This window comes from Macrotis lagotis, chromosome 1, assembly GCF_037893015.1.
Source record: "Macrotis lagotis isolate mMagLag1 chromosome 1, bilby.v1.9.chrom.fasta, whole genome shotgun sequence".
NCBI classification, from domain to species: domain Eukaryota; kingdom Metazoa; phylum Chordata; class Mammalia; order Peramelemorphia; family Peramelidae; genus Macrotis; species Macrotis lagotis.
Genome location: NC_133658.1, coordinates 239,596,244 through 239,714,345, shown reverse-complemented (window position 1 = coordinate 239,714,345; position 118,102 = coordinate 239,596,244). Strand labels below are relative to the sequence as shown.

The window sequence follows — 118,102 nt, the reverse complement described above, 5'->3', positions numbered from 1 at the left end:
ATAAAATATATAAATATATATAAATATACAAAATATAAAAATATTTGTTTTCCACTATATACAATAGTAGTTTCTACCTATCATTTTTTGGTAAGGTTTTGAATTTTACAATTTTTCCTCCACCCTCTCTCCCCTTCTTCCTCCCCACTAAAGAAGGCAGTCTGATAATCTCTACATTGTCTTCCATGCTATGTATTGAACAAAATTGAATGTGTTGAGAGGGGAAAAAAAAGTATCCTTGAGGAAGAAATAAAATATTAGAAATAGCAAAATAACGTAGTACAGAAGAAAACTTTTCTTTTTAATTAAAGTAATAATCTTTGATCTTTGTTTAAACCCCACAGTTGTTCCTCTGGATACAGATGGTATTCTCCATCATAGATCCCCTAAAACTGTCCCTGATTATTGAACTGATGGAATGAGGGAGTCTTTCAAGGTTGATCATCACCCCCATGTTGCTGTTAGGGTTGTACAGTGTTTTTCTGGTTCTACTCATTTCACTCAGCATCAGTTCATGCAAATCCCTCCAGGCTTCTCTGAAATCCCATCCCTCCAGGTTTCTAATAGAACAATGGTGTTCCATAACATACATATGCCACAATTTGTTTAGCTTTCCCCATTTGATGGACTTTCCCTCCATTAAAGCCACTATTTATATAACACTATTAAAATGTTCCTTCCTTTTCTAACTATACATCTATGTGAGGCTGGATTTTCTTTATATATTTCAAAACAACACATGACAGTAGACAATGCAGAAGCAGACAGGAGAATCCCCCCCCCCTTCTGTGAAGCCAGACATTAGATTTGCAAAAAAAAAAAATGCTACTCTGCATAATTTTTTGTTTTAAAAAATAGTTATTTTATGTATTAACATGTAATGAGTTTATTATTTTAAGTGAATTAATAAATATTTTAACACTCAATTTTTTTTAGGTTTTTGCGAGGCAGTGGGGTTAAGTGGCTTGCCCAAGGCCACACAGCTAGGTAATTATTAAGTGTCTGAGGTCGGATTTGAACTCACAGGCCGGTGCTTTATCCACTGCAACACCTAGCCGCCCCAACACTATCAATTTTAATTTCAAATATGGCAAATATTGGTAAATAAAATCTATATAAAAGCTCTTTGGGGTCCTCAATTTTTAAGAGTGTAAAACAGTTCTGAAACCAAAAGGTTTAGATTTGGATACCAAGAGAAACTGGAGAGAAAAGCACATGAAAAGGGGACTAGCACAGTTTTTATTAGCAATACTCAGAGGTTGAGAAGTCACAGGGTTGTTCATGATGTATTTCTGGATCTAGGCTCAAGTGCTGACAATCTCGAAGGTCTCTGTTAAGTATCTTGAATTTCTCTGGGAAAAATAGATAATGACTGAGGTGGGGTGTGGTTGCTTTGAGTCTTAAGTCTACTCAAGATGAATTAGTATTCTGGAGGTTAGTATTCAAGGTCCTCACATATATGTACTTAGAGCTCTGGAGTTTGCTATCCCAGAACCAGGCCAGCTATCTCAGCCTTCAAGGTTTTAGGGTTTGGAGGGTTTCTTCACCATTCCAGCTCTATCTTTCTTCCAGTCTTGTGAAATAGATACAGCTGTCTAGAAACCTGAACCCTCATTCCAAGTATGTTCCCATCACTTCTTAGCTATCAGTTGTTAGTATTCTACTATCATTTAACCAATTACTATCAGTTTTCTTTTACAAAGGGGTATTTATTTGGAAGCATATTAAGAACAGAAGTACAAATATCTTTAACTCCCAAACATGGTGAGAGAAGGGAGAATAACATTTTCCCTTATACCAACTTGATCTCTGGGAAAAATGGGTTCAGACTTAGTACAGTTTCTATGTAGCACTGGTCATACTAAAATGTGTCTTCACTGCCAAAATGATGCCTCATTTCAACTAACTCAGAGGACAAAGAGGGTGTGGAATAATGATTCTGTAGGTCTCTCCTCAAATCTTCATACTGACTGCAAAACTCAGAATGAACTCAACCCCCCCCCCCCACTTCTGACCTTTTCAAACTGTGAAGATTGGGACTCTAAGTTAATCTTCATCTGAAATGAAATAATATCCCAAAGAAGAGAGCCTTGTTTCTCTTCTCTCTCTGGAAGACCAACAGCCAGGAAAAAGACAACCAAAGACAAGTCATACAAGAGTAAGGAAGGACTAGGCTGAATAATGTCTTTTGGATGATTCTTTTTTCCTTCTCCCATTCCAATTCTGTCTCTGCAGTCACAACCAAATAACAGGTTCTTTCTCTTGATGTGATTAATAGACCATATCCAGTTACAGAACATTTATACATGCTATAGTCTCTCCATGGAACTTCCATTACACATCATCAAAATTCTGCAAGAAGCAGGCACCCCAGTCTCTTCCATATAATAGCCCTAGTATCATGGTCAGTCTCCCCTTACACATACACTAGTATTAGGTCCAATCTCAGGGACCACCCTCAAAATATCAACTTTTTTGGTTCACAGAATTCCAGTTGAGCTATTTAAAATCCTAAAAGATGATACTGTTTAAATGTTGCACTCAATATGCTAGCAAATTTGGAAAACTCAACAGTGGCCACTGGCTTGGAAAAGGTCAATTTACATTCCAATTCTAAGGAACAACAATGCCAAAGCATGTTCAAATAATTAATAAGTATATTCTTTTTACACCCCAGCAGGGTTGTTCTTAAGATTCTGAAAGCTAGATTTCAGCAATTATCAGAATTCTCAGAAGAGCAGGCTGTTTGTTTTAGTTTTTTTTTTCAAGGCAATGGGGTTAAGTGGCTTGCCCAAGGCCACACAGCTAGGTAATTATTAAGTGTCTGAGGTGGGATTTGAACTCAGGTACTCCTGACTGCAGGACCGGTGCTCTATCCACTGTGCCACCTAGCCGCCCTCGAGCAGGTTGGTTTTTGAAGAAGCACAAGATCAAATTGCTAGCATTGGATGGATTATTGAGAAAGCAAGGGAATTCCAGAAAAAAAATCTACTTTTCCTTCATTGACTAAACTACAGGCCTTTGACTATGTGGATCACAACATAAAGTGGCAAATTCTCAAAGAGATAGGTGTACCAGACCATCTTGTCTCCTGAGGACCTTGTACCATGGATCAAGGAACCTGGATCAGTTAATACCTAACATGGAACCACTGATTGGTTCAAGATAGGAAAATGAGTACAACAAGGTTATATGTTTTCATCTTAATTTGTAGACAGCTGGCATTAAGGTTACAGTGAGAAAAATCAATCTATCAAGCAGATGATACCACTTTGATGACAGAAAGTGAAGAAGAATTAAGTCTCTTGAAAGGGTGAGAGAAGAGGGTGTAAAAGCAGTTTTGGAGCATTAGAAAAACTAAGATGGAGGCATCTAATCCTCTTACTTCCTGGCAAATTGAAAGAAAAGAAACGTTCACATTCCCTTCATCCCTTCGTTCAGCACAATAGTATGCATCACAAATGTATGCTATAATGTATTAGCCATTCTCCAATTGATGGGCTCTCAGTTTCTAATTCTCTTCTACCACAAAAAAAAGAGCTGCTATAAATATTTTTGTTTTTTCTTTTTCTTTCCTTTTTCTTTGATCTCTTCAGTTCATAGACCTAGTAGTAGTATTGCTGGATTAAACTATATGTATAATTTAATGATTTGGGGGCATAGTTCCAAATTGCTTTCTAGTCTAGTTGGACCAGTTCATAGCAACACTTACTTTTTATTTATGTACTTGTTTTTTCACAACCCTTCCAGCCTTTATCATTTTCTCATTTTTGTCAACTTTGCCATCTGATGGTTATAAAATGATATATCAGAGCTATTTTAAATGTGTATTTCTTTAATTGACAATGATTTAAAGCATTTTCCAGATATCTTTTGATACTCTGGACAACATCCTCATTACCTAATGATATTCTTTGCCCATTAGCCAATTAGAAAATAGCTCCTAGGGGTGGCTAGGTGGCACACTGGATAGAGCACCAGCCCTGGAGTCAGGAGTACCTGAGTTCAAATCCGGCCTCAGACACATAGTAATTACCTAGCTGTGTGACCTTGGGCAAGCCACTTGACCCCATTGCCTTGCAAAAAAAAAAAACCTAAGAAAATAGCTCCTATTTTTATAATAAATTTGAATCAGTTCCATAAAGAGCATGGGTTTACCAAATATTAGACTACTAGGTTTCTTTGTGTCTCTGTTTTGTGTATATAATCTGTTCCACTGCTCTTCTTTATTTCCTATCCAGTATCAAGTTATTTTAATGAATATAGCTTTGAGTTGAAGTATTATAGGGCCCCCTTCCATCTCACTTTTTTTCATCAGTTTCCTTGATATTCTTGACCTTTAATTCTTCCATATGAATTTTTAAATTATTTTTTCTAGTTCTATAAAGTAATTAATAGTTTGATTGGCATGTTGTTAAATAAGTAAATTAATATAGGTAGTGTTGTCAATATGTTGATTTGGTTCATTCATGAGCAGTTAATATTTCTCCAATTTTTTAGGTTTGCCTTTATTTGTGTAAAGAATGTTTTGTAATTGTGTTCTTAATATTACATCAGTAAAAATTTCTCAATAATTTAAGCTGGTGCAAAAATGGAATTATTTGCTGTGGGAGACTTGTAGATCTTCCAGTGTCAAGATTCATGGCAACAACTTCTTATGCATCTTATAAAGGGCATTCCTTTCTTCCATGTTTGGAGTGGACTAAGTGACCTTCCACCTCTGATCTATGATCCTCCAATGAAGAAAGAAATGTTAAGAGCAAAATCTCCTAACACCATCATTGAAAGACTGGGAAAATGATTCGACAAAGAGGCAAAGGAGGAGCACTTAAGAGTTATGGGAACTGGGGGTGGCTAAGTAGTACAGTGGATAGAGCACCGGCCCTGGAGTCAGGAGTACCTGAGTTCAAATCTGACCTCAGACACTTGATAATTAACTAGCTGTGTGGCCTTGGGCAAGCCACTTAACCCCATTTGTCCTGCAAAAACCTAAAAATAAAAGTTATGGGAACTGAATGAGAAGAGTATATATATCTTAGAAAGCAAAGGAGGAGAGAAATATCCAGAAAAAGAAGATGATCAGTCGGTCAGTAAGGATTTATTAAGGGCCTACTTTGTTCACATTGTGTTAAATGCTAGGGATTAAAGGAAAGATAAAAGACTAGCCCAGTACTCAAGGAGCACTCAAATCTAATGGGGAAGACAACATGCAAACAGTTATGTGCAAAGAAGCTTTGCAAAGAATAAATTGGAGAAAACCAATTGATGGAAGGCACTAGCATTAAGGAAGATTTGGAAAGGCTTCTTGTGGAAGGTGGGACTTTAGCTGAGACCTGAAGAAAGTCAGAGAAACTAGGAGGAGGAGATGGAGGAAAAGAGAGTTCCAGGCTTAGGGGAGAACAAGTGAAAATGCCAAGAGTAAGGTAATGTCAGGAAAATGCCAAGAGTAAGAATGTCTAAGAGGCCAGTGTCAATAGATCTCAGGGTATGTAGGAGAGGGGATCAGTGTAAAGTAAAAGACTGGAAAAGGTCAAAAGAGGTTGGGTTATGGAGAATTTTAAAATCCAAACAAAGGATTTTTATATTAGATTCTAGAGACAATAGGGAGTTATTGAGTTGACTGGAATGGATGAGTGACTTGATCACATCTCCACTGTAGGATATCAATTTATTTGACTTGAGGATGAGCTGTCATGCAGAGAAACTTGAGGCAGGGAGACCAAGCAGAATGCTTCAATAATTCAAGTGTTGAGGTTCTGCATTAGGATGGTGGCAGTGTCAGATTTTGACACATGTTCTAGACCACTCTTTAAGATCAAAGTTGCAGAAAAGATATTATCTACATTGGCAGAGGTTGTTTCCCACTCTAGGAGTTTCTATAGTAATGAAATCACACATCTATTAATTATTCTATTTTTAAAAATAATTATAATGGAAGATTGACTTATAAGAACCCAGCTCTTATGAGCAGGCATAGAGTGGCAAGCTTGATGCATTCCTCTAAGGGACTTAGGAGAATATTTAAGCATTCTGAATGTTTATGATCTACTGACTCCAAGGAAGAAAAGTTTTTTTTTATTAACTTCTGAGATGGTCCTGAGCCCACCTACAAAAGGCTCCTATAACTCGACCTTGTTCTCTTCCCTTCCTGGCTGTATTTATGTCAGGAGGAAATAATTGGTACAAGACCGAGTCAGCATAAAGCCATGAGTATATGGCCCAGCTATGGTTCATGCCTTTCCCTGTCACAATGGAAATAGAACAAACTAGTTTGTGACCTTGTTATCCTGGAAGGATGGGAGAACATCAAGGGTCCAGGAACTGAATTCTTGCCAGAATTTGTGGGCAGTTGTCAGAGAATCAGTTTTCCTAATGCAGCTTCTCTCTCTTTCCTGATGACCCCAGCTTCCCTGATATTTGGGGTCTTTCAGATTTGGGTGCCTGAGATCTTGTGAGTTGTCAAGCTTTGAAGACTTTTTGACCAGAAGAGGGCCATGTCCAGAGAGATTAAATCTTACCATGTCCTTCTTGCAAAGTCTGGCTGCAGTAGGGCAAACAAAACTACTTTGTTAAATTTTTCATTGATTTTCAAGTACCAGAACGGCTAGGTGGCACAGTGGATAGAGCACCAGTCCTGGAGTCAGGAGTACCTGAATTCAAATCGGGTCCCAGACGCTTAATAATTACCTAGCTGTGTGGCCTTGGGCAAGCCACTTAACCCCATTGCCTTGCCAAAAAAAAAAAAACCAGAAACCCTAATAAATAAATAAATAAAAATAAAAAGATTTTCAAGTACCACATTTCATTCCAACATAGACCCTAAACTAAGAGGGTGCTGGCATCAGATCCATGCCTACACAACAGCCAAACCCAGTGAGGAATGAACTCTTGATTTTCCTACTAGACGCAGTCTAGTGGAGGAACACTGAGATGTTGCTTTTTATAACAAGGGAGAAACTTATCCATCAGTTATATTAGATTCAGAAATAAAACTTAGTGGGAGATTTATGGTGATCAGTTTGTTTAAATTCAAATCAATTCACTATCCTTAGGGACTGAGATGGAATGGAAGAGAAGATAACCCTGAGACTGGGGTTAGGGGAAGGTTAGAATGTGTTTTGTACTTCTGTTCTTTCTATGTATTATCGATAAATATATCTTTATAATATTAATGTCAACTGGTTAAAATTATATGTGTCAGAAAACCAGAGACAGGATGGAACAGAGAGTTACCTATCAAACTTCTCCAAACAGATCTAAATAATAACACCAGACCGAATTCTGATTGGGAAATCCAAGAAAAAAAAAAATCAGTGAGTCACCCTCCCAGAGCAAGTTATCAAAGCAAGACAAGAGAGGTCTGTGGATATTAGGGATGGGGTCCAGGCAGGAGAGAGGGAGGGAGGGGAGAGAGAGAGAGAGAGAGAGAGAGAATGTGAGCACAGGAACAAGTACAATCTGGCACTTTTATTATTTACTATCCAGGTCCAGGTCATAGATCTAGGGTGAACTAAGGGAATAGACCTTCATCCACTGGAGCATACCAGGGTGAGGGAGCTATTAGTGAGGTACTATACTGTGAGAGGTCTAAGGTTCTTTCCTCTCTCCAGTTCTCTCTAGTCCCATGAAATTGAGTACTAGTATTTTGCTCCAGTATTTGTCTTTGTGTTTTAAGTAAAGGAAATTTAACAGAAGGTTTCAACTTTGTGAGTTTTGAAAGGTCAGGAGAACAAGTCATCTGGGGAGTCCAGAAATTGAATCCATGCCAAGTTTTTCGACAAGTAATGACTGAAGAGCAGTACTTTATCCCACAGCAAAGATGAATTTAGATGTGAATTTGATGGGACTGATACTATGAAGAAACTGCTAACTCTGAACTCACTCTGTCAAGTGACTAGATATGATATAGGGGAGATTATACCCCAAGGTGTCAGAGAAGGCATGTGGGCCTTAGGTAAGACCATCATACATATACAGAGTGGTAGTATCCAGAACAAGGTTCAAACTGTTTTTTTGTTGTAATAAAGCTGCAAGCAAAGTAGGGCTGGTACTCATGTTAATTCATTTAAAAAACATTAAGCTTTATTTATTAAAGACCAAATAAGCTAATATTTGTGAAACCTTAGCACAGTACTTGGAACATAGCAGATGCTTAATGAATTCCTCTCTCCTCTAAGCACTTAGCAGCACCAAGCATTGTATTAGGTACTGGAGACAACGAAGAATGACAAAGACTTCCAGAATTGTTACAGTAGAAATTTCCCAAGTGTTATGTACTGAGACTTTACATGGTTCACTATATCTAGGTGGTGATTGATTTTAAGACCTGAAAAGCTCAGAGACCTTCAAGGGTAGTAGAAGTAAGAATGACCAGGGTCTCTCCCCTCCTGATGGGTGAGTTCTCATTTTCATATTGATTCTCTTTTCCCTTTTCTGACTATCTTTACCCCTCCTGGCACAAGACAGGGACCAGAAGGGAAGTTCTGCGTTGCATTCTTTCTTAAGAGCCTAGACCCACTCTTTACCAGCATGGAGATGGCAAGGACAACTGACTATTAGGAGGAGGGTTATGAGGGGCTGGACAGTAACACTTGTAGATAAGATACTAAGACTAAGAAAAATTTGCAGGAATTTAAGTTTGGAAACTTTCTAGTATCAAGGAAAACTACTTCTCTTTCTTGTCCTCACAATGACTGAATCAAAGAGTGGGGGGGAATCTTCATGAGGGAAAGGGAACTTTCAATTTACCACTCCTACAGAAGGCTAAACTCATCCACTTTTGAATCTTTTACCCTCAATTTGAATGTAGACATTTTTCTGATGTCCCCTATTCTAATGCATATATCCTGTTTGGGCTTATATCACTATGGACACACACAGGATTAGGGGCTAATTCCAAGAGTTGGTGAAGGAAACAGGCTCTCCTGGCTGTTCCCAAATATTTAGTAGCTAATGCTCTTTAAAAGAATAGTTAAGGGGAACATATTACCCCTGAGCCATTGAAAGGTGAAAGCAAACCAGAATGAGTACATATACTGAGGAAAATTTTTTGGGAAGAATTTGAATTATTGTTTATTTTGTGAAAAAGCTTCTCTTCTGACTTTGGTCCTTATCAACAAAGTCTTTAATCTTCAAATGTTCTTGAAGATTGAAAAGAGCTAATTGGTCAGGTAGCCTACACCTGAGCCAGTATATACAGTTTTTTCCCTGAATACTAATTGGCTAGAGCATAGAAGCCTAGTTCTTGGACAATTTTTTCCATATCATGATTAGTTTTTTAAATTAATTTAAATGAGCATCTATTATACCTTTCTCCTATTATTGCCTCTGAATTGATAACAAATTTCATAGTCTAGGTTAAACAATTTCACAAATGTGACCATATCCAAAAATATACATGGGGCAACTAGGAAGTGTAGTAGCTGGAGTACTGGGCCTGAAGTCAGGAAGACTTTTGACTTTTGACTTTTCAGTTCAAATCTGGCTTCAAACATAGCAAGTCATTTAACCCTGCCGGCCTTAGATCCTCAGCTATCAAATGAGCTGGAAAAGGAAATGACAACTGAAACAACCAAACAGCAACAACAGTCTTTGTCATAGCATCTGTATTTTAAGTCCATTACCTCTCTGGCAGAAAATAAATTGTGGGCTTCATCTTTAGTTCTCTGGGATCTTGGTTGGTCATTAAATTGATCAGAGGTCTAAATATCAGAGGTCTAAGTCTTTCAAAGTTATTTGTTTTTATGATGTTATTGTCACTGAATGGGTGTTTCTTCAATCAAACTGAGACCTGTTAAAGATCTTAATTTAGAAAGACCAAGTTCTTTCACTTTATCCAGGATCATTTCCAGTCATCCTAATATGAGCTATTTTTTTTTAGGTTTTTGCAAGGCAAATGGAGTTAAGTGGCTTGCCCAAGGCCACACAGCTAGGTAATTAGTAAGTGTCTGAGACTGGATTTGAACCCAGGTACTCCTGACTCCAGGGCCAGTGCTTTATCCACTGTGCCACCTAGCCCCCCTCAGTCATCCTAATATGAATCTGGCCACTGGACCCAGATGGCTTCAGAGGAGGGAGTGAGACTGAGGACTTTGCACAGCCTTCCTTCACTTAAATCTAATTCAGTTGCATATCATGACATTACCTCCCTAATATCATGGTCTTTTTTGGACATGAAGGACACATAACAACATTGTTATTGTATAAATTGTTCCAGTTCTGTTCACTTTACTCTGTATCAGTTCATAGAGGTTTTCCCAGTCTCTTCAGGAGTTTTCATGTCATCATTTCTTATGGATCAATAATATGTCATTTCATTCAAATACCATAATTAGCTTAGCCATTCTCCAATGGGCTGCTGAGGACACTTACTTAGCAGGAAGAACAAAAACTGAACTTGCAATTAGAAAACTTGGTTTTAGGAACTCGTTATGTGATTACAAGCAAGTGACAACCTCTGCATACTTCAGTTTCTTCATCTATATAACAGAGATAATATTTGCATTGTCTACCTCAGGGTAAGGAAATCCCTTTTTTTAATTGTCTTCTTTGGTATTTGAACTTTTTTTAAAATATTAATTTATTCATTTTTGAATTTTACAATTTTTCCCTAATCTTGCTTCCCTCCCCCACCCCATAGAAGTCTGTCTGTTAGTCTTTACATTGTTTCCATGCTATATATTGATCTAAATTGAATGTGTTGAGAGACAAATCATATTCTTAAGGAAAAAAAATATAAGAGATAGCAAAATTACATAATAAAATAACTTTTTTTTTAAAATTCGAGGTAATAGTCTTTGGTCTTTGTTCAAACTCCACAAATCTTTCTCTGGATATGGTTGGTATTCTTCATCTCAGATAGCCTAAAATTGTCTCTGATTGTTGCACTGATGGAATGAGCAAGTCCATTAAGATTGATCATCAACCCATGTTGCTGTTATGGTATACAATGTTCTTCTGGTTCTGTTCATTTCACTCAGCATCAGTTCATGCAAATCCTTCCAGGTTTCTCTGAATTCCCATCCCTCCTGGTTTCTAATAGAATAATAGTGTTCCATAACATACATATATCACAATTTGTTCAGCTATTCCCCAATTGATGGACATTCACTCAATTTCCAATTCTTTGCTACCACAAACAGGGCGGCTATCAATATTTTTGTACAAATGATGTTTTTACCCTTTTTCATTGTCTCTTCAGGGTATAGACCCAGTAGTGGTATTGCTGGATCAAAGGGTTTGCATATGTTTATTGCCCTCTGGGTGTAATTCCCAATTGCTCTCCAGAAAGGTTGGATAAATTCACAGCTCCACCAACAATGTATTAGTGTCCCAGATTTCCCACATCTCTAAGGAAAGCACTTTTAAAGACATAAAGCATTACAAAATATGTTATTATATGGATTTTATTCTATAGACATTGGGGGAGGGATGGAAATTCTTAACACTTAAGCAGACTAGAGACAATTTAACAAACATTTAACTAGTACCTAGTATTTTAAGATCTTCTAAGGGGCCATTGCCTGATCAAATTGATGAGTTTCTTAAGCAACCCATTAGTTTGTTTTTCTTTGCTGAGAGGAGAAAGTTTCCTGCCTAGAAACCATTGATTCCTGACTCTCATATTTCTGTTTCATTTCAGAAACAGTCCTGTATTAATACACAGCTGTGGATAATGGGCCAAAGGAAGAGAAATTGACTCCTTGGGGTCAAGCCCTCAGTATCAGATCAAATCTATATGGGACCAGAGTCTGTTGTTGATTCCTCAAACACAAGTTATACAAAGGCAAAAACAAACAGTCTTTGTCTTCAAGGAGTTTACAGTCTACTGAGCAGGGTACCTGAATTTGTCTTAATTCTTTTTCAAAACTGTAGAATAGTTTTTTGAATATCACCTTCATTTCTGAGTGTCTTTTCTTCCTTTCTGCCCCTCCTCTCCCTTCCTCCTCCCAATTAGACATCCCTTATAACAAAACTTGTTTTCAAAAAATAAAGGGGTGGTTAGGTGGTGCAATGGATAGGGCACCTGCCCTGGAGTCAGCAGTACCTGGGTTCAAATCCGGTCTCAGATGCTTGATAATTACCTAGCTGTGTGGCCTTGGGCACTTGACTCCATTTGCCTTGCAATAATCCTAAAAAAAAAGAAAGGAAAAACCAGTTTAACAAAACTCTTCATACAGAAATGGAATTCAATAGTAAATTCACATTTTTATTATGTATAGTTTCCCACTATGGTGGCAAAGAAGGAAAGTTGGTGCATTTTCTCAATTACAAATAAGGTTGGTTCATTTGAATTACAAAGTGTTCAATTTCATTTTTTTTTGATTCTTTCCATTTCCATTGTTATTGTGTATGTATTTTCCTAGTTCTTCTAACTTCACTGTCAGTTCATTCATCTTCTCATTCTGCTGAATTTTTCATTTTTACAGCACAACAATATTCCATTACATTCATGTACCACAAATTATTTAGTCATTCCCAGGTGAAGAGCATTTACTTTGCTACCACAAAACGTGCTGCTGTGGATATTTTGATGTTTGTGGTATCTTGATTTCTTATATTATTTTTACATAATGAATTGCAAAATTTATAACCTTGTAATTTGTGACATGAAAATAGTGGATCATACATAAAGTGTTATTAACAAGTTCTCTCTATCTAGAAGGTAGAAAATCATAGATTTAGAGCTATCAGCTAATTTGCTTTGGGTCACATACCTTAGGTTTCCCTCATTTCATTTCAGATCTTTATTCACTGTGTCACTTAACACGACTCTTGCTAAATGGGTACTAAATTCACTTATTTTTATACTGTAGAAGGCATGCATGTATGTTCTGTCAACATGAAAATATAAGTAATTTAAAATGTGTTCAGTTTCTGAGAATCATTATTTCATGTTTCTGTACTCCTCCCCTGACCCTCCCACCCCTTTGTTTCTGTGTCTGTTCTTCCTACCCTAGTACCAGATTGCCCTTGTCGACCTGGTTTCTGGCATTAGCTGGTAGTGGCTTAATTAAGGGTTGCTTCCTCCCCTCTTCTGCAGCTTACAACTATCAAAGTGTTTTGGAATGTACTTCCACTCCCTAGTGGGAGTGGGTGAGATTATGTGTGGTGTTCTGAGCATTTTACCCCTCCCTTCTTCAATAAACTCCAGTGGTTTCCTCCAAGATCAAATATAAAACCATTTGCTTGGCTTTTAAAGCCCTTCATAAACTAGTCCCTTCTTACTCTTTACTCCCCTCTACATGCTCTACAAAAGCTAGGTACATTGACCTCCTTGCTGTTCCTCACACAAAATACTTGTCTTTATACTCAGTGAATTTTCATTGACTATTTCGCATGCTTTCCTTCTTCACTTCTACTTCCTGGTTCCTTTCAAGTATCACCTAACATCCTACCTTCTGTGAGAAGGTTTTCCTGGTATCCTTCTTCATACAAATAAAGGCTTAATAAATGCTTGTTGACTTGATTTAGACATCTTGTTTCAATGGTGGCTTTTGGAGAAAAGACTTCTGACTCCTGATAAAGTAATAGAATATATTTTTAAAAATTAATATTGCTATTAACAATAAATTTTCATCCTTTACTAGCCCTGCCTAGTTTCCTCCTGTGTGGAATATTGCCAATAAAACCATTTCAGGGTTAATATTGCTAGTGAAGTCCTCAGGGTTAAGAAATATTAAAGAACAAACTATTATTCTTAAACTACTTCTAAAAGAAAGGCAAACAGGTGGTTCACTCTCCTAGCTTTTGATAAGATTGCTTTTACTGACTACTAGAAGGATAGTAGACTTTTCCCATGAGAAAAAACCTTGCATTCCAAAGAAGTTCATAAGGCTCCTCTTGTTTGATAAGTAGACTGTTCCTAAACCTTGCCTTCCAAGACAAGTTACATTACTTCAATAAGATAGTTATAATCCTGAAGGTTATTCTCACCATCTGGATGGTGAGGTAATATTTTATGCAAACCTTTCATTCTTTTCTTTGTTGCTGGGGTAGATTTTCACAAGTAGAATATAACTCTGAAGACTAACCAATGAGTCAACAGAGAGGGATGAAACGGAGGAGAGGATGGGTTAGGTCATATAATCTTGCTTGACTGTCAATTCAGTGCAGCTCCTTGATCTTCACTACCTTTGTGAAATTTAGAGTCTGCCCTTTTCTGGAGAAAAGCCAAAATAAACTATTTTTTTTTTTTTGCTCAGAGGAATTTCTGTATTTTTTAAGTGGATTTTTATCTCACACACTCGGATGCAATCATTTGTGCAGAGCTGATCGTACATCTCTCTCCAGTTATTATTTTATTTCCTTTTTTCGAGACGGTCTAAGTTCCTCTCACATAACTTCTCCACTCATTTTATTCTCCTGCAATTTGAGCTACATTCACATACATACAGTCTGCATGCCAGTTGGGTCCTAGCTTTGTCCCTAATTGTGGTTGTGTCCTTGGGGCAGACCTTCTGTGCCTCGGGTTGGGTTTTTGGCTTTTTTTTTTTTTGAGATTGTGAAATCTCTAAATATGAATAATGATGAATAATGCATATGGAGGTGTTTTAAAAGTTTTGCTGTTTATGTAAAAACACAACTGTTAGCAATGTGCACTTCTTTACACACGGTGTCTATTAGTTTGGCTAGTAGGCTCTCCCCTTTGTCCTGGTGTATGGTCAAGGTTTTATCTTAACCAAGGAACATCAAGCACTTACAAAGTGCTGAGTGCTGTGATAAATGATACGGATACAAGGACGAGAATGAAGCAGTTCCAGTCTCCAAGACATTTACTGTCATTTCCTTTCATCCTGAACAGAGGGCACACCCCTCAGGGGCGGTCTTGTGCCAGGACTTACAGCCTTAAGGGAACCTGGAAGATTATCTCGGTTCAATGACCTCATTTTACAAGTGAGGAGACTGAGGCATCGAGCGGCTAAGAGCCGAAGGTCACGGGTATAGGAAGAAGCAGGGGCGGGATTCGAATTTAAAATCCTCTAACTCCAGAGCTAAAGCTTCCTCTATGCCGCGCGGTCCTATTGGCTGCGTTTAATTTCTTTTGTCTGCCTCCTCTTGCCACATCGCCCCCGGAGGAAGTAAACAGTCGTCCTGCGGAGGAATCCGAGACCAGCTGACGCTCGGGGAGGGGCGGAGAGAGGGCGGAGCGCGCGGGGCGGGCGGTGGGGAGGGGCAGGTCGCCGGTCCGGGGGACCGGACGGAACGACTGACTTCTTTGACTGGAGCGCTGCGGGGAGGGGAGAGGGGGAGGAGGGGAGAGGGGGAGGAGGGGAAACCTCTTTGACGAGAAGGGAGGGGAGGTGGGACGAAACTGCCCACGTCTCACACTGACTGGCTAGGAGGGGCACCTCCCCTCCCACTGTCGTCCGGTTTGACCAATAGGGTTCCAGCGACGGCTCGGCGCCGCTAGCCGATTGGTTCGGATGAGAAGGGCGTGGCTCAGAGTTCGGTTGATCGGTGGCGAGCCGCTTTGAGAGAGCTGCGCCTAGTCTGGCCGAGCCCAACTGAGCCGAGCCTCCGGAACCGGAACCGGAGCCGGAGCCGGAGCCGCAGCCGCAGCCGCAGCCGCAGCCGCAGCCGCAGCCCGCAGCCGCAGCCGGACCCAGAGCCGGAGCCGGAGCCGGACCTGCCGCCGGACCTGCAGCGGGCGCTGAGGGGACCGAAGCCGTACGTGAGCGAGCGGAGGGGAGCGGGGCTGAGGCCGGCGCGGAGCCCGGGCACGGGCGGCGGGCCAGGCTGGCTGCCCGGTTCCGTGCGGCGCCCCCCGGGCCTGGGCCTTGCCGCTGGGCCCCGGCCAGGCGCCCAGGCCCCCTCGGGCCCGGGGCGGGCAGCCCGCTGGCTCCCGCGGCCCGGCCCGCGGCCGGCCCGAGGCTTGGGGCCTCCGGTGGGCCGTGGGCGTGGCCTCCCGCCCGCTGTCAGCCCCGCGAGACGGAGACGGAGCCGGAGGCCGGGAGTGTCGGGGGGCCGCCCCCGGGGAGATGGGCCCCGGGCCCCGGCCGCCTCCGGGCTGAGCCGCGCCCCACTTCCCCCCGGCGCCTCGGCTCGCGGCCGATGGCCGGGGTTCTGGGTGCCTTGCCACTTGTGGGCCCCTCCGCCCTGCCCGTCCCGTGCCCCGGCAGAGCCGCTCCGAGGCCCCGGCCTGGCCGCTCTTCCCGGATCCCAGCGCCCATCCTGCCGCTCAGGCTCTCCTCCCCACCTTCTTTGTACTTAATCTTTGTACATTTTCTGTGCATATTGCTTCCCCTAGAGAGTTGATAAGCTTCTTAAGGAAAGAGACGAAAGAGACAATTATTTTTTGTCTTTGTGTCTCTACGACTTAGAAGATGTTTTAATCAAGTCTCTGTGGGTTTCTGACGTGTGAATTCCAAAGGCAGTCTTTTTGACACTTATCTGAAAATACTTCTTTGCTAGTACTGGTCTAACTGTAACTTAGTATTTTGCTTTTCTGCAAGTAACTGGTCCTTGGAAACTGCCTCCTAGTGACCAATCGTGTTAATTGCTAAGAATGATTTTAGAGCTCATTTCTAGAAAAGGATTCAGACTCAACAGAGTATTTATAGGTCTAAGTAAAGGGTAAAAAGCAAATTTACCTAATTTTACCAGTTACTACCCCTACTGGAAGATGAAGATCAGTGTGCTCTTCTACATCCTGAGAGACCAATCACTTTATAAGGATGACTCATAAGGACTTCCTTATCTTAATCTTTTCAAAGGTGAAAGGGGGGGGCATGTTCATTTTTTTAGTTGCATTTCAGAGAAAGAAGAAGCAGAATAACCCCTTTTAACCCCCTTATACCCTCAAAGAGGTGGGTAGATAGGGCAAACTAGTTAAAAGTTATACAGTCCCTAAAAATCCTGGCAAAGTTAAAGTTCTGAAAGCTCTCCCTTATTTCACCATATAAAAGACTGATAAGCAAAGAGCTAAATAACGATATTAAGAGTATCTTTAATTGAGATTGTAAGTATTTATATTCATAGCGATTTACTATTTATGTAGGCTTTTAAAATCCATAACCATTTTGGAGAATAGCAAATTTACTTTGTGGATAGCACTTTCAGTCTTATACAAGTACTATTTCAGCATTCTGGGTCTTAAGTTTTTCCAGTGTTTAATTTCTATTTAAGTGACTGTATTCTCTCTTGAATCTTGAAAAGTTGTTAAAGTTAAGAAGTTGGGAAATCTTTCCTAAAGAAGTCATTTTCCTATAATTTAAAGTCAGATATTAATCATTCATTTAACAAACTTTTATTATCACTTAACTGTGTGCTACTTTTATTACTGAGGACTACAAAGACAAAAAGAAAGCAATTCTATCCCTCAAGGAACTTACATTCTATTTAGGGGAAACAACATATACATAGAAAAGTAAATTATATTATCCTGTCACACATGGAAACTTGGCCACTATGAATTCTGAAGTCATTTGAATTTCAAAGAGAAACCTCTATATCTGATTCAGGGATTCAGGGGACATCAAGAGTTAGAATTTGTTGAACCATATAGAATAAAGACTTATGATCAACCCCCAGGTATCAAAAAACTGGAGACCATATGCTTAGGTAATGGGAAATTAGTGAATGATCAAATCTTTATAAGTTATTTTAAACAGACAGGAAATAGATTGAGCTCTAGAACTAGATCCAGAGGGCCCTGAGTAGGCTGTGCCCAGCCAGATGTATTGCCTAAGATTGACATCTCATTGGATATGTGAGTGATGTGATGTTTTTGAGCAACACCCATGTGTGCCACACTGACCTCATAGGACAAGGTGAGGTCATCAGGGATGAGATCATTGAACTACCCAGTCACCTGGCTTTTTGGATGAATTTCTCCCTGAATTGATTGGACTAGTTCTTTGAATGGGAGACATATTTAATGGGAGGACTAGTCCTAGTTTGAGAGAGTACTAGTCTTACTCCTATCTAGAGAGATAGATACTAGTCTCATTCCTATCTAGGTAGTTGGAGTAGGGTGTACCATGTCTATCCTTATTTAGGATAGAATGAATGGAATAGTTGCCTAGCTTCTGGGCTTGAATGGGAGCATTTCTTGCTGGACCTCTTTATATACAACTGCTGTTGCCTAGGGCATACCTCCAACCCCATTCATGAGACTATACTCTTAATTACCTTCAAGATAGTAAGGCTTGTTACCTGGAACCATCATTCCACCTAGACCAAGAAAGGTGTGACTGACTAGTAAGGCCAACTAGTCCTGTCTTTCCTGTGGAAGCTCATTACTGAGCACAAATAAGAGAAGGTTAAGGTGGTAAAGAAAGTTCCAGAAGGCTTATTGCTCTTGAGAAGAACTAAAATCCTATTACTATGCCACTTGATTGGTTGAGTAATCACTGATTAAGTGGGAAACAAAGCTGCCAAAATCCTTTGTGCATTGATCTCTGGATCACCAATCCAAATTCAGCTTCAATGACAGCACCTAATAATGTTTTCTAATATTATAAGAATATTTGAAAGGCCTAGGAAAAAAAGGAACCAGAAAAGTAGAATTTATTTTAACTTTGTAATTAAGAGTTGGGAAAATTAAGAATATGTGAAAGGATCTGTTCTTTTTTTCCCTTAACTTAATGGAGGAATTAGGATTTGTAGTGTCTGTGAATCCATTCTTAGACCTTACTATTTCCCAACCTTTGCAGACCTAAGTGTTCATTCCAGCATGTCAGAGGGGGAGACCCAAACAGCACCCAGCAGTGGTTCAGATCCAAAGGCAGAATCCTCATCTTCAGCCCCAGGGTTGACTTCTGTGTCACCTCCAGTGACCTCTACAGCTTCAGCTGTTTCTCCAGAGGAAGAGGAAGAAAGTGAAGATGAGTCGGAGATCCTGGAAGAGTCACCCTGTGGACGTTGGCAGAAGAGGAGAGAAGAGGTAAGGGGGCTTTAGACATTGGTGAAGGGAGGACAAAAGGAAAAAAACTGGGTAAAGGAGTCTCACAGGGTTTTATTAAATAAAGGATAGTTACTTTACCATATATAATAGGAGATGATAGATGTGTAGGTTGAAATGTGTTATATACCTTTCCCCCTTTGTGAATGAATATTAACCAATGATAGCTCAGAAAAACACACACACACACACACATTTATAGTGCTCTAAGGTTTACAAAGTGCTTTTTACTCCTTTCCCATGGAGAAAGTATGTATAGGTTGGTGGTATGAAGTTATCCTAACTACTTTTTTGTTTGGAATTGTCATTACCAGGTGAATCAGCGGAATGTACCAGGCATTGATAGTGCTTACCTAGCAATGGATACAGAGGAGGGTGTGGAAGTTGTGTGGAATGAGGTGCAGTTCTCTGAGCGAAAGAACTACAAACTTCAGGAGGTGCGTGATAGTGAGAAGAATTGGTTGAAAAGAGGTCTTGAAGGAAAGGGTTTTAGCATCTGTGGAGTTGGTTTTGGGGAACTGGCTGTTGAGGGGAGGGGATGACTTTGGAATGAAAACAATCTGAGAAGGGGTGTGAAGAAAAATGGAGGAAGTGTAATGTAATCTATAACATGGTTTCCTGAGTTCTACCTTACTGTTCCCTGCCTATAGGAAAAAGTTCGTGCTGTATTTGATAATCTGATTCAGCTGGAACATCTCAACATTGTTAAATTCCACAAGTATTGGGCTGACATCAAGGAGAACAAGGCCAGGGTAAGAAATCTGTTCCTGCATTCTCCTAACCCTACTAGTGCAAGAAGATGAGCAGTTCCTGTTTCTTTTTCTACTTCTACAGATGAAAGCAAGATAGCTTGGAAACAGATCAGTAGGTGTGAAGTTGGGGAGAGACTGGAAGTGAGGAGTAGGTTTTTTGTAGTGGGGAATAGGGCTTTCCCAATGCCAGTAGATGCTGCTATTGCTCCCCACTCCCCAACCCCACAAAAAAACTTATTTTGGCAGTTTTTATCTGCTCTTCCAACCAAAGAAGCAAAACCCCCCCCAAAAAATGATTTAACAAAGATAGGCAATTTTTTAAAAATTTGGATTGCCTTCCTATACCTGATTAGTAGTCCACAAATTGGGTGAGTCTCACAAATTTTCACTGTGAATTTTTTTTTTTTTACTACCCCTCAGGTGATTTTTATCACAGAATACATGTCATCTGGGAGTCTGAAACAATTCCTGAAGAAGACAAAGAAGAACCATAAGACCATGAATGAAAAGGTTTGGACAGAAAGTAGGCAGAGAGGGGGCTGGGTTGGAAGATTATATTAACCATGCAGTTGGATGGGGGAAGAAACATTAAGGAGGGGGACATACAATAGTCCTTGGTTGGAGTTATTAGTGATGAATGATTGGGATTACTTTTCATCTGTCCTGTCTTCTAGGCTTGGAAGCGGTGGTGCACACAGATCCTTTCTGCTCTTAGGTAAGTGGTTCCTTGTTAGTTTCCACCCATAGATTGTTCTTTGCCTTTTCCCACCTCCCATTATCGATGTAATGCTATGTCTGGATGATAGTGATCATCCTTAACAAACTATTTTCAATTCTCCAGGAGTAACACCATCTCTTACCTCTCTTTTATAGTACTTTTCCAATTACCTAAAGTACTTGGCATGGTGGAATACCCAGAGTATGGGGGCACCTTGTGTAATAACCAGTGGGGCTTTTCATGCTAGCTCCTTTATTCCCTGGGTTGCCCTGTCCCTAGTTTTTTTAGTAGCCCCTCTAACAGCCCAGTGCCCCCACAGCTACCTGCACTCCTGTGACCCCCCAATCATCCATGGGAACCTGACCTGTGACACCATCTTCATCCAGCACAATGGACTCATCAAGATTGGCTCTGGTGAGGGGGAGGCTGAGGTTCAGGTCAGGGGAATGGCAGGGGAACATGGGAATCATGGGCTAAGGTGAAAGGAAGAGAGCAGAAAAAATTCATGAAATGGGGGATAAAGGTACAAATTATAAGCTAGAGGGTAAATCATGGGTAGGATAAGCAGAAAACAAATTCCTTTAAAGGAAAAGCATAGAGTCATTGTGAGCTAAAACTTTTTTTGAGGGAATTAGCTTTAGTTTGGGTGGATGGGATTAATCAGACAGTTGGGAAAGACTAGGTAATAAGGGTGGTATCTTTTTAGAATGGGGATGGGCTGGTTCTACTTAGGCAATGGGGCCTTGTAAGCCCTGCCCAAAAGAGGTTCCAGACTGTGCCTGCTGTGAGTGCCATCCATGTGCTTACATATCTGTGTGCAGTGTTATTGCATTTTTGTGTGCTGTGTTGGTGTGCGTTTGTGTGTCCATTTGTCTGGGGCTTGGCCGCTCCATCGCTCATGACTTCTCTCTGTTTTCCTCCCTCCCGCTTACGGGCTGCTCTGTTCCCAACAGTCTTTCATAGGATTTTTGCTAATGGTGAGAGCTCTCTCTGCCCCACCTGGGGCTTTGTCTGTGCTCCCCTTGCTCCCTTTGGGGCTGGCTACCCAAAGCATGCAATGATGGAGCAAGCACCTATTCCCCTACTACCCTTATGCCTGCTTAGTTACCATCTCCATTAGTCATCTACTTGCTTACCCCATTCACAAGTTGCTTATTCCCTGTGGACACTGGCTGGCTGGCCACCTATCCTTTACATTCCTCAGACCCACTCATCAGTTTGATCCCTTCTAAACCATGCTGTGCTCCCAGCTTCTCTGTGACTTGTGGCCATTGTCTTCTGACCTGAGTGACTCCAAAAATGGGCCCAGCCCTGGTTCCTCACTCAGCCCTGTGGCAGGCAGAATCTTGGGAAGTGGGGGTGGGGGTGGGGGGGTGGGATTTTGCAGGCCAGAGGGATACTTGAGACCAGGGAATAATTAGGATGGGTTAAAGATAGGATCTTTTCCAAGGTGTCAGCTCACTTCTGGACTTCAGTCTGTCAGTCAAGGGGTGGGTGGGTGGGGAATAAAAGAAGGCTATATATACCTTGTTATGCATTGGCATTTCCTGTGTTTTTTAGCAAAATTCCCAAGGTCCCCACCTTGACACAAAGGGAACTCTCCCATGTTAGCAGTTTAAACTAGAAACTATAGAATAGTAGAGTGGGAGGAAGGAAGAAATGAGGGCATAATCAACTCCAGATTTAGAGAACACTGAGATGGTGGGGGGGGGGGGATAGGTTAATTTGCCTATGCCTATTTTAGGGAGGTGGGAGGGCCCTTGGTAGAAGACTTTTCCTTAGAAGACCTAAATACTGGACCAACCCAAGATCTCATCTCTCTGTGTGGCCTTTGTGTCTATGTTGTCAATGGGAATAGAACATAGAATAAGGACAAGTAGAGATGAAAGGAAGGGGTGTTGCCTGTTTGATAGTGTGATCTCTATACAAATATAGTTCAGGGTGGGTAGGGAGTGGATTGGGAATGGGACTCATAAGTGAAAGTTGGGTTTTGTCTGGGTTGGAGCTGTGCATTCTTGATAATCCATCAAATTGAAGATGCATCTCCCACTCCCAGTGGCTCCTGACACCATTAACAATCACGTGAAGACTTGTCGGGAAGAACAGAAGAATCTACACTTCTTTGCCCCTGAGTATGGAGGTGAGGGATCTTATTCCCTTGTTCTTCCAGCCCTTAACTCCCTATTTCAAAAACCCTATTCCATTTGACTTATTGGCATTCAAGAAGTAAAGTCTGTCAGATTTCTAGTCCTAGTTCACAGAGAACAAATACGAGGCTTCTACAGTCTTCCATTTATTCACCCCAAGCCTTGTCTCTTTCTCAGAAGTCACTAACGTGACAACCGCAGTGGATATCTACTCCTTTGGCATGTGTGCATTGGAGGTGAGGATTCTCTGAGGGATGAGATGAGGGAAAATGGGAGGAGAAAATGGATGAGTGTCAGGCAGTCTCCTGAGACCTTTGGGTCATATTGTCAATATGTAAGTCCTTAGCATCTTTTTTCTACTTTGTTAAACCACCCCAGATGGCAGTATTGGAGATTCAGGGAAATGGAGAGTCATCTTATGTGCCACAGGAGGCCATCAGTAGTGCCATCCAGCTACTAGAGGACCCACTTCAGAGGGTGAGCAACTTCAAGAGCATTACTCTCCTATTACCCTTTTCTGCCCTAATCATAGTTTTTCAGCTGGAAGACACCATTTTATCTGATAGATAAGGAAACTCAGGCAACTTGTTCAAGTTCATATACATACATTAAAGTTTATAAAGCAGTACTTTTTTATCTCATTTGATCCTCAAAACTAGATACTAGTCTTATCCCCATTTTACAAACTGAGGCTAAGAGAGATTAGGTGACTTGTCTAGGGACTTAGATCCTATTTCCAGAATTCCTTCCATTAATTCTATATATAAATATCACGCTGTCCTAGATTTTAATAGGAAGAGTGTGATTTGGTGAGATGGAGAGGAATAATGGCAGAGATGAGGTGAAGTGGACTAGAAAGGAGAAAACATGAAGGATGGTGAGTCATGAGGAATTCAGTAGGTGAATGGTATATGCCAGAGATTTAGAAGTGTAGGAGTAGACTGATGTGATAGGACTTGAGGTAGATAGATTAGAATGTGGCTCAGATAATCAGGGATAATTCCAATGTTGAATGATGGAATTGGAATGAGGATGTTCAGTTCAACCAACACAGGCAAGGCAGTACCTGCCAGAGGTTTAAAAAACAAAACAAAACAAAACCCTTTGCCTTTTAGAGGAAGTCTACATAAGAAATAGCAGTGGGATTTGATGAATATAATTTTAAGACAACTTATTTGTTAATTCAAAGTCCCAAGATTGGGAAATAGGATTGGCATCATATCAAAAGAGAGAAAGTAGGAAAGCTACTGAAGATATAGGCTTTTGTCTCATAATCCATATCCATTCCTTTTTCTCAATTAAATATAGTAGATTGATGGTCTTAGAAAGGCTGTTTTCCATAAAAGGCTAAGTATAGATCAAGAAACTAGAAGGAGAACATTAAATAGCAAGCAAGTTTCTAAGAATTTGAAAGGTGAGATTTGTGGAATTTGGGAGTCAGATAAGAATGTTTTTTGAGGAATGGTGGAGGAAAGAGCTTGTGTGACTTGAGAGAAATGAAAGATGTTGAGAAATACTGGGGCTAGAACCCAGAAAAAAAGAAAAATGAACAGAAAGCCTAACAACTCCTTCCATTCTTCAGGAGTTCATTCAAAAATGCCTGCAACCTGAGCCTGCTCGTCGACCTACAGCCAGAGAACTACTTTTCCACCCTGCATTGTTTGAGGTGCCATCACTCAAACTGCTTGCTGCACACTGCATTGTGGGACACCAGCGTAAGTTTTGCTTAGGATCTCCTTTCCTTTGGTGCTATATCATTATAGTTACACCACTAGGACATCATGAATTTTCTTCCCACAAGAAATAGTTTTGTTTCACACAATTCCTTGTCTATCCAGAGCATTATGGTTTCAATATATGATAAATACCACTTTCTTGCTCTCTATCAAGTTTATTATTCTTACAGCTGTTCTAGGGGAGGAAAACCTTTTATGATGTCTTTGTTTCTTATACCTCCTTTTAACTTTCCATTTTAACCCACTTGTCCATGTCCTCCAGACCTCATACCAGAAAATGCCCTGGAGGAGATCACCAAGAACATGGACACCAATGCTGTACTAGCAGAAATCCCTCCAGGACCTGGAAGGGAACTTTATCGGACTCTGTGAGTAACTATGAGGTGTTGAAGGTAATTTAACACCAAGATGTAAGGTACTGTGTAGTGCCGTGGTTACAAAGATCAATACGACAAAGACAAGAAATTTAGTCTATTGAGACCAGAGAGGAGACAGATATACAAAAATATTTAAATGAGGGAATATAAAGAACTTTGTAAGGCACTATGAAAGATTTGAAGAGGGAGAAAACTTGATGGAAGAAGGTGGAAGCTGGCTTAGGCCTTGATTGAAGGGGCCACAGAAGATATTCATTCCAGATATAGGGAATAGTGGCAGGGCTTGACAAATGGGCATTCTGTTTTGTCTACAAGCTTTTTGTCTGTAAGCTTGTCTTAATTAGGTTTAGATGTGGAGGCTAAAAAAGGGATTCTCTTGTCCTTTTTTCTCAAGGTATTCTCAGTCACCAGCTCTGGAATTGGATAAGTTCCTTGAAGATGTAAGGTGAGAAGGGGGAAAACCAATATTCTTGGGAAAGCAGGGCCATGGGAAGCCCTAGGGAATCCTTCTTTAACACACTTAATCTTACTCCAGAAATGGAATCTATCCTTTAACTGCCTTTGGGCTACCTCGGCCTCAACAGCCCCAACAGGAGGAAGTGACTTCACCTGTAGTGCCCCCATCTGTGAAGACTCCAACCCCTGAGCCAGCTGAAGTAGAGACTAGAAAGGTGAGGAAAAGTCAAGTACATATGTGGTATAGTCCAGGCACTGAATTTGGAGTTGATCAGTTCTTCCTTATATTAAGTTTAAATCTACCTGTTGGCAAGCAACACCCCCATTTCCTAAGCCTATCTTCTGAGGTTTCAGTATTCTTATGTATGATAGTCCTTAGCATTATAAAAGACAAATGGCCTATTTCCCCTTGGAGTTGGTAGTATATTCCAGAGGAAAGTCCCAGAGTCTTTTAGAAGCTTGAAGTTAAGGCTCTTCTCCCCCCTCCCCCCATCCCCCCAACAGGTGGTGCTGATGCAGTGCAACATTGAATCAGTAGAGGAAGGAGTCAAGCACCATGTGAGTCCTAGGGTCAGACAGTGCTATGGGGGGTGGGGGGGTGTTGGAGTAGGATGGGGTAGATTAGGCACTTTCCTTTTCTGTGCTATATTTCAGCTGACACTCCTGCTCAAGCTTGAGGACAAATTGAATCGGCATTTGAGTTGTGACTTGCTGCCCAGTGAGTATGGCTTCCTTTTCCCTCCATACTTCTTCCCCTCAGAAAATGGAGCTGTCATCTTTGTCTTTTGAAGGACTCTCAATTTGGGGTGGGAGAGAAGGTTCATCTGTGTAAATGAGAAACAAAAGAGCTTTTTTAAGCCTCTTATTGTAATTCTTCTTTGGCCCTTGTAGGCATGTGTTTTCAGTTCAACTCCATACCTCCAAAAGTTTTAACATTTTTCTCTCCGCCCCCTTGTAGATGAAAATATCCCAGAATTGGCTGCAGAGCTAGTGCAGTTGGGCTTCATCAGTGAGGTGAGATTTTCTTGCCTATTTTTGGAGTTATTTTGACCCTACTTCCCCTCACTTCAACTCTCACCTTCATTTTCCCTCCTTAGGCTGACCAGAGTCGTCTGACCTCTCTGCTGGAGGAGACTCTAAACAAGTTCAATTTTGCCAGGAACAGCACCCTCAACCCAGCTGCTGTCACCGTCTCTTCCTAGTGCTTACTCCTATGCCCTGGGCTGTGACTGTCATCAGACCTGCTGCAGCCCTTCTACCCCCCACCCCACCCCCCTGGGAGTCAGTATTACCCAGTGCAGTCCTCTCTCCCCTTATTAATAGGGGGTGGGGCGGAAGGCTCTGGTTTTGAGCATCATCACTCCCCTTCCCTTTTTTCTTCCTTTCCCCCTGCACTTTGTTTACTTGTTTTGCACAGAACTGAGCCGGGGGTACTCAGCTGCTCTTTCCCTTTGGAGGAGGGGGTTTAAGAGTGTCTGATTTGCCTTCAGGCTTTCCGCCAGCTTCTCTGAGCCTGCCCAGCCTGTGCTGGAAAGAGGTTGGGGCCGAGGAAGCTGATTACACAATCCCTCTGGAGAGGACTGGTCTGGAGAGGTGGGAGGGTGCTGCAGTGTGGCCCCTTGGGGCTGTGTGACTCAGTTGCTGCTGTAATAAAGTCTACTTTTGCTAACTTGTGGGCCTGTTTCTTTGCGCGTTCCCCAGGGCAGCGCCGCGGGGAGCAAGGGGCGTGGCTAGGGCGCAGGTAGGGAGGGCGGGACTAGGACCGAGCGGGCCGGGCTCAGGTGGCCCGGGAGCAGCGGGCTGGCGGGCGGCGCTGCGGGAGGGATGTGCCGAGGCCGCTACTGCCAGTTCGGTAAGTGCTCGTGGGGCCGGGGGCGGGCTCCCTTCGCCGCGGGCCGCGGGTGGCGCCCCCGGCTCCTTCCCTTCCCACCCGCTCGGCCTGTGCTTCGCAGATGCGGCCCGGGGGCCCCGCCGGCTCATGCGCGCCGGCCTCGCCTTGATCCTGGTGGGCCATGTCAACCTGCTGGTGGGAGCCGTGCTGCACGGCACCGTGCTGCGGCACGTGGCGAACCCCGGCGGAGCCATCACGCCCGAGTACACCGCGGCCAACGTGGTCTCCGTGGGCTCGGGCCTCCTGGTGAGCCGGCGGCGGGGCGGGCCGGGGCGGGCCGGCCGGGCCGGGCCCAGCTCACCTCCGAGCCCTTTGTCTCCCCAGAGCGTAGCCGCGGGCCTCGTGGCGCTGCTGGCCTCCAGGAACCTGCGCCTGGCCACCCTGGTGAGGCCGGGGCGGGGCGGGCCGGGGCCGGGGCCGGGGCCGGGGCGGGCGGCGGGGCTGCCGGAGGCGCCTCGGGCGCGGGGGCTGCCTGGCCGGCTTGGGGGAGGGGGCGGGCCGGGGGGACTTAACGTCTGCGCCGCCCCCAGCACTGGGCCCTGCTGGCCGTGTCCCTGCTGAACCTGCTCCTGTCCGCCGCCTGCTCGCTGGGGCTGCTCCTGGCCTTCTCCATGACCGTGGCCAACGGAGGGCGCCGCCTTCTTGCCCAGTGCTACCGGGGCCTCTCCGACCCAGTGACTGAAGACTGCCCTTTCGACCCCACCCGAATCTACGTAAGCGCCTTCCCTAGCCCGAGCCCATCCCCCCATCCCAAGGCCCGACTCCAGCGCCCCCTGGCCGCTCCCCTCCCCTGTGCCCCCAGGAGACCGCGCTGGCGCTCTGGCTCCCGTCCGCGCTCATGGCTGCGGCCGAAGCTGCCTTTTCTGGATACTGTTGTGGGGCCGCACTGGCCCTCCGGGGCTTCCGGCCCTGTGGGGAGGAAGGACTAATGCAGCAGGTAGAAAAAGGAGACGGGGCTGGGGCGGGGCTGCTGGGCAAGGGCCCGGGCCCGGGCCCTTACCCCTCCTCTTACAGCTCCAGGAACTAGAAGAGCCAGAATTCCCCAAAGGGAAAAAGCAGGAAAGTGAGCAGCTTTTGGAACAAAACCAAGAATTTCAGACAGTGAGGAAAATCTGGGTTTAGAGCAGGTAAGGGTCACGGGGGGGGGGGGGGGGGGGCTGAGTCTGGGTACAACTTGTGTCACATTTAGGCTCCTTTACCAACAAATATTTTCCCCCCTTTCTCCAGCAGTTCCCGTGATTGGAGCTACAAAAGCCCAGGGTGATGATTTATTGCCCTCTGAAAAACCCAGAAAAACCCAGATTGTGATGTAAATAATTGTAATAAAAGTCCTTCCCACTTTCACTTATTAATGATTTGTCTTTGGCTGTGTAAGGATTAAATAAAAAAACAACAATCCAGGTTCCTCTCAGAACTTTAATATAGAACACAGGAGCTTGGGTGCTTTCTCCATCCCTTCAATCACTGAAAAGAGAAGCTGGTGCTGGGTAACCCTCCACACCACTGGCTGATGAACTTAAGGACATCTTGACATACTGGGCTGTGGGAGGTCTGTGGGGAAAAGGAAAGGAAAACTTTGGTAGAGAGAAGGGTCTAGGATTGGCAAGAAGTAATCCTAATCCTATCTAGTCCCAGACACACTGAGTGAATTAAAGCATTCTTGCCATCCTTCCCCTATCTTTACCATATATCTAGACCACCCTCAGCTTTTGTTCTCTCCAGCAAACCTTGATGGCCATAAGAAACTTATTCCAATTGTCCTTATTGGCTGCTTTCCCTGGTCGCTTAAATTCAATCTTGTTCCTCAGGATTGGGTACCCTGGAATGGGGGGGAAGGAAGTCAGAAACAAGAGCACAGTGGAAGGTCCCTTGCCTGCCCTTAAAGAAATTCTGTACCTGTAATAAGGCAGGGCAATGCCCGGACACCAGTACTTGCTGCCACCAGGGAAGCCTCATAGGCACCTCGTTCATCCCGAGGTAGAACCTGCTCTAGCCGTTGGTCCATTGAGACTGTGAGCACCCAGTCCCGAACTTCTTCCCTTTGGGCCTCCTGGAAAGCAGAACTCAACACAGATTATTGAATGGTACCACAGGCCATCTTCTGGCTACAAATCATGGGATAGCTTTCCCTCCTGACTGTACTTTTCCACTTAAGGAACTTTGCTGTGGCAGCTTTCCCCTGGCATGGGGAAATATGAATGAAAATGTTACCATTTCCTGCTCATTTCCTGGCTGAACCTTCACTTGACCAATAAGCTTTTCTAAGCCAGAGTCCTTACCGGCACGTGTTGTTTTGCTGGTAGGGGCACCTCAAAGGGAATGTCTGTATCCTGGAAATCTGAGTGGTCAAGGGCATCCAGAGTGCCTTCCTCGATTGCCTGGAGGAGTCACAGGAGGAAAGTGGTAAGACTAACTTGGGCACTCCCCTGGGTGCCCAAGACTCCCTGAGCAAAACTGCCTCATGACTTACATCCGTCAGATCCAAGAAGCGGTTCAGGAAAATGAATGCCATGTTCTCCCAGCCTACTGCCTAGGTGGGAAATAGTTGAAATTTAACAACTAGGTTGTGTTACTAGGTTTTATACCTCAGTTCTTCATTCATCAGGTTCCCTTGCCATTACTAATTTCATTACTCACCTTGGCAGCTGTGCCAGCCTCATAGAAAGCCTTGTCTGCAGGGATTAGTTGGGTGTGGCGTAAAAGGGACACGGAAAGCCTGGCAGCCACTGTCTCCTATGAATTATGATTTAAAAAACAATGAACCAAGACATGGAGGCTTCTACCCAGAGAGGCTGCAGCCTTAAATAAGTGACACAGAAAACAACTCTATACAAACATTTAATAATATTTTAACTTCTGAACTTTAAAAGCATTTTGTGATCTCTAAGGTCTCTCTAAGCTTTATGAGCCCATGATTGTAAGGATAATATATATGATGTATATAGTGAGATGAAGAGTGAGAGATCACAAGAATTGTATATTATAATGTAGCAGGAGAAAGCATCAGAGACCATTACAAGAACAGGAGAGCTGGAGAGTGAGTAGAGACATTGGGGGAGTGTTAAAACTATCTTCAAATGTCTGAATGACTGTCAAGTAGAAAGAGGGACAAGACTTAATCTGGGCAGATAAAGGACAGAATTGGTGCCAACAGTTGCCTATTTAATTCTTTCTATTAACAGTAGAAAGAAAACTAGTTTTGCACTGGCTAGATCTCAATTCCAACCTAGGCATGTATCTGCTTTGTGGGACACTCAGTACCCTCTGCACAATTTAACTCAAGATTGTACCTTGTAAACATTTAAAGTGCCATACAGGGGTGGCTAGGTGGCACAGTGGATAAAGCACCGGCCCTGGAGTCAGGAGTACCTGGGTTCAAATCCGGTCTCAGACACTTAATAATTACCTAGCTGTGTGGCCTTGGGCAAGTCACTTAACCCCATTTGCCTTGCAAAAAAATAAAATAAAATAAAAAGTAAAGTGCCATATAAATGTGATTTAATAGTTGAGATGTACAAAATAGGAATGGTGTGCCTCAGGACCTTCTAAAGGAGTGGGGCTTGATTCAATAATTTCTAAGGGCCTCTTTAATTTTTAAACTTTACGGTAGTAACACTAGTCTAGTGCTACAAAGGCCCCCAAATAATCACCCTTATCACTGGATTGCCAGACAACAAACATTGCCTTCTGTTTAAACCTAAGAAGATGCTACATAAAAGTAAATACTGCCTCCATTCTGATGAAGCCTTGAACATGACTTTTGAAAAGAGTATTCATGCCCTCCACCCTTTCCTCCATCTCACCAGCTGCTTGATGCTTTGGGCTGCAGATCGAGTGGCATAGTAATGAGCAATCAAAAGCATTGTCTCAAATTCTTCATGGGCTGCTGAGTTTGCTTCACTGGATTTCACTAGGTTTTCACACTGTAGGGGAGAAAGAAAATCCTAGAATGATATGAACACTGATAAGAGAATGGAGAGTAAGTAGTTCTGTGATGAAAATGTATCTTTAAAGGAAGGCCCTGACTCCCTCACCAAATTGAAGAGAACATCCCGCAGGTCAGCCCAGCTGTGATAGGCCTCAGCACTGTTGGTTCCAGGGGAGCTCACCATGTCTGTGAAGATCCTTTTGTAAATGTTGAAGTTCTGGAGATTATTGGGATGGGAAAGAGAGGAATCTTAGTGAGAAGTAAGACTGGAATTGGGAGTAAAGATTTTTTGTTAGGGAGGGGAATACAAATGAGAAGAATTCAAGATGTGTGTTTAGAGGGAGATAGATTAATAATAGAATGTTGTATACTAGGAGCTCATGTTTTTTGTCCTTTTGTTTTTGTAGGGCAATGGAGTTAAGTGACTTGCCCAAAGTCACACAGCTAGTGGCTGAGGCCAAATTTGAACTCTGGTTTTCCTGACTCCTGGGCCAGTGCTCTATCCACTGTGCCACCTAGTTTCCCCCGTAACTCATTTTTATAACATTTTTGTGCCTTACAAAGCACTTGCCAAAAACCAAGTATATGTATTATCCCTATCTCACAATTAAGAAACTGAAGTTTAGAGGCTAAATGATTTGCCCAGGTTCATACTGCAAGAAAGTAAGCTAGGCCTGAAACTCAAATTTGCTGACTCCCAAGTCTTGTGGGCTAGTCTGTACCGCCATAAGCTTTTAGAACATAGATGTGCTGTCTCCAGTGAACTGAGATGAGACAAAGGAGAAGGGGAGTGGGAATGGTGTTACTTCTTTGGGGAGAAGTTAAAAAGACTCTAGGGATATTTCCAGTAGCAGGATTAGCCTCTGAAAGAATGTTCATGATGGATCAGTAAAGACTTGATGTTTAAAGGGTTTCCCAAAATATGGATTTATTTTAGCAAAGGATCCATTTCCAAGGGAAGTACTATTCTAGGATATGGTGGAGGGCAAGTACAGAAAACTTGAATGAAAGGAATTGCTAAGAGGAGAGGCTGGGTTATCCATGGGATAGTCATTATCCCCTCTTGATGTTATTGAAGATCATCTAGTCCAAACTTTCACTTAAAAATATATTATTATAAACTAAATCAAGAACAAGTACAGGTCTACAGGAAGAAAGGATTTTTTAAGATTTTGCCCAGAAAGAGGCAGTACCTGTGGGTTGGCAGGTGCTCCGTGCTGCACATAGAGAGCTAACGCCTGGGCACAGCCACCTTCTCGGATCAGGTGGGTTGAATATAATGCCACATACTTGTGCAGGATCTTGTAGTTCTACCCAGAGAGGAGAGGATTGGGATCAGAAAGACTTGGAAGAATATGGGTGTATTTGGGGGAAACAAGGGGTTATGAACACCAAGTGTGAATACTGAAGCTTTGCAAATAGGGAATTGGGGGAAACTGGAAACAACAGGTTAGGGATGGGGTGATGGGAACACTTACCTGCTTTGTGGCTGTTTCAATGCACTTATCCCATTGACCCTGCTCCACATACAGGTCCAGAGCAGCCACAACATCCACACCTACAAGCTATTGGCAAATTGAGGAGAAATATTTCCATGGGATAAGAGAGAGAAATTTTCTCTGATCCCTCTCTGAATTCTGTCTCCTGTCCCACCAATGTTGGCATTTTCTGGCAACTCACAGAATCCACTTTGCCCTGGTTCTTCAGGAACTCTTTATATTGCTGGTCCACATAGTCCTCATACCTAAGGAGACATATCTTTTAACCTCGATTGCTGAAAAACATACCTTATTTATTCTATTCTTATCCTTAAAATAAAGTTTCTAAGAAAAGGTTGGGGTTTTGCATTTACCGGGGGTCTAATTCCTTGGCTACCCTCTTGGCCTTGTTCCATTCTTCACCCTCCATGAAAGCATCAATTGCCTCCTTAACTAGGTCGAGGTTCAGGTATAGCTCTGCAGCCTATACAAAGTTATAAATCAAATATTAGAGATTATCTGTTATCTCCCCCCCTTGCCCAGAGTCAAATTCCCAGCTTACCATAAATATCTTCTTGAGCTCAGGCATCTCTACCTCTGCCCTGCTCCTAACCCAAGGTAAGTCTCCTTTTTTTGTACCTTCCCTTCTTTGTTCCCCAGCACTCTGCTTACCGAACTATGCTTCCCAATTCCAATCAATTGGGGCCCTACTGCCCGAACAACTTCTAGACTACGTTGTGGGGGTAGGAACTTGATGGAGAGTTCAGCTGCCTGGAGGAAAAAATGAAAGAGATAAGCAGGTAAAGAGAGCCAGATTCTGATACAGTTCCCACCATGTTTTTTTTCATAGAATATGAATGGGCCATTCCCTTTAAAGCTACAAGTTCCTCTGATGCTTTCCCTTCCCCAATGCAATGCCCTTTAAAGCCTGCCCACTGATTCATAATAATCTTCCATAACCAACGAATTCCCTCTTTCCTTGAACTCATCCTCACTTTCTTTTCTTAAGAAATCTCCAGTCACCAGTTAAGCATTTTATTAAAGCCCTTCCTATTCATTAGGCTTTATGTTAAGCTCTGCATGCAGACCAAAGTATATTATGTTTTTTCTCTCATGGTTTGTTTTTTTCCCCCTTTAGTTCTAATTCCTCTTCACAATAAGACACCTTGATATTTGGGGGCTGCAGAAAGACAAATTAAAACTTTATGCTTTCGTGCACAAACATTTGTGCATTTGAATGTGCTTGTTCATGATTTAGTTTATAATAATCTATTTTTAAGTAAAAGTTTGGACTAGATGATCTTCAATAACAGCAAGGACTCCCTAACTGCTTCTTTACTTCTAAGAAGCCTAATACAGTCTCTGTCAAATGAAAATGACCATTCAAGGAGTGAACATTTACTTGCTCCAGGCTGTCTGCTTGCTGTTTGGTATGCAAAGACAGGCCCTGTTCCTCCCACTCCATATACACACATAGAACCTTCTAGCAAGGAGCATACAACTTAACAGAAAAAGACAAGTATGTTAAAAACTTGAACACAAGGGAAATGTGATAAACATAAAAGGAGAGGTCCAGACATAGTACTCTGAAAAAATCTGAGAAGGAAAATATCATTTTGAGTTTTGGGGCAAAGAGCAGGAAAGGAGTCATGGACTTAAACTGGGTCTTAAAGGGAGAGGCCCTCAGAAGACTGAGGAAGCTTAGATGGGGAACCCATTTCAGGCATGAAGAACTGCAAATATAAAAGCAGAGGTAAGAGAGAACAACAATGTAGGATAGGAAGTAGTCAAGTTAGGCTAGATTGGAGGAATTTGTTTAGTAGGTAATATGTTTTTAGATGGGTACATTTGATAAAGAAATTCAAGAATCTCATTCACTGGAAATAATGAAAAAGTGGAAAGGAAGGAAGCCCATAAGTACCAGATTGAAAAATTTACCACAAAGCAGTAATCAGAACTACTAAGTAATAGTTAAAAACAGGTTGCTCAATGGAACATATGAAATACTTAACATAAAGAAGCAAATAAAACAGTGGTAATAATGCTGAATAAATCCCCAAACCTCATTGACAAAAACTCATGAGATAACTGTTAAATAGCCTGGCAGATACAGATTTAGATCAAAGATCTTAAGGTGATATCCAGATTGGGGACATATTTCAGGGGGATCTATGGACTTTACAAATTATTTTGAGAATTTCAGTTATATACAAGGGAAGGGACCCTATATGGTGCTAAAGTGCCAGGCACTCTGCCAAGTGCTTTTTACAAATATCTCATTTCTTAATCCTGCAAAGCTGAGTACCAATATCCCCATTTTATAGTTGAAGAACCTGAGCCATATATTGCCCTGAGGTCACACAGCTATTCAGTATCTGAAGACAGATTTGAATTCAAACTTTCCTGACTCCAGAACTAAGGCTCTATGTACTAATGCACCATCTAGCTGCCTCTATGTTTAAAAACATTATTTTTGGGAATAGGCTTTGTCTAATTGCCAAAAGAGTCTATTAATAACACTCACAAAAAGTTAAGCCCAGTTTGGACTAGTATTTCATACCATATATCTAGAGAAACTTCAAATACATACATGACTTCATTTTGGAGGTCACATTATAATTTAGAGAAGCAAAGAAGGAAATCCCTAGTACAACTATGGGCAGAAGAGTTCATCACCAAATGGCATAGAGTGGGCCATAAAAGATAAAATGGTGAATTTTGATTATGTAAAACTGGAAAACATTTGCCCAAAACCAATGCAGTGAAAATTTGAAGGGAAACTGTAAGTTGGGGGGGGGATACCCATCATTTTTCTATTAAAGCTCTCACATCCAAATTTTATATATATATATATATATATATATATATATATATAACGGATTCAAATATTTGGGAACAAGAGCCATTTCCCCAAAAGGCTCATAGAATATGAAGTGATAGTTATGTAAAAGGAAGAAAAGAAATTCAGGTTATCAAAAACCATCTAGTCAAGAATAATTAAAGAAATTTAAGTTAAAGCAGTTCTGGGATTTTTTTCTCACAGTAACAGAAAATGACCATTTTTGGAGGGGCTGCATGAAACAAGCATACTGCTGATGGAGCTTGTTATTTGGAGACAATTTAGAACTTTGCCCCAAAAGTTATTAAACTATACATACTCTTTGATTCACTGATACTAGTACTAGGCTTATTTCCTGAAAAGGAATAATGTACAAAAATATTTATAGCAGCTTTCTTTATGGTGGCAAAGAACTGGAAATTAAGAGAGTTCTCATCAATTGGGGCATGACTGAACAAATTATGGTCTATGAATGCAATGTTTTGTGATTTAAGAAATGACAAGATAATTTCAGAGAAACTTGCAAAGTGTAAGATAAGCAGAACCAAGAAAAACATTGATTACAATAGTAACACTGTAAAGACAGATAACTTTGAAAGACTTAAGAATCAGTTTAATAACCAACCATCATTTAAAAGGATCCATGATGAAGGATGCTACATATTTTCTGGAAGCAAAGTGATGGATACAAGGTACAGAACATGACATACATTTCTGGACATGGCCAATAGGGGAATTTGTTAGAATGTTTCTTTTTCTCCAATTTGATGAGGGAAGAGAGTGGGACAGGATGGTTGAAAAATTAAAGAAATAAAAAAGTACCATCAAGTATTTTTAAATAAAATGAACAAGCCAGAAAGAAAGCCCAGAAAATGATAGCAGGAGTTTTCAAAGGTACATGTATTGTCCAAAAGAAGTGAATGTCAAGAGTTATTATTTTTACATTGATTAATATGACATATATATAATGTATAAAATGAATTTAATAATAATTCTCAAGAGATCCTTTCCACAGGTAGAAAATAGTGAAAACAATGTAACAGAAGTCATCCATCAATCAGGACAGGTCCTGCGTTCTTTCTGACCTGCCTATATTAAGTGAAGTGTATCAGTATAAACTTAACTGTATCCAAACCCTGTTCTGTCCTGTACCATAAACTATCCAATCAACTTAGCCATTCCTACAGGATTCTGACTTGGATGGTCATAAGTGGTTGTATTATCCTGTATGGTGGGCTTGTCTTGGGAAGATCATATCAGCCCCCAAAATGCCTGTATATATATACTCTCTGCCTGAACTTCAGCAGGGTGGAGCTCCAAGGAGGAAGTAATACCTTGTTTTGCAAATTGATTTCTTGCAATGAAACAAATTAATAAATGGCTACTTGGTCACTGGCACTCTGTCTCTGGCTTGCTCTGTCATGCCCAGTTTAGAGAATGCTCAGTTAACTCAGTTAACAACATTTATTATAAATTTAAAATGCATGATAAACATATTTACAGTTTCATGTACTCTTCACGTACTCTTTTCTACTTTGCCAATGATTTTATATATATATATTTGGTTTTTGCAAGGCAATGGGGTTAAGTGACTTGTCCAAGGTCACACAGCTATGTAATTACTGACTGGGGCCGGTGCTCTATCCATTGCACCACCTAGCTGCCCCGGATAATTTGTTTTTAAAGGAAAATTATCTTACGATAATATGAATGATGGATCAGATTGAGAATAGTTTAGAAGCAGAAAGATCCATGAGGACTGAATTACAGTAATCTAAGTGACACAATGAAGGCAGGAACCAGAGTAGTAGCAATGGTAGAACGGATAGAACTTGACAATTTAAGTTGCTGAAGGGAAGAAGAGCCAAAGAAAGTGCAACTGAGTCCTATTATTATCAGGGCAAGGGGCATATTTGGAGAGGAAGAGGAAGGTTAGTTTTGGGTGGATGAGATTGAGTTGCTATCAGGGCCTCCTGGTATCAAGAACTCTTGAGGACAGCTTGGAAGTTAAATTATAGATTTACATATCATCTGCAAGGAGCTGATAACTGTAGCCAGGAGAAAGTATAAAGATGAAAAGAAGAGGGCTCAGAACAGGAGCATGGTTGTCCTCTCAAGCCCATCCATCATCTCTCACCTAGTTTGTCTTCATCCAATAAACTCCCTCTCCTGCCTGGCAATCTCAATCTATTGCTCCCAATTTTTCAAAATTTAAGGCAATATTCTTCTAGGAAGCTATACTCCAAGTTAAACCTACATACAAGTAGACAATGATACTTTCCCAGTGAGGGAAAAATATTTTTCTTGTGTATTTGTCAATTAGGAATAAAGGTTACCAAGGATGAACTGATGGAAAACTATAAGGTGGATAAAGTTTGTCCCCTAGGCTTGGTGTCTTTCCTTAGCTTCCCCTTTAGTCATTCTTTTTCCTCTACCCCCTCCCACTCCTTCAGGTTCTCAGTGCCCTGCCTGCTTCTTTGTATCATTGCTCTTCCATTATCTTATCAAACAAAAAATATTTTGTAGCCATTTTATAATTACTTATGGATTCCTTGTTGAACTTGCCTTCAGACAATTGCATTTTTAACATTTTATTTTTAACTATGGTATTCATGGCTTTGCTCCATCTGAGGACACAAGGCAAGAGCAGGGGAGTTGGACTTGGTTCAGATAAAGGACTTAATTTCAAATCTAGGCTCTGCCATTAAAACTACCTATATAATCTTGGGCAAATCACCTAACCTTTCTGAGTCTGTTTCTTCATCTGTAAAATGACTGGGTTAAATCAGTTCTTTCCAAATGTCTAAGGTACTAAACTACCCTGCTGAAGTTCAGTACAATGTCTATGATCCTAAGGATTTCAGATATCACAGAGCAGGTAGAGGAAGTATTTTGAGCACCGAACCTCAGAATTGGAAAACACCACAAAAGTCATCCAGACCAATCTCCTCAGTAATATAAGTGATATGAGGAAGGCAGGAATCAGGGTGGTTGCAATGGTAATATAGAAAGTAGGGAATGGATGCCAGATGCCCTGAAACTAAGAGCCTAATTGAAAAAAACAAAAACAACTGAGTACTATTATCAGGGCAAGATGCAGATTTGGAGAGGAAAAAGAATAGAAATAGATATTTTATATAGAAGGAAATTAAGGCTCAAATTAGTAAAATGTCCCTGTTTATAGAGCAAGGATTCAAACCAATGGCCTTTAGTAGATAGTTCAGTGTCCTTTAAAACTTTTCTACTTCCTTTTGTTTCAGAAATCACATTTAAGTCACGTATATAGGCCCAAATTTACTCCTTTTATATTGAGTGCTTGACAAGAAAGAGAAGTCTGAAGAGAGGCTGGGCCAGGAACTACCTGGAAATCTATTCCCAGGAGATAGTTTTCTGCCCTCAACAAATCCTTCTTATAATTAACCCTTAAAACCTTGTTTAAACCTTACTACTTCTCCATGTAGGAGTATTCCTACAGAACAGAGAGTCTGTATTATGTAAGTTAGCACTTAACTATAGCTCTTGCTTGCTCAATGTATGAGGCTTATTACTCTTGGGTCTCCAAATGGTCTGTGGGTTCCTTGAAGATAAAGACCATGATTTTTATTCTTTGAGTCCTTTCCAGTGTATATCTTCTGTAGTAAATATCTTCTGGAGAGCACAACAGGGGAAGAAATGGGATTTCCATGGAAATACCCTAGGGGTAACTAAAGGGAGACTGGATAGGTTAAGAGAGGATCTGGGCTATCTTACCTTCATCCAGCACTTCTCTACAAGATTACTGGCTCCACTGGTACCTCCAGAGTCACGCACTTTGAGATAACAGTCAACGGCACGGCTGTACTCACCAGTCTGCTCCCATTGCCGTGCCTGCTCCACCAGTCCCTCCATACCCCTATAGAAGGGAAGAAGTCCAAGGCTAAAGAAAGCACATTCATGAAAGGAGCAGAAGCAAGCAAGAATATGGGGATAGGGTAGCTGAATATCTAAATCCATGACTTAGCTTCCTGCATACCTCTATGTTCCTCCCAACCCTGGCCTTCCGTTTTCTCATTTCCTTAATGGTATATATACCTGGCACCCTTCTTGGTGGCTTCTCGCTCATATTCCTCCTGCAGTGCCTCCAGCTGCCCAGGTACATAATCCTTACAGATTCGAAGAGCATCACTCCAAAGCCCAGCCTCCTGTCAACAGTGTGTTTTAAGAAATTTTAGAGGATAGGAAAAAGTTCAATTGCTTCTCATCCCAACATTCAAAGCTCCTTCCTACCAGCCCACATGATTTGTTGTTCCAAGTCTCTTGGTCTCTCTCTCTCTCTCTTTCCTCTCATTTCTCCTGTTCTTAAGACTTTCTTTGAAGTTACATTGGCCAATTTGAGTTTCTAGGCTTTTCTAACCCCCACCCTCTCTCTCTGGCTTTCACACATGATCTGTACCTTGTAGTAGTTGAGGGCCAGTCCAGGTCTCTGGGCCCGAAGCAGCAGCCCTTCAGCTTTCTGAAAATCTTTTTCCTCTAAGGCTCCCCGAGCCTGCCCTACTAGCACCTCAGAGACACTGTCAGGGTCATGAGCCTCAGCTACCCGTTGAGCTGCCTCCCAGTCCTGGTTGTGGACAAACCTACTCATAAAAATCAGGATTATGAGTGTAATGAAGGAGAAAAAAAACACAGGGTAGAATCACTTGAAAATATGGGGAATGCAGAAAGAGGTTATATCCTGTGTGAAGGACATTGTTTAGTGATACTAGTTATGAATAATTATTACTGTGAAGGAAAAGATCTTGGGTGAGAAATGTAAAAAAGTCACACGAGAGTTACTTACATTAGGACAGCCTCTTTGGGTTTCCCGGCTCGGATAAACTCTGCTTCAGCCTCTTCAAATTTACCCTATTTAGGGAGAGAAGAGGCCACATCAATAAGAAGCTTTCAGGGGTCACAGTCATCCACTGACATTAACTTAAGGATGCAGAAGGAAGACTCTGGGACCAGGGTATCATACCTCATCTTCCAGGTACATGGCATATCTTAGATGAATCTCGGGAGTTTTGTGCTTGAGAGCAAGTCGAGCAAGTTCGAAAGCAAAATCAAAGGAACTAGAATAAAGATGAAGATAAAGTTTGCCTATTTCAATTCTTACATTTGCAAAAGAAAAAAGTCAGAAATAATTAGTGAGATAAATTAAAAAATAATGATTGAGAAAAAAAGATGAAAAGTTATGAAAAGCACTAGACAAAGGGAAAGTAAATTCTTTGGCATTTTGACCTTCCAAAGAGCCTTTTGCTCTCTAAGAGGAGGCATAGGTATATAAATATTGGGCTTGAAGGATTGGAATGAAGAGGAAGCCCAGAAAGATAGTATAAAACGTATAAGATAGTATATATGAGATTAAGAGAGAAGTCATCACACCCAATTCTTTTTTTTTTCCCCACTAAAATGCACTTGATTTTCATAGCACTGTTTTATATAATCCGTGAGGTTTTTGTCTCTTGTTTTCAATGGAATAACCTCAGTAAATCTATGCAGGCTTTCACCCTATTATCTCCTGAGGACCATTAATATTACTATGTAACATTACCTGCTTTAAATCAAGTGACCTAGAAATCAATCAAATTGCGAGCATTCTAACAGCTTCAGTTCATATTAGTGTTTTTTCTCACTTGTTGAAGAAAATCTCACTTTAGATCAACTGGGTGATAAATTTTAGCACCCTTAGAAAGCTTAGGATAGAACTGGCCTTGAAGATTGACCCTTATTATTAAATAGCTTCCTTCTTCATTCCTCACCCTACCACAAAAGGATATGCATCTCATTTATGCCAGAATTATTGCTTCCTCATGGCAATCAAATTTAGTTCTATGACAGACAAACTGAGGTACCTGCAGAGATAGAAACACATAGTTGCATCCACACTAAAACTTTTTCCCTTCCCTTAGAGACGGAGTTCCTTTAGGAAGGAAAAAGGAAAGAAAGCAGGAGTAGATACCATAGAAATATTATCCAATTTCCCTGGCTAATCCTGAGAGGCTCCTTTTATTTGTACTTTTTGGCTACCAAAACACAGGTGGGTTCTTTCCTCCTTCCTTGGCTACCTGTCCATGAAGGTCTTCCTCTCTGTCCTCTCAGGGGACACCTCAGCTTAACGCCTGCCTAGTACAAATACATGGCTCTGTAAGAAGGTCTTTCATAATGTACAGGGAAAGATCACTAAAAGAAAGTTAAATTCTGAGTAACTGAAAAACCAAAATTTTTCCTAGAAAACAGAAAATGAAACATACACCTGCTTCCGCTTAGCAGAGGTGAGTATATTTTTTAGGCAGGATACTGTATTCATTGTCATATAAGATACTGATATCAGGTGTTTTTGCTTAACTTGTTCTGTTACAAGAGAGGATTCAGTTTCAGTGAGACAGGGACAGTGGTGTGTTTTCAGTAATTGTTAGGATGTAAAAATCAAAGGTATCAAAAAAGACCATGTTTTTAAGGCCTGGGAATAGATCTTTCCCTATCCCCATGCCATCCCTGAGCCAACAGTGAGTTGGAAGAAGCTGACTTAACTTTGACTAGAATTGCCCAAAGTGAAAAGGGAAAACAATTGCTTTCTTTGTGCTCCTATTCTAGTATTAACTCCAAAAACCTCTTATTTCATTTATTTCATTTTATCTTTCATTTATTCAATCTGAACTTCCAACTTTTTTTCAGCTTCATGAACAATTTTTGTTGTATTAATTAATAAGTATATTATAATTAACAATGATAATAATAGTTACTAACATTCATCTATAGAATATTTTAAGGTTTACAGAGTACTTTGTAAATATTTTCTCACTTTATCCTCACAATTACCTGGATAAGTATAATGATAATAACAATCTTGATGATGATGATGTTGATAATACCCCCATTTTACAGTGGGGAAACTTTTATAGTTAGTGGTATCCTAAGGAAATTGTGCTGAACCCTTGAGGTAGGAATTGAAAGGGCATATGAAACTATTTCTAAGAAGAGATGGGAGAAAAAATTTAGGGTCTCACCAGTTGTCAGCAGCATGGTCAATGGCAGCTTCTAGAAGTCCTAGTTTGTTGAGTAACCGAACAGCAGCCTCTCCCCCAAGACCTTTTGCCCACAGATAGGCCACATGCTTGTGGGCATTAGCACCTCCATGTGCTTTTGCCACCTGAAAGGAAGAGCTACTCAGTGATCCTCCTGTCCAAAGGCAAATGGTTACTCTATAAAATCTGATTCTCACCCTATCAACCAGTGGCATTCTTTCCCCACCCACCCCCATCCTCTGATTCCTAATCTCCTCTAATTTAGGACACAGATCCTAAAACAAGAATCAGAAGAAACCAAGCTATTTATGAAGTAAGACAATTACTAGATGGTGAGGATAAACAAATCTGCTCCTTAGGGGCAGCTAGGTGGCGCAGTAGATAGAGCATCGGCCCTGGAGTCAGGAGTACCTGAATTCAAATCCTGCCTCAGACACTTAATAATTACCTAGCTGTGTGGCCTTGAGCAAGCCACTTAACCCCAATGCCTTGCAAAAAAAAAAAAGTCTGCTCCTTACCCGGTAGGCTTCCTCCCAAAGTCCACTAGAACGGTACATATTCACAGTTGCCTTCCACTCCTGGGCTTCCAAGTAGTGATATTCCGCTTCTTGTAGTCGGCCTTCAGCTTCCAGTTCCTGAGGAATGATAAGCCAGTGTAGAGAGAAAGGGAGATAGATTACAGGTTAAGGGAAAGATGGATCCAGTTGGAGAAATGGCTTACCTTGCCCAGATGCAGATGGGTGTCACTCAACAGGTCTGGATGGTGCTTCCCTACAAGGCGGATCATGTCATCATATAATTTGTGCTTTTTGAACATGGTAATGGCAAGATCTGGCTCCTCCACTGTCACATATAGCCTAGGAGTAGTAAAAAACATTCTTCATCCTAGATACTTTTCTTTACAACCATCCCAAAAAAATGAACATTAGCATTTTTTTACATAGCATTTTCCATAGTTAATAAAATATTTTCTTTATCAACAATAATGTAGGCAATCCCATTTTAGAGATAAGGGACAGAAGAGATTGCAGATATGAGAAGTAGAGAGTAAAATCAGAAAGCTTGGCAAACTAATTAAGTAAAGTCATTCCAAAGATACTTAAGGATGAAAAATAGGACAGAAACAGAAAAAAAAATAGAAAAGATCTGCAAAAAATATTATAACTGTTCTCTCCAACAAAGATGGTGGAACCCTACACTTGAACCCAAAGTTCCCTGAGGTACTGATAGAAGAAGTGTAAACTACAAAAGGAAGGAGTAGCAACTGAATTGGATAAAATATAAAAAGATCTAATATTTAAATGTATAGATATAATTATACCTGAATCTATGCTAAAAGGACACTAAGGGACAAATTTACAAGATAACTAAAGGAAGGGAAGTTATCAAAAGTGTGGGGGAAAAAAGCTTAAGCCCTTAACTGATACTCCCCAAAAAGTGAAAAAATCACACACCTGATCTTCCATCTAAGAACATCTTCAATAAGGGTATTTCTAGGGAACAAGCAGGCTGTAGCAAATGATATTCAAGTGATATGAAGAATATATCGAATATTTCATAATTGATTGAAAAAAGTATTAACTCAGAATAATCAACACTTTTTCAATAAGACATCTCTCATCCACCTATCAAGATGGTTCCCTAGGAAAATATATCACAAAACAAAACACACAGAAAAAAAGCAACCCTTCCAAATCTGATGAACACTTTATAGAAATTATCACTTATGTATCTCTTCCCCTTAATCCTAATTCCTCATGCCAAAAATTACAAATTTGTAAATATGTTTAGTTTTTGCAAGGCAATGGGGTTAAGTGGCTTGCCGAAGGCCACACAGCTAGGTAATTATTAAGTGTCTGAGGCCAGATTTGAACTCAGGTACTCCTGACTCCAGGGCTGGTACTCTATCCACTGCACCACCTAGCCACCCCTGTAAATATGTTTAACAAAATATGCATGTAAAATGCTAACCTGACTATTCCCAGCTGAAGGGAAGGGGATGGGAAGGGAGGATGGAGGAAATTTTTCATGTACAAATGGCTGAAAACAAACAAATAAATAAAAGCCCAAAGATGATCCAGAGACCTCAGGAATAGATATGTGATCACTCAAAGGAATTTGGCCTGTCCATCCATACATAAATACCAAATGGATGAAGCATACAAATTCTACTGAGTTCATCCTATAGTGTTTATCTGTGATGGACTTAGAGCTGGGCCCAGAGGAGGAGAGTGGGCTACACTGCCATGGTAATACTGCAAAGCACTTTTACTAATCTCAATAACTGGAAAGATCCAACTTTTCAACAGAAACATTTTACTAGTATTTATTCATGTAATCAAGATCTGGAAATAACACTGCTACTAAAGATGGGTATCACACAGAGGGCAATAGGAAGGCATATGATGGGTATGAATAGACTACAACATATAACTAGGGAGGAACTTTGAAGAACAGGAGTAAAGGAAGTCATCAAAAAAATATAATCCAGAGGGAGATGATGAAGTGGTCATGTGGCAGGAGTGAGGGCTATATGAAGAGCAGCCTAATGATATGGGGAGAGAGCAAGGAAGGCCTCTTGCATGTTGAGTCAACTTTCTGTGGCAAACTTTTGGGAGGATGAGTCACATAGTATGGTTAGACATGGACAGGTTGTAGTCTGGACTGTGAGAGGGGACTCTGGAATCTCTCTGAGCTCACGCATTTATTTATTGATTTGAGTAGAAGAGGAAGCTGAGGTGAAGTTGACCTGCTTCTAGTTAAGGGCTTTTAAATATTGGAGTTAGGAATCAAACCTAGGTCTTTGACTATATTCTGTTGCCTCTCTTGAAATGGGTCTCACTAGACCTCCCCTTTTCCTTCAAGCTTCATTCTTTTTTTTCCCCTGAGCACAGCTTAACAGGTAGAAAACTGTTAGGAGCCCTGGGGTCAGATGCCTCCTCAGACACCTCTCTGTTGAATGACCATGGGGAACTCATTTCACTTCTTGTCTCGGTTGTCTCTTCTCTGTGGGGACGATGATATATGTATTGTCTATCCCAGAGGAATGCTGTGTGGGGAATTTTTGGAAAGTGTAAAGAGCTACATAAATGAAACTTATTTCTTTCCCACTTACCTCTCCGCCTCTCGGTACTTCCCCTGCTTCTCCATCTCCTGAGCTTGGGTAATGTACAGCACGGACACATCCTCTGGCCTCATGCATTTCATTGCCAACTGTCCAGAGACACAGAGCCATGAGTAGTCCCTTAGGCCAAAAGGAGCCATCTGGCTGTTTTGCTCCCTTCTTGCTACTTGGGGACAAGGGAGACTAAAGGGTATATGGAAGAGATATGAAGTCAATCCAAGCATGGCTTCGGCTTCTGTGAATCCCCATTTCATGGAACAGGGACTATAGTTCTTTCCTAAAACCATAATAGGTTTGAAATTAAAATCCTAAAGCTACTGTCATACTCCAAGATTATTTTAAGGAAGCCTAGCCTTTGCCTCTGGACTCTAAGACCAGAAACTCTTCAAAAGTGAAGAAATGGAATAGGAATTTGGTTCAGAGATTCCCTGCACCACTGGGGAATGTGTGCTCATTCACCACACCATTGAGATTGGAGCAGGTTGGAATTTGGGATTTCAGGAGGGGGAGAATAACCTCCACAGCTCCCATGATTTCTCTTTTCCATCTTTTCCCTTCAAGGTAATAAGAACAGGATCCAAAAGTGGTTCCTTTATTCAGTCCTTTCTCTGCTGGATACTACAGGTGGATACTGACCTAACATATAGAGTACTTCCAAACTGACTAGGGGCAACATAACCAAATGGCAGTTCATTTCTATTCTGTACCTTGTGTGCTTGCTCCCAGCGCCCAGCCTGAGTATACATGTCAATGGCATCCTTTGTCCGATCTCCTTTGGTGTACAGCTCCTCTGCAATCTGGAAAGGAAAAGAGGGGAAAAATGGTTAGGGTAAAGATTTGAAAACAGCTGAAGGGAAGAGAAATGTAAGAAAAGAGGATATGGAATAATCTAGATTTAGGGTGGGAAACTGGGAGACAGATGTTTTCTTACTTTATTCTTTTAGTGGAGGTAGAAAGATGGGGTTACAAGGAGGTTACAATTTTATAAACATATATAAGGGGATTATAAACGTATATATAAGGGGATTTCACCTCTAGTGTAAAGTATACACTCACATTTTCAGGGGAAGAGACTAAAGTTTTACATTTCTTGAGAGACTGCAGTAGAATTCTACTTAAATAAAAAGAAAGCATAGAAAGAACACTGGACTTTAAGTCCAAAAACCTATGCTTGGATCCTGATTCTACTACTCATAAGACCTCAGCAATATACTTAACTTCTCTATGCTTGCTTTCTCATCTGTAAAATGGGGATAATAATACCTCACAGGATTATGTAAAGATACAGAAAGCACATTTAAGGAATCACAAAGTGCTATGATATCATTATGATGATGATTATGAGTTCATTATTAGTTGACTGTTTCTCTCAGCCTCGTAATAGTTCATATTCACAAAGCTCTCAGATCATAGTGCAATGAGGCTTTTGTTTATTTCTCAGTGGAGGTTTCTGAGCTGGTCTTCCTAAAAAGCACTACAGGAAGCATAAGGAGGGAGTGGAATCCTTGCCTCTCAGAAGTACTGTACTCTGTGAGAGGTTCCGAAGTGTGATGTGGCTGGCCCTGTAATGCCAGGTAGCTGACTCACCTCATATTCCTGGAGTGATGCATAGTGTTGGGCCACACGAGGATAGTACTTGGATGCAGTAGCCCGATCCTGAAGATCTAAGATGTAAATTGCCTTCTTCCATTGACGGGCACCTAGAGCAGCCTCAATTGCCTTAATAGAGCACCTGACATTTAGGAGACAAAAGATGCTATGAGATGAGACAAAGAAAACATGTTCAGATATGAAGAAAGCTATAGGAGAGAGAGTGAACCAAGGGCTCTTTCCCATCTAAACTGTCACTAAATGAGGAAAGAGGCTATCAACAGATTGTTCTGTGACTTCTCAGACCAAAACACCCCTTCTTAGCTACTACTCTTCTAAAGACTAGTTTCCCCCATTAAAAAAAATGTAAGCTACTTGAGGGCAAAAACTTGTCTTTTGTGTTTGTCTTAGCAGAATTTAGTATTTCTATTACAAGGTATATAGTAAGTGCTTAATAAATGTTTTTATTCATTCATTCATTCATTCATTCATTCATTCATCCATTCATTCATGTTGAGGACAGAACTGTATGTTGTTAAGCATAGAAGAAAATTCTTCAACCTATACTCCTTCTTGTTCTGAGACTTGTTTTCTATCAGCAGTTTAGGTTGCCCCATAGAACTCCTATTGCCTACCTGCAAACCTATCCAGTTTTACTTCTTCATACCTGGCTTCGATATAGTGGTTGATGGCAGCATCAAGCTGCTTCTGTTGCACCAAATGGTCCCCCCATCCTTCTTCTAGCCGTACAACCTCAGCTGGGAATGCCATGCGGGCCAATTCCACCGCTACCAGAGACAAAGAAAAGAACCTAGGTCATACTTTCAGGGTTCAGGGCAGCATGCAACAGGAAAAGAAAATAAGGGATAGGGGAGGATAGAGAGAAGTAGAAGAATAGAGGCCAGTGAAGGAGTACATAGAAATCTCCATAGAGTATGAGGCACTGTTACCTTTCATGAATGCATTGCCCTTACAGTAGCACTCAAGGGCCCTTTGTGGATTCCGAATCTTCTCAAATAGATCTCCAGCCTATTAACATAAATAATGTTAATACAGAGATTCAGTCCATGTATTGGGAAAGGTAGCAAGAGGAACAAAAGATTCTGAGACGAGTACTCTGGTGAAACAAGATCTCATTCTAAGACTGGTATTGCCCAGGTGTGTGACCTGAGTTAATTTATTCAATCTAAGTTCCATGTAATCTTTACTATGCCTGTCTCTCATGGGGTTATGAAGGAATATGAAATAATACTGATGAAAGTAGAGGATATAAGCTATCTATCTTAGAACTCCTCTTTGGTGAATGTGGGGTGATCATTAGGCCCCAGGAACCTAGTGTTGATTATAGGATAAGGTATTGTCAAAGAAATAGGGACCAGGAAGTTTGTCTTACCCTTTCAAACAACTCTCCCTTGATAAGGGCTGAGGTGATGTGTTCCACTAGTTCAGTGTTGGCCAGCAGTTCCTCTCGAGCCAGAATCAACCGAGCAGCTTTGGCAGGGAGTCCAGCCTTAAGGTAGAGGCTAATGGCAGCCAGTCCATCTCCCTGGTCTTCCTGTAATTCACCTGCCCTTTCTTCCTGCTTTGTATCCATCAGCCACTGATAATAACCCCGACGTAGCTTATCCAGGGCAGGATGACCCTAGGTGTAGAAGAGAGAGAGAGATGATGAAAATTGGTACATTTCCAGGATCCAGAAAAATTCAGATCTCTACCAGTCTCATTAGGTTCAACTATATTCCTACTTTCTGGTCTGTTTACAAAAGGAGAAAGTTTTTGTAGTGAAATAAGAAAGGAAATTTACTTCTGAAGAGCTGTGGGAAGAGCAATCTATACCTTGGCCTCAGCCACAGCAATACATTCATCCCAACGGTGCAGTTCTTGATACATGGCCATAGCTTCCTCAACAGCATTCTGAGAGATGAGAAGGGAAAAAAATGGGACTATGAAGAAGATAAGAAGATAATTTTTTTTCAAGGCAATGGGGTTAAATGGTTTGCCCAAGGTAACAAGCCAAGTAAGTATTAAGTATCTGAGGCTGGATTTGAACTCAGGTCCTCTTGACTCCAGGGCTGGTGCTCTATCCACTGAGTCACCTAGTTGCCTCCTACACATGAGGATTATCTTTAAAAATTTTTTTATTTATTTAAGGTTTAAGTGACTTGCCCAAGGTCACACAGCGAGGCAATTATTAAGTGTCTGAGGCTGGATTTGAACTTAGGTCATCCTGACTCCAGGGCCAGTGCTCTATCCACTGTGCCACCAGCTGCCCCCAGATTTCACCTGTCCCTCCTCAGCTGGATTGCCCTGAGAGTCATCACAAGCACAGGGAATTTATTTTGACTTTCTATCACACACATTTACAAAACCAGTATTAACTATGCAACATTCTCACAAAACTCAGACTTTGAGCAAAAGCAGCTTGTAGTTGAATACCTCTTTATGTCTCTAACAACTGTTTCTTCATTGTATAAGCATTTTGCTCCCATATCTCTAGATTGCTTATCCATATTCATGCAAATCCATTTTATTACCTGTTCCAGGAAGATCATTTCTGCTAATTTGTAGTTCTTTTCCAGCATGGCCAGACGTGCTCGGACCTGATAGAAGTCAGTTCCTTCCCCACCCTGCCAAAGAAAAAGGAGATACTAACCTCAGATGTGTGTAGAGAGAAAGCTTGGAATAACTGGATGATGAGAAAAAGGTCTACTTAGAAGCTGAGAGATTAAGGTACTGCAAATTTTGAAAAGTTTCAGGCTTTAAGATTAAGAAGATTGAGGAACTACCCTGAAATACTGGTTGTTTTTTAGCAAGGGAGAGGTAAAAGTAAAGTTTGACCAGAAAGTTACAAATCACAAAGTTAAGAAAATGAGGAATCACAATCTGAAAAGACTGAAAGGAACAGAAAGATACTTACGTATTCTCTGGACACCTGGTCTGCGATCTCATTGGTCTCATGTAGAAACCGTGCTTTTGCTACATGGCCCAAAGCAGAGAAGCACCTGGAAGAGTCAGGGGCCTGATAAAGTATAAAGAAATTTATACCCTCAAGAAATTTATAACCTTAGTTTGTTAGGGTCCTAGGAGGTATTGCACCAAGAAAAGACCTTAAGGAAGAACTCAGGAAGATAGGATTAGAGCATGGTTGTACCTACTTTGGCTACCTGCCTTCACAGCTCTCAAAACTTTCAGTATCTCAATTCAACCCTCTGATTTACCTTTCTGCAATATGTAGCTGTCTCACTTCCAATGCCAGTTTACTTAATGTTTTCCACATTGCCTCTGTTTCTGGAGTCATTTCCAGAGTCTCCAAGAATGCAGCAGCTCTAGAAACAGCATGAGGAATGACCATAGGATTAGAAAGCACAGGACAATGAATACCAAAGGAGGAAAATATGCTCTTGATGGCCCTCCCTTTCCCTCATCTACTCTTCCTCAAAATTAGCAGTACCCAAACTGGGCTCTTCTTTTTGCTGATTTTTAACCTCTGCCTCCCTTTGCCCCATTCCATCCCCTCACCGGGTATAGTTGCCGTCATCAATGGCAGTTCCAAATTCGATAAGCCCTTCATCCAATGTATAGGCCACAGTCGTCACACCTTCGGTCACCATCACTTCTGTCTTTCCCCCACCCCGTTCCAGACTCACGACATCACCCTGTGGATTCCCCCCAGCCAGATTCTGGATTAGTATCTCTTCTTTGGCTTAATCTCCTATTAAGAGACTAGGCCCAACCTTGTCCACTCCCATTTTCTTTCACTCTTGAAGGAATTATATGGTAAAATGATTTTCCTGGATCCTATCCCAAAGCACAAAATTTCATCTGTCACACACTATTAAGTCCTTGGGCTAAAGGGGGAATCCAACATTCAAATCTACTGATGCCTAACAGTAATTGTGCCAATCAGCTCAACTAGATTTCAAACCCTAACCATATTGGTGGTTCCAAGATTACCCTGAAGGTATAAATCACGATACTCTCTACTCCTAACCTAATCTAGAATTCTTCAATTCTTCAATCTAGAATTTCTAATTAGGGAGGTGGGCAGTACTGAGGGAAGAGAGATCTGAGATGACATGGAATAAACTAGGATTCCACCAAATGAATCAGAATATCTAAGGAGGTAAATCTAGATATAATTCACCTGATAAAGTTTTTCTAAACTATACATGGACTCTCCAAATTGGCTTTGAAGAGCATCCTGTTGTGACACTGACTACTTTTTGCACCATGCTTCAGGTATCATATCTGGGATTCTTTAGGGGAATGGAGGAATTTTTATACATCTGGCCTCACTTAGAACTCACTTTCATTCAGGATCTTTCATGCTTCCCTAAGGTCCTCTCTATACCTCAGAAGAAAATCATGAAAATGATAACTAATGTGTACCAAAATATGAGATAACAATTCCCTAGAGCAACTGAATTAGTACAATGCTAGGCTGTCCCTGTCAAGCACTGCTGAACTTCTCCAGGCCCCAACATACCCTAATAGAAGACATGGTGACCCTCTCGGGTGCCTCAATGTTGTACCACACACACAGGCTGTTCCGGTTCTGAGCTACCAAGACATCGCTTCCTGGTACCCATTGTACATAGGAGCAGAAATTCAGTATCATCGTCTTGGAGCTGCTTTCAATGTCATACAAGTGCAACTGAGGAAAGAGTGGGTAGAGGAGAGAGAATCAGTAGAAGATGCAGAGAGGGTCTCCCCTAGTGAGAAAAGTAACTGATAAATAATTGAAGCTATTTAGTGAACATGTGAGGATGCATCTAATGAGGTATATATCACCCTCTCAATGCCCATGAGCTGAGTCTTTTAGTCCATTTTAATCTGAAATATTCTGGTTCTAGGAAATCAGGGAGCTATAAGGATATATGGTATGCATGCTCTTTAACATGGCACAGGCATCTTATGACCACTGATCTACTCCTTGGTAGCCCACACTGACAACAGGTCAGACCAACACTTCCTGAAATCTGATGCCTCCAGCATCACAACAGGTTCTGAGCTCTACACTACAGGATACATCAAAAGGTCTAACCTTTATGATCTTTCACTTAAATGAAAAATTAGCAGATTGTTTCTTTTCCCTCTAAGTATAACTTTGACATTAGGATGTTAACTACATTGAGAATCATCAGAAAAACCTTTTAGGCATAAGTTTACAAATTAATGAGTAACAAATGGGGAATTGTCTTAAAAGTTACTTTCACTATTGTAGGAATATTGGGACAGGGGTGGGTGAAAATCAGTTAGACAAAGAGATTAGGGCTTTCAAAGACAAGAAGTACCCAAATGACAAAAATCCCAAGAGAGTTAGTATGCACTGATGACTGACCCCCTTTCCCACATCTCCTTCTTGCCATTAGAATACAGTGCTGCAATGATAGCAATAGAGGGATGGCTAGTGATCACTCAGGCAACCTGTGCCAGCCTCTCCTGAGCCATCCACTGATGATTGGTTAGGGTAAAGAGGAAGCAAGAATAGCAAGATAGAGATATTATGGCCATGCTTGCCCTTTCATTCAAGAATTTCTAGCAACATCTTCATCATGTCCATCATAAACTGTGCCTGTGGCTACTGCCAAAGTGACCAGTACTGGAGCTCAGCATCTTACACGAAGTTTCCGGTCCCTGAAGAGCAATTTGTGTCCCGTCTCATTGAGTTCTAACCAGTCCACACGGCTGTCATGGCTGATGGTACCAATGTTGTAGCCACCAACCAAGTCCACTGCAAAATGGAGAAGAGGGGGGTCATGAGAGGCTTAGTGATAGCACAGGACCAATCACTGTGTACCAAGATAGTTTGTAAAAGGCTTCAAAGGCATGAGGTAGACCTTTCCCAAAGTATATCACAGGGTGAAGTGACATTATTTTGTTAGGAAATTTAAGATGTTGATTCTGTTCTCAAATTCCTGAGGTTGAGTTCATATCTTTAGTGAACCCAAAGAGTCCAGGCTAGTTCAAAGAATATAATTCCTATCTGGGATTCTTTAGGGGGAAGGCAACATTTTGTTTACATCTGGTCTCACTTAGAACTCTAAATCAGAAAAGGGCTGAACCAAAAGAGATCACATAGCTTGAATCTGTTCCAGACAAGACATAGCGTGACTCTAACATCAAAGGTGCTAGAAGACTGCTTTGAGACAAACCCAAGAGAAACCTCAGCTTAGTATTTGCCTCACTGATATACAATTTATAAATGAAATGTTACTCAAGTTTATGTTCATAAGAAATATTTGTTTGACCAATAAGCTTAACTGTATTGTTATTATATTAGAATTCAGGAAAGAGCAGAGATAGATGTAAGGAAGAAGGGGGAAAAAAAAAGTAGGACAAGAAAAACCAGGTGGGATCATTTATGAGTTGTGCAATCCCTGGCAAGTCATTTGGTCTCTATGGCCCTTAGTCTCTTCATTTTTAAATTGAGCACAGTAAGACTTCCACTGTATCCCTTATGGAACTGTTGTGTAGAAAACATTTTTATAAACTTTACAGTAAAACATTGCTTTAGTACAGCTAATATCATTCTGTCTGATGGCCCCATTCAGGCACAAACAGATGTGCTGTCTTATAATAGGAGAAGCAATAGAGACAATGGCATACACTGATCCTAACACTTCCACAAGAAAATTAGGGGGCCTCATCTCTCATTGACTTTCTACACATCCATTTGTAAGAATTCTGTGTTTCTTCTTCCTTAGAATGAATATAATCCCTGAGTTCTTTAACCCCACATGTGCAATTAGCTCTTGACACTCTGATGGCCTTCAAAGCTCTCAAGAGTATTAACATGTGAAATGAGAGGGGTGGACTAAATGGTTTATAAGTTCATTGAGCCCTAAAGATCACTCAAAATTAGATCTGTCCCAGAGTGAAATGGGCTGCCTTGGAAGGTGGAGGGTCCCCTCCTTCACTTGAGGTTCTCAGGCAGCCTAAGGAGTTCTTGGTCAGGTATGTTGTGGAGGAGAGTTTAGATCAGATTAGATATCCCTTACAACTCTAAAATCCAGTGAGTCTCTGGAACTTTTATTTCGGGATAAACTAGCAGCATGGAGCCTGAGTGAAGTTAATCAGGGTTTGGAGGGGATGGGAAAGGCTATGGCATTTAGGGCCAGAAGTTAAGATGGCAAAGAACTTTGCAGGGTTGTTAGGTCTCCCTCAGTGGAGTCACAATCATATTCTTTCTCCTTATATACTATTAGTTCCTGCCTTTTGTTATGTAAATCTTTAGGCTAAAGACTAATTGATGATTAATTGAGAGAAAAAGACTCAGTTAATGAAGTATCCTTTATATACTTCACTTGAAGGTAAGCTGGAGGGTGCAGGGGATAGAATGCTGGAGGTGGAGTGAGGAAGACTTCTTTTCATGAGTTCAAATCTGACCTCAGACACTTCCTAGCCCCTGGCAAGTCACTTAACGCTGTTTGTCTCATTTTCCTCATTTTTAAAATGAACTAGAAAAAAAAAATAGTAAACCACTCCAGTATCTTTGCCAACCATCCCCCTCCCCCCACAAAAAACTAACAAAACAAAAAAACTCAAATGGGGTCATGAAGAGTAGAACAAGGTTGAACAACAACATACTTTATTTGGAGATGGAGGTGGGGCAGTTCTAGACCTGTGATTTCCTTAATATATGGAAATTACTGATGAGGAATTTTTTTTCTAGGAATGTAAATTTAAAGTTACAACCAATGTGGGCTAGAGGTTCATCTTTGAACCCAGGTCTTCCAGACTCTGAATCTGATTCTCTTTCCGTTATATCATGATGCCTGAGATGCAGATGTGTATTGAGTTAACAGTACATTAGAACAGACTATATTGATAAGAATAATTCATAATGATTTAAGTGTTTAGTGTTTTAATGTTTGAAAGATAGGTAATTTAAAGTATTATTATTCCATTTTACAGATAAAAGACCTTGGGTCCTGAGTAGTTAAGTATAATATGAATGCACAGCATGTCTATTTGATTTGTGAAATGCTCTTACCAATTGCAATGGTCTTAATGTCTATGAGATAAGCTAGCTTCTTGTTCTCTTCCATTCCCCGCTGACGTCTCTCATTGATACGAACACTTCAAGGAAAGTAATAGGGTACAAATAAAGTTAGGTTCTTGGCATCTTAAGTGTAGATTTTTCCTTTTTTGCTCAGATCTGTGACTTCAGTGGGGTAGGGAGCTTTAGGTAAGGAACTTTCTTTACAATGAACATCTACACCTTCTTCTCAGCAACATACAATCAAATGGAATTGCCTAAGAAGTGAAATAACTTGCCCAGAATCATAAAACCAATATATGTTACAAGGACTTGAACTAAAGTTCTCCTCACTCCAAGGTCAGCTTTTTAAGTGAAATCCCAAATGCTTGCTTTCTCAGTCTCTTTAAGTTTCTGTAGGGGGGTATATCTAGGTATTGGTTCCACTTGAAATCACAAGCCAGGCTGAAAGTCATCTCTGACAAGGTGGGGTGGGGGGCCTCTGGATCTTACCTGATGAGGTGGGGGTTCATGAACTCAGTGCGCACAGAGCCCAGGATGTCATTATTCCCATACTCCACCAGAGTCAGTTCCCCAGCATTGAAAATCATGCAGACCTAGAGAAGATTGATACAAACATATTAACCAAGATTTCATTTCAGAAAGAAAAAAACAGTGGCATGTGGCATCCTTAAGCACTGATTCACACACTGAGAAGCTCATAATTTTCTCTTTGCTTCACTCTTCTACTTAACCAGCTCTCTCCTCCACCATTATCTTCTCTATTCAATGCCAGGTCTCTCAAGTCAGAAGTGAGAGAGACTGTAAAAGACTGGATAATAAAAGGATTGGTGAGCCATAAAAGGTCCATAAATTCAGCTTCACTCACATTCTCATTTTCAAAGAAATACTTCTCGTTGCCACCGGATCCTTGCCAAGCCACCTGCAATAAGGAAAGATAAAAAGAGTAAGATATGAATCCAAGAGTTTTGGGAGGGGAGAAGTGAAGAAGAAAATGATAGAAGAGAGTCAGAAGATCAATAGTAGGCATCACACAATGAGGCTGTAGGGACAGCTCTTGTTCTGCTCCCTTAGTTTCTCTCTCCTCTATCCTATAAACGTCTCCAAGGAGTCCAAAGATCTCTTTGTCCCAGGCCCCTGAGTCTTCTGGGTCCCTGCACCATATTTTTAATACTGAAATGATTAAAACCAGTTCACCTAGTATTAAAATATCTAGGGTTCCTACACACTTTTCCCCACCTTCTATTCCTCAGCATTCTGAGGAATGTATTCCTATTATCCATCCAAGATAGCCCTCCAACTCCAACATCCTTGGTCCCTACCTCACTGAGCCGATTGGTGTTCAGGTCCCCAAGCAGCAATGTGTCTGAGGTGTGGGCCACCAGATATCTCTCCTTGCCCAAGATCTTCACTTCCTCTACCTCATACCCATAGTGAGATTTGAGGACCACACGAGTACCCGACGAAAGATTCTTCACAATCACCTAGGGAAGAAGGTACAGAGAACCATGACATGGAATGTTAAGAGTTAAAGAGGTCTTAGAGATTATCTAGTTTAACTCCTCCATTTTATGAATGGAGAAACTAAGGTCCAAAAGAATGAAGTGATTTAACTTAAAACCACACAGTACAAAGTAGCAGAGCTGGAATCTGAACACAGGTTTTCTATCAGCATTAAGTCAGTAACCTTCACATTATACCCCACTGACTCTCAAATATTTCATCTTAGGAGAGCAGTCATCATCCCGAACCCTACCCCTCTTTTTTCTTTTATTTTGTTATTTGCAAGGCAATGGGGTTAAGTGACTTGCCCAAGGTCATAACAGGTAATTATTAAGTGTCTGAGGCCAGATTTGAAATCAGTTCCTCCCGACTCCAGTGCTCTATCCATTATGCCACCTAGCTGTCCCCCATCTTCTTACTCATCCTGACTTCTCCATAACCACAGAATAGAGATGGTATTAATTTAATGGAGAATTGGGAATAAGGTGTGTGGAGGAGAATGTGAAGGGAGCAGGAGGCTGATGGTGCAACATATCAGCTTGCATAAATGTTTGTTTCTTTTCCTCTTTCCCTCTTAACTATCTATAATCTGACTTCAAATCATCATTCAAGCAAAACTGCTCCTCAAAGTTACTAACAATTTCCTTAACTGCCAAATCTAGTGACGTTTTTTCTCCATCCTAATCCTACTTAAACTCTATGCATTTTTTTGACAGTTTATCATTTTGTCACCCTTGATATTCTCTTCTCTCTAGGTTTTTGAAACACCATTCTTTCCTGGTTCTCCTCCTATCTGTCTGACAGCTTCTTTTCTGTCTCCTTTGCTAGATCTTCATCCTGGCCATCACCACTAACAGTGAGTTTCCCATACAATCCTCTTTTTTTCTCCTTCTATACTTGGTAATCTTATCAGCTCTCATGGACTCAATAGTCATTTCTAAACTGATGATTTGATCATTTATTTAGACTTAGAATTTATTTAGACTTAACCTCTCTGCTGATCTCTAGTCTCACTGACTACTACACATCCTGATTTAGATTTCCCAGACATCTTAAGTTCAACATCACCAAAACAGAACTCACTTTTCTCTCAAAATTTATCCCCAGGGAGGCTAGGTGGCACAGTGGATAGAGTACCAGCCCTGGAGTCAGGAGTACCTGAGTTCAAATGTGGCCTCAGACACTTAATAATTACCTGTGTGGCCTTGGGCAAGCCACTTAACCCCATTTGCCTTGCAAAAACCTAAAAAAAAATTCATCCCCTATTCCAAATTTCTCTATTATGCTGAGGGCACCACCAAGTCACACAGACTCTCAACCTAGGTTCATCTTCAACTCCTTATTCTTTCTCACCTCCCATTTCCAATCTGTTGCCAAGGCCTGTCCATTTTACCTTTGTAATTTCTTTTATATCTATATCTATATCTATATCTATCTATCTATCTATATATATATATATATCTACTTCTCTTCTTGGACAGCTACCACTTGGTGCAGATCATCATCATCTCATACCAAGACTCTTGCAAAAGCCTGCTAGTTGGTCTGCCTGCCACAAGTCTCTCCCTACTCTAGCCATCTTCCACTCAGCTATCAGTAATTTTCCTAAAGAACAGGTCTGAATTCCCTATCACCTCCAAGATCAAAATAAAAGTCCCATTTAACATTTAAAACTCTTCATAATTTGTCCCTGTTCCATTTTCTAGTTTTCTTACACACTCCTCTTTGAACCAGTAACTCTCCGATCCAGTAACACTGATTTATTTGCTGTTTCTTGAACAAGAGAAATTTCATCTTTCTCAACTCTGGGTCCCCATGTCTGGAATGTTTTCCTTCTTCATCTCTAATTCCTGGCTTCCTTGGTTTTCTTCAAATCTCAGATAAAAATCACACTTTTTATAAGAAACAGTTTCTGATCTATCTTAACTCTGGTGCCTTGCCTCTTGTTTAATCTCCAATTTTTGTAATAGGAAAGAACTGGTTAGAGAGGCAGTGCAGCACAGTGGATAGAAAGCCAGTTATACAATAAGAGAGATCTCTGTCACATTCTGACTGTGGCTGCTGGACAAATGACCTTTCCCAAGGTACTCTGGGTTAACTCTCTAAAGCTATCAGTGTTAGTCATTCTGCAGGAACTGAATTGCATTGGTAGAAAAGTGGTTGAAAAAACAAAACAAAACAAAAAATCCTGGAAACAGAATATCTACTAATTGGAGAATGGTGAAACAAAATGTGGTACAAGAATGCCCTGCAACATTATCGTGCCATAAAAAATAGAGATTATGAAGAGCTTTGAGTTACATGGGGAGATTTCTAAGAATGATATGGAATATAGCAAACAGAAAGAGAAAAACAAAATAGTGATTATAATAACATAAAACAACAACAACAACAGCAATAAATACTGTGTAATGGTAATGAGCAAGTTTGACACTGCAGAAGAGTTAAGTAAATTCACCTTTTTCCCTTCTTTGCATAGGTGGGGGACTGTGATTGTGAAATATTGCCTATAAGGCAGAGAAGGTTGATGTATGTGTGTTGGTTTTGTCGAACTTTTTGTTGTTGTTGTTGTAAGAGACGGCTCACCAGATAACTAAGGGAAAGGGAATATATTTGGAACTGAATCTGATGACCTGGAGGCTGCTGAGGAGCATGGAACCTCTAGCTCTACTTGGACTCAAGCCTTGCCTGCTTGCTTCTCAGCTTGTCCCTGACTAGTCTTGGACCTGGCACTCTTTCAGCTCTTTGGACTGCTGGGAGAAAAATTCCTTGATAGGTTAGCCCCAACCAGAGAATCAAATCCTATCTGATTGCTTTTGTGCCCCCTGGAAAGGATTAAGAGCTTTAAGTTTCTGTCTGGTCCTTGACCAGTAGAGGAAACTACTAAGCTTAGCACTAGGACCTGCCCTTCAGCTCTGGATATACTCAAGAAATAAGATACCAAACTGGACCTGAAATCAGTCTCTAATCCTGGTCATCTGGCCTTCGGGACTTGAATAGCTCAAAGAAGCAAAAGCTAGAAAGGGAAGGGCCCTCCCTAGGTGGTGAGTCAGTTCTAGGGGTGGGAGGTGAGGAAAAGAAAGAGTCTAGCTGAGGAAAAAATGGAAACAAGACCTGGACTTTCTGCCTAATCTGAGGTCCTGGCCTTTTTAGCCTGGGAAGATGAGGGACTGAGAGTCTGAACCCTGGGTTACCCCCTCCCAGGACTCAGGGCCATCCATGCCTGCCTACCTGTCTTTCTGGGTGCTTGACTCTTGACCCTCTGCATCTCTGGTCTAACTTTGAACTGCCAGGTCATCTTGGTTAGTTAGAGCCAAGTAGTACCCTGGAGTCACAATATAGGGAAGAAATATAACCCTCTCTTAATTCCCCATCCCCTATTTCCCTCTGTAACATGGTTCTCTCCACCCACAAGGTAAGAGGAATCAATTCCAATGAATCTGAGTGCAGGTTTCATCTCAGGATTGCTATAAAGGAAAAATGAGATAGACAATATTTATAAAGTACTTTACAAAACTTAAAGTACTATATAAATGCTAGCTGCTTACTAGACTCTCTCAACTCTTTTTTTTTTTTTTTAGGTTTTTGCAAGGCAAATGGGGTTAAGTAGTTTGCCCAAGGCCACACAGCTAGGTAATTACTAAGTGTCTGAGGCCTTTGAACTCAGGTACTCCTGACTCCAGGGCTGCTGCTCTATCCACTGCACCACCTAGCCACCCTAGCTGCTTATTATAAATTAACTATTAATAAAAGCAAGATATCAATAAAAATTAGTTTTAAAGGCCAGCAATTGACAGAGAACTGACTTTGGAGTCAGGAAGTCCTAGGTTCAAATTCTGCCTTTGAAATATACTGACTGTGGTTCTGGGCAAGAATTTTAACTTCTCAGTCTTACAGGCAGCTCTCTAACTTTTTCAGTTGCAGAAGAAGTTCTTAACTGCATTGGTAGAGGGAATTTCTTTACCCAAAATGCCCTATTCTAATGAAATCACAGGTTTTGTCCCTTCCCAAAAAAAGTTTTTAAAAATTAGCATACTCTATGACAACATAGTAGAGTGGAAGCAGAGCTGGAAGAGGTGTCAGGGGACCTACATCTGAAATCTCAGCTTTGTAGTCATTGGCATTTCATCTAAGTCTGTGGCTCATTTTTTTTTTTTTGCAAGGCAAATGGGGTTAAGTGGCTTGCCCAAGGCCACATAGCTAGGTGATTACTAAGTGTCTGAGACTGGATTTCAACCCAGGTACTCCTGACTCCAGAGCTGGTGCTTTATCCACTATACCACCTAGCTGCCCCTGTGGCTCATCTTAATAAGGGATAATAATACTTGTACTACTTCTCTTACGAAGGTGTAAGAAAAATGCTTGTAAACCTTAACATAGCACATGAGCATGAATTATCTTCTTCCCTAAGATAGTTCACAATCAAAACAATTTCAGACTAAAAAAAAAGGACTGAGAGTCTCTAGAGCTCAGTTTAAAGGATCTGATGTCTCTTCTCAAAAAAGAATGAAATGTGGCTTGAAAGAAGAGAACTACCTTGAGGTTCTGCCTGCAGCATGATGAAAATAGTTATCCCTGGATATAACAACAATATACTTTGGGGGGGGGAATAGAACAAAGCTGGGTGACTCATGGTAAAGCCTGGATGGGTGCATTATGTCCTACTTACCTGGCTGGGTCCTACATATGTCAACTCAAACTTGTTCTTGTAAATGCTTCTTCGGAGGCAGCAGTCAAACTGTTCTACCCCACCACACAGTGTACCCTGTGAGAAAAGAATTTAGAAAGTGTTGAGGCAGAATTATTTATCAGGGAGAAGAATCTGGGGACACAGAGAACATTTGGAAGAGAGCTGGCACTAAAACTTACAAAGAAGCAGGACATTACAAACTGGTGAGACATTGGTAAAGGATTAGCATCTTCCTAGTAACCTCTAAACAGAGAAATTTTAATTTCTCCTCCCTATTTCCAGGTTCTGGATTAGTAGAATGTGGTCAAAAGAAGGAATAGTTACTGGTGGAGTGAAGTAAACATCCTTAGGGAAAGAGAAGATTTTCCTAGGAAAGGGAAAAGTTTTTGTCAGGAAGAGGGTTCTAGGTAACATACCGCACAAAGTCGGGAACCATCCCGCTTCCAGGCTAAGGCAGTGACTGTGTATAGGTTGGCAATCTCTTTGGGTTTTGCCTCCTCCCAAATGCTACGTCGAGGGCTCCAGTTCAGCACCCGAAGTCTAGGGATTTAAGGACACAAACTTTATGACTTGTAGAAGGAATGGAGGGATATAGAGAAGTAGAGTGGGGTGTGGTACAATGGGAAAAAATGTTTTTTCTTCAATGGTGAGGAAAAAGGTCAATAAGAGAGAGAGAGGAAAGAGAAGTAGGAGAGAGAACAAAGACTTCAAGGTGACTTGGGAAGCGGACAAAAGATTCATGATTAGAGAAGCTGTGGAAAGGAAGGTTAAGGTTAAGAAGAGAGGTAGTGAAATGAGTTTTTAAAGACAGAGAAATGGGTTAAAAACTGAACAAAAGGAAGATGGAAAAAATCATTTAGGAAAAGAGGTACATAGACAAAAAGGAATGAAAAAAGATAGAAAAACAGAAAAGACAAAAATAGGAAGTCAAAAGCCAAGGAGATTAAAGAAGAGAGAATGAGAAGAAACTAAAATAAGCACAGAGAAAGATGGGGCAAGATTATGGGAAGTCTCCCAAAGTTTCTGCAACTGTTCATTCATTTTCCTGTCCCACCTGTCATAACTTCCCAGCACAACAGCTTGACCTCCAGGACTAGCTGCAGCTGTGGTGAATTCACGCTCCTGAGGGTCACGGCTATAATCAAAAGTTTGCAATACATGGCCTTCTTTCCCATAAGCCACAATTCTTCGGTCACAGCCAGCAGCCACAATACTATTAGATGCCCAAGCCAAGGCATAGGGTGGACATGGATGACTGACCAATTTCCCCTAGAATAGGAATGGAGGAAGTCTGGCAAGCAGTTACATTGACGTTGTTTTCTTTAAAAACAAAAATTCCTTTTTTCATCACTTCCTTCACATTTACTTTGCTTATGCTCTACCTACAGAATTTATTCCTTTAACATGAGAGATGTTACTTACACAACCAAATCTCCTTGAGGAAGACAATACCTCCCCACAAAGTGAACAATCCAAGAGGCAGTTAGCCCCAATACATACAAACTAGTTTGAGGGAGGCCTACTCTTATAAACTGATATCAAACAAAATTAGTTTTTAAGTCCTAACAGTGAGACCACGCATACTGCTCAACATGCTATGACTAGACCCACAGCCACACAATCCACTTTCCCCAAAGTCTTTATTTCATTCTAGCCTCCAGCATTCTCCAGGTACCATTCTCTAAAAAATCTCAACTTCTATAATGCTTATGCCTATTGTTTCCTTCTTCCTATGAAGTTCCAAGCCACTATTCACCTTCACTCTCTAAACACCATGATTTTCAAGGATCCCTTTTCCTACATACCTGTGATTCCCCAGAGCCTTCATCATCAAAGAAATATCGGACAATGGTGCCATCAGCATGACCAGAAAGAATTCCTTTCCCAGAGACACTGGAAAATCACGAGAAAAAGTAGATATTAAGAAAATAAAGTAATATTAATTGGCATTTATAGAGTCTTTAAAGGCTTAGAAAGTGCTCTATCTATATCCACTATCTCATTTGTACTTAATAACCTTATAATATAGGTATGACATCAATTTTTATCTCTATTTACAAAGCAGATCAATTTGTAGGGTTACAACTCATAAATGTCAGGATTAGGATTCAACCTGAGTTTTTACCTGACTCCAAGTCCAAAGTTTTTCCCTCACACTACACTGCCTCATCTAAGGTACTCAATCCCAGCAAATAAATGCCCCCCCCTTTTAAAAAAGATTTTATTTATTTTGAGTTTTACAATTTTCCCCCATTCTTGCTTCCCTCCCCCTACCCCCCAAATATCCTTTTACTCTCAAATCTTCTCTCCAACTTATGATTCCCTCCATCCCTCATACATATCCCTCAAAATTCACCCACTCCCAACATTCTTATGTCCCTCCAATCCCTGGCAGCACTCTGCTTTACTTACTTCGATGTTAGTGACACCACATAAGAATCTGTCCCATAGATGGTAGATGATTTATTCGTTTTAGTATTTGCTAAACGAACCTGAAAAAGAAAGTAAGAAGCCAGATGAATTCTTTTTTTTCTCCTTAACCTGAAGAAAGACAGCAAAGAGAGATTACATTCTGAACATACTCAAGATTTAAGAACAGGGAAAGAAAGCTAAGACTAAAATAGTCTAAGCCTTTATTCCCTTCCAGTAAAATTAAACTCAGGTGCTGGGAAAGATTATAAAAGCTTTTCTCAATTCCACTGGCATTTGGCATCAATTTGGTTTGAATAAGGTCAGTCACTTTACCTTTATAAAATAAATACTATGAGATCTAATCCTAAGGCAGTAGAGGACCTGTTGACCACCTCTTCTATGTTTCCCCTTTTTACCTTTCCTTCAGCCAGCCCAAAAACAATGATGTATTCTGCTGGCCACTGTAAACAAGTAACAGCACTCTATAAGGAAGAAAAAGAACAAAAAAAAAGTTTTGTGGAATTAGCATTGCTAATAACTATCAAAAGCAATCAATAAAGAAGCACTATTTTGGTCTTTCATATGGAAAGACACAACTGAGCTCAAAAAGAGATAACACACAAGGATGAAAAGCAAGACTGCTATCTCCTGAGCAACAGAAAGGGTTAGCACCAGATGTCAGATTAAGGAACTCTTAGAGAGTCAGATATTTTGATAAAAACTTGTATGTTCCAATAAAGTCAACCTGAGGGGATATAATACTTTACCGTCTGGATGAATTTGTTGCAGATCACTTTCTTGTCACCCCTGCCCCCAAAAAGAAAAAAAAAGGTATCAAAAGCAGAATCAATTTGCTAAAATTAAATCTTAAGGGAAGTATCAAGAAAAGTCTTCAATAAGGAGCAGCAGGGGGAAAAACTACCTCTTCAGGTCCATTTGTATTTCTACCCATAGAGGCTCCATGGGAATATTGGGCAGAAGCCTATATGGGATTTTTAATGGCCATGGCTTTGTGAACAATATAAAACTTCAATGACACTGTTAATATCTCAGTCACTAAGGAGAGATATAGAGCTGCTGTTTCATTTATGTGACACTGACTCTTTTAGGAATGGGACTGGGAAAGTGCAATGACAGAAGCACCAATATCAAGGTAAAACATGCCTTTATATTTTGGCCAGGTCTTAATATCTTATCTTTAGAACCTTCTCCCCAGGATGTCATTTTCCTTTCACTTCTTATATCTTCCCAGTCACCCTTTCACTATCTCTAGCCTTACCAATCTTCTCCAATCTTGTATACATAGATGATGTTGTCAGTCTGTCCTATGGCAATCTTAGTGGAATCAGGAGAGAAAGCCATGCCCTTCACCACATAGCTCTTTCTACCATACTAAGGGAGAGAAAAGGGAATGCAAGAATATTAGGAAAAAATTTTTTTTTAAAAGGTTATATGATTATACTGATATTAAGAGCAATTTGAAAGGGAAAAGGGAAATGGATGGAATAAGAGAGTGATAAGTCATTTCTTGTGACTTAAATCTAGAGAGAGAGTGCTGAAAAGTTTCCATTGTCCTCAGGATTCATGGTAGAGGCCAAGGCAGAAGTAGTTTCTTTCTTCACCTTCATATCAGCTGGTTTGGTGGAAAATTTATCTCTCCGTTCCCCATGCTCATCATACAACAACACCACACGGTCAACTGTACAGACAGCAAATTTGGCGTTGTTCTGGGACCAAGCCATGCAGGTCACCTTTGCAGCCCCATCCTGTTGGGGGAAAAGGTAAATTTTAAAAATTAAAAAGAAAATTTTACTTTAGCTACTATGGAGAATAATAGTATTCAAGTATATAAATAAAAGCATAAGAAACTTAGATAATAAGACACATGTACATGTAAGATGGACCAAATAATTTTTAATTTATTTTCTGCATGTATTTACTTTTGACCATATATCCCCTCAGTAGAATGGGATGTAACTGAGAACAGGGACTATCTCACTTCTGAATTTGCATTCCCAGCACTTCAAACAGTCCCTAACTCACAGAAGGCATTTTCTTGACTTTTTTATACCTTTCTTATAGGGCCTTCCCATTTTCACACTATGGTCTGGGCTCAAATGATCTTTATAGGGAATCTTTTGTCTACATAATGCTGATTCTTACCTTTTAAAAATTAAATCTATGATTTCATTTGTGTAGGAAATAACTCTCTGTTGATACTATTCAGCATATTATCATGTTGGAGTTTCCTGGGGCATTTAGATGTTAAATGACAAGGCCGACATCTGTCAAAGATGGAACATCTTGATCAGAGGCATTTCCATCCTCCATCTAAATGCTTTTCCTTATCTCCTTGCTAAATTGTCAATTCCTAGAGGATAATAATTGTGCATTATTTTTCTTAGTGGCTCATGGGAGTCACTGGAACTTCTGTATTTCCCCCAAAATAAGACTGGGTCTTATAGTGATTTTTGCTCCAAAAGACATAAGGTTTATTTTCTGAGAATGTCTGGAGATGGGCAGCATTCTTGCGGGAATCATTATTTGAACTATTCTTTTTCTCTGAAAGGAAGTTCTTCATATCTTGAGCTGAATCCCAGACTAGCAGCCCTCTTTGGCCACCTTGAAAAATAAGTGGCAGCATTAAATCAACTCACTTCTTTACAGTTGCTTGTCTGTACCAGTTATTTTGATTTCAAGAACATACATGCCTGAAAGATGTTCAATCTCATCTTTCTTGTCCTTAGTGATGATTAGAGGTGGAGCTTCATGCACTGTGTCTTTACTTAGATTCATCATTTGAGTTCATCTGTTTAACAGACGTTTACCTCTCCTCCAAAGGTGTACACTTGGGTATTTACACTTAATTACATTTTATATTATCATTTATTTTTAAGTATTAATGCCAATAACATAGCTATATTTAATTACACATTAATATCATTATCTTATAATTCAATATATCTGTTGTGTGTTGTAGCAGACATACTCAATGTGTTCATCTGGCTGATGATATTAATTAGGGCTTAGCTCTACTATCTTATTCACATCACTTACTCTCTGAGTCTCAGAAAAAAGAACTCTCTAAGATGTTAACTTATAAACAAGGTGTCATTTGCTCCAGTGGAGAAAGTTCTCATTCCGACCTTATCACAGATCATTTTAGAAAATCAACACAGTATCTTGCTAATAAATACTTAATCAGTATTGATTGAATTAAACTAAGAATCCTGTGCATTATCTTTTGCCATATTTATCTGCTCTTCTTTGTACCCAAATTGGATAGGAAAACTAGGATGGACTGCATTTGAGAAACTCCATACTGCTTTCAGTAATTCCAAGCTATTTGCTGTTGCAAAAGCCTATTTTTAAAACTCCAATATCCTCTTTTTTAAAAAAATTTAAGGCAATGGGGTCAAGTGACCTGCCCAAGGTCATACAGCAAGGCAATTACTAAGTGTTTGAGGCTGAATTTGAACTCAAGTCCTCTAACTCCAGGGCCAATGCTCTATCCACAGTGCCACCCAGCTGTCCCTCCAATATTCTCTTGATGATGTTCTATTGACTATAAAGCATGGAACACCACCAAACAGCAATAGAAAAGCTGCCTGGGGAGGGAGGTTTAAGTTAAGCTATGGCTTATTATCAGACCTGATTTTGATGCCACTGAAATTCTACTCTGAAACCCCAAAGTGGTATGAAAATAATCCTGTGTTCTCAAAAGCTAAACAATAGGGGTGTAAGCTCTGTCTGATTCTAACAAGCTAGAAAATTTCCAAGTATAGGTTTAGTTATGGATGAATTTAGATAATAAAAATAAACTTGATGAATTCAAGTTATTTGACTCAGATGAACTAGGGTCTTTCACTAACTTTGTGTCCTGAAAGAATTGAAGATATGATCAGATATCAATAATATCTGAAAGATTATGAAAAACAGGATAGACCTCTCCTAAAGAAGAGCAAATCTTTTCCTGAGTCTCAGAAAGAGGAGAGAACAAATTATGTGCCACCCTGACTCTCTTGGCAAAGGACCTCATAATTAATTGAAAAAAGTGAGCAGCTCTTTCTTCTCTTTTTCATCTCACATCAATCAGATCTCTTCCTTCACTATTTCCTCCCTCCCTGCTGCCCACCTCACATGAAAAGATGGCCCTTTTCTTGCCAAGGCAAACACTTCTGCATACATCCTTGAATCCCTTTCCCTCCCATCTTCTATAGCATATTACTCCATATATTGATCCCATTCCTTCTATAGCTTTCATTCTGTCCCTACCTATTGCCTATAAACACATCTATTTCCCCTACCTTTGAAAAAAAAAATCCCTTGACCATCCTAGCCTAATACCATGAGGTATTATTCTATATCTCTCTCCTTCTCTTTCTGTCTAAATTCTTGAGAAAGATGTCTACACTAGGTTTCTCCACTTTTCCTCCTCTTGCTTGCTTCTACAGTCTGCAATAAGGCTTCCATTCTCCTTATTCAACTGAAACTGAAACTCTCCTCCAAAGTTACCAATGATTTTTTTTTCTGGCAAGGCAATAGAGGTTAAGTGGCTTGCTTCTCTCCCCACCTCCCCAATCACACAGTTAATATGTGTCAAATATCTATAGCTGAATTTGAACTCAGATCCTTCTGACTACAAGGCCTGTGCTCTATTCACTGAACCACCTAGTTGTCCCTCAATGATCTAATTGACAAACCTAATGATCTTTTCTTAGTCCTCATCTTTATCTCACTATAATCTTTCATACTGTCCATCATCCTCTTCTGGTTACAGAAGAGGTGACCTCTCCAGGTTTTTGTGCCATTGCTTTCTCCTGACTCTCTTTCTACCTGCCTGACTGCTCCTTCTCAGTCTTGTAAGTTGGATCTTCTTCTAGATCATATCCTCTATTGAGGATTTTCCCTAAGGCTTTGTCCAGCTCCCTCATTTCTTCTTCTACGTTATCTCATTAGGTGTTCTTATCAGCTACTAGACTCACTTATGCAAATATAATATATTCAGCCCAAATTTTTCTCCTGTGGCTTGCATCAATGATTTACCTTTTGGACACAGCAATCAGAACAAGTTATACTGTCCTCAGGGACCCTACTCCTTCTTGACCAAAAACATACCCCTTCACCCTTGAACTGTGTGTGACTCAGAGGTGGGTATAGGTAATGGAGTTGCCAAAGAGCATCTGGTCCTGCATCAGTCCTAGCACAAGGATCCCCTGGAATCTCTTTCTGACCAGTAATCAAATCTCCTTACTGTCTCTTGCTTGAGAACTCCCCAAATTATTGCTGCTTCTGTTATCACCACTACCCAATCCTACCACTGGTGTTGCATCCACATGGGCTCCAATTTAGCCCCTACACCCATATCACAGATCTCTTCTTTCAACATCCTAAGGTCCTATCCTGATCTTTTTCTGGTGCTCCCATTCCAGAATTTGATTTGAGGTGTTAATTTTATAGTTGTTTGGAGGGGGAAATGTTGGGAGAATTTAGCTGAATACTTCTATTCTACTGTGGTGACTGTACCCCAAAAAGTCTCTCTGAATTTCATTATTATTAGTTTCAATCCAATGTTATAACCTGGAATATAGATTAAGGAGAGATAATTTAAGAATTATTGGATTACCTAAAAGCCATGATCAAAGAAAGAGGCTAGAAATCATATTTCAAGAAATTATCAAGGACAACTGCCCCAATATCCTAGAGCCAAAGTATAAAATAGAAATTGAAAGAAACTGATTACCACTTTTGAAAGAGATTCCCCAAATGACAACTCTCAGGAATATTATAGCCAAATTCGAGAGTCTCCAGGTCAGGGCAATCGTAAAGATGAAATTCAATGGGAATATAAATATGTATTGCACTTGGGTACAAAAAAATCAACTTCACAAATACAATATGAGGGAGACATGACGAGATGCCAATTGCTCTGATAAAGAGTAAGCGATTTTAAGGACCTGCAAAGTGTGATATGGTAGCAAAAAAAGCTAGTTCCATATTGTGTTGAATGAAGAGATATATAATACACAGGATTAAGAATAGTCTATAGGTACTCTAACTAAACAGTCATCATCCGGAATATTTATTGTGTTCATTTCTAGGCATCATAGTGTAAGAGTACTGATAAGCTAGAGTGAAGGAAAGAAGGGTGCCCAGGATGTGAAAGATCCTGAATCTATGACAAATGAGAATTGGTTAAAGGAACTGGACATGTCTTATTTTGAGAAGAGAGGAAATATAAAATATCTTCAAATTTCTGAAAGTCAGTCATGTGGAAAAGGCATTTTTTTGTTTTTCTGTTTAATCCAAGATGGTAGATTCAGAAGGAATAAGTGGAAGTTGCAAAAAGGACCTTTTGAGTTTGCTGTGAGCAAACTAATTTAGAGAGCCATCTCAAAGTAAGCTGAGCTGCCTCCAGGAGTCCTCAGGGCTCTTCAAACAGAAGCTGCATGACTATATATCAAATATATTCTAGTGGAAATTCCTTTAGCATATGAATTGGACTAGAAGGTTGCTGAGGTCCCTTCCAACTCTCAAATTCTATAATCCTAAGGCCCAGCCTAATTAAATTCAGAAAGACTTACTGATAGGTTGGTTATAGCAATTCTTGATAAACTACTAAATTAGTGAGGGATTATGATCTGTCTTGGTTGTGGGAACACCCTCAGCAGGGAAATTGAAAATCTCTGAAGTATTCAAGTCTTACACATCAGAAGTACTGTAAAAGACATCACAAAGGAATGGTGAATTGGAAAAACAAGTAGGCTAATGATCTAGCAAGAATAAGGTTTAAGGAAATAAACAAGATAAATGCTTCAATAAATATAAAATGAACAAAAAGAAAGCCTCAGACATTTTGCGTAGATCCTTAACTGAAAGATACAAAGATGATGATCTTGATGATAGCTCCCATAGCCACTCCTACACCTCAGACATTGTGCTAAGCACTTAATAAATATTATTTCATGTGATCCTCACAACAACCCTGAGAGACAGGTGTTATTACTATCCTCATTTTATAGTTGAGGAAACTGAGGCAAACAGATGTTAAGTGACTTGTCCAGGGTCATACAGCTAGTAAATGCCTGAGGACAGATTTGAACTCAGTTTTTGTTGACTCCAGACCCAACAAGCTGCCTAGATGACAACACCACATATCATGTCAGACATTTTGCTAAGTGCTTCACTTAATCCTCACGATCCTGTGAGGCAGGTGCTAGCTATTATTATTATTGCATTTTATAGATGAGGAAACTGAAGACTGAAGAAGGGAAGTGGACCTGCCCAAGGTTACAGTAATACTAAGTGGCAGAGACTGTATTTGAACCCAGATCTTACTGATTCCAGGTCCAGTGGAGCTCTATTTATTTCACCATCTCCCTGCCTCAATCACAGTGGAGAGAGTGTCAGAGACCAGTAAAGGATTAAAGTATCTACTCTCCCCACCTACTGCTAGCCCTATGTAGATCTATCATTAAGAGTTTCCCTTCACTGAGATCAGAATCGTCCCTTGTAAATCCTAACTCCTTAAACCAATCTATACCATTAGTTATCTTAGATTCTTTTTCCTATAATCTTCCTCTCTCAAAAAACCTTAGAACAACCTCCCTTAGTCTGAACCAGTCTCACAAATATGCCACTAAGGTCACCAACATCAGTCTTCAATTCTTGTTTTTGTTAGGCTGAAAAAAGGGACTGTAGGCACTACCCTGGACTCAACTCTCACTGAATCACAGAAATGGAGTTATTTAAGGAACCTAAACACCTATCTTCTCTAAGGGAGCAACATAAGGCAACCTCTACTTTTGGATGGTCCCAATTGGTTAATAAGCATATCCTGACATCCAGCCTTAATCTTCCTCTTAGAAATCCCTTTCCTATATTTGAAGACAGCAGCCGAAGGGCCCCTCGCGCTCACCTGAGGGCTCGGTAGGGTCCTCAAGTACTAACTTGTTTCTTTTCAGTCAGAAAAGTCTCTTGGACAGATCCTTTATGAGATCAAGTGGGTATATAATACTGAATCTGGAGTAAGGAAAATCTAGGTTCAAATCTTGTCTGTCACTATTTGCCAGATAAATGCTAGTTGTCATTATTATGATTGGTAGACCACTCAATCTCTTTCGGCCTCAGTTTCTTCATCTGTAAACTGGGGAAAGCAATACCATCTACTTCAGAGGATGATTATTGTGAGGATCAAACAAGATAATATTTAAAGTATTTTGCAAACCTTAAAACTAACTACGATTACTATTATCACAGGAGCACTGATTTAGAGTTGAAATTCAATTCAACAAGTGAATCGATGGTGCAGTGAAAAGAGTGGGTGGCCCAGATTCCAAAACCAAGTTCTGCCACTCACTACCTGTGTGACCTTAGGTTGGACCAGGTGGCCCCTCCCGGCTTCAGCTCTCGGAGGCTATGTTTATTATGGTACCTGTCCCTGCAGGAATAGGTGCTGCGGGGTGGGAGGGGGCCCCAACAGAGATCCCCGGACGCTCGCCTTTCTGGGTCTCGGTGCCGCCCCTACCAGTGCCCCGCTGCCCCCCGGGCATCGGGTAACGTCAGAGGGGGCTGCGAGCGGCCGAAGGGCCCTGCGGCGGCTCACCTGAGGGCTCAGTAGGGTCCTCAAGTGCTTCAACTGCATGACGATCCAGCACTAGATTCCCGCACCGACCGCGACAAACTCGGGGGGTTTCCTGGGCAACCAGTCCTCACGCACACACCTAACTCGGCTGCGCGATGCTCACGTAGGCACGAGCGTCAGCCCAGCGCGGTGACGGCGCAAGCGCGAAGGGGCGCCGAGGGGAGGGGGAAGGAGGAGGAGGAGGAGGAGTGGTGGGAGGAGGGCCATGAGGAGAATGGAAGGAGTGAGGAAAAGACGAGACGGAAAGCAGGGGGAGGAGGGAAACTGGCTCCGGGAAGCTTTTGGGTAAAGAGTATGTTCTCATCCGCTGGACCATACCCAGCTTCCCAGTTTAGATCAGTTTCTGAGCCCAGGCCAAGGATATCTGCATCCACATCCCCAAATTCATCTCTGAGCCATTGCTCAAAGGCCTGCCTCTAACAGAGTCACGGCCAGATGGAGGACAGAGGTATTGGTGAGCAGGGAAGAAGGCAGTGACTCTTAGAGGACCGAGTATCAAATAGGAGTTGGTTAGGGACCAGGCTTCGGTAGAAAGAGCACTAGATTTGAATTTAGGGGACCTGGGTCTAAATCCCATCTCTGCTACTTTTTTACCTGAGTGACCTTGCTCTAGTCCTAGCATCATGGAAGGGTGACTTGCACAAGTCACAGTAGTTAACGTCAGAGCCAGATTCAGATGCAGACCCTGTGACAACTTTTAAGTTCACTGCTTTTTATACACTAAATCTCTCTGCCCAGCTCTGTTACTTGCTTCCTTAGACAAGTCAGAGAATTAAATTTAAAGCTAGAAGCATAGGCTCAGTGATCTAGGAAAAGGTCCATTTTTTAAAAAAAAATAGTATTTTATTTTCTTCTCAATTAAATACTGTGAACATTTTAGCATTGATTTTTACAAGATTTTTAGTTCCAAATTTTTCTCCCTTCCCCTCTCCTGAAAATGGTAGGCCATTTGATATAGTTTATATATTTGAAAAAGCTCATCTTACAGTTTCAAAGCCAAGGTAATTAAGAGGCAGAGCTGGGATTTGAATTTGGGCCTTCCAGCTCAAAATCTAGTTCATGACATCTCTAGGCTTCAATTTCTTAAATTAGAATCTTAGGTGATCCTAAGACTTATAGAATTATAGAACTTATAGAATTATAGAATTAGGAGCCTTGACACAGGCTGAGTCGAGGAGATAGATGCTTACTTCATGATCACAGGATAAAAGACAGAAAAGATCCTCAGAGATTGATTCATCCAAACTCCAATTTTTTTAGTTTTTTTTGCAAGGCAAATGGGGTTAAGTGGCTTGCCCAAGGCCACACAGCTAGATAATGATTAAGTGTCGAGACCGGATTTGAACCCAGGTACTCCTGACTCCAGGGCCAGTGCTTTATCCACTGCACCACCTAGCCACCCCTCAAACTATCATTTTTATAAGTAAGGAAACTGAGACCCAAGAAGATAAAGTAACTTGTCCAGTATCCCACAGGGATACCAATCTTTTTAAAGTTTTTTCCTCCATTCATTTATGTTTCAACTAGTTTTCTTTCAAGTTGCTAGTTAAATTCTTACTTATTTCATTTTACCTCAGAGGATTGTACTGTTCATTTCTTCTCCTAGTTCTGTTTAATACACTATCTTTTTTGAGTTTGCTTAATTTTGGCATGTTGTGTCCCTGTGGAGAGGAGGAGACAGTATAATAATATAGTATAAAGAACACTGACCCTGGAGACAGAAGACCTGGGTTCTTGAAATATCTCTGCCTCTATGACTGTGGGCAAGTCACTTAATCTCTTTGGCCCTGATTTTCCTTGCTGTTAAACAAAGGATTGGACAAGCTGGCCTCTGAGGTCACTTCTAATTTTAGATCTTTAGCCAATGCCCTTTCCACCATACCTTGCTGTTTTGGGGTTTGGAATTGCTTCTTTGCCAGAATTACCAAAAGAAATGGGAGCTGATCACATAAGTCACTTCTGTGTGAATCTGAAGGCTCTGAGGCTTCTAGAAGGAAGAGAATGAGGTTGGGAAGGACAGAAATTCTCAGGGAAGAGGTCTTTATCTAGAAGTTTTCAACCTCTGGTTTAGTTTGTTAGTAAAGGAGCCATATAGAATTTCTCACATCTTTACAGGATGCAACAAGGAAGGTACAGGCAGTCATGATTTTCACAGAAAATTTGGCCCAGAATGAAAGTTATCTAGATCAGGGTCACATTATTTCACTGTACAAAAATAACCTGCTCTCCTCAGTTCTCCTTCCAGGACATTGTTCAGGACAGAGTTTGAACATGACTCCATTTAAGCTTTTCTTTAATGATAAGTCTTGAACATTTGAGCACTAAACTTGAACAGATCCCATGCAGAAATTATTATACTTGTTTGTGTCTTGTTAGAGACAGACAGGTAAATGTTTCGAAAGGAGTGAACAGATTCTGGAATAGCCATATTTCAACTGAAGAGATGATCAAGGAGCATTGACACTATCAATAGGGAGGAGTGACCAATACTGCTTTGCTCAGACCTGTCCCTGTGTTGCAGGAGTAACACAGGAGGCAAAAAATGGATGGTTCTAATTTAGACTGTGAGCATGAAAGATATAGAAGGTATAGGTGATAGTATGACCCCCCCCCTTCTCTGTCCTATGTTCTCCCCAAAGACTGTAAGCTTCTTGTGAACATGGGCAGCTTCATTTTTGTCACTGGGTCTTCAGTGTCTGTCACAGAGACTTAATTTTTTTTTTAAAAAAATGTCAATTGAAGTGATAGCCTATTTTGAACATAACCAGGAGAATTAAAATCTTTCCCAAGTTCCATTAATGTGTCACCTATTGTATCTTTCCACTTGAATGTCCTATGGACATCTCAATATATTATATTGAGAATAGAACTCATTCTCTTTTCCCCTAAACCTTCCCCTCTTCCTATACTCCATTTCTGCGAAAGGCAAATCCTTCCAGTCACCCAGGTTCCCAAGCCTAGTCATCATCTATTCTTTCTGTCACTCCTGATTTCCAATTATCAGGCAAGTTTTATTGATTCAACTTACATAATATCTCTTAATGCCATTCTCTTCACTTTTACAGTCACAACATTCATTCAGGCTCTCATCCTTCTCTCTCTGAAACTATTGCAATAACCTTGTAAGAAGTCTCCCTTAAACTGAAATTTCAAAACATAGGCCTGACCACATCCCTCCCACTCTCAAACAGGAAAAATTCATTAGGGCCTTATTGTCTCTAGGATATAATAAAAACTGCTATGCTCAGTCTGGCTCCTGCATACCTTTTCAGGACCTCATGCAGCTAAGCCCACCTACTTGCTGTTCCCTATATATTTAGGACATTCCATCACTGAGCACCTGTGCCTAAACTCTTTTCAGACCTTTTTCTTTTAGAATCACTGGCTTTCTTCTAGACTCAATTCAAATCCCATCACCATTTTTCTTCATAAAACTTATCCTGATACTGCCCTCCACTCCCACTTACCAACTTTGCTAATGCCCTACTTCAATCCCCAGAAGTTTTATTTTTATCCTGTTTCTATTTTGTATATACTTCTGTGGGTACATTGTTTCTCCCCAGATTTTTGGCATTGTCTTTGTACCACCAGTACTTAGCAGAGTACCCAGCAAAAATAAGATACACAGTACTAGATAAATACTTGAATTAAAAACAACTGGAGCTAGGGATTCACTATCCCCATTCCTTCTATATTCTCTCCACCCTTTCCAGCTCTGAGTAAAGAAATAAAATATTTGATACATAAACCTGGGGATCAGTATGATGGGTGCAGTCTTGTATTAGGATGTCATATAGAAAAATCTGGGAAAATTCCAATGTCATATAGAAAAATTACTTTGTTCCAAGAACCTTTTATTGTAAAAACGCCCAAGGGGTGTGATTACCAGCAGCACTTGGAGGCTGCCTGATGAGGCAATGAAGCTCCTCAGGCTTCATGGAAGACATTAGATTAGTGCAGCATGGTATCTGGTCCCTGGGCCCAACAGTCCCTCCCCCCTGTTCAGAGTCCACCAAAAGACCCCCATTTGAGTCCTGGGAACAGAGGCTGGGTTTAGAGGCAGCTAAAGATGTTGACAGTCCTGATGCAGGTGAAATAGGTCATTTGCTTTCTTGGGCTTCACAGAATAAGGTTAGACAAGTCATTCCTCTCAGGACCCGGAACACTGGGGACTTCTCCCACTTTTCACTCTTTCTCCAGGTCTAGGGAAGTTTTCATCATCAAGTCTTCATGACCCTGCTTACAGTGAGAAAGGGGTACAGGAGGCAGGTTTGAGTGTGTAGGAATGCTAGTTATCCCCTCTAGTTCAGCTGTAAGGAAGTGGGGATAATGGGCATCTTGGGCAGATGACCATTTGAGTCTTTATCACCATTCCAAATCCATCTCTCTTTTTGGCTCCATTTCTTTCTTTCAGACATCAATGGTGTTAATAGATGATGACTTTTTCTGTAAAGGAAAATTATATTTGAAGCTGTGAGATCATTCAAGAATCTCAGAAGTACAGTTCCTTTTCTTTCTTTTCCTAATCCACCTACATCCCTTCCACCCTTCCAAGCCATTTCATTATCACTCTGTCATTTCTGGTTTCCCCTTCACTTATCTAGGTCTTGCTGACTTCTTGAGGAAACCTCAGCTACAGCACCCAACCTTCTAACCTTCTTCAGTTCTGAACTCCTACATCACCTGTCTGGTTCCCACTGGCCGACTTTGAGGGCTCTGTTCTGGTCCCTTTCCTTTCTCCTTGGGATTGTTGGAGTCATTATCCTTGATGATGTCATATTGACGGCAGAATAGTCCAATCACAGCTGTAATAACATCAAGATACTCTATCCATAATTCCAATTTCAGATCCTCTATCCACCCTCAAAGAGCACACACACACACACACAGACACATACAGACACACACACACACACACACTCTCTTTCTATACAATCCTGATTTTTTCATTTATGCCTCCCTCTTACAAAGTTCTGTCTCTTGATTTTTTTCAATAGACTCTCATAACTATCCCCTCTTTTGTTTCAGGTTATTTCCAGATTTGCTTCCACCACTCCTAAATGCACTGACCCACATTCTTTTTCTCTTGCTTGTGACCTTAGACAAGTAACTTCAACTCTATGAGTTTCAGTTTCTTCATCTATAAAATAGTGACAATAATATCACTACCTACCTTATGGGTTTGTTGTGAGAGAAGTGCTTTGAATATATCTCAATGTGCTCTAGAAATTCAAGTAATTATTATTGTCCCCTTCCCCTAGTGCTATTCACCTCATTTTATTCGGGTGAATTATTCACCCCATTTTATCACCCCTCTTTAATTCCCCAGCCTACCCTAAGTAGTAGGGATCAATTGACCCTAACCTTTTCCCTCCAAACCTCTTGCTCACCTGCCCACATGAGCAACACCACCACAATGATGACCACTTCCCCTGTCTGCAGGGTTCGCTCTCCATCCAGACCCTTTACTGTGATGTCACCTGAGGAGGACATATAGAGGCTAAAAGATTACCATGGGAGCAACTAGGAAGCTTTTAAGGCATTTAAGGAAAGCACAGCTGGGAATTAGAGAGATAGGTTCATAGCCATTGAGATGAAATTTTAGATCATTCTCTCCTCAAGGATGGCTGATTTGTAAAGAGAGAGACTGGAAAGTCAGGGAATTAAAGCATCAGATGGTTGAGGTAGAGCAAAAAGTCAGGTTCTTACTCAGGATAGAAGCCTTGTGGACTGGAGTTCCAACTAAAGTAACCTTATAAATAGCATTCTACCAGATTATTAGTTCTTTTATCCCTCCCTTCCAACCTGCCTTCCCCCAGAGATAAAATGGTAGCATAATTAATTTAGTTGTCCCTCTTTCTATTTATGTAGGATAGTTCCTTGCCTTGGGTAAGTTGAGTAGGTAGGTAGGTAAGGGTCAGAGGATCTTGAGAATAGAGGGTTACAGAGTCAGGTCCCACTCTTACCTGGGCTTGAACTATTGGAGGGCAGTCTGTCTGAGCCCTTGAGAGTGCGAAAGTGGACCCGAGGCCCAGGGGGGCTCTCCCCCCGAAGACCAATACTCCTGACCTGTATGGTATAGTCGCTGTCTTCAGCTAAGCCCCAAAGGGCACAGGCTCTAGTTGTAGTGTTCACCTCTCGGATTACCCGTTGTCCAGGTCCATTCTGTCTCTGTGGTGACAGAAAAGAGTGGTAAACCATAGGATCCTGAAAACAAGACACATCCTGCTTCTGTTTACAATGTTTTCCTTTACAGCCTGTCTCAGGGGAAATGATGTATAAATAGGGGAAAAGTATAGGAATGTTCATGGGAGATACCTACTCCAATATTTCCCCAACTTGGGGAGAGCCTGAGGGGGATGCAGGGGAATCTGAAGAAAGGAGGGACCTGAGGGCTGATTCATACTTGCTGGGAGATGGCGTAGCCAATGACAACGTTGCCCTCTGGAACATCCCAGGACACTGTGGCTGAATTGGCTTTGAGCTGAGTGATAGTCACATTCACAGGGGAAGGAGGCCGATCTGTGCCAAGGAAGTGTTAAGTTAAAATGACTAACCTCTAGAATAGGTTCTAGTTGACCCCTCCCATCTTCACTCAACTTACCTGCACGGACAAACCCCAGGTCACAGCTGACCAGCAGTAGTACTGTAGGGCTTAGATACGGGGTCAGTGGAATCAGTGAAGCCATTGCCCCCACAGAGTCCATTCTGGGGCACTGGGTCATCATCTGCTCAGTCCAGCCAGTTTAGGGGCTCCTGCAGGTGTCAGGAGTCTCGGGTATCAAAAACTGTCCGCAAATAGTATCTGCAGCCAATGCCCAAGATAGAACCCAACCTCCTCCCTAAAGGCTTCCCTGGGCTAAGTCCACCACATCCCCGAGAAGCCCCAGGTAAGCTCCGCCCACGTCTACCCGGCAGCTCCTCTAACTACACCTCGGAACACGCCTCTGCCCTGCCCACACCCACCTGCTGGGCCCCAGCGTCTCGGACAGTCAGGCCGCTCGGAGCCTAAGGGGCCGCTCGGAGCCTGGGGAGCGGCCCATCTCTCAGCTCCGTGGCGCCGTCCCTACCCCATGCCAGCCCAGGCCCGTTGAGCAAGGCGGTGCAGGGCCCGAGGCAGTGCAGCTCAGGGACTGAGGCTAAGCCCTTGTCTCGGAGAGCTGCGCTTTAGCCGGGTGGGCTCTGCTCTCCCGCTCTCTCCTTCTTTGTCCCTGCGGGTCCTGGCGCTGGCGCGGCTCCCTGGTGCGGAGCGGGATGCCGAGATGCCACGCTCCGCCGCTCTCTGCAGCAGGATGTGACCCTCCAGCCTGAGATCGCGGACAGGTTCTGCAGCGCCTGGCTCTGCCGCGGCAGCTGGGACGTGGGGACCAGCCCCGCCCCCGCCCCCGCCCAGGGCTCCCGCCTCCCCTCCTTCTCTCCGCTAGCCCGCCCACTTGCCTCCTCTCTATTTCACCCTTTCTCCCCCACACATAGAAGAACACGAACAGGTTACCCCTATGGTCCAGCAAGAGGTGGGTGATGTCTGGAGATGACGAGTGGCAGGGTCTTCATCAGCACTGAGTCTCCAACTCAACCAGCCAGGCCCTCCCCAAATCCATTCTTCTGCTAACTCCAAGTCTCAATCCCCATGATTTCAAGTGGGAGAAAAACAACACACACACACACCAAATAGGTAGGAAATTTAAGGAATCCATAGCATCTACAAAAATAATATTTCAAAAAATATTTCTTTTAAAAAATTTTTTTTACTTATTTAAGGCAATGAGGTCAAGTGACTTGCCCAAGGTCACACAGCTAGGAAATTATTAAGTGTCTGAGGTCGGATTTGAATTCAGGTCTTCCTGACTCCAAGGCCAGTGCTCAATCCACTGTACCACCTAGATGCCCAACAAATATTTCTTAAGCTACTCTATACAGGTCAATGTGCTCGGTACTTAAAGACAAAAAAATAAACAATACTTGTCCTCAAAGAGTCTACATTTTATTGGAGAAAAAAATGCAAGGAAATATATTCTATGTCCTTCTATTTGTGTATAATTATTTTTACATATTTACAATCAAAATAATTTCAAGAGGAACCTGAACAGTGTTTTGAAGGAAATTAGAAATTCTGTAAAATAGAGGTGAAGAAAGAGTGCATTCCACATGAGGGAAACCACCTGAAGAAAGTTACAGAGTTGTGAAATGGAATGGTATGACAGCAAAGAGTTGGCAGAGCAGTTTGAGTGGGAAAGAGAATAAATCAAGGGTGGGTTAATTGTCAAACTGGGTAGGTCACATTGCCTGAAGTCAGGAAGACCTATCTTTCTAAATTCAAATTTGGCCCCAAACATTTACTATGTGACCCTGAATAAGTCACTTTATCCTATTTGCCTCAGTTTCTTCATCTGTAAAATGATCTGGAGAAGGAAAAGACAAAACAGTTCAATATCTTCGCCAATAAGAAACAGATTGGGTCACAGTCACACATGACTGAATGAAAACAAAAATGTGAAATGATTGGAAAGCTGAGGACCTTAACTGTTATGAGAATTTTTATGTATAAGCCTAAAGAAACTAGGAAACTATTGAAGTTTTTTTTAGTAAATGTCTTAATCAGACCTGTGGTTTAGGAATAGCAATTTGGCATACATGAAGAGGATGGATTGTAGAAGGAAGAGGTTTGAAAGAAAGGAGACCAAGAAGATTTCAGGGCATTGCAAACTCATAATGGCATTTAAAGCTCACAGTCTGACTTAATAAACTTATTGTACATTGTTCCCTTTTATACTCTATTCTCTCCTGCCAACTTGACCTACTTGCTATTTCCTGTCTTTGGCATTGCATCTTCTATTAGTTTATCCTCTATTCCCATGATATGTTCCTTCCACATCTGCCTCTTAGAACTAACTCTTAATGTGTCAATTTAGGATGTTACCTCCAAAAAGAAGACTTTCTTAATCTCTTCCTTCTCCTCCCCTTAGCTTTTGGTGATTCTCTCTTCTCAAGTTATCCTGCCTTTGTGTTAGGAGTGTGTTTGTAGGACTTTATTTCCCACAATGCTTAGGAGTGAATAGCACCACATGAAGAACTCTTATTGGTGAGCAAGATTGATAAAGTGGGAGGCCAGTGGACACAAGAGGACTGAAACAAAGTGATAAAGAATGAAATGTACAAATGCATGAAAATAATTTACTATACCACAAAATACAAAGGAAAACTATTTTGAAGAATCATAGAACTCTGATCAATGTATTGACCAAGCATGATTTCAGAAAATTGATGATGAAGTATACCCACCTCTTAAAAGGAAGGTGATAGACTTCAGGTGCATAAAGAGAACAAATATTTTCAAACAAGGACAATATATCAAATTGTTTAGCTATTTGTTACAAGAGTAACATATGTTCTATAGCTACTCTTTCAATCATGCAACTGTTACATCTTAGTTTAGATGTTGCTATATCTTCTGTTAGAGTAGGGCAATCTGAGGGATTAGGGAGATACATTTCAGTTCACTAGGTCACAAACTCTCACAGGTATGCTTCCCAAAATATCTATTGATACTAGTCAGCCAGACATGATTCACTTTTAGAAAAGAATATTTACTAATAGTGCAATTGTTGCAAAAAGTGTTGCTATAAATATTATGCATATGAGAACTTTCTTCTCATCTAGGTCTCCTAGTAATGGAATTTCTGGATCAAAGAGTATGGGCATTTTAGTGACTTTATTTGCATAATTCACAACTGCTTTCCAATACAGATGCACTAATTCAAAGCTCTGTCTTATATTGATTATCCCCATCTTTTGCATTTCTTGCCAATATTCTTTACCAAGAGTAAGATGTGAAACCTCAAGGTTCTTTTGATTTATAGGTCTAAAACCGTATTATGCACTCCATGCCCAACACCTTAAACTAAGTGATGTAGTAGGGCATTTAATAAACATTCATTAAGTACCTAACAAATATTAGCATTGTTCTATGCACTGAGAATACAAAGAAAGACAAAAGAAAGTCCTTGTCCTTTAGAAGCTCACAATCTAATGCAATAGTTGGAGAGGTTAGCCTGGAGTCAAAAAGATTTGAATACAAATCAGACACACTGTGTGATCTTGGACAAATTATTTAACTTCTGTCGGCTTCAGTTTTCTCAACTATAAAATGGGGATAATATCACCCAACCCTCAGGGGTTTTTGTGAAGATCAAATGAGAAAATCTTTGCTAAGTGTTTAGCACAGTGCTTAGTACACAGAAGGCATTTAATTACTTATATCCTTTCTTACATTCTCTGTTAGGCTGTAGGTAATATGTTTCATTGTAGGTGCTCTGGAGACCTGCTTTGTTCAGCTTTCTTAAGAAAATTTCTTTTTTTTCCTTTATAATGTTGCTGTCCTTGTGTTAATCTCTTTCCAGGTTCTGTTCACTTCACTCTGCATCCATTCATACTACCTAGGATTTTCAGAAATTGCTCCTTTCATGATTTCTTTTTCAAAAAGTTTTATTTATTTAAGGCAATGGGGTTAAGTGACTTGCCCAAGGTCACACAGCTAAGCAATTATTAAGCGTCCAAAGTTAGATTTGAACTCAGGTTCTCCTGACTCCAGGGCCATAATCTCTATCCGCTGCTCCACCTACCTGACCCCTTCATCATTTCTTTAAGGCATAATGATATTCCTTTACATTTATTCATATAATACAACTTGTTAAGGCAATTTTTAAGATGTATCTAAGATACCACCTTATTGACTCATGGTTTCCATTAACTTCATTTCCTTCTATTAATCCCCCTTTAGAATCAGGAAGTTTCTTTTGCTTATGATTATTCCCTTTCTGGTATTATCCTTTCTCTTAATCCTTTCTCTCACTCCTCCTTGTTCCCCTGTTGAGTCTGAAACATTTCTATATCAATGAGTGTATGTGTGTCAATCCTTCCTTTCTCTGTTTTATAGGAATGAAATTCATCTATTAGATATTCCACCATTCTCTATGTTGTTTATATACTCTTCTCAAGCACTTCACTTATGAGAAAGAGCAAGTTTCAACTTCTTCCTCTTTCTGACAGGAGTATATTCCCCCTTTTACTTTTTTCTTTCACCTATTCCAACTCTTAGAATTGATCATCCTCACCTTCCTCAGCATTTTTGTATTCTTATTCAGTTATTTCAATACTCTTTGGTATTTGGAGTTAAGATTTCAAAGGGAAATTTGATTCTTTTCCTCCTATTAGAATATTAACTTACTTGTACCTCCTTCCAATTCAGTTATTTCAATATAAGTGCCTTTTAAAATTTCTCTGGACTTTTGTGTTTATATTTCAAAGTCCCTACTGTCTTCTGTCTTTTCATCAGAAACACTTGTAAGACCTCTATTCTATTAAAAGTCAATTTTTCTTTCCATAGGATTATACTCAGTTTTTCAGGGTAAGTTATTCTTGGATGTAGTCCTTTGGAATATTATTTTCTAAACTTTCCTCTCATTTATAGTAAAATTTGCCAGATCTTGTGTGTTCTTGATTATAGTGTCTTAGTATTTTAACTACTTATTTCTGGAAGTTTGCTATATTTTTTTCTTTGATGTGGGAGCTTTAGATTTGGCTATGACATTCGAAAACTTTTCTTTTTGAGGCTCCTATAAGAGGTTAATCAGTAGATTCTTCTTTTTTCACTTTGCCCTCTTGTTCTAATAGATTATGTAGTTTTCATTTATGATGTCTTGAAATATAGTGACTAGTTTTTTAGTCATATTTTTCAGAGAGTTTAGATCTGATCTCTTCTATCTTCATTTTTTACTCTATTTCAATATTTTTGCTTTCACTTTCTATATTATTTTATTATTTAACAAAACAGCTCTCCTTTCACCTCTGCTTTCATCATGAACCCTTATAATACATATGAATAATTTAGCAAACATTGACTATAACCAAAAAATTATGTTTAAAACAGTATTTGGAGTTCACTATTTCTGTCAGGAGATAATTAGAAAACTTCATCATCAGTCCTCTGGAACCATGGTTGGTCCTTGTATTTATTTGTTTTTTAGATTTTTTTTTTGGCAAGGCAAATGGGGTTAAGTGGCTTGCCCAAGGCCACACAGCTAGGTAATTATTAAGTGTCTGAGACCAGATTTGAACCCAGATACTCCTGACTCCAGGGCCAGTGCTTTATCCACTGCGGCACCTAGCCGCCCCTAGGTCTTTGTATTTATTAGAGTTCTTGTTTTTTTTTTTAAGGTTTTTGCAAGGCAAATAGGGTTAAGTGGTTTGCTCAGGGCCACACAGCTAGGTAATTACTAAGTGTCTGAGTCTGGATTTGAACTCAGGTACTCCTGACTCCAGGGCAGGTGCTCTATCCACTGCACCCCTCTTATTTATTTTCCAATTCTTCCCTCTATCACTCTTACTTCATTTATATTATCATATTTTACATCAGCAAATTTACTTCATTTCTTCTAATAATTCTCATTGATTTTGGGTTTTTTTTTTTTTTAGGTTTTTGCAAGGCAAATGGGGTTAAGTGGCTTGCCCAAGGCCACACAGCTAGGTAATTATTAAGTGTCTGAGTCTCATTGATTTTATGACCAAACTTTTGGGTTTTTTTTTTTTGGAGGGGGCTGCTTTGCTTTTAGGTGTTTTGGAGCTATTATCTTTTGAATTTGTATCTTAGACATATCCCTAGCACGTTAAAACTCAATCATTTTATTCTTTTTTTTTTAGGTTTTTGCAAGGCAAATGGGGTTAAGTGGTTGCCGAAGGCCACACAGCTAGGTAATTATTAAGTGTCTGAGACCGGATTTGAACCCAGGTACTCCTGACTCCAAGGCCGGCGCTTTAACCACTACGCCACCTAGCCGCCCCCACTCATTTTATTTTTTACTCATTCTTCTAACTTTATTTTCCAGATTTGCACACTTCCATTGAGCTTGTTGATGCCTTGTATGATGCTGGTTTATCATCTTTGGAATTTTGCCACTATGATCTATGGATAGTAAGTTCCATGTTCTTCAAGTATTACAGAGGCAGATTGAATCAGGAAACTATAAACTTTCAGCAGGCCCTATGCAGTCAGATCAAGATCATCTTCCCATTGCTCTCCTCCAGGACTTTGCTCCAGATGGGATTGGTGTAAGGAAACATAACTGCAGATTTATGCCTGGTTCATTCTCTAATGGAGAGTTATTAGCTCCAGTCCCTGTCAGCAAGTTGAAAGGCTCAGCAGGTTCAGAGCAGTTGTGTTTCTTACCTAGGCCTGCTCTGGGTCTGGGATGGAGTTCTTGATTTTTTTCTGGGCTACAGGAATTGCTGAGTTGGTCCTGTTCAAAGTCTTGGGAAGTCCTTAAAAGAGACTCTTTGGGAGTGGCTAGGTGGCGCAGTGGACAATCCTTAGTCCATCCCTATTCTGTGGTTCTTGCCCTGGTCACTTATCCACATATCAAATTTGTGATTTGGACTAGAAATATGCCCCATTGTGGTTTTTCCTTAGCTTTCCCAATGACTAGTCAGTCTGGCAGTCTTCTTAGATCTTTGTTGGAGTAGTTGTGGTGAATATTGAGAAATATTGCTTTCCCATACTCAACCATCTTGACTGATCTCTTGAGTCATTGATTTCTGCTTGCTTTATTCTAGTTTGAAAGGAATTCTTTTCTTGGGTAAGGATCATCACTTTCTCTTCTAAGCTAATTATTTTCCTTTCAATTCTTTCCTCCAACACTTGTATTTCATTTATTATCTCTCATTTCATTTCTTTTAGATACTCATGCAGTTCTTGTGGAAAATTTATTTTTTCCTTGGAGTCCCTGCTTATAGTTATTATGGAATTAATCTCTCTTTTTTGGAAGATCTTTAGCTTTGCAATGATTTTTTTTTTAATACTGGTTGATGTTTTCTTCAAATTATTCATCTCTCCAGCTGGTTTTGTGCCAGAACCAGGATCTACCCAGTGCTCCACATTTTGGTAGATTGGTTGACTATACTTGATTTTTTCCCCCTGGGTTTCCTGGGTTCCTTCACCTTCCAATGTTTGGTCACCAAGGATCTTTGAAGTTCAAAGTGATAGATCTTTAGGGACCTCTGTGGCATCTAATGGTAGATTATTAGGGATCTCAGAGTCTCTGGCCCCAACCTGTTCTGGTCTAATTGTTGCTATCCTGTACTCTAGCTGTTGATATAGTCTATTTGCTGTTGTTCCTTAGGACTTCCAAGAATTTATCCTGTGCTTTTTGACCACCATGAGGCCCCTCACTCCTACAGCCTCCTTGAACAGAGTGTTGCAATTTGCATGTGTCCCCTTACTATCTCTGGTGAGCCTAGAAAAATCTCCTTCAAGAGAATCAACTTTTTTGCCATGCCCAATCACTCTATTGCCCTCCAGTTTCTGGATGATTTTTTGTAAGGTTCTTGGGTGGAAGAAGTCACTTGTTATAGTTTCCCCATTGTATTTCTCATGTGTTATTTGTTCTTGTGTAAATTTCAGTGTTTTACTAGAATAGATTTGTGGGAGCTGGGTAGTTTGGTTTTGTTTATACAACCATCTTGGCTAAAAGTCTAAAAATATTTAATAAAGAAAACAGAAAAATCTCTTTACTTGTAGTAGTCACTCACACACAACTTAACAAATTAAATCTACAATAAAGCAAAGAGACAAACTACTCAATAATATTTTGACTGGGCAAAAGATCCTAACTAGCATGATATCAAGCCCTCACATAACGTAGATGACTTCACTTCTAGAAACACAATTCCAAATATTGATTCATTCTAAATACTGATTATAATCTTTAATATTTTTTTCATATTTTTTCCTCAAGATAAGAACTAAATCCAGTCTCTCAGGGAAAAGCTAAGTAGATTCCTTTTCTTTGTTCTCTCTTTAGTCATCACAGGAAATAGCCTTTCCAGAATATACTGCATTTGCCAGCTTTTTACCGACTCTTTATAAAATTCTCTTAGACCAAAAATAAAACCTCCGTACTCCCCCTCACTCCATAGGAAGAAGTACCTCACATCAAGACATTTTTCAACTGTCATGCAAAGTATTATTCCCATAACATTTCATTTGATTCTTAATAATACAGTAACAGCATCTATAGTATCTGTGAGAAAGTCAAATGAAACAAGTGTTAGTTTCATATCCTCTACCTTTCCCAGTGTATCTATTCCCATTCCCTATCTTCGAGATCCATCATTCATGATAATTAATTAAAAAACATAAGGAAAAAATCTGGTTTAGCAAAACTAACCATATTGAAAAATTCTGATGTAATGTATGTGTTTCAAACCCACAGGCATCTACTTCTGTAAGGAATTGATGGTTAGGTAGAAGGGAGGAGGTGCCTTTTTATTTTCCTTATTTGAGGTCAAGCTAAGAAATTCAAATTTCTCAATATTCAGTTCAGATTGTTTTACTGTTAAACTTTCTGTTTACATTTTTGTAGTCATTACTGTATCCTGTTTGCCTAGTTTTGCTTACTTCACTTTGAATTGGTTCACAAAAGTCTTCCAATGCTGCCTTATATACATCATATTTATTGTTCCTCATAAAAAGGTAATATTCCATTGCATTCATGTGGCACAATTTGTTTAGTCATTTATGAATCAATGAGCATATATAATTTGTTTCCTGTTCTTTGCTATCAGAAAAAAGGTTGAGATTATATTTCACTGTTTGATTTCCTTTCTTATTATTTACAGTTTTAATAGCATCTTGGTTTCCTAATGTTTGGGGATGACTTTCTGAGTTAGAGTTGCCTTCTGCCATGATGAATGTCCAGGCAAAAGAGGTAAGTTTCAACATTGCCAATTATAGAAAAAAACAGCATGATTGGGAAAGATACTGTTACTCTTCCTAAGTATTCACCAAAGTTTTGCCTGATCCCTTTATTGAAATCATATATAAACCTTCTAGTTTATATGTTTAACAACCAAGCAGCCATCCCAAACACTTCAAAAAGGTTTCAGAGGATCCCAGCTTACAATTATTTTTTTCCTGTGGCAATAGGATCAGACTTAATTAAAAGGCAGCAAGTAAGAACAATCTTTTCACTTACTGCTGAAAGTCACCAAACATTACTTAACATTGCACAGGGAATTGTTATCATTTTGGTTATCCCTGCAGAAAATGATGACTGGTTTTATGGAGAACATGACCAAACTAAAGTAAGATAGGTGTTTCAATCATCATATATGAACTTACTAGAATAAACATTAAGTATGCCAGTTTCAAACTTTGTATCCATTAAAAACAGAAGTACAGTGCATTTATCAGGGGAAAAAGTAGGATTGTCCTCCTGCCCCCAGATTATCTGGCAAGTTTGTCTAGAGGATCTTCTAGACAGAAGAGTAGATGATTTTTGTACAAGGCTGACATAAGGGGGGTCCAAACCTGAAATCACATCTTCTAAGTTAGATACAAATGGAACAGTAAAGTCTTCTTTTCAAAAGGTTTTTGATTTAGAAAATCTTTTTTTGTCTGTGAAACTGACCAATAGTGACAAATTATAGACCAAAAATTTATTGAATAAAAGTCAAGAAAGTAATGACCATTATTCTTCCCCTGTGTAAACCATGGGTTTGATATATAGATTAACTTGCTGAACATCTGCTCTCATTGTACAGGAAGGAAACAATGCAAAGGTTTTCTGATTTTCAATGACTCTGTCTCTGTAAAATGAAGGGGATTATAATTGTCAGTTTAATGAGTTTTGAGAGAGGACTTAAGAAAGTTGACATAATATATTTTAATATCATCATAATAAATAACTTAAACACTTTCTTCCTCTTCTGTTTGGCAAATCAATAAACTATTTTTACTGATTCTCTTTGGGAGATGGCCGTGTTCCATATTTGAAAAAATATGACATTTTATAGAAATGACATACTGAATAAGGAACTGATTTTGCTTTTATCTTCTAATTCATTGCAAATGCAAAAAAGTTTTAAGGCTAAGTGTGTGTTGTTCCAAATACACAATAAAACTGTAATATTTAATAGATTTGATTCATGCACAAATCATAAATCACTTATTTTAGATTATAAAAGTACCATTTCAGATTATAAAGTCAATTTTTTTCTTTTTTTTAAAAATCAAGGCATATACACTCCAAATACAGAACTCTGACTGAGAATTCATCTCCCATCCCATCCCAATAGTTATATTTCAAACTTAGAAGAAATCATTTACATCACACATGTAATTTTTAGAACTTTGCTTTCTAAAAATGTTTTATAAACTATTAAATTTTGGTTTGTACAACAAATTAGCAAATAAAACTTTAAAATTAAACAAAAATCTTTGGGAAAACTGATATGTTTAATGGTCTAAACTATCTCCCTGAAATAAAGGATCATTAAAAAGCACACACATACACCCCAATAGTCTTTAAGTGATGTAATATGATTGTGTCATGGAATACTACAATATTTGAAAGTTTAAAGTTCAGGGTCATTTATAGCAGAACACGGAGAGAAACATGGTGATACTGAAGATCATTACCAACCAAGAACTGCCACAAGTGAATTGGCATAAAAGATATCATTAGGAAGATGTGTGACCAGAAACAAAAGTGGACCAATAATATGTTGAAAGAAAGGAATAACTGATGGAAGAAGTGACATGTCCCACTGGTATTCACACCATGTCAAGAGATCTAGAGGAATCACTCAGCTCTTCAGGTAGACTCTTCATGAAAGACTTATGGGAGGACATGAATAAGAATCATCTAGGATGAGAGATGATGGGTTCTGAATTTATCACTGAAGAATTCACATTAATGAGAACATAGAATCATCAAAATTTATTGTATCACCCAGGAGAAGATAAGCATCTTGAAGACAAGGACAATTTTTTGGTTTTTGTGGCAGCACAGTGTTTTGCTCATAAAAGGCACTTAATAGATATTTGTTGAATTGAATTGACTCAAATTAACTACCTTCTCTGACCTTTCCAGGTCTTTATCAATTGTAAAATCCTGATCCCAGGTGCCAGGACAAAAATCATCCCCTCTCTATTAAAGAATCTATTCCAACCAATTTCTTAATGATTTTCTGTCTTTGCATATGCAGTTTCTCTCTCACCTTTCAATAGATAAATACAGTGCCAACAGATATCCTTTCTCTCCCTAAAACCTTACTTCACTGGCCATCTCCAGGAGGCCTTCTCTGATTAATACACTTTTCTCTGAGTTTATGTGCTATATTCCCTTTGCATTTTAAAAATTTGCTCTGCCTCATTGTGACCCTCATTTTCAGGAAAAAAAGAAACTCTACAGCAAGGCTTGGGTATGGTTCATCTCCATTTTAGAAAAGGTACTCATTATTTGAAGTATTTTCAGATATAATAGAACCATGTATTTTATCCACCACAAAAAGAATACCTAAAACACAAAAGACTCAGAACCAGTTTTCCATTATATTCAACATATAAAAACAATAACCCATAATATCAATTTTCTGTGGTATGAAACAATATATTATATTTACCTCAAATCTGATCCTAGTCCTTTCAGCTACAAAATTCTCATGGTGGTGTTGTTTCTTCTCTTCTGGGAAGATGCAGAAATTGCCTCCTGCTAGGTTGTTAGATAATTTCTCTTTCCTCCTGGTGGAAGTCCAAGGGATAGGCTCTCTAAGTCTCTAGCAATTTAAAAAAGAAGGAAAGGTGTAGTTTTTTATAGCTTTTATAACATTTTCAGAGGATAGCTCTTAACAGGTTCAAACATCTTTGTCATAGCATCTCCAGCTATCGGGATCAAGGGACTACCTAGGTTTACATTAGTTGGTTAAAACTTAAGTTAAAATGCTTTATTAAAGGGCCAGAGCATTTCTCCCTGGAAGGGACCAGAGGCAATACCCAGGTCTATGAGAGATGCCCCAGTACAACCCTTGCTAGATGCTTATTTATAATTACTCTAAACATTTGTTTAAATTTTTTAGAATGGATGTTCATTATCCATAACTAGACTGTAGCTAGAGACTTGGACTTCTATTTCTTTGTTTTAAAATTTTATTTAAGACAATGGAGGTAGTGACTTGCCCAAGGTCACACAACTAGGCAATTATTAAGTGTCTGAGGCTGGATTTTAACTCAAGTCCTTCTGACTCCAGGGCTGGTTCTTGATCCACTGTGTTACCTAGCTGGCCCTGGACAGTATATTTAGTTTACAGTATACAGCATGTTTAGTTTACATTTTTCTTTATAGTACTTTGCCCACACTTGGAGTTCTCTCTTTAATCTTTATTTTTCTCCGCTGGGGAAGTATATGCAATGGGGGAGAGCTGGGTTGAAAAGGATCATATAATCGGAACTTGTGATACAGCTGTGACCCATGGGTTCATTCAAGCTCTGATTCTGAATATCTCAGAAGATCTTTTATTTCTTTTTTTAGTTTTTTTTTAGTTTTTTTAGTTTTTTTGCAGGGAAAATGGGGTTAAGTGGCTTGCCCAAGGCCACACAGCTAGGTAATTATTAAGTGTCTGAAGCCAGATTTGAATTCAGGTACTCCTAACTCCAGGAACTCAGGTACTCCTGACTCTAGGGTTGGTGATCTATCCACTGCGCCACCTAGCCACCCCTAAGATTTTTGATTTCTAAGAGAATTCTGGTTTCAGATGTCTCCCTGTCCAGGACTGACTTTTCCCAGGATGTTTCTCTCCTTTTAAGTCTATATGCCTGCTCTCGCCTCCAGGAAAAGACATGGTGTCCGCTGAACCACAACAATTAGACACTGACCCTACAAAAGTTAGCAAGTGGCAAATAAACAGATTAAGGTATAAGGACAAGGGAAGAGAAGAGAGGGGAAATGTTTGGAGGGGATTCAGGAGGTTTTTCTTACATGGTGTCTCCTCAGGTTGAGATAATAGTTTGAGTAAGGGAAAAGTTGCCCAGAGGGAGGTACATAAAAATCAGCTAATCATCACTGGAACTCTGATAAGCCTCTGCCAGCTGGACATGGGATCAATATAATCAGAGATGAATGGTTTTGTGAAGCCAGAGGTAACTGGAACTTGAGACCATGCTTGGGAGAAAATGATTTCAACATGTGATCGAGCCCCCTGAGCCAGGAAAAATGAGAGATGAAAGCCCTTCTCTGTATTTACATCCTTCCTCAAAACTCCTCCTTTGAGTTGGCTTCTGTTGCTCTTCATCCTTTTTCCTAAATACCCCACCCTCCCGTTTTTACTCCCTTTTCCATTTTAGTTCTTCCTAATTCCCTTCTTTCTCCAATGGAACAAGGATTACAAAAAAGTGATCTTCAGTTTGTGTATATCCACCCTCTATATGTATATCCTTGTGCCTGCAGTGTTTTGCAGCCTCTCCCACTGTAATCACTTTATTTGTACATGTACTCTATTTACTTATCATGAACATATGGTATCCTATCCAGTAGAATGTTAGTTTTTTGAGGGCAGGGATTGTCTCACTTTGTATTTGTATCCTGAGCTCCCAGGATGATGCCTGGCTCATAGTGATAAGTTCTTATTGCTGACTGATTGAAACTCCCTTTTAGTTGTCTGGATTTGAGGTGTCCTTGTCAATTACAGAAAAATCGAATTCTCTGACTCAGGATATAGATAAGGCAAATACTGAACAAATTGTTCATCTCCTAGGGCAGTGTGATGCTGAGATCTTTCAGGAGGAAGGACTAGCAGTACCTGCTTACCAGGTAACTACTTAATACACTCCAAACCTAATCTTTACCTTGACACCTCCTTTCCCCTCATTTTTGACAATGATCTCTACCTTGGATCCCTGTCCCCAGTCCTTCAAATACAGCGTGGGCAACATGAAGGAACTGTGACTTGGGCCGCCCTCATTGGATCTGATCTCAATTTGGTCCCTCACAGTGGTTCTTCCATGAATCAATCTTGACAACATAGTGTAAGTGGCTGGAAAAGGCCAGGAAGTACTGAAAGTATAATGCTCATCAATGCTCTGTATAATCCAATATCACTAGATACTCTGATCTTCTGTTGTTCTTTCCCTTTCTTTTCCTCTCATCATTTCTGGTTCAGCCTAATATTATATTTTTTCCTTCTAACCCCACCCCCCAGCTCTATTTTCAGGACTTCCCTATTCCAATTCCTGGCCTTGCAATTCACTCCTTTTTTTGGTGGGGAGAAGGGTCTGAGATTGCACTATTATAGTTGTGAAGAAACTAGAGGAGTCTTTGGTCCTATGGTTATTGTTTCCTCACAACTATAATAGCACAATCTCAGACCCTTCTAATTCTAGTTAAAGCTGGTGTTTTAAATTCCAGCAAACTTACTGATGTTACAAAATTATCGTTCCATCTTCCTCATCCTGAGTAAGCCCTCCTAGTTGATTTTTAGAACTCCTCTCCTCTTTTTCTACTAATGTTCTATAGTCTCTGATCCCATCATGCCAACACTTCATGTCATGACAGCTGAGAGCAGACTCCTAGGTAGACCTGGGCAACGAGTAATTCATTGCCTTTGAGTACAGAGAGAATGTCTTGCTATTTGTTCTGAGGTGGTAAGGGAGGCCCTTGTGATTATTCCTGATTGAATTGTCATTCTCTCCTGTACTTGACAGTATCATAAAAAACCATTTTAACCCATTTCAGGGTTATTGTTTACCATTTCTCCAAATTCCACCCTCATGACATAGACTGTGTACTGGAAAGATGTGTGTTCTGAGGACTTGACCAGTTCAGATCTTGTCTCTGAGGGCAGCTAGGTAGTGCAGTGGATAGAGCACTGACTGGAGTGAGGAGGATCTGAGTTCAAAGTCAACATCAATAATTGCCTAACTGTGTGACCCTGGGCAAGTCACTTAACCACATTGCCTTAAATAAAAAAAATTAAAAAAATAATAATAATGCAAATCTTGTCTCTGACAATGATCACCTGTATGACCTTGGGTAACATTATTAACCTATCTGGACTTCAATTACTTCACCTGCAAAATGAGGAATTGGAATAATTAGTCCAAAGAACTTCTAGTGTTGAAATTTCTTCTATTGCTGAAGATTAGTAACTAATTACTAATAATAGCAGAGATTTGCTAGGGAGGGAGGATGGATTGAAAAGTTAAAAAACTTGTTCACAGTCACACAAGCTTTCCTGACTCCAAGGTGAACCCTTTGTGTTCTATGTTCCACTGCGTCTCATTTGTATTTCTCATTTATATGTTCTCTTTACAAATAAGGGAGAGAAGTCCTTTTTCTTTTTTTAAACCAGATCTTGGGAATAGTTATGTTTGTATTACTTCTTAGAATCTTGAAGGGGGGGGTTATTGTTCTGAGTGGATGGGGATGGCATTTCTTTTTTTTCCTCTTTTTTTTAAAAAAATTATTTTTCTATAACAGTGGTAATATCTTATGGGATGGCATTTCTTATGTCAGTGAACCTCTGATCTCAGTGATGATGCTGATTCCATATTTACTGTTACCACTCAGCCTAGAAACCTACCTTATCTGAATACTCCAAATAGATCATCATAGTGATTATGGTTCCTGCTCAACTTTCCCCCTCAACCTCTATTTTCCCTGGTGTTCACATCCTAAAAATCAACTAGCACTCTAGCTATCTATTTTTTCTAATTTACCCTCATGAAAAAAGCATTTAAGTGTCTAACTCTTTGTAGGACTAAGTTAAATCTCATACAAAGAGAATTGCCTTGCCTCTGGTTGCTAAAAGTGAAAATTTGAGACAATTTTCTTTTTTTTTCCACTATTACTACTTCCTTACATCCTTTTTACCCTGGTAGGTTTTTTTAAATCAGCTAATGAAAGGCTTGGGACAGAAAACTTCTATACCTATCTCATTGCAGTGAGTGACAGGTAAGTGGACCTTTGGCTTCTGAAGGCCTTTTTACATTATAGACTCTAATGTCCTAGGAAGAACATTGACTGAGTTTGTCTTCTCAGGTCTGTGGTGGCCTCTAGGGAAGGAACTGAGGATAGTGCCTTGCACAAGACTGAGGAACTGAAGAAAGTCAGGGCTATTCAGTGAAAGCCAATCAAAAGCTCCATCTAGTTGCAACTTCATCACCTTCTCTAGTTTGTGTCCCTTCTTCCAAGAGAGGCTTGTTTCCTATGAACCTTCAAGATGTAGGTCTCTTTATCCAAGGTAGAGATCTACTTCAAATGCCCCAGAACCCATGAGCCCCTCTGCTAAGTTGCTGTAGGAAAGAAATGAGTGCTTGTCATAGGTATTTCTGTGAAACTCTAAGTATCAATACTCACAAGGGTGGATTGGAAAGGTTTTGTAATGAGGATAGAAGTGGGGAAAAATGAGAGAGAGAATAGAGCTTAGTTATGAAAGAAGAAAATAGACAGCATTAACATGATTTTGAGACATTAGAAGTACAGTGGCTGAGGTGCTGGACTTAGAAGTCAGGAAAGACATGGGTCCAAATCCTACTTTGGCTCTGAGCCTTAAGTAATTCTCTAAAACCATAAATTTACAGAGTACTTCATATCTTATCTTATTTAATGTTATTATACGCATTTTTCAAATGGGTAAACTATGATTAAGAGAAATTAAATAAGTTATTTGAGATAAGAGTTGAACTTAGGTCATTAATGTTTAATTGTTAAGTGGTTTTTATATGGTGGAGAAAGTTCCCACACCTGTGAAATCATAGGTCCTTGACATACTGATACACTGGGATCTCAGTCCAACTAATACTGATCCACTTCTGAGAATGTGAGAACAGGGCACAGTTATTATTGCAACAACCTGCATTATTCTATAGGTATTGATTTGGTGCCTACTTTGGTGCCTGTACTAAGCTAGACACTACAGGGGATATAGAAGAAGTATAAAATGAAATCTCTGTTTTCTGGGAACTGATAGTCTATTTTTATATCTTACAGTTCAACTTTTAAAAAAAAATTTCTACATTCTCTTTTTTTTTTATTTTCCCTCATTCTCTTGACTCATTTCACCTCCTTTTGTGGCTAGTCAGATGGATTTCTGTAGGAATAACCCAAACATTTTCATGCCTATTTTGGAAGGGTTCTATCCAGTAAACATGACTAGATGAGTCTTCTAAATAGAAATATCAGGAATCTTCGACTTGAAAAGGTGAAAGTTGATTGGGGTGGGGTAGGGAGAATATTTCCTTGAATGTATGGAAGGGAGATGGACTAATTAGGTCTTCAGGTCCTTCTGTTCTAAATTCTCAATTGATTATTCAAAGAAAAGCAACCAATTGAACTGTTAAATAATATGAGTTGACTCCTGGCACAGTGAACTCCCTATTTTTGTAAGTATTCTGAGGCTGGATGATTAGTCATCAAGTAAGATATAGAAGAGATTTCTGAATTGGTTATTTCTTCCAATTTAAAAATACTCTAATCTAATCTAATTCACACTCAAGTGAAATGAGTAATCCTTTTAACCTTCCCAGAAGTGCCCATATTTTAAAAGAAGACATTTACTAATACTATTTCATGCTTTTAATTAAATAAAATAAAAAAGAAATAAATTTAGTTAAATAAATTAATCTTAAGTTGATCGAATTTAGACAGGGTAACTGAGGGAAATTAAAAATATCAAGTAGTATTGATGGGCGAAGAAGTTTATCATGTAGGCATAACCTACCCTACCTACTTATGAAACAGGACCTGGCCTCCCTTGAAGTTTGAGCTTAGTCTGTTAGTCATTTCAACAAATATTCATTTAAATGTCTACTTTGTTTCTCAGCACTATGCTAAGCACTGGGAATATAAAGAAAGGTAAAAGAGAGAACCTGCTGTCAAGGAGCTCACAGTCTAAAGAGGGAGACAAAAATGTATGTAGAAACATACTATAAATGGAAAAATAGGGAATAATCAACAGAGAATTAGGAAAGATTTTCTGTAGAAGGTGGGATTTTAGCTGGAACTTAGAGGAAGCTAGGAGAAGAGGAAGGGGAACATTTCAGGAATGGGCTCTAGCTAATGAAAACACCAGAACTGGGAGATGGATTGTCTTGTCTGAGGAGCAGCAAAGAAGCCAGTGTCACCGGAACTCAGGTTATGTGGGTTCAGTTGGAGTGGAAGGTAGAAGACTGAAAAAGTGATAATGGTGGAAGAGGTTATGAATGGTTTTGAATGCCAGAGGATTTTATATTTGATCCTAAAGGTGATATACGTAGACACTGGTTTTTATTAAGGAGAGGGATAACATGCTCAGACCTGTGCTTTAGGAAGTACTTTGGCAGCTGAGTACAGGATGGATTGGAGAAGGGGGCTGACCAAAGCAGGAGGCTATTGCAATAGTCCAGGCATGAGGTGATAAGTGCCTCCACCAAGGTAGTATCAAAGCAGAAAAAGGGACATATTTTAGAGATGTTGCAAGATAAAATCAACAGACCTTGGCAATAAATTATTCAGGGAGTTATTCACAGGATATGCTATTTAGCATAGCATTTACAGTTAGTAAATCCATGAACATGGGAAATATAACTTCAAAAAAGGTTGAAATTGATAGATAATAGAACTAATAAGTTATATGGGAGTTGGGGCTCTGGATACATAGTTAATTTTTTTGGAGATAATGTAATAGAAGATAAATATTATTTTCACAGTTTCAATGAATACTTATTGAGAAATGTCGTGTACCAATTGAACTTTTGTATAACTATCAGATAGATATAAGAAATCTTTTCAATTCAGATTGACAATTCATACTCACACAATTAAAACTTGCATCATTCAATCACTGACTCATTTATTTATTAATACATATTGATTCAGAGACACATACCCCATGCCACTTAGCATCTTATAATTTGCTCCCAGGTTAATTAAATGATGGAAAATGTATCTATCCAATATGTCCTAATAGGTTTCTCCTCTAATATCTATTCCATCACAAGTATACTGCAGTACTCACAAATTTCCTTTTATATGCTGTGATTTAGAGGGCTTCTTGTACTGGTCTGGATGGGTCTGATACAGGGTAGATTTCTAATATTTAAATGTATTTCCAATATTCTTATGGCCCTGGTCCTGCTGGGGCAATCTAGAGGATATCACTAGCACAGTCATGTTATTGGCAATAAATACAAGGAGCAGGATGATCTTTAGAACTGAAAACTTAAAGATATCATTAGATTAGTAGTGATAATAGTAGCAACATTTATAATAATGCACATTAAAAATCACTTTACATATATTTTTCATTTGTTCCTCAGAATGACTCTATGAGGAAGTTGATACAAGTATTAATGTCTCCATTTTACAGATTAAGAAACTGAGATTCCCAGAAGTTAAATGCTTCAATTCATTTCATTTAAACAAATATTTTTACTAAATTCAAGGTACTCTATTAGGAATGAATTTGTGAAAATTTCCCTCAAGATCACACAGCAAGCTATTATGGGTTACTGCCTTTCTACTACAGGTATGTACTTTTGAACCTCAGCAGTAGAACATTTGAAAATGTTCCCTCAGCACAGTGCCCCTTTGGGCTCTCTCCTCTTAACTTATTCTTGAAGGTTGGATTCCCTGGGCAAAAACTATTCTAGGATCAAAGTACTCTGTGGGTCCCCAAACAGTAGTTCTCCAACTTCCACCAATGAATTTATCTTCAATAGTCAGCTAGTGGTTACAATTAGTTCAAAGCAAGGACATTTACTGAAATGGTACCGAATGAATAGTAGTAACAAAATGTTCTCTTCCTAAACCTAGGGGCTCACTCTCCCACAAACACACACAGTGATGGTAGGAGGAGTGAACACACATAGAGTACACATGTGGCCAAGACAACTCTTCAATAGCTCTTCAGGGCCACCCATGCCTTCTCTATTATGAGGATGGCTCCCTGCTGGACTAAATGCTAAAAAGGCTTAAGAACATAGTTCTGCCATCAATTCAGAGCATAAACCTGATCTCTGACCCATATCATTCACTTCCACTCCTCAACTCTGTTTTTTGGGGCCCCAGAAATGATCCCATTGAAGACTGAAAGCCCAAATTCTGTGAAATTGTACAATGGGTGCAGAAGCTGCATGAGAAACAGAAAGCATTTGTGTTCAACCCTGCAACTGGGGTAAGCTCTTCCCAACTTCTTTCTTCCTCTATCTGTGCTCCCACTGGCATCTCAGTCATCTTACCCATCTTAGCCATTTTCCTATATTTTTTGCTTTTATATAAACCTGTACACACTTTAAGCGGCTCTGAAATGTCGGCAACTGGAGGACAGTGATTCCTCACTTTATAAAAAAACTTGGACATAGATAGAATTATTGAAAAAAATTCTTCTTTAGTCACTTCTAATTTTAACCTTCTAGATGCTTTATTTCTGATAAATTTTCAATTAAATTGTTGTTGTTTAGTCATGTCTGAATCTTCATGACCCCATTTGGGATTTTTCTTGGCAAAAATACTGGAGTAATTTGTTATTTTTTTTCTCCAGTTCTTTTTACAGATGAGGAAACTGAAGCAAGTAGGGTTACGTGACTTACCTAGGGTCACATAGCTACTAAGGATCTTAGGATTTGAACTCAGGTCTTTCTGACTCTTAGACCTGGTACTGTCTGACCTAGCTGCCTTTTCAATTAGCAGGCAATACTTAATAATTTAGCTCTGTGTTTCACTTCTCCCAAGTCCTCATTAATTTAAATATTTATATTAATGACTTGTAACACTGACTTCCTAGACCCCACTGCCTAAAGATCAGGCGAAGTTTGTCCTTCGTTCCTTTTTTTTTTTATAATTTTTTTTTAAGGTAATGGGATTAGAGTGACTTGCGGGGCAGCTAGATGGCGCAGGGGATAGAGCAAGTCCATTAAGGTAGATTATCATCCCCATATTGTTGTTATGGTATACAATGGATCACAAATCTTTATTAAAAGTTTAACTAAATGTTTTCCTAATGTAACCCTTGGCTTAACAATCGTATGGTGCTCTTTTAATTGGTGGAAATTGATTATTGGAAGAGTGGGGACAACAAGATGGTACAGTGGATGGAGCACTGGCCTTGGAGTCAAGAGGATGTGAGTTTGAATTTGGACTCAGACACTTGACAATTCCCAGCTGTGTAACCTTGGGCAAGTCATTTAACCCTGATTGCTTCACTTCCAGGGCTATCTCCAGTCATCCTGATCCATATCTGGCCATTGAATCCAAATGGTTCTGGAAGGGAAAGTGAGTCTGGTGACTTAGCACAGCACCCCTTCACTCAAATCCAATTCACCGGCTTGTGGTGGCTTCAGCTCCCTGATGTTGTGATATTCTTCAAGAACAAAGAACAAGGGGGCAGTGGATAGAGCACTGGCCCTGGAGTCAGGAGGACCTGAGTTCAAATCCAACCTCAGACACTTAATTATTGCTTAGCTCTGTGACCTTGGGCAAGTCATTGTGTTTTTTTTTTTGCAAGGCAATGGGGTTAAGTGTCTTGCCCAAGGCTGCACAGCTAGGTAATTATTAAGTGTCTAAGGCTGGATTTGAACTCAGGTACTCCTGACTCCAGGGCCAGTGCTCTATCCACTGCCCCCTTGTTCTTTGTTCTTGAAGAATATCACAACATCAGGGAGCTGAAGCCACCACAAGCCGGTGAATTGGATTTGAGTGAAGGGGTGCTGTGCTAAGTCACCAGACTCACTTTCCCTTCCAGAACCATTTGGATTCAATGGCCAGATATGGATCAGGATGACTGGAGATAGCCCTGGAAGTGAAGCAATCAGGGTTAAATGACTTGCCCAAGGTTACACAGCTGGGAATTGTCAAGTGTCTGAGTCCAAATTCAAACTCACATCCTCTTGACTCCAAGGCCAGTGCTCCATCCACTGTACCATCTTGTTGTCCCCACTCTTCCAATAATCAATTTCCACCAATTAAAAGAGCACCATACGATTGTTAAGCCAAGGGTTACATTAGGAAAACATTTAGTTAAACTTTTAATAAAGATTTGTGATCCATTGTATACCATAACAACAATATGGGGATGATAATCTACCTTAATGGACTTGCTCATCCCAAGAGTGCAATAATCAGGGACAAATTCTCTGAGACAGGGAATTACATCTATATCCAGAGAAAGAACTGTGGAGTTGAAACAAAGAACAAAGAACAAAGAACAAAGAACAAAGACTATTACCTTCAATTTAAAAAAAAACTTGTCTTAAGTACTACATAATTTTACTATATCATATTTTATTTTTTCCTCAAGGATGTGATTCCTCTCTCAACACATTCAGTTTTGATCAATATATAGCATGGAAACAACGTAAAGATTATCAGACTGCCTTCTGTGGGGGGTAGGGGGAGGGAAGAGATGGTGGGGAGAAAATTGTAAAATTCAAAATATTACAAAAAATGATAGGTAGAAAGATTTGTGATCCATACAAAAAAATTTGGTTAATGTAATATGAATAATTGCTAAGCCAGACAGTGGATAAAGAGATGGCCTCAATCAGGAAGACCTGGGTTCATATCATATCTCTGAACCAAGCAAATACAATTCACCTTTCAGTACCCCTAGCAACTCTACAAAACTCCAAACTGCAAAGTTCAGACATGCATTCATCTGAAGTTCTCCACACCAATGAAACCACAAGTTCAGTCCAGAAATAAATCTGCCTTAAAATTTTGGATCTTCACATAAATGTTTTGGTGTTTTAAAAACACCTATATGTCTTTTCTTTTAGATTTTTTTTTTGCAAGGCAAATGGGGTTAAGTGGTTTGCCCAAGGCCACACAGCTAGGTAATTATTAAGTGTCTGAGACCAGATTTGAACCCAGGTACTCCTGACTCCAGGGCCAGTGCTTTATCCACTATGCCACCTAGCTGCCCCGATCCTATATGTCTTTTCACTGTTTCTTAGTCCCTTCCACCAAACTGGAGCCTCCCTGGGTTCCCTGACACCTTTGTTTCTTCTCTGATGCCTCTTGGATCTTTTCTAACTTGTTCCTTGGCTATCATCCATCTCTTTATTTTTGACTCAATCTAGATTTCTCCCTATCTGCTATGTTTGTTAAATGTGCAGAGCAATTATTGATGTGATATTATTATCTATTTGATGCATGTGAAACATCAGTTTTCAGATAGAAAAAAGAAAACCAAAGGGGAAGAGGAAAAGAGGGAATTCTTTTCTTTTTTGGCAAGGTTATGAGATTAAGTGACTTGCCCAAGGTCACACAGCTTAGTGACTATTAAGTGTCTGAGGAAGAATTTGAATTCAGGACCTCTAAACTCCATGTTCAGTGCTTTATCCCTTGCGCCACCTAACTGCCCCAAAGAGAAGGAATACCACAGTCTAAGTGGTACTATTTCCATCATAAAGGACTGAAAATAATCTATTCCTTTTCTCACCTTTCACTCCCAAACTTTTTGGTTCTTTCTTCTCAATGTTGGAAGAGGTGATTACCACGATTCTTTCTTCTTCTTCTTCTTCTTCTTCTTCTTCTTCTTCTTCTTCTTCTTCTTCTTCTTCTTCTTCTTCTTCTTCATCATCATCATCTTCTTCATCTTCTTCTTCCTTCTTCTTCCTTCTTCTTCTTTTTTATTTTATGGTTTTGCAGGGCAATTATTAAGTGTCTGAGGTCAAATTTGAACTCAGGTCCTCCTGACTTCAGGGCCAGTGCTCTATTCACTGTGCCATCTAGCTACCCCTTACCATAATTCTTCACCTCAAGTGAATCTTGACATCCATCTCCTCTTAAAAAAATCTTTAACATCGCCTGGCCAATTTTATTTCTTTTTTTTTTTAGGTTTTTGCAAGGCAAACGGGGTTAAGTGGCTTGCCCAAGGCCACACGGTTAGTGTCTGAGACCAGATTTGAACCCAGGTACTCCTGACCCCAGGGCCGGTGCTTTATCCGCTACACCACCTGGCTGCCCCACTATGCCACCTAGCCACCCCCAATTTTATTTCTGATTTTTTTTTACCCTCTTCCAAATTTTCCCTGTCCTGTTCACCTCAACCTTAAGGCTCAGTGAATGAAGGGTGAAATTGCCACTGAGATCCTGCTGGCACTCTACTGATAGCATAGCAACACACAAGACTGTAGGTAAGGGCATTACAGCCTCTTAGAGGTATGAAGCCAGGAGTAAGGAGAGGGGAAGGTCAAAAAGAGGAGACTAAGGGTATAAAACTATTTTCCAGAGCAGGAATGGACAATGGATGAAAAGAAAGAAACAGAGGAATTGGGACAAAGACACTTCCATCACCACAGAATTTATTGGTGGTGGTAAGAGTTAGGAGAGTTGGGGCAGTTAAGAAAGGAAACTAGCATTCAATAAGCATTTTTTCAATGTCTACTATCTGCAAGCACTGAATTATGTTAATTTGTTCATGTTGGGAAGCCTTGGTTATTTCTTTTGTGCTTAACTAGTTCCCTCTCTCTTCAAAGACAAAACAGTTCCTGTCCTCATGGAGCTTATTGTTCAGTTTAACTGAATAATTCTCTATCTGTGAAACTACAGAATCGAATTTGGTTCCAAAGGTCCTAGGATTCCTAGAGATTCTATAATCACACCATGGAATCTATTTAAGGGCAGACATGAAACCATGGAGATTCATGGAGAATCCAGAACCAAACTGATTTCTGGAGAAAATTTTTGACATAGAATGACTCAAGATCAAAGCTAGACAGTTCAGAGTAGTTTTGTGCTATATCTCCCTACATCAAAGGAAATCTTAGAGGCTAAGGGTAGGATCAACACCATTTCAGCATTAAATTATGTATTCTTCACAGGTCTCTGCCATCTTCTAATTTGTCAAGTCCTCTTTTACCCTTCCTAGTGTCAGCCTGACCACTTTACTCCATTAAGGTCTAGCTATCTATATCTATTTGGGAATAATGCTTCCTTAGAAGAAAGATCCCATTCTCAAAGAGGAATCTAACCAAGAGGGTTGTTATAGGAACAAGGCAGAGTTTGGGAACTTTGTAGGCACTTTAGAGCTGGAAGGGATGTGCCTTTCACTTCCTCCTAGCTGTCTCCTGGAGATCTTGAGAACATTTGAATGAGCACACAAAGTCACCTACAGCCAAGGTCCCATGACTGCAGCATTGATGAAGCAGGCAAGCACCAGGGGATGAGGGGACAGAATGAAATGGGTGTGAACCAGATTTGGATAGGTGACAAGAAAGACTTAAAGGGAGAACTTGTGAATTTAAAATAGGGAAAGTGGGTGTTATAAAATGCCTTCCTTTTTCTCTTCTTGAATTATGTTAATTTGTTCATGTTGGGAAGCCTTGGTTATTTCTTTAGTGCTTGACTAGCTCTCTCTCTCTCTCTCTCTCTCTCTCTCTCTCTGAATTTTTCTCTTGTAATATCTCTTTTCAAATCCTCTAACTTTTGAACAGACTCTACCAATCTCTGACCCTGTTCCCAGTCTGCAGTAGAAGGGTTGAGTGTCCCTGGTTGGCTGATGAACTCCATCATGGATGGAGTAGAGTGCATACATACCTTTGGTATAATTGGGAACCCAGCCCAACCTGCCTCTTTGATCTACCTTGCTAACCCCATCTGCCTCCTCATTCTAATACTTCCCCATCCCCAATATAGTGGGGCTCCTTACCAAATCTTTTTCTCACCTGAAACCCCTAACTAATTGATGTCTTTTAATCCCATGCAATTCCCTAACTGAAATGACTTGCAGTCCAAGGTTCAAGTATCCATAGGACTCTCTCCCTATCATCCCATGCTTTCCCCAGCTTGAACCCCTCCCTTCCTAATCCTATTGCAGCCCCAAGACCCCAGATCTTGCTGAAGTTTGCTTCCCTATGTGTCTCATACTCTTCTGACTAGCCAACTTTTCAAATCTGACACAAATACCATTCATTCTCTAAGCTTACTAGATTTCCAGGGTGTTTGAGGCTTCCTAATTGGTGATCACAGTGACATGTTTAATCAGAAGGAAGAAATTGTTGCCCAAGTCAGAAACTGATTGCAAGGATGAAACTGGGGGGTTAGTGATGGGTTGGAGAAGAATCATGACCAGCAAGAGATTGCAGGAGGTGGGGGAAAGTTCAAGGGGAGGCATTAGAATTTGATGGGGGTAAAGGGTCATTAGGCAAGGCAAGGCAAGGCAAGGCAAGGTATACATACATGCCTGTATTAAGCATTTACAATGAGACAGCACTGTGTGAAGTACTAGAGATAAAAATGCAACTAAAAAAAAAAGATAGTCCATGCTCTCAATATGCTTACATTGTAATGGCAGCAAAACAACACATAAAAGGGAACTGAAAAGCTGGGGGTTGGGGTAAGCTATCCAAGGTGGGGGCAAGGTTTTGAAGCCTGGAGAGTCAGGAGAACAGTTAGGAGGGGAAAGAAGGTCAACTGGCCTGATCCCCTCCAAAAATTGAGGTCTCAGGAGAAATTTACCAATGGGAGAAAAGGGCGGTACATTCTAGGGTGAGAAGACCACAAAAATAGCTGGAAGTGGTAGAGACAGTGGGATATCATCTCAATGTATGAAGAGGGGAAATAAGATAAAGAAATCTTAAGGATTTTGAGGAGGGATGGCTTGATCTCTACTCTCTTTTCCTTTTACCCCAGGGTTCACAGTTCTTCTCCCAAGGAGATTTCCTCAATGCTATCCTGCTATATTCCTCACTGAAAATGACACTATGCTCTTCATCTTTACCCTGGATAGTGAAAGGGGAATATGGATGCATTGGTTGTAGGGAGGAGTGGTGGTTGTAACCTCCACCCAACAGAACTTTTTGGTAATTAGGGTGTTGATATTTTAGGGGGAGTCCTCAAGTTCATCCATAATTCAATCATTTGTTTCTTCCGAAAGAGAATTTCAGCTTTGATCCCTTTCCCCCCATTCTAGACAATCTCATAGAAGGGGAAACATTGGTGGAACAGGTGAAGAAAATAATTCCTAATATCCAAGCCCTGACACACAGCATAGTGGTGCAGTACTAACCTGTACAAAACAGCAATGATGGGGAGGGGAGTGATGGAAAATGCATGGCTAGGGGGCAGCTAGGTGGCTCAGTGGATAGAGCAGCAGCCCTGGAGTCAGGAGGACCTGAGTTCGAATCTAATCTCAGACACTTAATAATTACCTAGCTGTGTGGCCTTGGGCAAGCCACTTAACCCCATTTGCCTTGCAAAAGCCTAAAAAAAAAAAGTGCATGGCTGGAGTTTCATATGTCCTATTTCTCTTGTTTTCCATTTCTTAGTCCCCACTGAAGAAACTCTTTCCATCTATTATCAGCATCACCTGGCCCCTGCTTTTCTTTGAATATGAAAGGAATTTCATCCAGGTAAAACTACAACTTATATTCATATACTGCTCAAAAAGGACTATTTTCTTCAAACAACTCTGTGAAGCAGGTAGTAAAATTTTTTTTTTTGAGAATATGTTTCATTGAGATTTACTCTTGGTGTCAGAACTGATATATATATATATATATATATATATACATATATATTATGACTCTATTTTAGAGTTTATGCAACAGGACCTTATTTTGTTAGATAGTATCTTATTGTTGAATTGTTTTCATCATCTATTAGTAGCTGGATTGCTCAGTAGATAGAGCATTGGCCCTGGAATCAGGAGTACCTGAGTTCAAATTCAATCTCAAATACTTGACAGTAGCTGTATCAATCTGGGCAAGTCACTTAACCCCAATTACCTCACATCCATGGCCATCTCCAGTCATCTGAACCATATCTGGACTCAGATTTGGCTCTGGAGGAGAAAGTGAGGCTGGTGCACAGCACCTCCTCATTCAAATCGAATTCAAGTCCCTGATATCATGGTCTTCTTTGAGAAACATACAAACAACAATAAAACAATATTATTTCTATTTTACAGTTAAGGAAACTAAGATTTAGAGAGGTTAAATGACTTGCCCATGAACCCACCGTGAGAGAAAAAAAAGTACAGTGGAAAGAGCTTTGGTTTTTAGAGTCAATAGATCTGGGTTCAAATCCCAATTGTGAGACCTTGGACAAGACATCTTTGTTTCATTTTCTTCAACAACAACAAAGTGAAGAGGCTGGAGTAGATGGTTTCTAGGACACCTTTCAGCTCACCTCTAGGACCCTAAGTATCTTAGCTTAGATTTGAATGCAAGTCTCTAGATGTTCTTTCCACTACACCATTTTATGATGTTCTCAGTGAAAGAAATGTAGAGAAAGGAGAAAGAAATAATAACGAAAGCAAATAATTTTTTTTAAAAATTTTTTTTTGTGTCACAGTAATTTCTTCTTTATCCCTCACCTTGCCACATTCATTCTTCTGTTACAACAAAGAAAAATTAAGCAAATTCAATCATTTAGTTCAGTGATCGTCACACAATGTTGCTTTTAATATACCATGTTCTCCTGGTTCTGTTAACTCCACTCAGCATCAATTTAAGCAAGTCTTTCCTAGCTTTTCTGAAGTCCACCTGCTCATGATTTCTTATAGAACAATAGTACTCCATCACATTCAAATACCACAGTTTGTTCAGTCATTCCACAATTGTTGGGCATCCTCTCAATTTCCAATTCTTTGTCTCTACAAAAAAGAGATGCTATAAATATTTTTGTATATGTGGGTTTTTTCCCCTTTTTTGTGATCTCTTTGGAATGCTAACCTAGTTAGTGGTATTGCTAGATCAAAGATATACTCCATTTTATAGCCTTTTCTCAGTTTTCCCGTATCCCCTCCAAAATTTATTGTTTTCCTTTTTTTGTCATTTTAGTGAATCTGATAGGCATGAGATGGTACCTCAGAATTGTTTTAATTTTTATTTTTCTAATTAATAATAATTTAGGGAATTTTTTCATATGACTACAGATAGCTTTAATTTCTTCCTCTGAACACTGCCTATTCGTATCCTTTGATCATTTATCAATTGGGAAATGACTTATATTCTTATAAGTTTGATGCAGTTCTTTACATATTTTAGAAATGAGGTCTTTATCAGAAATAGTGGCTGCAAAAACAATTTCCCAGGTTTTTGTTTTCTTGCATTAATTTTGTTTGTGCAAAACCTTTTTAATTTAATGTAATCGAAACTATCCATTTTGCATTTTATAATGTTTCTATCCCTTGTATGGCCACAAACTCCTTCCCTCTCTATAGATCTGACAGATGAAATATTTCTTTTTTTCTAATTGGGTTATGGTTTCACTCTTTGTGTTTAAATCCTATACCTATTTAGATCTAATCTTGGTTTAGGGTATGAGATGTTGATCTATACCTAGTTTCTGTCATAAAATTTTCCAGTTTTCCCAGCAGTTTTTGTCAAATAGAGGGTTCTTATCCCAGAAGCTGGAATCTTTTGGTTTATCAAATAATAGATTACTATAGTTATTTACTGCTGTTTCTTTGTACCTAATCTATTTCACTGAACCACCACACTACTTCTTAGACAGCATGAAACAGTTTTGATGACTGCTGCTTTACAATATGGTTTTAGATCTAGTACAGTTAGGTCATCTTCCTTTGCTTTTTTTTTTTCATTTATTTCTTTGATATTCTTGATCTTTTGTTTCACCAGATGAATTTTGTTACTATTTTTTCTAGTTTTATAAAATAATTTTTGGTAGTTTGACTGTCCATACCAATATATTTCCAATTTATGCAACTAGTGAAAATTAGCATTATAAAAATCTATATTTGTATAACTCTTAAAAAATGTTAAAAGGGAAAGAACACTGGACTACAAGCCAGTAGACTCAAATTCTAGTTCACTGTGTTCCTTTGATAAATTATATAATATCCCCTTCTCACTCTATCTATATAAAGAAGATAATAATAGTTGTCCTTCTTACTTCCCAGGCTACTAATAATTCCCCACCTCCTAAACCACCTTGTTTGTACTGAATTTTACATGGCATAATGAGTGAATCAAGATTCTGGCCTCAGATCCATAAAGACCTGGATTCAAATCATTCTTATGACATTGATCATGTGACTGGGTAAACCACTTAACTTTTCAGTGCTTTATACAATGTATATCCATTTTGCCTCTTATGGCTATACTGGCTCCCTGAGAACAAGAGATGTTTGAATTTTTTGTTTCTATATTCCTAATTCCAGTCATAAAGCCTGGCATATGGTAAGTGTTTTTATAGACATTGTTGATTATCATTGATCAAATATGTTTAAATGCTTTGAAAAGTTTGATGTGCTATAGAATAATATTCCAAGCAATAATAATTCATTTCAATATTGCTATACCATGATTCTTTATCATGAGGAATTTTTTAAAAAGGCAGGATTTATTAACAAAAGGATGACTTGGTTGTATAACATGCAGTATTATATGTCTTGAAAACTGAAGTTAATATAACAAACTTCAGTGTCTTTAGATTGATCATATAGTAATATTATTACATCAAATTACAACAAATTATTACAACAATTACAACAAAATCTAAGTGACCACCTGAGTTCTTTGGTTAGTCTAGAGTTTTATGACTATTGCTTGGATCTTTAGATGTATAGAGTTTTGGAGGTTTATAGAAGGTTTATAGTACAGTAGAAAGCATGATGGACTTGGGCTCAATTCTGGCAGTCACTTTGTGACCTTGGGTAAGTCATTTAATCCCTCTGGGTTTCAACCTATTTGCATTTACAAATATTTGGGGGGTACCGTTATATCATAAGCTTCTCTGGTGTCGGTACTATGTAATTTTTCACCTTTGTAACTTTAATGCTGACTTGGTTTGGTAAGTTGAAGTGAATTGAATTACTAGTATTCCCTACTAGGTGACAGTAAAATTGGTTCTGTCTTACCTAAGGAAGACAAAGGGTCAGATGTTTAGGAAGAGGTCAAGATACCAAGGTTAATAGAAGGGAGCAAAAGTTTATTTTTTTAATTCTTTATAAGGGTATCTTGAATCAGCTAAATTATTTTGCTAAAGGACTCAAGGAAGGTTGTTCTTTTCCTTTCTTTGATTGTAGAGATTGTTCACCAGCTCCTGCTAATGTAAACTTCCTCCTTTGTGTCTCTTCTGTTGAGAAGTTCCAATGTGAGTTGAGTATCAAGTGGGTGCTGAGCACAATGAGCACGTCGTGGGAAGATCTTGCATAACCATATATTGGACCTATGATTGCACAACTCCAAATTCTTCTGGCAAAGCTTGGCCATGCTGTAGGTGAGGGAAAGACTCAATATACTTCAGTGGTCATTAGAAAGTATTCTTCATGAGCATAAAAGGTGTTTTCACATTTGTCCTATTTCTGCCCTTCACCTTCCTCACCTTAGCTTTTATAGAATGTGGGGAGAATTTTAACAAAGGTATTTGTATTTGTGTGTGTGTGTGTGTGTGTGTGTGTATGTGTGTATAACTACATTAGGAGAAACCATCTGTCACAGAAGAAGTTAAAGTAATCAATCATTTAAAGAATGTCTTCTGATGACAATTTTTTTGCCTTAAAGGGCAGAAAAAGGGACAATGGGTGGAATGTGGAATTTGATATCAGGAAAAACTTCTTAGCAATTAGAAGTATCCAAGGTGGAATGAATGTCTTGGGAGTGAATTCCTGCTCAAAGGAAGTCTCTAAGTGAAGACTGGATTACCAAATCAAGTTGAAAAGCATTTATTTAATTCTTTTTAATTTTAATATTTATTTTCAAATTCTCTCTCTCTCTCTCTCTCTCTCTCTCTCTCTCTCTCTCTCTCCAACCATTTAGAAAGTAAGAAAAACAATATCCATTATACATGCATAATCATGCAAAACATTTCTACATTAGTCATGTTTTGGGGAAAAAAGACAAAAATTAAGAAAGTAAAAAATATATATACTTCAGTCTGTAATCAGAGTTAACAAACTCTTTCTGTGGAGGTGAATAGTAACCAGCATTTATTAAGCACCATCTGAATAAAATTCAACAGCAGCCTGTAGCACACTTACTCTGAGCAAGATAACATTTTCTTAACAATTAACTAATTAATAACATTTGATTAATCATCAATTATTAATAATATCTGCCAATAGAATGGATTAATGACTCTGCCTCCATTAGCCAAGGAACACAAGATAACTAAATTTTGTAAAGCTAGAACAAAAACCAGAAGAGGGTAGGTGATGATATGGCATTGAGATTATGATTGTCTACTTAACTAAGGCTTGAAGGACAATATGGTTGGTTAGAGATTAGGAATGAGAGAAGAGCAATTGTGACTAAGAAATATTCTTTGTTTGAGTCCACCTACAGATTCAAAGAAAGTGGCCCAGACTTCTTTGGATAGCAAATCAGACATCCTTGAAGAATACCTTGAAGTATAAAAATATTAGATCCAGACTCCGTTCCTGCCTTCCTCAAGGATAGCAGATTTCTTTGAGGCAAAAATAGGAGTTAAGAGGAAAACTGGATTTTTAAACTTAACTCCTTATAAATCAACTGAATTTCTAAACCAAGTTCTGAGATAAAGAACCCTAAATTAAGCAGTTATAGGACAAAATCAATTAATTGTAAATAGAATAAGTAAAAATGATAAAGAATCAATTGAATCATTTCAGAACCTACTATGTGACAGTCACTGTTTTAATTGTTGTATATCACAGGTAATATTTTATAGTGTTTTAAGATTTGCAAAACCCTTTACAAATATCTCATTTTATTCTCACAATAACCCTGGGAGGTATGTGCTTTTATTATCCCTATTTTATAAATGAGAAACTGAGGCAGAGAGAGAGGTTAAATGACTCACCCAGGTCACACAGTGTCTAAAATTATATTTATCACAAGTCCTCCTGATTCTTAATTCAGCCTTCTATCTACTGTTCCTTTTAGCATCCTTTACAGAGTGTTTTGTAGAGGAATTTCTTTTTTAGGCACAGGTTACACTAGATGGTCACTGAAGTCTCTAAGAGTTCTATGACTACTTATTGAATTCCTGATTCTGTTCTTGACCCTGTAGGGATACAATGGAAATACAGGATATGTGTTTGGGGTGAGGGGAAGGTATAAACATTTCATGTAATGATTTGGCTTTGTATGATGCTTTGGTTCATGAGGACTGTGTGTCCATGAAGGGAGGGTAATATAATTTGATGACTTTTTTTTTTTTTTAGTTTTTCCAAGGCAGTGGGGTTAAGTGATTTGCCCAAGGCCACACAGCCAAGTAATTATTAAGTGTCTGAGGCCAGATTTAAACTCTGGTACTCCTGACTCTAGGACTGGTGCTCTATCAACTGTGCCACCTAGTTGCCCTGATTTATGAATTTTTAAAAGCACTTTTATTTATTTTTTTAACATTAATTACAATAGTCATGTTGTAAAAAGAAACATAATTACCCCCTGCCCCACAAAGAAAGAGAAAATTCAAGAAAAATAATGTGAGAGAAAAAAAATTGTGCTTTAGTCTGTATTCAGATACCATTAGATCTGTCTTAGGGATGGATAACATTCTTTTCCCAAGTCTGAAGCTTGTTTTGAACTCAGGACTCCTGGATTTGAACTCAGGACTCCTGACTTTTCCTCCCCACCTCCATTTATTCTATTCTCTCTCTTTTCTCCCTGTCCTTCTTCAGCAGGGTGTGGTATTTAACTTCTCTCTCTCTCTCTCTCTCTCTCTCTCTCTCTCTCCTATCACCTACACCCTCCTCCCCTCCGCAGTCCCTTTCTCTCATTCTTTTCCTCTCTTATTTTTCTCTGGGGTAGGATAGATTTCTATACCCAATTGAGTGTGCATGTTATTTCCTCTCAGAGTCACTTCCAATGAGAGTGAAGGTTCACTCATTCCCCTTCTCCTTCCCCTTTTTCATTCTCCTTGCCTCATTTATGTGAAATAATTTATGCCATTCTACCTTTCCTTTCCCTTTCTCCCAGTACACTCCTTTCTCATTCATTAACTCCATCTTTATAATATTTTATATCTTCATATTCAGTTCCCTCCTAGGCCTTGTCCATGTTTGCTCCTTCTAACTGCCCTAATAAATGAGAAGGTTCATATGAGTGTCAGTATCATCTTCCCATGCAGGAAAACATGCAGTTCATCATCATTAAATTCCTCATAATTTGCCCTTCCTGCACCCTCTCTATGCTTACCTGAGTCCTGTACTTGGAGAACAAACTTTGTTCAGTTCTGGTCATTTTTTCCAACAGAAAAGTATGAAAATCCCCTATTTCAATGCATGTCAATCTTTGACCCTGAAAGAGGATGTTCATTTTTTCTGGATAATTGATTTTTGGTTGTAATCCAAGCTCTTTTGCCTTCTATAATATTATATTTAAGGACTCTCTGTGAGTCCTTAATGTAGAAGCTGCTAAATCTTGTGTTATCTCAGCTATAAATCAATGATATTTGAATCGTTTCTTTCTAGTTGCTCTTGATTTAGGAGGTCTGGAATTTGACTGTAATATTCCTGGGAGTTCTTATTTTGAGATCTATTTCAGGAGGTAATCAATAGATTCCCTCAATTTCTATTTTACCCTCTGCTTCTAGGATATCAGGGCAATTTTCCTGGATTATTTCTTGAAAAATGAAGTTTAGGTTCTTTTCCTTGTCATGATTTTCAGGTAACCCATGAATTTTTAAATTATATCTCCAGGATCTTTTTTTCTTGGTCAGTTGTTTTTTCAATGAGATAATTCATATTTTCTTTTAGTTTTTATTCTTTTGATTTTGTTTTATTGTTTCCTGATTTCTCACAAAGTCATCTGCTTCCCTTAGTTTCACTCTACATTTGAAGGAATTATTTTCTTCAGAGAGCTTTTGTATCTCCTTTTTCATCTGACCAGTTCTGCATTTAAAGATATCCTTCTCCTCATTAGCTTTGTGGACTGCTTTTTCCATTTGATCTATGTTATTTTCTTCAGTTTTTTTTTGGTAATTCCTTTACCAGGCTGCTAACTTGATTTTCATGGTTTTTTTTTTTTTAGATTTTTGCAAGGCAATGTGGTTAAGTGGCTTGCCCAAGGTCACATAGCTAGGTAATTATTAAGTGTCTGAGGCAGGTACTTCTGACTCCAGGGCTGGTGCTCTATCCACATTTTGCCACATAGCTGCCCCAATTTTCATGATTTTCCCACATCACTCTTATTTCTCTTCCCATTTTTCCTCTACTTTCATTACACGGTTTTCAAAATTTTTCTTGAGCTCTTTTATAGCCTGAGACCAAGTCATGTATTTCTTGGAGGCTTTGGATACAGAAACTTTGACTTTGAGTGTGTATTTTGATTTTCCCTGTCTATGGTTGGAATTTTTTTCTTCTTTGTTTTTCATTTCCCCAGTCTATGACTTGATTTTAACTCTTTGTTGGGGAAGGGAATCTGCTTCCAGGATGCTCTTTCCCAAGCTTTTGAGGGTTTTTACAGCTGGTTTTTAGGGACACCCCCCCCCCCCAGGGACTTCAATTCCTTCAAGGTTTTATGAGAGGCTCTGGCTGTTCTCCTGGCCTGTGCCCTGGTCTATGAATGATCAAAAAGCACTCTCCTCTACCCTGGAACTACAAGGAGATTCCCTGCTCCACTGTGGCAGTAAAACTCCTTTTTCTGAGCCTAGAGCCCAGACTATGACCTGAATCTAGTATGGTCAAAGAAGCAGAGTCATACCTCAAATATAGCCTAGAGACTTCTGCAGTCTCTTCTGACTTCCTTACTGTCCATGGGCTGAGCACTCTAGAAGCAGCTGCTGGATGGCTCTCTGCCAAGTGGCTCTGCAGGCCTGCTCCTGGTTCCTGGGACCTGGTCTATGCTGAGACCTGTGCTAGACAGTGCTCCACACTCACTTTGGTGTGGCAGTTTTCCCAGTGACCATCTAAGTTGTCCTTGGCAACCCCTAGGTCAAGAAGTTTGGAAACTGCCTCCACTATCTGAGAACCAGGGACCCAGACACCCTGCAGGCTGTTCCTGGATGGTTGGAGCCAGTTTGATCCAGTGGCTGGTGGGCAGCCAGGGTCCTTTTTAATCTTTTCTAAAGGTATAACAGACCTTTCCTGTGGATCTTCTAAGTTGTCTTGGGCTGGAAAATAGTTTCACTCTGTCTTTCTATAGGTTCTGCCATGTTAGAATTTGTTTGGAGTCATTATTTTATTTTTTTTAAAGCAAGATTTTATTTATTTTGAGTTTTACAATTTTTCCCTCATTCTTGCTTCCCTCCCCCCACCCCCAACAGAAGGAATTCTATTAGTGTTTACATTGGTTCCATGTTATACATTGATCTCAGTTGAATGTGATGACAGAGAAATCATATCCTTAAGGAAGAAATATAAAGTATGAAATAGTAAAATTACATTATAATATAATGCCTTTTTCCTAATTTGATGGTAATAGTTTTTGGTCTTTGTTCAAAGTCCATGATTCTTTTTCTGGATACAGATGATATTCTCCATTGCAGATAGCACAAAATTGTCCTTGGTTGTTGTACTGAAGGGATGAGCAAGTCCATCAAGTTTGATCATCACCCCCATGTTGCTGTTAGGGTGTACAATGTTTTTCTGGTTCTGTTCATCTCGCTCAGCATCAGTTCATGCAAATCTCTCCAGGCTTCCCTGAATTCTCATCCCTCCTGGTTTCTAATAAAACAAGTGTTCTATGGCATACATATACCACAGTTTGTTAAGCCATTCCCCACTTGAAGGACATTCACTTAATTTCCAATTTTTTGCCACCACAAACAGGGCTGCTATGAATATTTTTGTACAAGTGATGTTTTTACCCCTTTTTATCATTTCTTCAGGGTATAGAGCCTGTAGTGGTATTTCTGGGTCAAAGGGTATGCAAATTTTTGTTACCCTTTGGGCATAATCCCAAATAGCTCTCCAAAAAGGTTGGATGGGTTCACAGCTCCACCAACAATGTATTAGTGTCCCAGATTTCCAGCATCCCTTCCAACATTGATCATTGCCCTTTCTGGTCATATTAGCCAGTCTGAGAGATGTGAGGTGGTATCTCAGAGATGCTTTAATTTACATTTCTCTAATAAGTAATGATTTGGAGCAATTTTTCATATGACTATGGATTGCTTTGATTTCCTCAGCTGTAAATTGCCTTTGCATATCCTTTGACCATTTGTCATTTGGGGAATTGCTTGGTTTTTTTGAAAATTTGACTCAGTTCTCTATATTTTAGAAATGAGTCCTTTGTCATAAATACTAGTTGCAAAAATTGTTTCCCAATGTTTTGATCTTGGTTACAGTGGTTCTGTCTGTGCAAAAGCTTTTTAGTTTAATGTAGTCAAAATTATCTAGTTTGTTTTCAATGATGTTCTCTATCTCTTCCTTAGTCATAAACTGTTTCCCTTTCCATAGATCAGACAGGTAAACTACTCCTTAATCTTCAAGCTTGCTTATAATATTATTTTTTTTATATCTAAATCCTGTATTCATTTGGATATTATCTTGGTATAGGGTGTGAGGTGTTGGTCTAATCTAAGTTTCTTCCATACTAACTTCCAATTTTCCCAACAGTTTTTATCGAAGAGAGAGTTTTTATCCTAATAGTTGGACTCTTTGAGTTTATCAGACAGCAGATTACTATAATCATTTCCTGCTATTGCACCTAGTATATTCCACTGATCCATAACTCTATTTCTTAGCCAATACAGACAGTTTTGAGGAACAATGCTTTATAATATAATTTTAGATCTGGTAAAGCTAAGCCACCTTCTTTTGCCTTTTTTTCATTGAATCCCTGGAAATTCTTGATTTTTTATTTCTCTGTATAAATTTACTTACAACTTTTTCTAACTCACTAAAGTAATTTTTTGCAATTTTGATTGGTAGGGCACTGAACAAGTAATTTATTTTTTGTAGAATTGTCATTTTTATTATATTAGCTCGACCTATCCATGAACAGTTGATGTTTGCCCAGGTATTTAAATCTGATTTTATTTGCGTGAGAAGAGTTTTGCAATTGTTTTCAAAAAGTTCTTGAGTTTGCCTTGGCAGGTAGACTCCCAGGTATTTCATTTTGTCTGAGGTTACTTTGGCTTTTTTTTTAGGTTTTTTTTTTTTGCAAGGCAAATGGGTTTAAGTGGCTTGCCCAAGGCCACACGGCTAGGTAATTATTAAGTGTCTGAGACCGTATTTGAACCCAGGTACTCATGACTCCAAGGCCTGTGCTTTATCCACTATGCCACCTAGCCGCCCCTGAGGTTATTTGAATGGGATTTCCTCTTTCTAGCTCTTTCTGCTGTATCTTGCTAGTTATATATAGAAATGTTGAGGATTTGTGAGGGTTTATTTCATATACTGCTACTTTGCTAAAGTTGGTAATTATTTCTAGTAGTTTTTTAGATGACTTTTTGGGATTCTCTAGGTATACCATTGTCATCTGCAAAGAGAGAGTTTTTTCTTCTCCTTCCCTATTCTAATTCCTTCAATTTCTTTTTCTTCTCTTATTGCTGAAGCTAACATTTCTAATACGATATTGAATAGTAGTGGTGATAATGGGCATCCTTGTTTCACCCCTGATCTTACTGGGAATGCTTCTAGCCTATCTCCATTGCATATAATACTTGTTGATGGTTTCATATAGATACTGTTTATTATTCTAAGGAAAAAAACATTTATTCCTACACTCTCTAATGCTTTTAGTAGGAATGCGTGCTGTATTTTGTCAAAAGCTTTTTCAGCATCTATTGATATGATCATATGATTTCTGATAGGTATGTTATTGTTATAATTAATTATACTGGGGGAAGCTAGGTGGAGCAGTAGATAGAGCACCATCCTTGGAGTCAGGAGTACCTGGGTTTAAATCCAACTCCAGACACTTAATAATTACCTAGCCGTGTGGCCTTGGGCAAGCCACTGAACCCCATTGCCTTGAAAAATCTAAAAAAAAAATTAATTATACTAACTGTTTTCCTAATATTGAACCAGCCCTGCATGCCTGGAATAAATCCTACTTGATCATAATGTATTATCTAGTGACAACTTGTTGTAATTGTTTTGCTAATATTTTATTTAAGATTTTTCATCTATATTCATCAGGGAGATAGGTCTATAATTATATTCCTGTGTTTTAACTCTTCCTGGTTTAGGTATCAGTACCCTATTGGTTTCATAGAAAGAGTTAGGC

General features: G+C 39.8%; 5 protein-coding genes and 1 long non-coding RNA gene across 11 annotated transcripts; 3 read left to right on the top strand and 3 right to left on the bottom strand.

Annotated features, from left to right (window-relative positions):
* Nucleotides 1-11,931: 11,931 nt before the first annotated feature.
* LOC141515491 (uncharacterized) lies at nucleotides 11,932-15,141 on the bottom strand. The gene is made up of 3 exons (XR_012476338.1): nucleotides 13,969-15,141; nucleotides 13,398-13,518; nucleotides 11,932-12,131 (listed from the first exon to the last, which is right to left on the bottom strand). It is a non-coding gene; the product is annotated as an uncharacterized LOC141515491 (long non-coding RNA).
* Nucleotides 15,142-15,448: 307 nt separating this feature from the next.
* NRBP1 (nuclear receptor binding protein 1) lies at nucleotides 15,449-26,759 on the top strand. Of its 2 annotated transcripts, none has more exons than XM_074209826.1 (18): nucleotides 15,449-15,669; nucleotides 18,657-18,886; nucleotides 19,219-19,341; nucleotides 19,555-19,656; nucleotides 20,077-20,166; nucleotides 20,331-20,371; nucleotides 20,694-20,788; nucleotides 22,431-22,514; nucleotides 22,699-22,757; nucleotides 22,900-22,998; nucleotides 24,104-24,236; nucleotides 24,520-24,625; nucleotides 25,029-25,079; nucleotides 25,170-25,305; nucleotides 25,595-25,648; nucleotides 25,745-25,808; nucleotides 26,049-26,104; nucleotides 26,188-26,759. In XM_074209826.1, the coding sequence occupies exons 2-18, from the start codon at nucleotides 18,677-18,679 to the stop codon at nucleotides 26,290-26,292; spliced, it is 1,608 nt and encodes a 535-aa protein (XP_074065927.1). In that variant the 5' UTR covers nucleotides 15,449-15,669; nucleotides 18,657-18,676; the 3' UTR covers nucleotides 26,293-26,759. The 2 variants fall into 2 exon arrangements, with proteins under 2 accessions (XP_074065927.1, XP_074065928.1); XM_074209827.1 differs by lacking the exon at nucleotides 15,449-15,669 and adding an exon at nucleotides 16,146-18,201.
* Nucleotides 26,760-26,834: 75 nt separating this feature from the next.
* On the top strand, nucleotides 26,835-35,274 carry KRTCAP3 (keratinocyte associated protein 3). 3 transcript variants are annotated; one of them, XM_074209830.1, is made up of 7 exons: nucleotides 26,835-26,942; nucleotides 27,043-27,227; nucleotides 27,306-27,365; nucleotides 27,512-27,694; nucleotides 27,784-27,918; nucleotides 27,996-28,108; nucleotides 28,209-35,267. In XM_074209830.1, exons 1-6 carry the CDS (start codon nucleotides 26,915-26,917, stop codon nucleotides 28,101-28,103), a joined length of 699 nt encoding a protein of 232 aa, XP_074065931.1. In that variant the 5' UTR covers nucleotides 26,835-26,914; the 3' UTR covers nucleotides 28,104-28,108; nucleotides 28,209-35,267. The 3 variants fall into 3 exon arrangements, with proteins under 3 accessions (XP_074065931.1, XP_074065929.1, XP_074065930.1); XM_074209828.1 differs by having other exon boundaries at nucleotides 26,845-26,942; nucleotides 28,212-35,270; XM_074209829.1 differs by lacking the exon at nucleotides 27,784-27,918 and having other exon boundaries at nucleotides 26,845-26,942; nucleotides 28,209-35,274.
* IFT172 (intraflagellar transport 172) lies at nucleotides 28,236-72,342 on the bottom strand. The gene is made up of 48 exons (XM_074209825.1): nucleotides 72,196-72,342; nucleotides 65,213-65,356; nucleotides 64,870-64,982; nucleotides 64,358-64,397; nucleotides 64,007-64,072; nucleotides 63,591-63,670; nucleotides 62,984-63,071; nucleotides 62,233-62,447; nucleotides 61,595-61,718; nucleotides 61,158-61,253; nucleotides 56,308-56,469; nucleotides 55,854-55,907; nucleotides 55,478-55,581; nucleotides 54,980-55,065; nucleotides 52,605-52,717; nucleotides 51,470-51,637; nucleotides 50,503-50,639; nucleotides 50,202-50,309; nucleotides 49,901-49,985; nucleotides 49,518-49,610; nucleotides 48,820-48,897; nucleotides 48,377-48,625; nucleotides 47,934-48,012; nucleotides 47,651-47,771; nucleotides 46,981-47,125; nucleotides 46,101-46,190; nucleotides 45,385-45,482; nucleotides 42,991-43,126; nucleotides 42,788-42,904; nucleotides 42,252-42,394; nucleotides 40,220-40,313; nucleotides 40,043-40,107; nucleotides 39,659-39,839; nucleotides 39,298-39,407; nucleotides 38,977-39,118; nucleotides 33,060-33,158; nucleotides 32,762-32,871; nucleotides 32,590-32,653; nucleotides 32,388-32,474; nucleotides 32,103-32,219; nucleotides 31,016-31,126; nucleotides 30,785-30,904; nucleotides 29,619-29,714; nucleotides 29,452-29,511; nucleotides 29,261-29,359; nucleotides 28,878-29,031; nucleotides 28,709-28,800; nucleotides 28,236-28,532 (listed from the first exon to the last, which is right to left on the bottom strand). Exons 1-48 carry the CDS (start codon nucleotides 72,232-72,234, stop codon nucleotides 28,443-28,445), a joined length of 5,262 nt encoding a protein of 1,753 aa, XP_074065926.1. The 5' UTR covers nucleotides 72,235-72,342; the 3' UTR covers nucleotides 28,236-28,442.
* Nucleotides 72,343-76,057: 3,715 nt separating this feature from the next.
* Nucleotides 76,058-79,545, bottom strand: FNDC4 (fibronectin type III domain containing 4). Of its 3 annotated transcripts, none has more exons than XM_074227091.1 (7): nucleotides 79,201-79,545; nucleotides 78,839-78,990; nucleotides 78,641-78,756; nucleotides 78,201-78,405; nucleotides 77,625-77,714; nucleotides 76,890-77,039; nucleotides 76,058-76,680 (listed from the first exon to the last, which is right to left on the bottom strand). In XM_074227091.1, the coding sequence occupies exons 2-6, from the start codon at nucleotides 78,960-78,962 to the stop codon at nucleotides 76,909-76,911; spliced, it is 666 nt and encodes a 221-aa protein (XP_074083192.1). In that variant the 5' UTR covers nucleotides 78,963-78,990; nucleotides 79,201-79,545; the 3' UTR covers nucleotides 76,058-76,680; nucleotides 76,890-76,908. The 3 variants fall into 3 exon arrangements, with proteins under 3 accessions (XP_074083192.1, XP_074083183.1, XP_074083201.1); XM_074227082.1 differs by having other exon boundaries at nucleotides 76,918-77,039; XM_074227100.1 differs by lacking the exon at nucleotides 76,890-77,039.
* Nucleotides 79,049-110,225, top strand: GCKR (glucokinase regulator). Its single transcript, XM_074188114.1, is given in 10 exon segments — nucleotides 79,049-79,225; nucleotides 79,406-79,594; nucleotides 104,503-104,581; nucleotides 104,969-105,045; nucleotides 105,672-105,716; nucleotides 105,719-105,767; nucleotides 105,952-106,049; nucleotides 106,307-106,390; nucleotides 110,090-110,142; nucleotides 110,144-110,225. Coding segments are annotated over 10 exon segments (933 nt in total).
* The last annotated feature ends 7,877 nt before the right edge of the window (nucleotides 110,226-118,102 follow it).

What these genes read in the sequence shown, in the direction of transcription:
- NRBP1 (XM_074209826.1), top strand. Translation starts at nt 18,677, where the DNA reads ATGTCAGAGGGGGAGACCCAAACAGCACCCAGCAGTGGTTCAGATCCA. An exon ending in TAGAGGACCCACTTCAGAGG is followed by an intron (nt 22,999 to 24,103) that starts GTGAGCAACTTC and finishes TCCATTCTTCAG; the next exon opens with GAGTTCATTCAAAAATGCCT. An exon ending in GAGTTGTGACTTGCTGCCCA is followed by an intron (nt 25,809 to 26,048) that starts GTGAGTATGGCT and finishes GCCCCCTTGTAG; the next exon opens with ATGAAAATATCCCAGAATTG.
- KRTCAP3 (XM_074209828.1), top strand. Translation starts at nt 26,915, where the DNA reads ATGTGCCGAGGCCGCTACTGCCAGTTCG. An exon ending in CCGTGGGCTCGGGCCTCCTG is followed by an intron (nt 27,228 to 27,305) that starts GTGAGCCGGCGG and finishes TTGTCTCCCCAG; the next exon opens with AGCGTAGCCGCGGGCCTCGT. An exon ending in TCGACCCCACCCGAATCTAC is followed by an intron (nt 27,695 to 27,783) that starts GTAAGCGCCTTC and finishes CTGTGCCCCCAG; the next exon opens with GAGACCGCGCTGGCGCTCTG.
- IFT172 (XM_074209825.1), bottom strand. Translation starts at nt 72,234, where the DNA reads ATGCAGTTGAAGCACTTGAGGACCCTACTGAGCCCTCAG. An exon ending in CAGCTACATATTGCAGAAAG is followed by an intron (nt 49,986 to 50,201) that starts GTAAATCAGAGG and finishes TGACTCTTCCAG; the next exon opens with GTGCTTCTCTGCTTTGGGCC. An exon ending in CCCAAAGAGGCTGTCCTAAT is followed by an intron (nt 39,840 to 40,042) that starts GTAAGTAACTCT and finishes TTTTATGAGTAG; the next exon opens with GTTTGTCCACAACCAGGACT.
- FNDC4 (XM_074227082.1), bottom strand. Translation starts at nt 78,962, where the DNA reads ATGATGACCCAGTGCCCCAGAATGGACTCTGTGGGGGCAATGGCTTCA. An exon ending in CCTGGGGTTTGTCCGTGCAG is followed by an intron (nt 78,757 to 78,838) that starts GTAAGTTGAGTG and finishes TCCTTGGCACAG; the next exon opens with ATCGGCCTCCTTCCCCTGTG. An exon ending in GGCCAGTGGGAACCAGACAG is followed by an intron (nt 76,681 to 76,917) that starts GTGATGTAGGAG and finishes TTTCCTTTACAG; the next exon opens with AAAAAGTCATCATCTATTAA.